General features: G+C 35.1%; 6 protein-coding genes across 10 annotated transcripts in view; 5 read left to right on the forward strand and 1 right to left on the reverse strand.

Annotated features, from left to right (window-relative positions):
• The window catches only part of MS3_00009598 (uncharacterized protein), a gene marked incomplete at its 5' end in the record, with an annotated part of 31,674 nt that extends 28,891 nt beyond the window's left edge, over positions 1-2,783 (forward strand). For both annotated transcript variants that reach the window (XM_051217991.1, XM_035731295.2), the window contains one exon: positions 1,155-2,783. In XM_051217991.1, coding sequence (XP_051064424.1) covers positions 1,155-1,568 — 414 coding nt within the window. In that variant the 3' untranslated portion in view covers positions 1,569-2,783. The remainder of the gene's footprint in view (positions 1-1,154) is intronic.
• An 11,810-nt stretch (positions 2,784-14,593) lies between these two features.
• CML2 (putative N-acetyltransferase 8B) lies at positions 14,594-31,455 on the forward strand. Its single transcript, XM_035731294.2, has 8 exons — positions 14,594-14,731; positions 14,779-14,841; positions 22,252-22,285; positions 23,108-23,251; positions 24,363-24,469; positions 25,595-25,664; positions 30,099-30,164; positions 31,287-31,455. The coding sequence occupies exons 2-8, from the start codon at positions 14,779-14,781 to the stop codon at positions 31,322-31,324; spliced, it is 522 nt and encodes a 173-aa protein (XP_035588150.2). The 5' UTR covers positions 14,594-14,731; the 3' UTR covers positions 31,325-31,455.
• Positions 31,456-41,980: 10,525 nt separating this feature from the next.
• RPN2_1 (proteasome regulatory particle base subunit) lies at positions 41,981-56,134 on the forward strand (the record flags this gene model as incomplete). Of its 2 annotated transcripts, XM_035731293.2 has the most annotated exons (4): positions 42,032-42,222; positions 44,713-44,928; positions 47,564-47,767; positions 52,101-56,134. In XM_035731293.2, the coding sequence occupies 4 exons, from the start codon at positions 42,032-42,034 to the stop codon at positions 52,237-52,239; spliced, it is 750 nt and encodes a 249-aa protein (XP_035588149.2). In that variant the 3' UTR covers positions 52,240-56,134. The 2 variants fall into 2 exon arrangements, with proteins under 2 accessions (XP_051064425.1, XP_035588149.2); XM_051217992.1 differs by having other exon boundaries at positions 41,981-42,205; positions 44,777-56,134.
• Positions 56,135-67,925: 11,791 nt separating this feature from the next.
• On the forward strand, positions 67,926-82,019 carry RPN2_2 (proteasome regulatory particle base subunit; the record flags this gene model as incomplete). Of its 2 annotated transcripts, XM_035731292.2 has the most annotated exons (14): positions 67,966-68,307; positions 69,572-69,680; positions 69,721-69,784; positions 70,441-70,564; positions 72,290-72,379; positions 73,335-73,448; positions 75,042-75,292; positions 76,284-76,416; positions 77,273-77,364; positions 78,577-78,811; positions 79,001-79,105; positions 79,224-79,493; positions 80,258-80,333; positions 81,382-82,019. In XM_035731292.2, the coding sequence occupies 14 exons, from the start codon at positions 67,966-67,968 to the stop codon at positions 81,558-81,560; spliced, it is 2,184 nt and encodes a 727-aa protein (XP_035588148.1). In that variant the 3' UTR covers positions 81,561-82,019. The 2 variants fall into 2 exon arrangements, with proteins under 2 accessions (XP_051064426.1, XP_035588148.1); XM_051217993.1 differs by having other exon boundaries at positions 67,926-68,307; positions 69,721-72,379.
• Positions 82,020-93,858: 11,839 nt separating this feature from the next.
• Positions 93,859-97,429, reverse strand: MS3_00009603 (uncharacterized protein; the record flags this gene model as incomplete). 2 transcript variants are annotated; one of them, XM_012942470.3, is made up of 2 exons in its annotated part: positions 96,155-97,429; positions 93,859-93,971 (listed from the first exon to the last, which is right to left on the reverse strand). In XM_012942470.3, exons 1-2 carry the CDS (start codon positions 96,711-96,713, stop codon positions 93,859-93,861), a joined length of 672 nt encoding a protein of 223 aa, XP_012797924.2. In that variant the 5' UTR covers positions 96,714-97,429. The 2 variants fall into 2 exon arrangements, with proteins under 2 accessions (XP_012797924.2, XP_051064427.1); XM_051217995.1 differs by having other exon boundaries at positions 93,879-93,971; positions 94,007-97,429.
• An 8,007-nt stretch (positions 97,430-105,436) lies between these two features.
• MS3_00009602 (uncharacterized protein) lies at positions 105,437-118,856 on the forward strand. The gene is made up of 2 exons (XM_051217994.1): positions 105,437-106,035; positions 116,827-118,856. Exons 1-2 carry the CDS (start codon positions 105,847-105,849, stop codon positions 117,076-117,078), a joined length of 441 nt encoding a protein of 146 aa, XP_051064428.1. The 5' UTR covers positions 105,437-105,846; the 3' UTR covers positions 117,079-118,856.
• The last annotated feature ends 7,033 nt before the right edge of the window (positions 118,857-125,889 follow it).

Consider the following 125,889-nt stretch of genomic DNA (forward strand, 5'->3'; position numbering starts at 1 on the left):
AATACTAATTTCAACCACTTAACGATATAATGCTCTTATCGAATTAAATCACAAATTGAATAGTCTGGGAAAATGAAAGAATCTATTAATTTATGCTACACAATCTCATAACTCATTTTTAGGTGTTTGTCAACCTTCACCTCAAAATATTCTTCCTTTGGAAATGGGAATGTTTAAAGCTCTAGGCTGGAACTTTCCAAAAGTACCACATCAAACCTACACGAGATCTAACTAGTCTTTTATGGTGCATTTAGATTAATAGCACAAATTTCCAACTTGAGTCGATGACTATCCAAAACCATCAATTCACTAAATACTCAACCTAAGGTCATAAAAACTGTTTTGCAAAATTTAAGGTGCACAAATAGATTTTCTTCTTTTTAAAATACTTCTCGTTTATGGTGATCGACGTATCGCATTTTTATAGCACAAAACCTCCCTCAGATATCAATGTCTTCAATTGTTCTAAACATTTCGCTAGAATCATATAAACAAGCGATTTTCCAAAAGTCAATTCATTATCAGTTAACTAAGCAAACTAGTTGAAGATTGAAAAGCGCAATACCTTATCTTCATTAATAGTAATCATAGCAATTTCAGTATGTACACTTATCGGGCAAATAATCTGGTTGATTTTATCACTGATCCTGATGCCCTTTTATCGTAATTTAGGAAATCCATCCTGAGGCTGGTGAATACCAACGAACACATAACAACATTTAATCATGTATTCTGGATTAAACCCTTTGAATGATTAAAGGTGTTGTGACATGTAGTGTCTTATTTTTACACCGATATCCAACCTTTCTATACATGAGCCAAATCGGCGACTTCAGTTAAAAAACTGGGGACGAGAAGGAAGTTTAACAAGTAAAGTGAATCGGAAATATATCTATATTCGTTCATATACATAGAACTATATATCTGTCACGTAGAAACTTAAGCAAACTATAATGATTGTCATTCTTCAGAAATCAAAGTCATTTCTCAGACAATCACGTGTACTTATCTGTTGGCTGATTTCTGAATCACCTAATTCCTCAAAAATTTTGAATTTCTTAAATTACTCTACTTTATAGTTTTGTTATGTACTTTAGTAATCAAATTTACTTGTTCCAACTTGATCCGTTTCTCTCTGTCTAAAACATTCACAGGATGAAAGTGAAGAGGAACAGAAGACTACGGGTGGCACATTACAAGTTGTAACACAGTCATTATATAACCAAAATCAACGTGAAGACACTGGACTAATGACTCCATTAATGGAACGTTCAACAGAAGATTGTTCACGACTGTCAACAATTCATCGAACTTATTCAAAAGCGATTAAATGTGATGGTCAATCGTCTTCATCATTATCACACTCAACAATTTTATCACCATCTTCTTTATCATTATGTAATAAATCAATTAAATCACCGGCAAATTATTCAATATCTGATTTCCCTTCCTCTGCGCCTCCCATTGTTGTAACAGTCAGTGGTAATTGTAGTGTTGCTCCATTTGCACGTGCTGAATTCTCTTTCATCTCTGATCCTTCAGCCTATGATGATATTGACAATCTTTAATTGATATATACAACTACTATAATGTATTACTCTAATAGCACCATCACCATTACTACTAAGTTGTAATAATAAGAGTAGTATATGTGTCATTAATCGAAATCTTTTGAAAGACATTTCTATTTTATTGTAAATAATCACCTTTATTTATATTTTCACAATCAATCAATCAATCAATCAGACCTTCATTTCACAATAGTTCCACAAGAATGTTGATCGCATTTAAATTGAAAGAAAAGATTGTTTGTTTGTTTATTTATAAAACACAATTCTACTTTTTATAAAAAATTGAACTTTACCCTGATTTTTCAAAGAAAAAATAAACAAACAACTAGTTTACTCATTTAGTTATCAGTTAGATAATTTTACGATTAAACAAGAAAGCTAGTTTGTGTATGTGTGTGTGCTTTTTTTGGATGGGAGGGGGACACGAGGGTCCTCTCATTCAAATCTCTTCTAACAATTAATAATCTAATTATCAGTTGTTGTTTTTTTCTTTGTAAAATGAGAATGATTTAACTATCGAATATAATCCAATAAATTGTGATCATTAGATCGTCACATTAAGTGAATTCAACGTTATTTAGTTAAGATAAATGTGTTGGTTATTCTTACCGGTGATAATCTTTTAAGCAATGAACTTTGTCAGATTTGGTATCTATGATATAGAAGATAAGGAAGTTCTGCTTTTATCACTCTCTCTCTCTCTCTCTCTCTCTCGTTCCGAACATTCCTATGTATACTATTGCTGTGAGTTGGATTTGTTTACGTATATACATATTCATTCACATCAATCTTATCTTTGTGTGTGTGTATGTTGTTACGCATTTGCTTATTTTCATAATAACATTTTGTTATCTTTAGCATCATTAATAATTTTCTGTTTACTTATTTACCGGAGATTTTATTCTTTCTATTCATATTGTCCCCGTGTGGATAACTGATTCGAATTATCTCTACAATATAGTTTTTTTCTTTTGTAACTGTTATCCATTACTTACTTAATAGTGTTGTTAGTAGTGAAGTTTTCTTATTCGGTTTCATATCATGTGTTTGTGCCATTTTTGGCTTTATCCTACTTAAGAATGATTTCATTATCTTAATAACTTTATTGTATGTATTCACATCTTATAGTTAACGTCTATATATTTTTGTTGTCTATCTGTATACGTGTTATTTGTTTGTATTTTAATAATTTTTTTTAAAAATAAAAAGGCTGATTAGTTCACAATTGATTAATCACTGGGTGGTGATCAATGTCATGTGTGTCAAGTCCATCTTAGTGATAACGTCTCTGACTATGAAGCTGGATGACACGGGGTCGAACCCGTCAGGAGGGGGCATCATTCCCCTCAACATTACAGGTACACCTTGCTGACGAATACCAAATAGCATCAAACCTGGGTCCAGGGTTTCATGTTGACTACCTCCAACCACCATTCTAAGGCTGATTAGTTTTGTGTATATTTCATTTCAGAATGATCATTATCCCTATTTGTATCTGATATGAAAGTATATTAAACGATAAAACTTGTAAGAGAATAGTCAGAAAAATATTATAATGAGTCGATCAGAGAACAAGGCCTAGTTACTCAATGTTCTAGAATTTAAGTATTCTCGCGAGATCGAAGGTTCTGCTTTCGGAATTGTGGAGGCACACTGCTGAAAACTCTCAAATGTCAAAAATCTTGATTAAAAGCAATTACCTAGTGGATTTCAATGGCTACCCTACGGTTAATTCTACTTACGGATAATTGGAAATTTTCTAATACAAATGAGACAGACATTAATATAGAGTCTGGGATATATGTGCGTTAGCTCAAGTTGTTATGTCTGATTAGCACAACGAAATGAAAATAACAAGCGATTTAAATAATGCAGTAGCAGTGATCAAAAGAACATTAGACCTTGAAAATATGCTTTCAAAAGACAGAAAGGTATTTACGAAGTAATATTAAGATTGAAGATTACGAAGACAAACAGTGAATGTGTCTGCAACATTATGAACGAATCTAAACCACTCTATCCAAAATCTCCAGTTACTGCCTTCGGTTATCATCAAACAAGTTCTCATTACGAATTGATATCAGTTTGAATATCATTAAGAACCAGGTAAAATTGGATAGCTGTTTCGTCTTAATATGAGATTTGACGATACACTGGATGCGAAAAAGACAAAACTGATAACCAAGTATCTTCTAATAAAACGACAATCAAGGAAGAAGACGGTGATGGTTGGGAAGAAAAATGTATTTGATTGTAGGTAGAGGTAGGGTTAAACGAGAATTGTAAACTTGCTACTTAGAGTAGCAGAAGCGTTTCATGTCAAGTTGTGGGATGATCTGATAGTTATCTTTAACGGTGCTTCCTCATCTAGTTGACGTATAATAAAATTAACAAAGTCAACATCAATGTGGAACCCTTCAAAAATTATTTACCCTAAAGAAGTATTTACTTCTACATACTATCATTGCATAAACTCCCCTACCTAACTATAGAATAAGGGATCTATAAGCCTTATAAAACCATCATTACCATTACATTGATCAGTCCAATTCCCCTGATCTACACATTCAGATCCAATCGATTCGCGATATTATTCAACTGGTCTAACTGAATTCCAACAGTCCTGATTTCTCAGCAACATATTCAGTAATTAAATCCCAAAGATAGTTACTATTGAGTAACTATTATTGAAATAAAAAGTTTACAAAGATTATTCAAAACTAAGACAGTTGGCATCATGGATAGACAGACTGAAACGAAACAACCATTGGAAAAAAGGAAGATTTTGACCCTTGTTTTTTGAAGAATCGTTAAATAAAATTTCATTATTCTGTCAAATAACTAGATCACTTAGTTGTTTTTCTTTTATGTTTAAAAATGTGTCAAAAATATTCAATATGCAAATTTTGCTACTTCATTATTGGTTGTTTGAATCTTCCTATTTGTATCAAGGACTGCGATTAATCAGTTTCTGTTTGGCGTATGTTCCATCCTGTACGAATTGCCTCGATATTGCCCTAACTCATCAGTATTATAAGCGGAGATGGATGGTGGTTAACAGTGCATTTCGTCTCTCCTAAAGACGATCACATCATGATGATGTGACTGTTATGACCTTGGATGTCTGGTTTTTCTGTCACATGACTTATCTACCAATCCGAGTACGACTTATACGAATCTTCACACTAGGCCAACCAATGACGTTCAACCGGTGTGGGCAGTTTAGCGTCCTTATTGGTCCTATGTCTTACGAGCCCTTCCACCTGAGTTCAGAACACAATACCAGCTTCCGAATAGTTTATTTCAGGCATACTTTGTTTATATATCAGTCAGACAGACCGCAACGTACCATAAAATAGGAAATAATATTTGTATACAAATAAGCCCAAAAAGTGGCTGTGAATGTGGGAGACAGTAGTTAATAAACTGAACATAACTTAAGAACCGTAAATCGTACAATAATAAATTATAGGTCAAAATAAAGCTTATCATAAAAGGAATATAAATATACATAGTGTAATTGTTGAGTAGTTATACAATAAGAATATTAGTCCATGAATAGTCCTCGGAAGTTACCTGTAATTTAATCTTCACCGGATATAACAGTGACTGTTACTAAAAACCAGTACTGACAATCTAAATGTATCGTGTCCTCAAACGCACCTTAAAAGTTAATAATTAAATTCGTGATAAAATTGTAAATGAGCCATAAAGCAAAGTGGCAACTGTTCAGTTCTCCTTGATCTTTCCAATTATACTTCAGCAGAGAAACAAATTAAAGATAGTGATTCTGTAATTTTTGCGCGAAATTCAAAATACAATAATAACTATTTCATTTATTTAAACACGTAAATATTGGTACAAAGAAGCAGCAAATACATATACACGACACAAATCATTGGATTTTTGTGAAAGCTGGAATACTTCCCGGCTTCCCAGAAACGAGGCAGGTAATTTTCTTAGGAGGTCACACCCAGAACCTTCGACCTACAGATCTGATTAACAAGGCAATGAAGCAGCGTCAGGAGATGCAGTCCCATGGTAGCTGGTGACCAATATGTATTTCATACGCCATTTGTTCCCTCAGGATCCTGGAGCCCATGTGCACTATTGGTTTGGAGTCAGGACTTACTAACTTCCCTAGTTGGATCCTCCTTACCCGTCAACAGGTTAGAGCGCCAGACATTCGCTTTTCGTTCTCTCAAGTTTGTAAATGACACCAGAAGGTAGTGAATAGGAATTTCCTGGAAGTGGCTGTGTACGCGTGGTCGTGTAAGAGCATTCGGAGAGGGAGAGCTGACTCTCCCTACCCTCGGCCGTACCAGGGCATTTGGGGGCATAATAATAACTATCTTAGTCTTTATTAGGCGCTAAACAAAACTTACACATATTTAGGTCTTAAAATCTATGATACTGACAAAAACTGCTGTTGTATTACTATAAAGTAGATATAACGTAGTGTGAAAACTAGGTAGCAGTGGAATCCATCCATCTCTGTTTATAACGCTTAAGACTTAAGGCAATATCGAGGCAATCCGTACAACATTCACATATGCCAATATAAGACTGGTCAATTGCAGTTTTAAATATCAATGGGAAGATTAAAACAACCACTAAAAAATGAATCAAATTTCACCCCATCATGCAAGCTAATGGCCATCTTAACTCAGTAGCTAAGTTAATAAGACGATGGCATCTGGAGACAACGGTAATGTGTTTGAGTCCCGGTGCAGACATCAACTCTGGGAAGCAAACACATCCATCTGACGAGTCCAAAATAAGACGAAACTTGCATCCTGGATTCTACTGCTAGTCACAATCTATTTCTGCTTATAAAATTTAAATGAATTTTCACCAAATATTTACTCCATTACATGCTGAAGGTCAATGAATAGCCAATCAGATTTCATTCAATGTTAAATGTAAAGTTGATTAGAATTTAGAATCTTACATGTTGATTAATGTAAAATCAATTGTTTACAAAAAGATATTACTGAATTACTAATAATCTATCTAATCAAATATAAATATACAGATTGAAATCATGAGTCAATTGAAGCTAGACCACCATGGAAAACCTGGAAGCACTGGACGGCCGTTTAGCCACGTAGAAGTGGCATAAACAGGTAACTTATCCTTCAGTTGGGGAGTCACCATAGATCGGGTCGAATACGATAGACAGATGCTGGCAGGATTAAACGTTCTCTTTACTGCTCTAGTCAGTCTATCACGTAATACATCACTAGCTACATCACCATATTACTGTATATTAGAGTAAAGCTTGATGAAGATCTAATCGAAAACAATATTGTTCGTTCATATATCTTGTTCTAATTTATAATATGGGAATATTTCAAATCTATATTACTGTCAATTATGTAAGAGGAAGTAAGATGTAATTGCCTGTCTAATGGATAAACTAAATGAATATGTCAATCAAATAGAAAATTCATAGAATGACTTATTTTGAGTATGAATTTGTATATATTTTGTATTGAGAAAATAAACTTAACTTCATACATACTACGTGTATAAACATTGAAATAAGAATTAACAAGACAAGATGTACTTAAGACTAAATTGTCTTTTAAATGAATAAAACAAATTTGAATTTTCATCTGAAAAGGATTCTGTGGAGATTGTAGTAGTTGAATTCATGTGTCAATTAAAGTTAGACCACCATAGAAAACCTGGAAGCACTAGACGGCTGTTTCGTGAATTGGTTGAAGTTAGACATTAACAACGTTAGATGCCGGTTCAATGAATGAGAGGGGCGCGTGAAACCGGTGGGAGCTGGGTTCGAGTTTCGTGATCTTGCCAAAGAACTACATTTAACAACACAAGCTTACAAATTAACGAATTGTACGTTTTGAAAAAGGACATCATTCATTTTTACTGATATCAGTTTAAAAAAATAGTTGAAATGTTTTTCGATTGGTTAAAAAACAACTATTCTCCTAAAATGTTTCACTAGATGTAGACAATAGAGGCTGTAGTCAGAATGTCACGATTCTTTCAGGGAATAAATTTTGATTTAGGGTTATAGATGATAAATCGTAGTCTCAGTGAAATTATCTATATACGTACTGATACCCAGGTGCATGCAGTTGATGAAAACATGAGTGGTGTGAATTATGCCTTTTGAATTCTACTGCTAACCTTTGTCAAGTAATGATAAGATTATATTGTAAATCCAATATACTCAGGTTGAAGATAACGCCTTTTTGTTTTCGCTCAAGTTCTAAACCTAACACTAGACAATATTTATTTCATCAGAAACTCCATGATTGTACCTTTTCATAATACCTTAACTGCTGGGGATTGATATAAAAAGTCCGTCGTGTCATCATTTTATGAAAATAACATACTATAAAATAGTAATTAAATCAAACCTCTGCTTCTTTTGACATGGACTTTGTATTAAATGCTAATCAATAAGAACTCATTACCTTTATCTCTGTTACAGTGAACTATTAAGAAAACCACGCAATCAGTGATAAACTTCTGTGTCATAGTCATGCTTAACATGATCACGGTTTTCATATGTATACTTCCCTCAACGCTATGTAACCAAACTTTAGTTGTTGTGAGTAAATTGGGCGAAATAATTTATAGAAACATTTTTGACTTTACAAAAGCCCCAGACATAGTCTGATCTACTTTTGAATGAATGAGCTTCTACGTGAAAACACAATGATTTTTTAACATTAAAAAAAGCTGATTACAACTCCTGAAAATCTCATAAACCACTTCAGATCACCATTTTCTTGTGGGCTTCATTGCTGCTTAAATGAAAATTTACTCATTTGAAAGGCTTATTTGTTCATTAATTAAAGGCTACCTTTCAAAGTTTTCAATAGAGGGTATTTCAAAGAAAAAAGTTCTTATATTTTTGTGGATTTACGTGTACCTACTTCTGAGTAGTTTATAAAACGTAACTACATTTTTTATTGCTGGTGAATTCTATTTTTGGCGTTTGAATCATGTTTTTTGATTCCAGCCATACTCATTTATAAAAATTAACAGACATGTTAATATCTTAAGCATATCGGCTTTTATTATATTGATAATGAATGTGCGAGAGTATCCTTCAAAGAAAATTAACAGGAAACCATAAACCTTAATTTTATGCTAATAGATAAGGTGTAGCTCCAATCTTGATTGAGATTCTTCATTAAAAATTCTAAGATCTGTCAATGCATGTCACGATCAACTTAATTCTTCTGGTGATGCAGCTAAGATCCTTGTGGACTGAGATGATAACACTAGTTCGTAATAGATGATGATATTAACTTCTCCAAGTGCTCATAAAAACGTTCAGTCAGCATGAAACTTGAGTACTTGAACTCCTAAAAGTTATCGTCTACTAGCTTACACCCAACATAGTATAACAGAATGTTAAATCACTTAGCCTATTGATCTCACATAAAAAACAATCCATAGGACTTAATCAGTAATTATTAAGAATCTACTAACATACCAGGGGCTATTATTCACCGATTTATTAGTATATTCATCGTATACTTAATTCTATTTATAGCTCACTAAAATATATTAAGTTCAATCAATATTAGTATACAATACCGCTCAAAGAAGTTGTTTCTATTTTCTGTAAACCTTGAATTAGAAAACTTGAAAAAATATTTTTTGAATGTGAAGGTGTAATTAACTCAGTGATAACGTTTCCAATTGTAAAACCGAGTGATGCCAATCCATCAGTCAAACCACAGTACCAATCCAAGAAGTTTCATTAAGATTGTTATTTACAGAAAGACGGTTTTGTTCTAATATTTTCAAAATAATATTCTTAGGAAAATTACTAAATCTTAGGATGTTAATTATACTCTCTATTACTTTTAGCTTGTCTTATTATGAAGTAATGATCTTGATTGCTCTTTTGAAGAGATTCAGGGCAAAGAAAACTTTCTCACTGAATAGATGTGCAGCATTAAAACCAATATATCGATTTGAATGTGTCGGTTCTCGATATATGGTTAGATTTAAACTTCCATTAGGATTCCTTTTAACTAAATAGTCTAAGAAAGGTAGCTCAATATGTTCATCTTACTTTTAAAAAGTGAATTGGATTTGTTCTGAGGGCATGTTTATGTGTTTGGAGAAATTTCTAAGAAGAGTATTTTTAATAATGATAGATGCATCACCTACATAACCGATCCAGATGCGTGATCTGATAAAATGACAAAAATAAGCGACTAAATAGAGACATAAATAAATTAGCGAAAATCGGCAACACTGGGGATTTCATGGTTACTCCATTCTTTTGTTTATATAAAGTCCCTTTGAAAGTGAAAAGTGTTGAACTCAAGCACAGTTTGAGTAATATCATGACCGAATATTGAGTCGCTTACCGTGGTTTAGTGAAGAGGTTCACCTCGACCCTCGGCAAGCCTAGAAGATCGTATGAAGAAAAGCTTGTCAAGGAATTTACGCTTATATTCGTACATAAACCAAAAACTAAGAGAAGAGGCAGCATCCCAGCATTATGGGGGGACAGCAATACTACATCCTCATTGGACGACCATTAGGGTTAAGCCCAGGTATTCTCAAATTACCTTGGCAATATATATACCTTAGAGATACCCTCCATTTCTGTTCATAAAAACTCCCTAAACACACTTTGGACGCTCAGACTATTAAAGAACTCGATGTCTTTGATCTGCAATATAGGCTCAATGAAATGAAGCCTAGGTTACTAAAAGAACTAGCCACCTTAATCACAAATCCTTTAAGCGTATATTTTAATCTACCTGTAACCCAAGGTAGATTACCGAAGGACTGAAAGAATATCATAGTATGTCCTATCTTCAAAACATGTATGAGACACAAAAACGAGAACTATCGACCCGTAAGCCCAGTCAGCGTGGTTGTTAAAATTTCAAAAAAGATTATTCGGAAGGGATTGTTTAAATATTTAGACGAAAACCGGGTTCTTTCTAAGAAGCAGCATGGCTTTATAATAGGTTTCTCATGTCTCACAAACCTATTAGCAGCCCGTAAAAATTGGTGTTCGTTTAAAGAGCAAACGTTACCTATAAATGTAGCCTACATTCACTTCAGTAAGGCTTTTGACAAAGTTCCTCACAACCGGCTGTTATATAGGTTCAGTAATATCGGGATGGGAGGCAGTTTTTTAATGTGAATAAAAGACTTCCCAGTTGGACGTCAACAAAAGATACGAGTGAACTAAAAGTTGTCTAGCTGGGAAACTGTGTTTTGCGGAGTGCCTCAAAGCACGGTTTTAGGGGGCAAGTCTTGTTCCTTCTGTATGTAAACGACCTTCCTAATATCCTGTCATCATCAGTTTTGTTATGTGTTGACGATACTAATATATGGAAGCGACGTAAAATGAAGATGCTTGTTCATAGATTCGAAATGATTTGGATAAATTACCTGAATGGTCTACAATTTGTTAATTGCTGACCAATGCTCCCAAGTACCCTATGATGTATATTGGTTTCCAAGGTACAGATAAATACAGCGTGAATAACACTGAGATACCTGTTATCCAAATACACAATGAACTAGGAGTCGTCGTTTGTAAAGACTTGGAAATTATTGTACAATCCCGTGCGATAGTCGCCAAAGGTTTTACGAGCCTCTATTCAATACGTAGAGTTTTCAGTTATGTCTATGCTAAAACCTTTACGACTTAGTATGCTGTGTTTGTATTGTATACAAACGACTAGCTCATGTCTAAAAACAGTCAGTGAGATGTTGGAAAAGGTTCAAAGAAGCGCTACTAATCTGATTCACAGGACAGCAAATCATCCTTATGATGAATGACTGGCTAAAATAAATCTATTTCCATTGTCATACAGAAGAACAGGAGGCGACTTGATTACAGTCTTAAATTACTTAGTGATAAATTTGCTCCCCGACGAATTCGATTCCATGTCACCCAGCTCAGTGATAACGTCTCTGACTATAAGCTGGGTGATACGGGATTAAACCCATCAGGGAGCATTAGTTCCATCAAAATTACAGGTGCACCCTGCTGACGAGTACTAAGTAGCATGAAACCTAGGTCCAGGGTTTCACGTTGACTACCTCAAAGCACTATCTTATTACAATGAATGTTATTATTATTATTATCATTACTATTATAATTATTATTTGAATTATGTGAATTAGGTTCTGATTTAAAGATATATATATAAATTCACATGGTATTGTTCACTTGAATCTTCTCATTGATGTATAGGACTGCAATTGATCAGTCTCTTATTGATATATGTGCATTCTGTGCGTATTGCCTCGATATTGGCTTAATTCACAAGCATTATATGCAAGTAAACAATACCAAATGAATTTAAACTTCACTCCATTGCACAACCAAGTGGCTATCAGGACTCGGTAGCTAAGTGAATAACGTGATGGTGTTTGAAGCGAACGGTATTGAGTTTCAGTCCCAGAGTGGACATCAACTTTGAGGTGCAGGCACACCAAGTCGACGAGTCCCAAATAGGACGAAACGTGAATCCTAGATTCCACTGTTAGCCACCATTCATCTTTACTTTTATATACATATATACATTTCCTTCTATAATTATTGATTTTTGTGTAAAATGTTCACTAATGTACCATTCATTTAGTAATTTTCAATTTACCTTTTCTTATAATAACTACTCCACATTATTCCATAGTAATTTCATCTAAACTAAGCTATATTAATCAGTTTTTCGTTACATATATAAACAGTTGAATATATTTACTTGAAATAATTTAGAATTTATTTTGGAAAAGATTCATCATTCTGTATTATAAAATTAATGGGAACCGTATTTCTGAATATGTTACCGTGGGTACAATAAAAATAGATTGATATTACGCATATTTTTCGAAAAAAATAGTAAACAAATGAAAAACCTCTTCTAATATTATTCAACATATGCTCAGTAGTGGCTGGCTTCAAGAGGTATTTCCTGGAGTTCTAGTGAGAAGCAGTGACCAGTGGAGTTCAACCAGGTCTGTTGTGAGATAGTAGCTCATTGAAGACAATGGTGGATGTGTCGCTTAATTTCGTGGACTAGTTGAATTCAGACTCAGTGGTCTAGTGGTTATGCGTTCGCGCGCGAGACCGGTAAGCCATGGTTTCAAGTCTCGCGAGGCGGTATGGTGGATGCGCACTGTTGAGGAGTCCGACAATAGTGCAAAACGGTCGTCTAGTGCCTTCATGTTTTCCATGGTAGTTTAGCTTCAATTGACTCATGATCTCAACTACAGAAATGAAAATTTATTCCTATTCCGATCTACAGTTTATTATTATTATTATTGTAAATTTAGTCTGTTCATTTTCCTACTATCTAACTAAGTTCTCATAAACAGTTTATTTCATATTCAAATAACCACAAAAGGTGTTTTATTAATGGAGTAAGTCTGGAAGGCGTCTGATTTAGAATGGACTAAAAAACAAAAGCAAAATCAAATCCATATAGCAACATATAAAATTAAATGAATTAAATCTGAGATTTATTTATCCTAACTATAGGCGTTATCACTTTCTCATTATGATAACAATGAAATAATAACTTACATGAACTAATAAATCGATTTGCTTTTGTATAATCCATTTGAATGAATTAACTTTATACATGTTTGTTAACCTAAATTTAAGTAATAATACAGATTTTGAACTGTTTTTAACTCCAACAATCGAATTTACTAAAAATGGATTGAATATAACTTCAAGTAATAAGTTATGATGTTAATTATTTGCGGTTTCCATTGTAGCCACATGAAGAATTATCATTGTATGTATGTGTCTCTACGTGTTTATACGTCGATGAGTGCTCTGGTAGATAGATAGATAGATAGATAGATAGATAGATAGATAGATAGATAGATAGATAGATAGATAGATAGATAGATAGATAGATAGATAGATAGATAGATAGATAGATAGATAGATAGATAGATAGATAGATAGATAGATAGATAGATAGATAGATAGATAGATAGATAGATAGATAGATAGATAGATAGATAGATAGATAGATAGATAGATAGATAGATAGATAGATAGATAGATAGATAGATAGATAGATAGATAGATAGATAGATAGATAGATAGATAGATAGATAGATAGATAGATAGATAGATAGATAGATAGATAGATAGATAGATAGATAGATAGATAGATAGATAGATAGATAGATAGATAGATAGATAGATAGATAGATAGATAGATAGATAGATAGATAGATAGATAGATAGATAGATAGATAGATAGATAGATAGATAGATAGATAGATAGATAGATAGATAGATAGATAGATAGATAGATAGATAGATAGATAGATAGATAGATAGATAGATAGATAGATAGATAGATAGATAGATAGATAGATAGATAGATAGATAGATAGATAGATAGATAGATAGATAGATAGATAGATAGATAGATAGATAGATAGATAGATAGATAGATAGATAGATAGATAGATAGATAGATAGATAGATAGATAGATAGATAGATAGATAGATAGATAGATAGATAGATAGATAGATAGATAGATAGATAGATAGATAGATAGATAGATAGATAGATAGATAGATAGATAGATAGATAGATAGATAGATAGATAGATAGATAGATAGATAGATAGATAGATAGATAGATAGATAGATAGATAGATAGATAGATAGATAGATAGATAGATAGATAGATAGATAGATAGATAGATAGATAGATAGATAGATAGATAGATAGATAGATAGATAGATAGATAGATAGATAGATAGATAGATAGATAGATAGATAGATAGATAGATAGATAGATAGATAGATAGATAGATAGATAGATAGATAGATAGATAGATAGATAGATAGATAGATAGATAGACCCAGTATGAATAATTTCCCATCATGATCTAACATCAAATTGACCAATCAAATTCATTCATTCACAATATTGCCAAAAAATAAATTACTCCCACACATCACTATGGCTACATACGTACATTTATGTTCTGAAATGAATTTATTCGAACTCAATTGTATGTTCAATATCTCATCTCTAATGTGAATAATTCACCATCATCATCATTATCATCATAATAATAATTCCTTATCAAAGAACTAATTAAAACAGTGTGAAAATCATAACAATAAACAAAACGAAAGAAAAAAATATTTAATGTAAGAATCATTTTGTCAATTCTGTTTCATATTTTATTCCACAATAGATGAATAGTCCAAGAGGAAGTAAAATAGATGTGGAAACTAGTGAAGATGATGAAAAATTAATGGTAAGTAAAGAATTCAATTTTATACAGTAATTCATATGATTATAAAGATTATCTTAATAGAGTGTGTTTTGTTTTAATGGAATTCATTGATTAATGATGTAACCAACATGGAAGTTTACGAGATTCATTCAGTTTGGGATTGATTTTCATTATGAACTGGCATTGAGTCTGAAAACTGACACAAAATATCAATATGGAAGTCGTAGAGATTCATGGATTATTTTGTTGTTGAAATCATGAACTGATTCAAGTTAGATAACCACTAGAAAGTTTGAAGCACTGGACAGTTGTTTCATCCTAGTATTGACCGCATACTGGACTGAAGGTGATATGTTTGATCTGAGTTGAAGAGTTCATGGATGCTCACTGCTAAGGAATCTCTTTCTGAGATGAAACAACTTTCTTTTGTGTATAAGTTTGTAATGTTTATCAAACTTTAGATTGATTTGTGATCTGAATCAAAGCCATAAATTAGTTAAAATTAGAAATGTCGACATCTAAATGGTAAATTAGGTATCATAACTAAGGTTCGACTTGATAAGTCCGAATAAATTGAGGATTGGGTAGACTGTTATGAATAAATAAATAATATATTTGTAATATCCCAATAAGTTGAAAAATTAGATTTTCTGACATTTCGTGACTTAGTGTAAGCCACTTCTTCAGAGAATAAATAAATAACCAAATAAGAATTAATCCAAGTTTAAATAGTACAAACGGAACAACAAGAATATTATGTACGATCAATCCAAGAAAACAGGTCTGAATAAATCAATGTCATGTCATTTCAGTCAATGTGTTTCATAATTTATTGTATCTACGATAAAAATACTGAAAAAAATGCTTAATTTTATTTTGAACTTCATCAGTTGTATGTATATTACACTCTCACCTACACACATATATGTGGCTGAAATTAACGGATTTCTTAAGTTTTGAAAGTTACTCATCACCGATTAGTGACTAATGTCATGTTTACTTAATCCCCTAATACTAAGTGAATTCAACTGATCAAATTACAATTTGACCATTAATCCAAGTGACTCACCATGACGCGAGGTATGTTTCGACTTTATTTCGTTGGAGATAGTCGACAGAAAATCTTGAACCACGGTTTCATGCTATTCCGCATTCATCAGGAAGTTAAATCTGCAATGTTGGAGGAACTGGTACTTATCGGAGGATTAGAACCTGTAACACTATGCTTTGCAGTTTGAGAGTAAGCTGAGAATACCTCAGCTTATAGGATACCAATTGAGGCCCGAAAAGTTCATCAGTAATGCCACGCAATATGAAGCCATGTGATATGAGTTTAATTCATACAGAAAGCATCAGTTCCCACAACGTTATAAATTTATCTTACTATCAGGCGTCAACTAACATGAAACCGCTGTCCAAAGTTTCTTGCTGACTTCCATCGACCATCTAACATCTCAAGATAGACAAGTTTATCAAAATGATAAATAATAAAGTACCTTTTTTCTGATATTTTTCTCTGTTAATAAAAAACGCATTATACCGAACGAACCGATTGAATTAACAGTCGAATTTTTATCATCATTGTTATTAGTTGTAGAAGTAGATGTAGTAATGTAGTGAACGAGCACTTAGGTGGAGAAAGATTCATTTATTGTTTGCTGTACAATCATACAGTGGTTTAGTAAGATGTGGAAATCATATATTCAGTACATTATTTACACGTCTTCTTTCAATTGTCCCTTAAATCCTTGATGAATATTCCAATTCTGTTTTTATTCCAATTCTTTTCTGTTCTCTTCAGTTCATTCTTCTCAATCTTCTTTTGACAAATATTCCACTTCTGATTGGTGTTACATACTACTTAAATCTATCAACATTATGTAGCATACACCACAGTAATAATAATACATTAATCAAACAATTAGCTAGAATAGAATAATAATAATAATTTAAGTAACACTGGTGTAGCTAGTTGAAACTGATACTTGCTACTTGTTGTAATTTAACGGAGATTGATACATCCCGTTGCAAGAGAGAATACAAGAGTGCAAATGAAGATTTATATCTAAATACACAAAGTTATGTCATTTTCTTCTCTAGTCAACTGTCAAATTTGATTACTTTGAACTAGACAATAGTTGGCATTGATCAATCGATGACTTAATATAACTATGTAATTTACAAATTCAATAGTTTAAACTGCTTTACTAACGTAGATAACCAAATTACTAAGTTATGTATATATATATACTCTTTCCTAGTAAGTTCTCTCTTCTTCATTGGATGCTTGAGAGTAGGATTTCTAGTTAGCAAGTTAGTCTGGAAAAATATGCTGTCTACACATTTCATCCATGTGAATTCAATGCTTAATAGTAATCTGATTCCTGTCAGGTATTACGGAGTTCTAACTGAGTAGGTAAAACTTTTTATTGAGTTATATTCTGAGTGAAATGAATGCTGACCCAGGTAACAATGAATGATGGTGATGATTATACATATTTGCACTCTATGCATATACATTCTGTGGATTAATCTAAGTTGTAAGAGAGTAATCAAACTAGATGTCGAAGGATATATAAACGCATTATTGGAGATAAAGTTTCGAAAAAAAATTCATGACATTACTTAAATGTTCATAAACTCTTGAATTTATAGTCGAATGATTGTTGAGTAATAACGATCGTCATATTTGTCTAGTCTTTTGGTACCGGTAAAAATCTATCAATCAAGCTAAATATGGCCATTTGTCCAAATGATTAGAAATCATTTGCACTCTGCTTACCTAATAAATGTTTGGATGTAGTCTGTACGTAATCCTGGAGTACCATTTCCTTCAAGATTATAGATGGGTCTTGAAAATGAGTGTTGAATAACACAGAGCTCAGGCCAAGTAGGGTTTGCTGTTGACCAACACCGACCACCTAGTACCTTAGAATTTAAATATCATTTACCTTTAACAAGAAGATAATTCACTATCAGCCTCATTATGAAAGTTACTTAAAAATTATACAACTACAAGCAATCATATATAATAATCTATACAACTACCAACTGACAATTATGACGTGCTCACTAGTGACTGGCTTCAAGACAGAATTCTCGGATTTCTAGTGAAAAGCCGTGATCAGTGGAATTGAACGGTGTCGGGTGTGAGGCAGTTACCGACTGAAGACATTGGAAGACGGTCGCGCAATATCATGGATTAGTTGAAGTTGGAGATTAACTTAGATGGATACCGGTTCAATTATCTGGAGGTTAAGCGTTTGTACGAAACCTAAGCTTCTGAATCTCGCATGCAGAATTGTAGACACGTACTATTGATGAGTCCCATACTAAGATGAAACGGCTTGCCAATACATTCAGGTTTTCCATAGTAGTCTAGCTTTAAATGACTCATGAAATCAACTATTAAAGTGACTAACAATCAAGAGCTTAAGTTACATAATAGTTTCTGGACTCATAAGTTACAAGCTAAAGAGGCTGTCTACTAAATAAGAAAGAATAAAAAGAAGCAGATAATAATTAGCATGGTAAAATAAGGGAGTGGACATGATATTTTCTTGTACACAAAGTTCGTAATTGAATTGATGAATTATTATAGATTCAATTGGGTATAAATTCCTCATCTAAATTATTTATTTTAAGAATCAATTTTTCTTCCTCCACCCCTCCCCCGAAAAACCCATTTTCTTTCTGTTTAACTTTTTCATGCTGTACTTAGTTAGTTCATGATTTAAATATTTTCTATTTTTCTATTTATAATAACAAAGAATTAATTTTGTTCCTGTTCCCACCTACTGTCCCCCCCCCAACCAACCAACCACCCACCCACTTAAAACAAAACAAAAAACATTTTACCTTTCCCCTTCTTGTTTTAGTCATTTAATTTTTTTTAAAATGAAATAAAAGTACATGTAATTTGTAAGTTGTTTTTTTTAGAAATAAAATTTTGAGAAAATAAATTGACTTTTATTGTTTGTTTTTTTCTTTCTTCATTTTTTCTTTCTTTTTTTCTATAATTTGATTCTTTTCTTTTTTTGTTTTTTTCTTTATTCTTAAATATAAAACTCTTTCATTTATGTTGGGTGTAACTTTTGACAATATAAATATAATAGATTTATAATTTATTTTAAAGATTTCATATTTTTTTTTAAGGAGTATCTAAGTTGAATTATACAATTTTGTTATTACTCTTTGTCTATCATTCACTCACTGATTCACTTATTCATTCATTCATTCATTCATTCATTCACTCACTCAACTATATATCTACTCTCTTTTTTTTTGTTTTATTCTTTCATGTCTATTATGTTAACCTTCATAATTTCTTGTTTATTTTTTTTTCTAGTTTTAATAAATAAACAATGAATATTGAATAATAATTATTACCATACAATGATGATATCTACATTGATTGTAATATTATAGTATTGATTATACTACTAATAATAATCACGCAATTAACGTTAAATGTAATACTTTAATGAATTATATATATAAGAAAGATTATTAGTGCCTTAGTTACTTTTGTTTAATCTGATTGGCGTTTTCTTCTTTCTTTTTTTTAATAAGAGTTTTTCTATAGAATGAGATTGCTGACCTTATGCCCAATCCTCCTCATTTATTAGAGTTTGAGAATGGTAGTAACTCTAAGAAGAGCTACAGCTAAAGTTTAATTCATCAATAGAATGTATTTAATTCGAATTTTTCATTTAAGGAAAATTAATTAAAGTCTCAAGTGTAGAATTGAAACTGTATTCAGTGTAAAAATAGTAATTACCAATGCATAAACCTATTTAATTTATAAGTTTTAAATAAAGTGAAAAGTGTACACATTTGTATGTATGCAAATATATATTGTTCTAGAATCAATGTCTTGTTGAATAGGTCATAGCTCATTATGATAATTGAATTCATGAGTTGATACAAACCAAATCACTATTGAGAACCTAGAAGTACTGTTTCGTTCTGTTTGTGGGACTCCTCAGCAGTGCACATCCACGATCCTGCATTCATGACTCGAACCCAGGAACTTCAGTCTCGTGCGAGAACTCTTAACCTCTAGACTACTAAGCCGGTATCTAATTATGTTGATGTCTAAATTCAATCGATTCATTATTATAATTTAAATTGTTTACAAAAAATTGACTTCATTTTCTGTTTATTAACAATAAAGTAGGTATTCACAACATATAATATAAAATATCATTCAACTGATAAGTTTATAAAGATTTAATTGATGTAAAGAGAATTTTCATCATAAATATTAATATAAGACTGAGTAAGTAGTCTCATCCAAGTTGCTTAAAGCTATTCAGTAGTATGTATGTATAAGTCATTTACTTGTATATTATACTGAATCTAGAAAAAACCGCTGTTGACCAGTGTGACTGATTCCTATATAGTTAGTTGGTTAAATAGTATCGTTTACATGTACTAACAATAATTAATTCAGAAGATATATATGTAATTCTACCGTCATCAACATTGTTTCTATTTGTTGTTATCGGTTGGTATCCTATGCAGTAAATTTTTCCAATACCCACAATCATATTGACTTCAAAGTTAGTAGCTATGGAACAGTGAAGTATTGAATTATAGTTTATTTAGTTAAATTGATATTTAACTGACCAAAAAAATTATTGAACTTTCACTTGTAATATGAATGATGCATTAAGTTGAACAAATGCCCTGTTGCAGTCGAGGGTGGGGAGAATCCGCTATCCCTCTTCAAGTGCCCTCACACAGCCACATGTATACAACCACTGTCAAGGAATCACTACCTACTGCCTTCTCTCAATGGGTGTGTTCTCTACGAAAATGAGAGCACGAGAAGCGAATGTCTGGCGCTCTAACCGGGTTGGTGTACACCGAAGGTCCATCTAAGAGAGTTGGTAAACCCTGATTCCAAACCAATGGTGTACATAGACTACATGATCTTTAGGGAACAATTGCTATATGAACCTATTGTATAGGTTTTGTATAGTTTTCAGTGAACATTTATCATTTGATATCAATCTGTAATTAAGAGAATACTTTTAAAAACTCTTTAAATTTTGATGAAATATAAAGTTTAAACACTTTAACAAATAAAAGTGTAAATGTTTATATACATATAGCACTGAAACATTCTATGAACTGGAGAACTGACAAGGAATATGTACTATCATTTACTTGACACATGTATTTGTGTGTACATTTCATTATCTGTTAGAAATAATTGAATGATTATACAACTTTGGGGGGGGGGTACACGAAATCCACAAATTAAATAGCCTTATCATGTACTCTAGAAGAAGTATCGTAAAGACATCTTAACACACTTGACAGCATACCGAAAACTGGTATGAAAAGTTTCTTTTCATTATTATGGGTAGGAATTTTCATCATAGAAAGAAAAAATATTCAATGTTTACTGTTGGTGATGTAGATTTTATGCCGTACATATATATCGATGATTTTTCATTCGAAAGCATATTTTGACGATGTTAACTTTCAAATCATTATATAGTTGACATTTCACATTACAATGAGGATCTAAAAACTTTAGAATATATATTACCATTTCTTTTCATAACCTTATCAGATTGTTATCCAGTAACTTCATATCCCTAGCTTCTCGTCAGGTTTCCTAGAAAAGAAATAAAGTAATAAAGAAAAAACCCGTTTGGGCTTAGATATTGGTTTAGGCCTTGGAATACTAGTAAACTTCCCGAAACCACTATATTCTAGTAGTTTTCAATAATAACCTTGATAAATAGTTTGGATTTTTCTAAACTCTCACGTTATCGGTTAAAAATTGTGATGTAATGTTGTGTCACTGGGATCAGCCACCACGTGATAACGTGATCGATAGAACTCAATCAACACAGCGGATTAGATAAGTATCATATCAATTATTGTTAATTGATCGTTTATTGAGTCAATTCTTAAATGTACATAATTTTGAGTATTATGTACAATTATTCCACTTGTCCCAATTACCACACCACACTTTATCAATAGAAAAAGGATTTTTCCATTGCTTGAGATCATGAGTCAATTGAAGCTAAACTACCATGGAAAACCTGGCAACACTGGACGGCCGTTCCGTCCTATTGTGGGACTCCTCAGAAGTGCGTATCCACAATCCCGCGTCGCGAGATTCGAACCCAGGACCTATCAGTCTCGCGCGCGAGAGCTTAACCACTAGACCACCGAGTCTGCGTCCGACGGTGTTAATGTCAAACTTCAATCAATTTTATGTACTTAGCATATACAAATTTCAAATTGCTCATATATGATCGTGAAATACTAATACAGTATCAGGATATTTCTTTTTCTTTCTTATTTTAGAACGACATCTCATCTGATTAAGGTTTTTCAGAACTATTTTTCACTTTAAAAGAATTAATAATTAGGTGTTTTTATATCTTTATTTTATTTCAACAGAAAGATTGTCATGTAACTAGAAAAAGAATTAGTGGTAAGTTGTTTGCTTTCATCGTTTTATATTACTTACATGCTGAACAGTAGTGTGATTTTAAAGGCAGAATAATATCTGTTAACTGTTGTACGATTTCCTCATAGTGGAACTGAATAAAAAGTTTCTAGTAGCGAACTATTTGAGATATCTCTCAATTTAAGAGATAACGAACAATTCGGTATAATTATTGGGTAATTTTGGGTCTAAAGACTACTGACTAATAAATTGGCGGCATAGTAACAAAATTGACAAACTCTGGTACTGCTAGTAACCTTGAAAGGGTTTTACTTCCTACTGAATCCATAAATTAACAGGTATGTCGCAAAAACTAAACTTAAGTAGATGTTATGCAACAATGAATAACTTAATGAGTTCAATATTTGATTCTCATCACAAAACATCACATCGGTATGAATGCACATTTGTTCACTTCTGAATAACTTATCAGGTTGCAATTAGCTTCCAGTATTTCTATGAATAATTGTTATTCAGAAGGGGTTTTGTGGATATGGATCATGGAGTCCATGTGCACCACTGATGTGGGATCAGGGTTTCCCAAGTCCTCTAGGTGGTTTCTCCATACCCACCAACCCGGTTTAAGCGCCGGACATTCGCTTTTCGTCCTCTCAATTTTGTAAACAACACACATGGTGCGAGAAGGCAGTGAGTAAAACTTCCTTGAAAGTGGTTGTATTCATCTGGCCATGTAAGGGAGGGCTGACTCTCCCCACTCTCGGCCGTACCAGGGCATTTGGGGAATTCTCATAACATTTAACTTATTCAATACTTTCGATTCATCTCATTTTTACTGATATTTTGCAGAACTGCGAGAAATATTTCGATTTATCGATCGAGACAATGACGGCACAGTGAGCAGACAAGAATTTAGTACGTTGATACGTCTTGTCAGTTCAGAATATACGGATAATCAAATTAAATTGTTAATGAATAAAGCAGATATGAATGGTAAGTAAACTATAATTTGTCTTTTTTAAAAAAATAAAAGTTAATTAGTTGAATTGAACTATGAGATGGTGGAGGAGATTTGTAGCTCAGGTGGATGATTTTGATGGAGTTTTTACAAAACCATCCAGCTTAGCGAACCAAACCCTATCAAAAATGAATTGAACTATACACCTCTATTTTTAATAAGATCAATAAGCCTGACAAAATGATTCACTGTTTGTATTGATAATTACTAATAATCGGAGTTTTCAGAAATAATAGTGGGATATCCTCTCAGTGACTTCGATTGTGACTGGCTGATATTACTTCTAACAATTTACTAGTGTTCTACAGAGAGACCTGTATAATTTGAAGAGATGTTAATGACGAACTGACTTCTGTTGACGAGATTAAGTAAATAGTCTTAAGTTCTGACGTTTGATTAAGTTACAATTCCTATTCCTAATGCTTGACCAACCAATAAAGTAGAAAGAGAAGATCAAGACTGCACGAGAATCATGTGAAACATACCGAGCAATAGTATTTATAACTTATGTGTATCTATGATTTACCAAATTGACAGAAATATGTGGTTGAATTTTGGCGTTTCATCCTTAATACATTAGCTAACCAAATGATCCACTTATTCACCTACACATACGCCTTATTAGCCGCGTAGCTTAAAGACGGAATACAAACCATTCAGCTCTCCTAATACGTTATATAGTAAGGCCTTAAATAAAAACTAGCTATCTAAACAACTATTCAGCGTTCATTGATCATTCGTCGATCAGTAATTAAATAAACTCATATCTTTATAATTTCTAGAAGGTATATTTTTAAAAATAAACTTTATCACCATAACAACTAATAAATCTGTGAAATGTTATCTATTTAATTTTAAAAACTTTTATGCTAAATATCATAAACCACAGAGTAACACTTCTGATGGTTGACCATTAAGTACCAATCAATAAACTGAATGAAAAAAAAACAAACAATTCACAACATGTACATGTTCGTAATTTGCAACTGTACAATTTATTCTTCAAGATTTCACTAACCTCTGTTCATATGAATATACTTTTTTTTGGTTATAACAATATAATTTTCTCTCCATTTACTTATATAGGTGATGGCGAAATGGCTTTTGATGAATTTGTTCGTCTGTTATCCAATGAAAGTGATGCTCATGAAGAAGTTTCAGCAACACGTGAAGCATTTGAAGTATTCGATACGGTAAATTCTAATAATTTTATAACTGTGTCAATGGATATTCTACTCTCATATAAAGTATAATAATTAAAATACTTTGATTGAGATCATGAACCAGTTTATTTTAGACCACCATTGAAAACCTGCAAGCACTGAACGGCCTCAACCAATCCACAAAATTGCGCGACCATCTTCCATTGTACTGAGGTAGATATCTGTCTCTACCCGACAGTGATTAGCTTACATTGCATGATCTGTCAACTTTCGTATCCAAGGCCACAACAGAGATCGAACTCAGATCTATGGATTTCGTGCTGAGAGCTGAACATCAAGACATGACAATCGAATCTACTGATTCATAGTCCTAACATCAGTCATTAGATATACGGCTACAATCATCTAATATAATAACGTCTTACTGTGTTACTCCTTCTTTGAATGAACTCTACTAGTAACAACTAAATATCAGAATTTCTAGTACTTCTTTTGTAACTAATCGCTTTGTCAAGTTAATTTTAACTTTGAAAATATTTTTTTGGCATCAGTTAATGCAGATTGAAAAGGTTTTAAAGACCAGAAGATATTGAACTTGTTGTTGAGTTCAGTTTTTTTTACGAATTTCTTCACCGCGATAAAAATAAGTTACAGAAAATTCGTAACATTTGCTTAAAACAATCAAAAGATGAATAATATGATGTAACCGAATATCTGGCTCTTTTCTAAACAGACAATTGACTTTTTTAAGCAAAGATGGATAGTGGCTAGTAGTGGAATCCGAAACGGGCGTTTGTCCCTGTTCGAAACTCTTCAGCTGGATACACTTTCATCCACCTGTGTTAAAGCTTAAAACAGTACTCAAATCCAATGCCTTTCATTTCAAACACCAGATGCATTATCCGCTGGGTTCCAGAGTAAGGATCAACACTAGGACGCAGTTACACCCCTCTGATGAAACCCAAATAAAACGAATTATATGTTCTAGATCCTACTGATAGCGTCTATCCATCTCCGCTTAAAAATACCTTTAACTGATGGCAATAGCTAGGTTTTATACATAACTTAAAGGAGACCTATCAGTTGCCTTTATGAATACTGAAAACGGAAGGAAACTTACAACTGAATTATACAAAATTTATTTCACATTTACAGGATAATGATGGTTACATAACAGCATCAGAACTACGTCAAGTAATGACTCGAGTTGGACACAATTGTTCCGGTAGGTTCATGTAGCAGATTATTTTTATGCATCTTTTCTTCAAAGAAAAGTAATGTGTAATATAATGATCAATTTTTCTAAACAAGATTTCTTGTCGACTACCTCTAGCCACCATCTCATCTCTACATAGTGCACGCGATGTCCAGTCACCTAGACTAGTGGCCGAATTGCAACGTGGTCAATAGAATTCAACCTGACACACATGACATTGATCGTTACCCGATGATTAATCGATTATAAAAACAGTTTACTCAAGTTCATTCAACCTAAAATTGTGTTATAAAAAAAAGTTTATACTGAACCACTTGAATATAGTAATACGTTCATTATTCAGTATTCATAATTAAAGAGGAAGAATGCATTTGTAGTCTCAGCGGAAGAATTTAAAGTAAATCCAACATTTCGTCTGGCAATCTGGTTCAAGCTTTTTCAAGGATATTTCCTTGAAAAAGCGTTGGATTTACTTCAAATTCTTTCGCTGATATTTTACAAATACAACATTCTTCTTCTTTAATGTCTCACATCAACTTGGCTTCCAAATACTGTGAAACTATAGTATTCATAATTGTTATAATTAACTTAAGAGCAAATATAATTATCCAAGATTTAGCAAAAATATCCAGACACTAATTTTACTGATAACATTTGTTTTTCTAAAAGAAAAAAACAAACGAACAAAGTGCACAAAGAAACAATTCATTTACTCTTGTGTTAGTAAATAAATTCAGCTTGTAATCAATCAAACTCATTATCACATTTCTGAATATTAACATTCACGATTGAACAGAAAACAGAGAACAATGATAAGGTTTATGCTTGCACATATCACCAGTACTGGCTTAATTAATTAAGTTGGTAGTATCTACTAAAATTCTATCTATAGAAGTCTAACTAAACTACTCTATGGTTGTTCCAATAGTTGAGATCATGAGTCAATCGAAGCTAGACTACCATAGAAAACCTGGAAGCACTGGATGGCCTGTTAAGTTCCGTTGTGGGACTCATCAACAGTGCGCATCCACGATCCCGCGTTGCGAAATTCGAACCCAAGACTTATCATTCTCGCGAGCGAACGCTTAACCTCTAAACCTCTCTGGTTCTTTACATCATCTCCTGAATGTATTAGAATCCATAAGAATACACATTCATCTTTTTTTACTAGCTTACACTCGTTTTTACAGATAATCTTGTTACTTAATTCACAGTAATCTGATTGACAATTAAAGTTTGGTGAGACTATAATTTATGGACGACCTTTGAGCGACGGCAAAGAGACCTTAAGAATGTCTACTTACATACTAAATGAGGGTTATAAATCGGCGTGAGGAATTATAATTATAACTTACAGTTGATGGTTAGGGTTAGGAATTAGATTAACCGTTTTCATCACGAACTGAGATCATCTATAATGCCAAAACTGTGTTTAACCAAATGGATGAGTGAATTTCGCGCCAAAACTCAAAACCTATTATCTTAAATCTGTTTGGTTCATCCATAAATTATAGTCTCGCCTAAAGTTTTAGTTAAAAATAATCACTTAAAATTACAATTAAAACTTGACAATTGAGATATTCCATCACAATGAACTTGAAACGATGTCAACTAACTTTGTTTAAATGTATTTCCTTTTTAATGTTAATCACATCATCAACTGAATCTAATCATATGACATTTGAAAATAATACTTCAAAGCTAATTCGAATGTTTGTGCACTAAGACACAAGGATTAATTTTAAGAGTCAGTTCACAATTTTATTGATTCATGAGTAATCTATAAAACTTGTGTGTTTCCATCGTCTATTCTTCAGACGAAGTTTTATGTAAATAGGTCATTTTACCACTAGGAAACATCTATTCTGTTATTTAGTTAGTTAGTTAGTTGTATTATTCTTAATACTATTTTATTTGAAGGCTTACATTGATAACACAGTTTCGTGAATAGTAATTAATCAATCATATTGAGAATTGTCTACTGACTGACATTCTGTCTTTCATTTTAATGGCCCACAAAAATTGAAACGCTTTTATAATGGTTTCCGAAATTCCACCATATTCATTTGACCTATTAAAAAGATAATTTGAAAAGTATAACTTTTTGTATTGAAAACAACAGACAAATGGAAAGTTGCACAGATGAAGTATCTGACCTAATTATAGTAGATAAGTGCGAATTCACTGAGAAAATGAAATGAGTCCTGTTAAATTATACAAAAAACCAACATTTTAATTTAATAGTTGATTTCATGAGTCATTTAAGGCTAGACCACCATGAGAAACCTGAAAGCACTAGATGGCCGTTTCGTCCTAGTATAGGAAGTATTGGATCGTTGTTTTGTTGCTTTCTAGAATTGTTCTTCAAGTTCTAGTCATCATTTAGGTTATCTATTCTCCAATTTCATACACATAGTTCCCTTTATTATCTTAAATAGAGCAAGAACAAAGATTGGTGCAGAATAATATGAATTCATTTTATTTCGTTAGGATCTCATCAGCTGCTTACAACCTAAATTATTTGAAATTCAACATTATTACAGATATTGACATACTTATACATAAGAGAGTGATGAAGGATGAATAAATGTATCATGGTGTAGTGAAGATTCTGATAGGGTTAATGTCATTAAATTTTATCTGGAAAAAATAGAGTTTGAGAGGAAAAGTTCCGGAACATTGAAATAGTGATTAGAACTCATGAAAATAGATTAATGGTAATAAAGAAAATATGAATTGAAATCAATCATTTATGTATGATGTAATTTAAACTTCAGAAAGAGTTGCAATAATGACTCAATGAATAAATAGAAATAAATGAATAAAAAAGGGGGGTATTGTTACCAAGGTAGAGAAAAATTTACTACTGTCTCTTTTTGTATACATAGACCTGGTTTTAAACGTTTGATTGCTAATGCTTCGGCAAATTTCAAGAGGTTGGAGTTTGATTGTTTGTTAATCACCTTGAAGTACTTCAGTATATCAACTTCATGTCCTGTGTCAAGGAGATGTCTTGTGATGGCACTGGTGGATGCTTTTAATCCATTTAATCTTAAACGTTTCGGAATATGTTCTTTGAATCGGACGTAGGCTCTCCTTTCTGTTCTACCAATGTAACTGCTTTGGCAGATACATGTAAATTGTCCAAATATTACGATTTCTAGAATTGTTTGAAGTGAATAATTATAAATGCTGAATTTATATACAGCCTTAAATTGTTAACTAGCGCACAAATTATTCCGATATTAAAAACTGGAAAATCTAAACGGAAACACTCGAATTATTAGTATAGTTTCCTTCTTATCTATCCTTTTTGAAAAAAAAGAAACATGCAAATACATTGGAATTTGCTCGTCTTATATGTGATGAATGTAAAAACTAATTGTGACCACTGAATTGGTAAAATAAAACTTTCGTGACTGAAGATGAATGTTAGATGGAGATATTTGAGAACATTGACGAAATATGCTTTCTAAGTCATTACAGTTAGAACCTATGTCAAACAGAAATGATGATGAGTGTTTCCTACTATATCAAAACTTATGGTATTGAATAAAGCTGTTATTAGCTATTACTCAGCAATCCACACTATTGTAAACGATCCCTCCTCTAAATAACTGGTTTCGAAAGCCAGAACCGCTGATCAGTAGAGAGGATCGCTTTTTTTAAACTTATTTATATACAACCAGTTGAAAAAATATTAAACAGGTTTTTAGGTTATTCACGAACCATTTTATCGGGCTTAATTTATTCTATACTATATCACAACTTCGACTCTCTATGAGATTTTTTGTGGCCCGTTGATCTGACTCCATTTAGATCGTACGAATGATTTTTATCGCCTATTCTCGTATATCATCGTCGACTTATAATCGCGTTATCCAATAACGGAATTAAATAAGTCAAATAACGAGAATTGACTTGAGAATACATATATTTTGTACATGAAGCGAATGAAACATAGCAAAGCAAAATGACACGTATGGAAGATGGCTGGGAACCCAACTCCATTTTAATCAAGCGTTACTCAATATTTATAGTCAGACAAAATAAAGCTACAGACATGTGATTAATGGAATAAGAAGGGCATACACATATACGCTCATATAAAAACAATCAAGACTGATAAGCAAATAATTGACAAGGTCAAAATATGACTCAAGTAGAATGAATAGACTGGAATGTCCGAAAGCTAGAATAAGGTATATGGGCTTAGCATAATAACTGACACTACAGATTCATCTCAACTAATCATAGTTCTCACAGAATCATAAAATAGTACCCAACACTTTTGTCCATTACTGTTCAATTTCTAATTAACTGACAAGTGAAATAACTTAGTAATAAAATCTATTTTCGAAATGAACCAATATGAACACACAAAAACCAATCATTTTAATTTAGATCATTTTGTTTCATATTCTCTTTCTTTCTGGGTTTTAGAAATAGAAGTTCAAGAAATGCTCTCTGAAGCTGATCAAGATGGAGATGGTAAAGTTACATATGAAGGTCAGAAGAAGTACAAATGTTTAAAAGTTTATTGTTTTGCCATAAGCTCTTATTCAATACTTATTATTGTTCCTATCTGATGTAATGAAAGAAATTGATATTTTCTTTAACGATCTCACCTTTTTGAAGATTATATATAAGATACAAGATAGTACAACCAGTGCAACCCATAGGAATTGATACTAGATAATATGTAGTAAAATCACTAGATAGATCACTATACAATATAACTAAGACTTAGATACTTAAAGTACAATCAATGACTGATAACTAGACTGTGGGCCAAAACTATGATTTATTAGTATAGATTATAAGCAGTTAACACTGAGGAAATCCAAGTGAATTATTGCAAGTCAGAGTACCTTTTATTTAGTTTAGATAAATATAGCTACATTCACTCATTGACCAATTAAATTTTGCTTCCTTCGACAGATCACTATCCATATAATCATAGTTGTGACGAAATATTCGAATGACTAGCTATCATTATAGTCTGATAGTAAACCAAAGTAAATCGGTATTTAAATGTAATATGTATTAAATTGGTGGTTCGTCTAGCACCTGGGTTTTTAACGTTTAATTGAAAACCGAATTACAAAACCTTCGAAGAACATTATTCCTTCTAAATATCGTGTATAGTTGGTCACTTCGATTTACATAACTCAATGATGAATTACCCAGATGATTTTTTGTACTGCCTTACATTTTCCAATATCTCCGTAACGTACTAGTGCGGATAAAGTGGTTTTCTGGAATAGCTCCAGAACTTTGGCAGAGTTGAATGTGATGAGTGTGGCATCTCAACCTCACTTGTCCTGGTTGATCTCTGACGGTGGTTGAGGACAGATGATTCCATCAGCCTGGCACCAGTAACATTTGTCTTTAACAGTAAAACCTCTTCGTTTTTAACGGTTTTCTGCTACCATTAACAAGACAAAACGTTAAAAAGGGCTTTTTTTCAATATGGAGTAATAAGTGCATTTTAAACGCCATAATACTAAGCTATTTAAAGATAAAACAGAGTACAGTGTAAGCTCACTGCGAGTTTTATTAGTAGCTGAAGCTGGATTTTATTGTTTCCGTTACTAACTATTTGTTTTCGTCTCTAAATTCATTTTTCAGAGTTTGTTGCAATGCTTAAAGAAAATTCCTCTGAATGAAAATTTATTTCTACCATCACTAATTTTCAACTTCATTTTGGTTGTTTCCAAGAGTATATTTTTTGTAGCTCAGTCCGTATGAATATATATTAAAATACATCTACATAAATATATACTCACATATACATCAATTTGCATTTGTTGTTCCGTGGTAATGTAGTCTAGAATGATCAGTTTGTACTTTTTTGGACTTAGAAGCTAAAATTAACTGTATGTTAGTGAGTGTCTTCGGTGAAACTCGAATCCAACATACATTACATCATACTAATAAGTATTGTCTTTCATACTGATAAGTTACGACACCAGCTGTATTTCAAAAGTTACAAATAGTTCATAAAGCTTATGATACTTGATATGAAGTATAATATACACTGAATTGATTAGCCTCTAGTCAGTATGCAAAATCACTATGCTAACCATTGATATCGCACAAAAATATTGGTAATATGAATTTACAGATGTGAGTGAAACATTATGGTATTTAAAGAATATTTCTGTATTATTGTTTAAATTCTTTAAAACGATAGTAGCTATAATTTATCTTTCAGAAACCCTCGTACTTTATCCTTGTTAACTCACTAAACTTTGACAGCAATCAAAGCCAAAGCATCATGAAATAATGACTGAACAAACATCAATTTCTGGTTTGTGTTCAAAACCGTTCCATCAGAATATTTGTACACATCGCTGCTGATGATGCAAGCCAAAGAGTGAAGTTTTTATCAAGAACTTTTGGATCTGACGTACTGAGGTCATGAAATTCGGTAAAGGGGTGTTTTAAAGTCTGAAGAGGTTTAACGACTAGTCGCTCGTTTGTTCACCTCTAGGGTAAAGCTAAATATGTGTGCGCAGAAAAGTGTATGTAAAACGAAAAGTGAAAAGAATGTTATAAGTCCTGATCTGACGATTCACTTGACATATAGAATGAGTGCTCGGCTTTAACAGAAGTTTAAACAGGAGAACGGTTTGGTTATGCAGGACGTTAATCATTGGTCCAGTCCTATCTCTATTATCAACAGTTTGCAGGTTAGAGTGGTCTCGTAGAGGATAATCAGAATCGGACTCATACGTAACCGTGGAGTCTCTTAAGAGGTAAAGTTGCTAGTGTAAGAAAATAAAGGGTTTGTAAATGCCAAAACGTCCTACACTAGGGCTGTTTAGGCCACTCACTATCCAGCTTTATTACATTACTGGAGTTTCTTATTTTCCCTCTTGTTTAATGGAGTATATTTAGAATGAATGTAACTTTCATGTTAAAATCAACTTTCATTTTTGTTAGCTAAGTCAAGGATGTCAAATGTATTTGCTCTTTATGGGTAACTAGTTGAAAGGGTAGTGAGCAAGCTTAAAGTGCTCATTTCTATGTGCGTCGGTGCAGAAAGATATTTAAAATGCATATAGAAATATAGTTAGACTAATTCAGGGCTCTGTGCTTCCCGTGGAGATGATGTAAGAAAGCATACAAAGAATCTTATAAACAATCTAGCTCCCCTACCACCTGGAAAACCGGATGTTCTATACCATGATAAGTAGGACCCATGACAACTGAAGATATTCTGGACCCAGAGTTCCGGCTGAGAGATATGAGGCTGTTTCTATTAGGCTACAGAAAAAGCAGAGGTGGGCCTGCTACGATCTAAAACACATCAAATAGTCCTGACTATCCCAGTTTAGCAACCAAACTAGTGGATCATCACTGTAATCTACATGATGATAATCACAGGGCCATTGACGGACAAACAAACGAGGGAGGTTCGATTACCTTGAACTAGGAACCTGAACTAAAAGAAAAGCCATTCCAGCTACCTTAACTACATAGAGGTTAGTTGGTCCCCAAAATAAGTAACTCTGTAAATCCTCAACATTGATGCTGACCTCATTAGTTTAGCTGAGCATACTCTGACAGAAGGCGCCCGGTCACACATCTGCACCAGACCACGAGAGGTACACCGTGCTACGTATCTTTTGCAACTACTAGCCAGCTTAGATCATACACTTCTGAACACATCAAAAACCTTTAAATTCATTCATTGCCGAAGTTTTATTTGACTGCACTGGTATCTTTAGAGGTGTCACAGCCAAAGGCGTCGTCCACCCTGAATATCTGTGGCATATTTAACTATAACCTTATCGGTTCAAACGGATACTAGACGAAGAGAATGGTTACCTTTCGCCAGCGCGTCACTAAGTGTTACTGTAGAATTACAGCCTAGTTCGGTTTTAGTGCCACTCCAATAACAGACCTTATCCCAACATTTCAGATTTGTAATGATGTGATTACCTAATCTATAAGATTTTACGTGGAATTCACATTATTATCTACACCAACTTGTCGTATCATGACAATCAGCAATATGATGTACATAGGAAGGACACTTAAGCTGAAGATAGAACGATAAATTTAATGCAGAAAGGCGTGGTATACACAAAATGACTACGCCTGCAAAGCTGAGCTATACCATGCTGATTAATTGTTCTCACCTTCACAATTACCGACCTCCCCTAAGTGTTACATGTTAGGTGTAAATCTCCTTAGTAATTATACGCTCAGCTTTGAAGATCGTGTGGTTGGAAACCAATACCATTACACTACTCTCTCACCAGAATCAACCTGACATTGGTTCAATATCAGATCAAGTGGGGTTGTCGCACATCGGAGATTAGCAAACGAATAATTGAAATACCTCAGATAAAGTGAAAAATAAAGGCATCATTAACTGATCGGTAAATACACGCAGTATTTTCAAAAATGTTCGATTTAATTATTAATGCGCGCAAGATAAAAATCTTCGTGAAGATTATTTGAGCGCCGAACAAAGTGGGATTGTCATAACAGGGAATGGCTTAGTACAGAGATATTTTAACAAGTCACGTTTCGATGTATAGCAATCACAGTTGATTAAGAGCTTAACATATAGATACTTCAAGTATCTGGTGTGCATAAATAAGAAAAACAATCAATATTGTGCAAATGGTGTCAATATTATTATCCTTGGTTTGTATTAGAAAGTCAGTTGATGTTTATGCTACAATGCTGCCCGTATGCGTTGATTTCTCTCTGTGGGGAGATTTCCTTGACCTTATTATTGCTTAACCGTGATAGGGTTTATGAGTACCACTAATACATATGAATTGTTATCAAAAGTCATTCTAATACGTGAACATATTGATAACTATGTGAATTTCAGACAGATGGCCAACGGTAATTCGTTAGCCATGTGTGGATCTGCGAGAGCCATGTACTAGACTCAATACTTTGGTTAGCAATAGACCAATTATTTATATTCATACATACTGGTTGGTAGTGTATACATGTCAGTAGCAAGTATCAAGTTCGAGATAATATATAGATCTATTTGCATGGCCTTGAGTGGTTGTAAGGTTTTGAAATCAACTAAGCTTGTGTGCCACAAATATACGTGATGTGGTGTTGTAAGATGCTTTCGGTTAAATAAATCTTCACAAAACGATAAACAGTGAGTGATACTCACATGATTATCAAGGAGAGCACAAGTCGTAACCAAGTGGAGTGCAACGCCCAACTCATGTCTATGATAATGGCTTGAACCTTAGTCAGTGTTTGGGGTAAATCCAACTGTGTTTCCAGTTCGCAGGAGACTTCCCTGACTGCTTAAACTGATAATTTGCATTCACAGTTGTGTCGCTACACTTCCAATTAGACTGACAAGTTTTTAAGATATTTACTGAATGAGTAACTAACAGAGAAGCATACTGAAACCATGAGTAATAAGTAAAGATGGCCACGAGAAAACAACACTATTTGATGATAAGTAAAAGTCAATTTTTTGACCGTTTTTGTTAATAGTTTCGTCAGTTTTACCATTCATATTACGATGCTATCTTAATGCGGTGACTTTATTAACTTAACTATGTTAAACGTCATTTTAGAAAACTAATACGCTAGCTCAATTTATAAACCCAAATACTCATAGCAGTAACAACTATGATGAGTTTTGTGGAAAATGTTAAAGGCGGTTCAAATAATTGTTAAGTTTAAACGCTTTAAAGTGAATGTAATACGTACTTACAACGACTCAAAAGGGAATAATTCGAAAAAAGTACATAGCGTTGGTCAGTATATGAACCAAAATAAGGTGTATGATTTCCTTATCATTCAGTCCATATAGAAAGATCATATTTTTCATAATTGCTTCCTGTGCGACATGTCTCTGGTCACTAACATATGACTCTTGTCTAAAATTTTATGTTTTTTAACATTTAAGTTTCTGTTGTAGAGATAGTCGAGCACAAACTTAGGTAACGAAGCTGGGGGTAACAACAAGAACATTTAAATGGAAAACAATATAATGAGTAGTGGATAATTCACACCGCCTGACAAAATATATGAGAAATCTGCGTTACAGATTACCATTAAAACCTTCACACATAGCGCTCGGTATACACCCAAAGTTTTGAAGTGTTTCTCCAACAACATCTAGACGGCATATCAGCAAAGGTTGAACCAACAAACAGTTTTAAGTATCGACAGGTTTATCTTTGCATAACTATCGAAATATGTGGTTCGCATTTTGAATTCGTTTGACTCTTCTGTGTTGGACTATAAAATTATAAGAACATAGCGTAGTTCTCTATCGTTAAACCACAGCAGAGAAAGAACGTGTTCAGGATTTCCAAGGATCGTAAATAAGCTTTAATTTTTTATGGTATGTAAAAACGACTGATTTCTTTCCATACAAATATTTATTGAGTTATTTAACAGCTCAACATACGACTAACGCTTCGCTCTGAGTCTCTGAATAACCTAACTCAGTAACGGTTTGCATGCATGTGGCCTAGATAACTTGTCACACCCCCTTCTATAAAACTGCACCAATACCCCCGACTAATTTCCAAATAACAATTATAGAATGTCTACTACAATGAATTAATGAATTCGAACAACTGCATCACCTTGAAGAAACACTGGTGGACTTTGTAAGTCAGACTATTGCCCCCTTTAAAGTAAGTTGTAGGTCAAAATTTAAAATAGGCAGTACAACAAGAGGGCAGGTCATACGCATCTTTGAGCGTAAGAAAATAAGGCGAAATTTCATCGTTCTTACTACATTCTCTGGACATGGATCAGATCACAAATCATTGTCCTTCATCAATGTTTCATGATTATTGCTCAATTATTGTTATGATGTTCACATTTTTCATCTCTTCATATCTTTTAAATTTTGGTATATGACACAGCGTCAAGCGCCCGAAAAGACCAATTCACTTATTCTTTTTTATTCGTATTTTGATCTTACTAATTATTTGTTGTTAACCATGACCGTTTTCATATAAGTGGATATGTGAGTCGCTTAGTCTATGCACCACGAAAAGGGAATCTTTGCTGAATTCTCCTCATGTTTTTCTCGTTCGAAGTAGCCTTCAGAGAATTAATGTCTAATTGTTTCACGACTTGTTTCATGGTAACTACAGCATGTCACGGTATTTATCAGGATTATTCGATACATACTCTACTAGCCACAAGTATTTGAGTTCAAGAGCACACTCGAAGGTGTCGCATCTTGAATCAAAATCAAGCTCAAAACAATGTGAAAAGGGATCAACGACTGGAGCAAACACTTTACTGAGTCACCTTACTATTCATCTAGTAGGTGTATTACCAAATGCTTCATGCTTTTACTACTTATCCATCATCCAACACTAACTCATTTGCAATATACATATCCTAAATGCAGTTCGTACCGAACTTTTGTTTGCTTCATCGCGGTAACGTAGTTTGATGATGTTCTGTGTGAAAAGGAGACAAAATACACATTTCACCAGCGCCCATATCCTTCAGTCAACAAAGTGCATTAAGGCTCATTTACAACTTGTTATAGACTATCCATACAGTCAAAATAGTTCCTCATTAGAAGTGTCTAAGGATGTCACGTATACACTGTGCTCGATAACTTTGTTGTGTGAAGAGTCTCCAAAACCAACTAAACCAGAATTCATAAGTGAAGTGTATCGAAGATGTATTTAAAAAGTGATCAAATTGTTTATGTGCATGTAATCCAAACTGACCAGTTGTTGTGAACAATTCACTGTGTGCGCATAAGATCGTGATCTGGTGCATTCAGCTGGAGGTGTGTTTAGCAACTCTATTACTATTATTATTATTCACGAACACCTTATTGGTGCATAAGTGTTGTGAAGAAACCATATCGAGTTTCTTCAGAATTGCAGTAGTACACATGTTTCAATAAAATGAACATAATATTTACCATATTTAAACAGGTTCTGTGGAGTAGGTGTCATTAGCAAGGTTTAATCTGATAATTTCGGATAAATTGAGCATTAGGTAGATTGTGATAAATAAATTAAAACTTGGTTATTTATTCTCTGAGGAAGTGGCTTACACTAAGTCACGAAACATTAGAAAAGTCAATTTTTCTACGCGCTGTGATATTGCAAATATATTATATATTTATAGGTTCTCTGGAGTTGAGAAGAATATTGAGTTGACTTTAAAGAAGGAAAAGGAAAAGATAAGAGATAAATGAAGGCAAGAAACGTGAAGTATGTATATAACTTCATAAGTGTTTGTAAAAATAGAATAAGAATAAACAATGATGTGTGAACTACTAAATTAATAAAAAAAGAGGAATAAATAAATAGGAAAACAAATCATTACTGCAGTAAAAATTTCGGTTTGTATGGATCATATATGCATGATGGAGATAAAATGAATCTGGAAAGCTAATTTATTTAGATGTAACACAAGATAATATTTTTTAGTCATAAACTTTGGATGTTTATGAACTAAATTTGTCTAGGAAGACAAGGGGGAATGGTAAGAAAAAGAAGAGAAGAAAATAATATTTATTGTGTTAGAGGATCAATCATGATAATAGTAACAACAACAATCGTAAATATGAACATTAGCAGACTTTGGATATTTAGATGAAAAGAAAGAATACAATGGAGTAAACGATCAGATTTTCGAAGAGTCCACTTTGCTTTGTGGTTAATTAGATAGATATTGGACCTTGTTTGCATAAATCATTAGTAGTCACACCAGTATTTACTAGATGACACCACTGTCGGAAAAAAGTCATCAAAGAGACATCTGAACAGGGATAATCTGACCGCAACGGAGGTTTGCTGGGAGTCTTTTCCCAATGGTTGAATAGTGAATAATTGAGAATTTCTGGTGTAAGTTCGTGTAGGTTCTCGGAATCGGCACGGCATTTATTTAATGAGTAGGTTATGGGATGGTACGACAGAGTATGGGGGGATGGATGCCGAAGGGTGAGAAATACAACATAAAGGCCCGCAGATAAAGATAAGGTTTGATTTAATGTGCCCTATCCATAGAGGTTCTAACCTGAGTTATTGCCATTTTTGTTGGTAATCCTTGTCTTCGTAATACCCCAAACTGCCTCAGTGAATCGTGTTCTTAAAAGAATGTGCAATTACTTTCATTTAATATCTGCATCAAATACCATACCAAAACAAATTTCTTGAAATCTTCAGAAGTTGACATATCCCTATAGACTCATAGCAGATAGTTGCGTTAGTCCTTTTGTACCTCTGTAGATCATCAACATGGGGGATCAGTGCCGAAGATTGAGTGACTACTTGGTTTGGACGGGAATGGTGTGACCTTCTGACCCATGTCCAAGACACACCTCACGTTCAATATATGACGTGGATTACCCTTACATCACATCCAGATTCTTTGGCTACCTCGATAAACATAAAGCACACAAACCATAATTACATAAATATCTTATCAAGATTAGGCACAAGGATCAGGGTGCGACCACCGCAACAATAATCAGTCCGTGGAGTGAAAATGATTGATGTGGGTTAGTTGTACATAACCTAGTCGCGAGTCAGCAAACTGTTTGATATTGAATGATCCAACTGCAGAATGATTTTGCAAGGGTCAAGTGACACCAGATGCTGCCGCCTTCTTTTTGATTTATCATTCAGCTTATCAATACCCGGAGGATTCTACCTATTCTTGGTAACCTCCGGCGCCCGACAATCCCATCTAACTTGGTATCGAACCAACACCACGTTGATTCTGGTGGGAGAGTAGTGTAGTGGCATTGGACAATAACCACACAATCTTCAAAGCTGGATACGAGATTGCTCGGAAAATAGATATTCACTATTTAACGCGGAGAAATGCCTAACGATGGAGAAGGCGCGAAGAATGAATTGAATGGACTGGAGTTGATCGAGTGGCATGGATCGGCCATGCAGGCGTGGTCTTTGCTGAATGTTACCTTATATCTTCTATTCATATTAAATATATTGTTCTTTCTCTAGCCTAACCTTGTTCTACATCATGTATTGGTAATTGGTACGATACAGTGAGTTGGTGTAGTCGATGGTGTGACTTCCACGTAAGATCTTATAGATTAGGCAGCTATATCATGACAAATCTAAAAATTTAGGATTAGGTCTATTATTAGAGCAGCAGTAATATCATAGTAGACCATAGTTCTACAACTTCACTGGTCCAACACTCATTTTAGTTCAACCTATTTAACACACCTGGACAACTAACCGGAGTTGTCAACTACTTATTGATACTAAATACAGGAGCTCGTCAGACAGAAGGTTTCCTATCCTACCTCAACCTATTGCCAAATATCCCAAACCTTACAGAAACAACGAGAAGCGAATGCAAAAAACGAATCCGTTTATACAAACTCGCGACAAAGATACTGGATTTGAACCACTTAAATGGTTCAAATGGTTGTGGACGGAACAGAAGCTTTCGCTTAACAGGCTTCCGTGTCTAGTAGCAGGGGATCGCCAAAACCTACATGCAGGAACCTAGGTATGTTAACAATAAAAGAGGAAAAAGAAATTCGTAAATTATAGTGTGATTCTATCCTTGATCCTTAAGAATAGATCAAGTTGTCTCTTAAAGGACTCCTGGGAAGTCGCTTGGACTAGCTCGGCCGGCAGCGAATTCCAGCATTTGACAACTCTTAAGGAGTAAAAGTTGTGTCTACAGTCCGTTCTGCTATGTTGTATCTCCAAATTCCGGGTGTTACCCCTTAGGTTTGTGTTGGAGCTAAACTTGAGTAGGTGTTTAAGGAGACGTCCAGAAGTGTCAAGGATACTGTGAGCCATTAGAAAGTCACCTCTAAGACGCCTATACTCTAATGGGTAAAGGTTAAGTGATTTGAGGTGCTCTTCATAAGGTTTGAATTTGAGTCCCCGAACTGATTTCGTGGCTCGCCGTCGGATATGCTCCAGAGTGTCCTTATCCTTTTGGAGTGAGGGAGGAAATACTATGTTACTCTAAATGGGGACGGATAAAACTGTAGAAGATTATGTGGAAAGTTCTTCCGTCAAACTGGCCAAAAATGCGCTTCAATGTTACCAGTGCAAGGTTTGCTCGGAAGGCATTTTTGTCACAGTTACCGTAAGATTTTAAATCGTAGGGCACCAGGACTCCTAAATCTTTTTCGACTTGGGATACTACTAGAGAGTTGTTTTCTAAGTTGTAACTGTAGTCTGCGACATGTCACAGATGGACTACTTTACACTTTGAAGTGTTAAAGGTAAGTCGTCTGCCCAACTCTGAAGTCGAGTCAGATCCTCCTGAAGTGCCTGTATATCGTCTTGGTTGGATATCTCTCTCCAAAGTTTCACGTCGTCGGCAAAAAGTAATAAGTCTGACGTTACCTGTTGAGGAAGATCATTTATGTGGATCAAGAAGAGAAGAGGTCCTAGTACTGAGCCCTGAGGGACCCCACTAGAACATTCCATAGCCTAAGATGAAGTGAAATTAACCCTAACCATAAAATGTCGATTTTTCAGGTATGAAGTGAGCCAATCGATTAGAGGTGGTCTGATATCCAATCGCTTGAGCCGATTGATAAGATATATATGGATAACTTTATCAAAAGCTCTTGAGAAATCTGGGTAAGTGATATCAACCTTCCCCTTGCGATCGAGGATGCTTGTCCATCTGTCCACCGCAGTCAGCAGGTTGGTTATACAAGAGTAACCCTTCCTGAAACCATTCTGTTGGGTTGAGAAGAATCTTAAGAACAGTAAACAGTCATTTATACCATCGCATATCAGGGACTTCATGATTTTTGAAGGTACTGAGAGAAGAGCCACCGGTCGGTAACTTGAAGGTTCGCTGCGTCGACCTCCCTTGAAAATTGGTGTGATGTGAGCCAGCTTCCAATTTTCCGGTAGTTTTCCTCGGCTTAGCGAGTGTGAGAACATCACGCTAAGCGGCGTTGCTTCCATCAGTGTGGCAGAATGAACCATATTCGGGCCAGGAGAAGTGTCTATTCTTAAGTGCTGCATATTCCGGAACACCAAGTCAGCGCTCAGGTTCACTTCGGAAAGACCTTTGGAGTTGCAAATGAAGCTGTCATCAGTATAGTTGATGTAGGTCGGTTGAAATGTCCGAGAGTATTGTTCACCCGAAAGGTTAGCGGCGTCACCGTCGTTGTTGGTCGGGCCGTTAAGACTTAGCAGTTGGGAAACTCTAGTATTGGCTTGATGAATTAATGTGGCCAAGTGACGTGAAAATATGACTGGTAGTAACCAAAGAATTTAGAAACACTTCCTTGCATTAATAAGTGAACTCTACGAAACTAACTGCTTTGCACTAGCTCGTTACTAAGATATTGCATATTGGCTTAAAAGAAAGCGGTTCATGTGTCCTTCCAAGTCTCCCGCAAAGTTCAACTTTATGAGATGCAAGTTGGGACTGCAACGTCGGTTCTAAATCCTACTTCGGAATATTTGAATAGTCAAGGGACATGGGTCACGTATATTTTGGTGATTCTGGTAGTGCACTTCATCTTACTATGCGTCCCACTCTTCACTACCGCCGTTGTTTGGACGTTGACTTGTACTTTTCACAATGTTGTATGTTCTTATCATTTGTAATTACCTACTGTCTAGAGTTAGTTTATGCGCTATGACTTTTATTTATGGTCCCATGCACCACTAAGAGTTCTTTATCATTATCACAAAACAATTTAAGGCGTAATTGGTGGAATATTAATATTAAAACCACTAACTATTTTTAATGTGTTATTATTCAGTATTAGTCTTAAATCATGAAAGCTTTCATGGTACTTCGCCGTGCGTCGTATATAATTGCACACTCATTTTTACTTCATTCATGGACACTAATTGTATTTATCGAACCCTTTAACTTGTAGATTCTTTATAGTTCATTTGAAATGACTGACTATACTTCTGGTTGAAATACATATCACACTAGTATTTTACAGCCCTAGTTGCTTAGTGTGAAACCCAAGCACTAGTATTTCTGATACTGTGATAAAATTACGTCTATCACTTTTTTTTCGAAATCCACTGAAGTATTGTTTCGTTTACACATCCTCACAATACCCTTAAAATCTCTTAGTTATCGCTTACTATTGGTACCAAAGTAATCACTACAACTACCGAGTGTGTATCTCTACGTTACTATCTTGTGAGTACAATTTTTGTACCTAAAGATGATAATGTACTTCATCACACGGTTCCGATTTACATAATGTGCTTCAAGCCTCATATACGTTTTAGCTAGCGATACTTCTGGGCTACGCAAAACGCAGTAGTGAACGGAAAGCCCAAAATTACGATTTATTCGTTAGAATCTGAGTGATTTGATCAAGCCATGGTTCCTCAAGGCCGTTTTATTTCACTGAGTCCATCTTAAAATCCATGCTATCCGGTGGCTTAACAGATGAATCTGGATTATTATAACCCGACTTCATCGGTAAACTCCAATTTTATGTAAGGATGTGCCTCTTTAAAACCTTTCTAAATACCCCATTTCAGCAGTTACAAGACAAGACTGTTGAGTGTTTTCGTCACTTTACTATTGCTCAAGTTCCTGTGCAGCTGTGGTAACTAAAGCTTTTGATTCTTTACATACTTTAACTGCTCATAACCTTATCATTTTCCAACTGACTTTTTCGATGTGACTTACAACGACAGACAAACGGAGTCAAAATAACATTCTCTTAAATACCAAATCCTAAACTACTTCAGTTTGTCTGAAGTTCCTTTCTCAATATTCCTCCTACCAACAGTGGGGGGATTTATATACGACAAAATATGTCGGTAGAATTTCCGTTTCTCAATCCCTTTTACATTGAGAAATAGTCACCTCTCTTTAGTCACTAAAAACCTGCATTTTGTAATGGATTCCCCACTACCTACGTATCTTAATAACCAGTGATGGAAATCTTTCAAAATGCTCCGAAGTAGTTAAGAACCTTTGGTTAAAAACCACAAGATGTTCAAATGGGCACTGACTACAGAACTTTTATGCTTTGTACGTAGTTATTTCCCCTCAATATTTTGCATATCTTACCTAGCTCTTACCCATTAAATAAAGAAATCCATTTTCGGGGGTGGGGCTGTGTGGGATTCTTACATACAACTTAGGAAGAAGAATATCAATAGTGATTTAAGATTAACTTTTGTTACACTAATTTTTCTCAGCGTGAATTGTGCTTATGGGTACTCAGTGCATTTTCCCTCATGACTTTTGTTCATTGACAATTACACAGTTCATAAGCTATGATCATTGTAATCAGTATATAACCAATTATCTTAAACATATTTTGAATTCTACTAGGTTCATATCAATAAACTTTTTGTACAACAACTGGAATGCTCACTGTAGCTAACATGGTAGTGAAGAAAACGATAACAGTAGTCTTGTTCACCCTATTAGAGTTGGAGTTGCGAAGTATTAGCTTAACACAGAAATATCCGTCTAGGTCACCAATAAACATTTGGGACCTATTATTCAGACATGAATACTTAATCACCAAGTAGTAGACACGGAGGGTCCGCCTAGGGGAGTTGGAAAACCCTGATTCCAAACCAATGGTGCACATGGGCTCCAGGATCCTGAAGGAACAAATGACATACAAACCAATTATTGGTCACCGGATATCATGGGACTGCATCTCCTTACGTTGCTCGACTGTCTTGTGAACCAAACCTTTAGGTCAAAAGCTCCGAGTGTGCCCTCCTAAGAAAATCACTTGCTTCGGTCTGGGCACCCGGGCAGTATCACAACCCACTCATAAATCAAGTGACTTGTGTGGGACATATGTATTTGGTGCCCCTTTATCCCAATATTTATGTGTTCAAATAAATAAAGTGATAGCTTTCATGTCAATGATAAATGTGGGATTATTCATATGTTTCAGAGGTCCTTTTCCGTAGTTTACTCAGTAGAACATTTGTTTTGTTGCCTGAAAATGTGTAATCTTAATCTTCTTCAACTCGAACTGATGTACGTACGTACGAAGTTCTACGTTGTTCCTGACTGACTGACTCTTCAAGTTTTGCTTCGACGCCAATCGTGATATCTGCTAGAATATTTTCAAATTATATCTGAGTCAATGTTATTCCAATCTCGTCGTATCCTATAAATATATTTACTTCATATCACTTTATTCTCAGGTTATGTATCGCTTGTTACACTGGGAGAAAGGAAGCCCGTATGAAACATTAGATCAGGGAGAATCTCGTGTTCTCACTCAGTGGGAGCAGTTTGACGATGGTGAGCAATTTTCACCGACGAAGAAATTCCTCTTAGTTGTCCCGATTGTTTTGTAAGTCCCAGTTACGTCCTCATGTAATTCTGCTTATTTCTCCATACCAATAGTAGTTGAGACCATTTTTGTTGTTGATAAATTTCATTTTAAATTTTGTTAAAGCAGAGGCTACAAAATATTAGTTTATTACACACAACATAGCAGCTGACACGGATTTGTATTGGTTCAATTTAACACATCACGCGTAGAAATTGATAAAATGAGAAACAGTGGTGAGAACAATACTATGCTATTGGATTGTTACATATAGATGGAGTGAATAGACGCAACATGATATCACTCAGATCCCCGCAAACTGACTTCTACCAGTCGTAAAATTATAGGCCATCGTGATATTCACGACTTATGCATAGTCATTACCCAGTTCTTTTATTCCTTGTCATATGTGTTATCAAGGTTCATTTGTAAATTTAGACGACAAAATTTATTTGTGGTCACTTATTTTTATCTTGGATGTTAATTTCTGTTACTCTGACTTTGTATTTAAAGCACTTAATCTTAACCACTAAATTACGCCTATTACTTCTTGTAGAGGAACATAAGCCGCTCACCAGCATTCTCCATCGAATTCATTCCTAGGCAATCCTTTACAGTTGCTCTTCATCCTTTTCATGCTTGCTTCCGATTCTCGATACAGTCTGTTCCGTGGTCTTCCTTTTTTCCGTTTCCCTTCAGGATTCCAAATTAGCTCTTGCCTTGTGATTCAGTTTCATGATTTCCTCGATGTATGTCCTATCCACTTCCAACGTCTTCTCCTAATTCCCTCTTCAACTGGAAGTTGGTTTGTTCTCTCTCACAGTAGGCTGTTACTGATGGTATCCGGCCAACGGATACTAAATATCTTGTGTAGACAATTGTTTTTAAATACTTGTACATTTTCGATGATGGTTGTGATAGTTCTCCAAGTTTCAGCTCCATACAGTAGAACTGTCTTCACGTTCATATTAAAGATTCTGATTTTGATATTGGTTGACAAACAGTTGTTTCGAGTTCCATATGTTCTTCAACTGTAGAAATGCTGCCCTAACTTTGCCAACCCTTACGTTTGGGTCTGCATAGATGATGCTAACCAGGTATGTGAAAGTTCCACCAAGTGTGATTGGGTTGGTGTTCTCCGTGTTGTATTTAAGGATTCTGCTTTCTCCTTTGTGTATGTTGAGGCCTACTGCTGAAGAGGTAGAGGTTTCTGCTACACTGGTTGTCTTGACCTGCATTCGTTGATGTGTATGGGATAGAAAGGCCAGGCCATCTGGGAAGTCCAAATCGTCTAGTTGCATCCAAGCCATCCATTGTATTCGGTGCTCTCCCTCAGATATCGAGGTCTTCATAATCCAGTTGACCGTCAGAAGAAAGAAGAAGGAGGAGAGTATGCAGCCTTGTCTGACTCCGCTCCTCACTTGGGATGTATCTGTCAGCTGTCCTCCGTGCACCAATTTGCAGTGTAGTCCGTCGTATGAATTACAGATGATGTTGACGATCTTCTCAGTAACCTCACAGTGTCGAAGAAGGCTCTATAAGGTCCTTATATCCACACTGTCAAACACCTCATAGTCAATGAAGTTGATGTATAATGACGAATTCCATTCAATTGATTGCTCAACAGTAATTCGTGGTGTCACGAATCGGTCTGTGTACGACCGATCCTTACGAAATCCAGCCTATTGATATCGAAACCGGACGTCCACTGAATCTTTCATCCGGTTCAACAACACTATTGAAAACTTTTCATGGCATCGATAATCATGTGACACTTCTGTAGTTCTCACATTTGCTCAGGTCTATTTTTTTTTTGGAATTTTGATGAGATATGCTTCTTTTCAGCCTGTCTGTGGCACTTGTTCCTCTTCCCAAATCCTTACTGAATAGAACGTGGAGCATGTTTGCAGTTGCTTGTATTTCTGACTTCAGTGCTTCAGACAGTATATTGTTAGGTCCCGCTGCTTTTCCACTGTTGATTTTTCTGATGGCCATCCTGTTTTCTTCGGTCGTTGGTGGAGTGACATCTATAGGAAAGTTTGTAGGTGCTGCTTCGATTTCCGGTGGATTTAATGGAGTTGGCCTATTCAAGAGTTTCTTTCAACCATTAAGCAGGTCACATATTCGAACCCCGTTTCATCATCCATCTCACTTCTGCTAATTGAATAATACAACTCACATTCGCAGTATGTTACAAAGCCAGATACATAGACCTGTGTTTGCTGAATAAGTTTGATCTAACAATAATGTGTCGAGCTATGGCTAGTGTTAAAATTAAATAGAAGTTTTAGCGTTCTAATCGTTCTGTGAACTCGAGAACTAGTGTTTTATTTAATCATTACCTTTCAAAGTATTAACCTTGTTATATAAATATATCCATACTATCAAATGCCTTCTCGTAGTCAATGAAGTTGATGTCGAGTGATGAATTCTATTCAATTGATTGTTCCATAATGGTCCGTAGTGTTGCGATTTGGTCTGTACACGATCTATTCTCACGGAATCCTGCCTGTTGGTCTCGAAGTTGTGCGTCTACGGAGTCCTTCACTCTGTTTAACAACACACTGTTGGAGACTTTTCCTAGTATTAAGAGAAGATTGATGTCTCTGTAGTACTCACACTTTCTGAGATCGCCTTTCTTTGATATCTTGATCAGGTTTCCTTCTTTCCAGTCCGTTGGTACTTGTCCTTCATCCCAAATTTTACTGAAGAGAATGTGGAGTATCTTCACAGTTACTGCTATGTCTGCTCCCAGTGCTTCCTCTGGAATGTTGTCTGGTCCTGCTGCTTCACCGCTCTTGATTTGTCTGATGATCATGCTGATCTCGTCAGTTGTTGGTGGGCCAACGTCGATTGGTAGGTCCGTAGGTGCTGCTTCAATGTTGGGTGGGTTCAGTGATGCTGATAGATTGAAGAGTTCTTTGAAGTGTTCTATCCACCTGATTCGCTGTTCTTAAATGTTGGTGATTACTTCGCCTTCCTTGCTCTTCATTGGTCGTTCTGGTCTACGATAATTTCCAGTGAGCTTCTTTGTTGTATCATGCAATGGCCTCATGTTTCCTTCTCTTGCAGCCTTTTCCGCCGTCATTGCTAGATCTTCCACATTTTTATGTTTATCGGTTCTGGTGCTCCTCTTCACTTGCCTGTTTACTTCCGTGTATTTAGCGTGTGCCTTGGCTTCTTCTGCTCTTGGTCGGCTGGTATTGATTGCTGCTTTCGTGTTCCTCCTTTCTTAAATCATATCCAGTGTATCAACAGTGATCCATTCCTTGTGACGGTGCTTCTTGTGGCCCAGAACCTCATGACATATTGAAGTAATTACCTCCTTTATCTCTTTCCAGTTGCTCTCCATAGTAGTTCCTTCTCCATTGAGTAGATCATGAAAGGCCTGGAACCTATTGCTGAGGGCTATCTTGAATTTGTTGAGTTTGTCAGTATCCCGAAGAAAAGCCGTATTAAGCTTTTGTGATGTTGTCCGCCCCATTGTCCAGTAATTCTTAAGTTTCAATTTCATCTTGGCGACCAGCAAGTGATGATCTGATGCTATATCAGTTCCTCTCTTGGTTCTCACATCCTCCATCGCCCTCCTGAACTTTTTGTCGACTTCGTTCTGTGTAGTGTGATCCGGTGAAGTCCATGTGGTTTTGTGTATACGTTTGTGTGGGAATATCGTGTCGTCTATGACCAATTTAATGAAGGCATATAGGTTTGCAAATCTCTCACCATTTCTGTTCCTTTCTCCCAGTCCGCGTCGTCCCATGACGTCTTCATATCCGGTGTTGTCCATTCCAGCCTTGGCATTTAGGTCTCATCAGAATGATCAAGTCCTTTGTTGGGCACTTCTCGACGATTGACTGCAGCCTATTGTAGAATTGATCTTTAGCGTCTTCATTGTAGTCGTTGGTAGGCGTATAGCATTGGATGATGTTCATTGAAATGCCCTCTTTGTTTTGAAGGAGGCTTTGATGATCCTTGGTCCATGAGATTCCCATACTATAAGTGCATGTTGTGCTTGTTTGGATAACATCAATGCAACTCCTCGTGTATGTGGGACATTTTCTTCTTGATAGCCGGAGAAAAATAGAAGTTCCCGTGAAGCTAGTCGTTGTAGTCCAACTTGCGCCCAATATGTTTCACTGATTCCAAGCACCTCTAGGTTTTATCTTCTCATCTCTGCAGCAATTTGGAAGGCTCTTCCGGTTTCCCACATTGTACGAGCATTCCATGTACCTAAATAAATGGTCGCTCTGGTTGTCAGAAGGGGCTTCAGCCCCGTGACTTCCGAGGGAACTCGGCTTTCACTATGAGGCGTCATAACTCTTCTAAATGAAGACCTTCTAACTCCCAGGACAGAGTTTAAATGGTTTGAATTATTTTTCTGGTTAGCGTTTTTTTATCGAGTTAGTTTTTTACGGGGTGGGGTCGCTCACCCCATGCCCAACCCTCCTCCTTTATCCGGGCTTGGTACCGGCAGTAGCCCAAGAAGGGCTCCAGACGGAGTTACGTTACAGAGTAACGTAAGAAAGTTAATTTCACTGGTTGTTTCTGTCATTAGATATTATTGCAGCTCAATATTTAGTTTTAAAATTTTTTCAAAAAGTTTGTTTTAAAAAATGGGAATCAGTGCTCCTGTTCGAAATCATGCATCATATCATAAGTCTTACTTAGCTTGTGCGTAAAGCATGTGACTTATTGTTTGGAGCACTCGACGTTCAGGAACGTCATAACAAACAAAGCACTAATGTGCCTACTTCACTCTGGACTGCTAGATGGTGTAACCCAATGCTAAACACACGAACGTGTAACTGGATATTGAGCTACGTTAAATTTATGCTACATAAATTCTTAGACATAATTTAACTTCTGAAGATACCAGCCGGTTATACAAGCCCGATCTAAGGAAAACAAATCAAGAGGATAAATTCTCAACATTTGTGTGTTCAGTAGGAGTTATCATGAAATGTTGATCGTCCTTCTCTTAAGTAGTCGGTAATTGTGAACGAATCTGAAATGTACGACAGGTTTTGCCTACAAATTTGCTTAGAAACTGTTATGTTTCGACTGTTGTTAGGATAACCTTCGTAAACAATAATCAGGTCATTGAAGTCAGTCTTTTAAGATAGTGACGCTAATAAATTGTCAACATATCTGAATACACATAGCGGACCAGGGTATTACTGACATAATATACCATGGATACTAGCAATCCTTCGGAGACAACGATCACCGGGCACAATGAGTCACAGAATATCTCGGGCCTGGAGAGAAAATCATGATAACAGCAAAGAGGAGAATAGGACTTGCTCCATTATCACCTATGTAAATACAGATTTAAAAATAAAATCGTAAATAAAGATTACCATTAATTCACACGATCTGTTTAACCTGCATATAGGTCCGTAAAAGAGAAAAATCTATACAGGTTATTGGAATATCTTCTATTTAGTGAAGCAAGTGAGGGAGAGAGAGAGTATAAAACAACTTAAGTAATTTTCAAGAAGCAAAATAAACACTGACCTTCTTAACAAACTTTTTTCTAACAAGTACATACAAATGCATTACTGATAAAATTTGTTTGCATTAAGTATCCAACTCTTAATATGTTTTATGTAAACCGTTTATATATGTATGTAAAGTTTTAATGCCTTCATGCAAATAATTAATAAATTACATTTTCTCAGTCACTTAAACATTTTCCCTTCATATGATGGTGGTAGGGAGTAAACGACAGGAAACTCTGGACCTGGGTTTCATGCTACTTGACACTCATCAGCAAGGTGTACCTGTAATCCTGAGGGAACTGGTGCTCCCTGGTGGATTCGGTCCCGTGTCACCCAGCTTCACAGTCAGAGAAGAGACGTTACCACTGAGTTATCTGGGCCGCGACTGACCTGTAGGACTGAGATGATTTACAACTGATTGATCACTGGGTGGTGATCAATGTCATTTTTGTTAGGTGAAAAATCAACTATTTCAAAGTAGGCATTGTCTTTCAAACCAACTTTTTTAACTGTTTAGAACTTGGTTTACGTACAACTATCTGAATATGGGCTTTACTTATAGATTGCTATCAATCCAGACTACCCAGTAGCTACATTTTAGACAAATGAGAACTTCGGGTTTTTTCCAGTGTTTGTCTGTTTTTAACGCGAATAGCACATTAATCGAAAATTATCAAAGTCATCTCGAAAAGAACATTCACGCCTACACCAAACAGTTATTACACAAAATATAAAATACAAGTGACACAGTTACACTTATATAAGATAGACAAATAGATAATATCTTATCGATTGCTAGTCTATACAATAAAAAAAATTGCAAACAACAAATTTCAATCAAATAAGGTCAATGGTGACTGTGTTAACACAATTATCTGGGTGATTTGGTTATGAAATTTATCTAACAACTAAACTTAAGCACCTTCAATACTCCCTCTTAATTCATTGATTTACTATACTTACTAACTAGTAGGACAGTAGTGGTGTTCAGTCACTCACATTTTATTCTCAAGAGGTCATTTTTGTAAAAATACTATAATGTATATCCAGACTACTTTTTGTATTTGTCTGTTATTATTACCATTATTATATATTGTAAAGGTTAAACTGCTCACTATTTTGGCAATGTTATTTTGTGAGGTGAACAACACATTAAAACTATGCTTTAATAGAAGATTAAATCTTTTTTTTAAAGAAAACGTATAAAGACCAATAAATGACATTTGTTTGTTCTATAAATCATCATCGTCAATGGAAAATTCTAAAACAGCAAGGTTCTTTTTTAACATAAAAATAACTCATTTCACAGATATAACCTGGCTGGCCGCCTGTCTAAACTATATGCTTATGATCGAATAGTTCAACTTTCAACCAATTTGCCTGCACGTCCAACTCTCTCAGACAGTCAATCGTTATAGCTGACTGACTCCCTCTACCTGCCTACTTAAATTGAAACAAGCTGGTAGATATTATTAACAGTCTTTATGTGTGCACACGTGAAAAGTGTGCTTTAAAATTGAACTACACTAATTCTTGTATGTGGACCGCACATTAAATGGTAATCGCTATCAGAATGTGTCTGAATTTTATCGGTCAAACACATAGCTCAGTTTTATGTATAAACGTATTTTTTTAAAGTGACCCTCTCAGTTGCTTTCAAGTCTTTGCTTTTTTTGCAATTCTTATTTTTAGATTCTTACTTGCAAGTTTCTACACAGAATACGACCCTCTTCATTGTTTTATCAACGCATCGTCAATGATTGTTCTAGCCGTACTTCCTAAGTTGCCTCAGTTTTATAGGGTTCGTTTTTTTGGTATCAATCGTTGGTAGTCCCATTTTTTCTTATGCTCACATCCTTATATTAATAAAAACAATAATAGTAACAATTAAATTACATTCGGTGTTTTGTTTCCTCCTCTGTATTCGGTTTATTGTATTACAGTTGGAAGAGAGAAAAAAGGACATTTCACCCTTTCCACTTCGAAAAGTGCACAGATATCAGATAGTAATTGTCGACTTCTCTTTTTTACTTTGTGATATTGTGTTCAACCCCTCTTACATACACTTATGTGATATCTTACCAAAAAATTGTTCTTAAGATATGTACGCTGGGTATGTGTTTTTCTACTTTTAAAAAGTTTTTTTACTACCATTTTTCAAGTTTCCAATTAATATTTGTACCTTTATATTAAGCTGTGGATGTGTTTTTTCCTTTCTATCTCTGTATCAAACTCACTTCTAATTGGAATATAATTATCGTTAGTGTTATAATCTCTTTCTTACGGTATAGCCCAGCTATTCCTATTGCTTGATATTCTTGGACACCAAATCACTCGACAAGTCCCCTAATCAGAACACGGTTGAACAGGAAAGAGATTATATATTTCAAATAACAAGGTTAGATGCAAGTAAGAAGCACAATAGAGAAAACGTTAGTATATTTATAGTTTTTACATGAGAAGATTCTAGAGCATTCTCCAACTATCGACTAGTGCACCAAAGCAATTGTGCATTGAGCATGCTTTAATCCAGTCTATGTCCCGCTAACAGTTAGTAAAATAGCTTCATGATATATAATCAGTGACGGTTAACCTTAGGAAAGAGTCAATATGTAACTCCATAACTTAATTGTATTCATCGGTGAAAAGTAGTATCTTGACTTCTAGATGTTGTAAATTGTGTCCATCCATCAAGTTATTGACTAATTAATGTTAAGTACTCCCCATCTCAATGTATTGAACTTTTCAGATAATTAAAATAACCCATAGTGTCATTTGAATAGTAAAAAGAATTCAGCGAAGAAAATTTTGTCGGTGAAATCATTTACTTAAGCTGTACATTCGTATATATACTTATATGGAAAATATATGTCTATAGGAGGATAGAAAAGATTGCATCACAAAAACGGATTCGAGAATAAATAATAAATGAGGTTGCGTAATAATCAAGGGGTAAGGATGGGAATAATTTATGGGTCAGATAATAGTCCGATTGACAGATATGAAGAAAAGCGACAACCACAAAGGTCATAATAATAGACTGAATAATCAACGAAACTTGCATAATAACAATAACTGAAAATGCAAAACAGTAATTTAAAAAATTCGATAATAATCAAATAAATGTGCAGAAGAAAAAACAGGAACATATCCATTAAGGGAATTAGGGCCAAGGAAGGGTGAAAGGTTGGGCAAATCATTTCTGCACGCAAGGTTCAGGCTTTAGTTCGTGGATTGCCAATGCCTCAGCAATGCATAGAGTATTGATTCGATCCAGTTCCTTTAACTCTGTAGATTACTTTAAGAGAAGATTCCTTTGGAGCGATGTGTCCACAGTTAATTAAATGCTGCTGTATCGAACTAGTTTGAATAATTCTTCTGGTTAGTGTTTTTCAGCAAGTTAGTTTTCTATGGGAAGGGGTCGCTAACCCCATGCCCAACCCTCCTCCTTTATCCGGGCTTGAGACCGGCAGTAGCCCATGGAGGGACTCTTCAATAATATTTGGGATGAGGAACATGTACTAACAGACTGGAAAGAAGAAAACCTGATCAATATATCAAAGAAAGGCGATCTCAGAAAGTGTGAGTACTACAGAGACATTGTAGGGCCAGTGAAATGTCACTGAGCCCTAGCCAAATCATCCGGCAGTTGGATCACTGAATGTCGAACAGATCATCGCTCCCTGCCAAGGTCATGTACAAGCAACGCGCATTAGTTAATCATACGCCATGGACTGGCCCATGCGGCAGTGGTCTTACTTTCGCTTGTATCTACTTTAACTAATATATTTCTGTAATAACGTCCTTTGTGTTGTACAGTCTTCAAAGCATCTATAGTACCTTGTTACGTCAATGGGGGTAGTCCACGTAAGGTGTTGACCACGAGGTGTGACTTCGACGTTAGTTGGTTCGTCACACCATTCACGTCTAACTCGAGTCGGCCTCCAATCATTTCGACATAGATCATCTACGTTGGTGATCTACACTGGTGAGCAAGACTTCGAATAACGCAACCTATCACTATAATCTTTATTATTGTATTCTATACTTATTCTTCTTCATTTTTATCATCGCCTATGTTAATCTGTTACTGTGAACTTTCGTTGCTTCATGTCAATGTTGATTAGCATTTAAACCTAGATAATTCGTTCAATCGACAGAACTAACCAATCAACTACGATTATAATCGGCTATCGTGGTTCTTTAACAAGCATTAGCAGCATGTAAATGCTCCTGTGTAATATGTCTGTTAAAATATCAACCACTCGTGAGTATAGCCACAAGGCAACACGAACGCATATCTCTTTGTACCTTATCCACTGGTATAAATAAGACAAGATAAACTATCGACTATAAATTCATCTTTCTGCTTAACCACTATCCACTAGAATGTTCTGCTTTTTTTTACCACTGCCTGCCTAATTTCCAATTGCTGAGTTCCATGGCCAAACAGAGGATACGAATGCTATAAATTTACGGTGAGTTTGAACTATAAATTTCCTGCGATCTTAGATCTCGTTTAGACTGTTCGTCAGTCTACAATGCTGTGTTAATCGAAAAATTTAATCAACAGTACCTCGTACATAATCCAGATTCAAACTACTGCCTACTTCATATCTTCATTACTGAGAGGCAAGAGTAACCCAGGCGAGTTTCATAATTTCATTAGATTATTTCGTACTATATTTATGATGCGTGATAACATTTCGTAGTTGCTTTCACGTAAACTAGTCATATATTCTGTCACTGCCGTCAAGTTTTAGTCGAAATCATGTACATTTATGACTCGTTAGTCGACATACTGTGGTAAAACATATTGCATGTACACGAGCACGCTTAGTCCATGTCCCAAGTACACATGTTGTCGTACTTAATATGTCACTTAATGCTAGGTAATAAGCTCTTTGTATCATCCTTTTACGAAATGGCCACGTTACCTGGACCCTCTAAACCTTAGTTACATTGGTGGTTACCATTTTAATTAATGTTTATTATACCCCTTGTATTTGCTAATAATTCACACGGTAAATCATGGCTCGATTTCCTTATTACACAGCAGTCATTTTAATTCTATTTTCGGTTTATTTACATGCGATACGGGTTTAGAAAATATCTAAACGTCCTCGAAAATTCTCCACGAACCCAACCATAGTTTTCGTATATGTTTTTATTCACACATCCAACTGTTACGCTAATCATACCTAAGCGAACGTTCAGTGCAACTGTCAGTATACGTAAGAACGATGTTATTTAGACTTGACATTGTAACACATCTGAACTATTGTAGTTCTACTTCGATGTCGTACTTCATTTTATGAAGTATTGTTTCCTCGTGGCTGTTGTTTAACAGATGATTCCGGTACATCAATCGGCTGTTCAACTACTCGACGATTTACAACCTGTCCAGTTCAATTGGTGGTCTGACGACAACATCATTCGCGCGAATCATCAGTTTATGCAGTCGAGCGAATCTCCTGCAAACTGAAAACGATATTGTCGCCTCTATCCCAACACTGACAGCGTTTTTCACGGGTATCATTGACATGAGTCCAGAGTGACACTCTTGGTTTCTTATGTTCTTTTCGATATTTTTCTGTTCACTAACCGAACAAACACGCAGCATTCACCGTTTATCATCTTTTAGAGACTTCATCGTGCCACCTTTTGCTGTCGATTTGTAGCCTTCAACCCTTACTGACTGTAACAGCAGTCATCGACTTTTCAAACTGTGACTACAAGTTGGTCAATAGCTTCGCACAACGAAATCACGACCACTCTTCACTGTTATACTTCTGTACTTACGGTTAGTCTGTTAGATATAGATATAACTAGAATTTGACACTAATTAATAGCTGTCAACGACACTGTCCGACTTACAACTTTAAACTAATGACAGTACAAATATGGATATCGATTGATAATACACTTATCCTACTATCGCTATAGCATCATTACTCTTGCGGCAGACTTAACGTTTGTCATCGGAGGAACTGAATTACTTGTCAAGGCTATATATTTCAGCGCGACTTGATAGAACAATAAAACGTTTTGTTCTTTTCATTATTTCTATGGTTAATCGCTTTACGTTTAACCAACGTCCTAATAACATATTATGACTCGCTGTTTCGCGACCAGTTTCTGCCGCCTCCTTTCCATTTCTTTTACAGATAAGCAATACCTGGAGGATTTATAATATTCGTCTGGCACTCTCCGGCGCGCGACTGCTCCCAACATGTTTGGTACAGATTCAAACGGCCGTTGAATCTGGTGGGGGAGTATTGTAGGGCCAGTGAAATGTCACTGAGCCCTAGCCAAATCATCCGGCAGTTGGATCACTGAATGTCGAACAGATCATCGCTCCCTGCCAAGGTCATGTACAAGCAACGCGCATTAGTTAATCATACGCCATGGACTGGCCCATGCGGCAGTGGTCTTACTTTCGCTTGTATCTACTTTAACTAATATATTTCTGTAATAACGTCCTTTGTGTTGTACAGTCTTCAAAGCATCTATAGTACCTTGTTACGTCAATGGGGGTAGTCCACGTAAGGTGTTGACCACGAGGTGTGACTTCGACGTTAGTTGGTTCGTCACACCATTCACGTCTAACTCGAGTCGGCCTCCAATCATTTCGACATAGATCATCTACGTTGGTGATTTACAACATCAATCTTCTCTCAATACTAGGAAAAGTCTCCAACAGTGTGTTGTTAAACAGAGTGAAGGACTCCGTAGACACCCAACTTCGAGACCAACAGGCAGGATTCCGTGAGAATAGATCGTGTACAGACCAAATCGCAACACTACGGACCATTATGGAACAATCAACTGAATAGAATTCATCACTCGACATCAACTCCATTGACTACGAGAAGGCATTTGATAGCATGGACAGAACAACACTATAGAAGCTTCTTCGACACTACGGCGTCCCTGAGAAAGGTAGTCAATATCATACGGAATTCCTATGGTGGATTAAACTGCAAAGCCATGCTTGGAGGACAGCTCATTGACTCGTTTGAAGTAAAGACCCGTGTTAGACAGGGTTGCTTACTCTCACCCTTTCTCTTTCTCCTGGTGATCGACTGGATCATGAAGACGTCAACGTGTGGAGGGAAACACGAGATATAATGGACATCTAGGATGCGGTTGAACGATCTAGACTTCGCAGATGATCTGGCTCTTCTATCGCACACGCAGCAACAAATGCAAGAGAAGACGGCCAGTGTAGCAGCAGCAGTAGGTCCCAATATACACAAAGAGAAAAGTAAGATTCTCCGATACAGCACAGCATGCAACAATAGAATCACATTTGACGGAGAAGCTTTGGAGGATGCAATAACCCTTACATGTTTGGGCAGCATCATTGATGAACATGGTGGATCTGATGCAGATGTGAAGGAGCGGATTGGCAAAGCAAGAGCAGCATATTTACAACTGAGGAACATCTGGAACTCAAAACAACTGTCAACCAACACCAAGGTCAGGATTTTCAATACAAATGTCAAGACAGTTCTACTATATGGGGCAGAAACCTGGAGAACTACGAAAGCCATCATCCAGAAAATACAAGTGTTTATTAACAATTGTCTATGCAAAATACTTCGGACCAGTTGTCCAGACACTATCAGCAACAACCCACTGTGGGAGAGAACAAACGATATTCCAGTAGAGGAAGAAATCAGGAAGAAGCGCTGGAAGTGGATAGGACACATATTAAGGAAAGCACCTAAGTGCATCACTAGCCAAGCCCTCACATGGAATCCTCAAGGCCAATAGAAAAGTGGAGGGCCAAAGAACACATTACGTCGAGAAATGGAAACAGACATGAAAAGAACGAACAAAAATTGAATAGAGCTAAAAAGGAAGGCCCAGGGCAGAGTGGGTTGGAGAATGTTTGTCGGCGGCCTATGCTCCATTGGGAATAACAGGCGTAAGTAATTAAGTGTTGAACTAGTAATTGTTCCTGTTATAACTTTATGTCCGGCTTTTTATCACGTGATTTATCCACCAATCAAAATGCGACTAAAACAACCTTAGCACTGTGCTAAACCACTGACCTTCGACCGGTATGAGCAGCCTAGCTTCTTATTTCGTCCTATGTCTGCCTAGCCCGTGCACTTGAGTTCGGAACACCAAATGCCAGCTTCCAATACGCGAATCGAATCATTTATTTCAGACATACTGGGTTTATATATCAAACAAACAGACCGCAACGCACCATAAAACAAGAAATCATATTTGTACACAATAAGGCCGAAAAATGGCTGTGAACGTGGGAGGCAGTGGTTAGTAAACTGAAAATAGCTTAAGAACCTTAAATCGTACAATACTAAATTATAAGTCAAAATAAAGCTTATAATAAGAGGAATATATATATACATAATCTATTTATTGAATACCATAAGAATGTATAGATAATATTAGTCAATTAATATGTCTCAGAAGTTACTCGTGATTTAATCTTCGCTCGGATATAACAGTTTTACGTTCTTCTTTTAAGAGCCAGGCCAGATAGTGTTCCGAGATGCGTTTGGACGGTGATCGCTTTGTGCGTCCCATGTAACGTACCCCACATGGGCAAGTAAATTTACATATACACATTGATGTGGCCAATAGTGGAAGTTTGTCCTTAACACATCCTAGAATGGTAGGTCGGCCAGAGAAAACAATTCGGAGCTTAGCTGCGTAGAATGTTTAATCCAACGATTTTGAAATCCGTTTATTTAGGATCTCAGCAGCCGTGTCTTCTTTTAAATTCCATATTCATAAAAAGTTTTCTTCTGTACCCGACCGAAGCTGCTACCTTGACGCGGTGGTCGGGCTTGCCTATCGTGATGACCCAACCGAGCTATATTGGCTGGAACATATGTTCCTGTAGGTTCTACCATGCCAGGCAGGTCGATTGGAGAACGGTAAGACTAAAAGCAGCAACTCAAGGTCTGAGGGCGAAGTCGTACTGCTGACTGTAGGCGGGTGTGACAGCAGTAAGGTGTTTCCCTCGGACAACCAGCATAACAGCGATACTGCCTTCTTACAAGGAAGGACGAGGTTAGAAAAGGTTGACCCTAAAAATGTCACACCTCACCTTACCTCACGGATTTCCGTCTCCGGCGGTAAGACCCTTTGAAGAACAGAACTAACACATTAAAAAACTCCCACGAAAGGGCCGTGCACAACCGGCCTCAAGCAGTTGTCTCTTGGGCTTTGCAGTCACGCTCCCAGGTCGTTAAGGCCAACATTAATCCAACTCCTTTTTCAGGTTCCTCAAGATATACCCTTCCACGGTGTGGGCAGTCGGGAAGTGATATCAGCCCTCATACCCGTAACAGCATATGAGACCAAGTTGGTCACATTCAAATCCTTCCTACACCTCATAATACCTCTCTTATCTCCATGACTAACCCTTCCCACATCTCTTTATCATCCCGCACCACTAGGGCAAACGATTCGAGTACGTGGAACGCTATTCCTGGTCTCCTGAAACCACGCTTTAAACTACACGTAGGAGCTTTTAACGTCCGAACACTGTGCCAAGTAGGACAGCAGGCTTCCTTAGCTAAGACTTTAGAATCTAGCGCCATCGATGTGTGCTGCGTCTCCGAAACGCGCATACAGGATCCGAGTAGCGTCATCTATTTGACCTCACCATGTCAAAATAAAGAACCGACTCGATTTACGCTTCGTGTATCTGGAAACCCAGATTCTGCTTCCCGCGGCCTCGCAGGCGTCGGTATAGCATTGAGTCCTAGGGCAGAACTAGCTCTCTTAGAGTGGATCCCAGTAGACAGTCGTTTGCGCGCTGTCCGACTGAACGGAACAGTAAGGATCCGAAAAGATAGGGACACTCGTCGTTGCCTCTTCGTCGTCTCTGCCTATTCTCCCACTGACTGCAGCGCAGATGATGTAAAAGATGAGTTTTACAGAAAGCTCTCAGACCTCCTCCTTAAAGCTAGACGTTCGGATGTAGTAATAGTGGCCGGTGACCTTAATGCTCAAGTAGGCAAACTAAGCGTTAGGGAAAGACACTTGGGTGGATCTTATGGTGTCGTGGCTCAAAGAACAGATAATGGCAAACGTCTGTTGCAGCTGTGCTCAGATAACCGCCTGTTCCTTGCAAATACTAACTTTAGGCATAAGGAAAAACATCTTTTAACATGGCGACCCCCTAATTCGTCCAAACGTTGGACCCAAATAGATCACATCGCTATCAGCCACCGATGGAGTGGCTCGATAGAAGACTGTCGCTCATTCTGGAGCACATCCCTAGATTCAGATCATGCTCTAGTGCGAGCGCGTATCTGTCTGCGTCTTACTGGACGTAGGAAAGACGCTGCAAGGAAACCTCTTAGGGGCCTACTTAATGATAGTCAAGCTAATAATATATTTCAGGAACAACTAGGAAAACAGTTACGCAGCCATGTATGTGATGCCCACCCTGAGGCAGCATGGAACGATATCCGAAAAGCTGTGGAAACAGCAGTGGTATCTGCCAGTAAGGTAACCCGTAAGGTTAGGGAGCAACACTGGATCTCAGCAGCATCTATCTCACTGATAGATGCTCGGAAACTCATTCCACCCGGCTCTGAACATAATGAAGAGCGGAGTCATCTTAAGCGCAAGCTGACAAGAAGTCTACGCAATGATCGCGAACAGTGGTGGGTAGCGAAAGCAAGAGAGATGGAAAAGGCAGCGGCAATAGGTAATAGCAGACAATTGTTCAGATTTGTTAAGGAAACCAGTATTAGGAAACCGACTGTAAGCGAAGCAATCTCAGAGAAAGATCGACATATTATACATTCTCAATCCAGGAGATTGGGTCGATGGGCAGAACACTTCAGGGATCAGTTCAACTGGCCTTCAGCTACACTTCGGTTTCCCACGATCTCTAGTCAACCTGAATGGCAAGTTAATGTAGGTACTCCGTCCCTTTACGAAGTTGAAAAAGCCATAGGAAATCTGAAACGAGGGAGAGCAGCAGGCCCTGACAGGTTTACTCCTGAGATTTTTAAGGATGGTGGTCCAGTATTAGCAGTGAGATTAACTGAGGTCTTAGGTAGAATTTGGGGACTGGACGTAATCCCACCTGACTGGTCTCAATCACTGATTGTGCCAGTCTATAAGAAAGGACAAAAGTCCTCTTGTGACAATCACAGAGGAATCAGTTTGACTAATATAGTGTCTAAAATATTAGCCTCAATAATTCTTCGACGCCTAACCAAAGCTCGTGAAAAGCAGACTAGAGAAAATCAGGCTGGTTTTCGACCTGGACGTGGATGTATAGACCACATATTCACACTACGTCAGGTTTGTAGGGCCAGTGAAATGTCACTGAGCCCCAGCCAAATCATCCGGCAGTTGGATCACTGAATGTCGAACAGATCGTCGCTCCCTGCCAAGGTCATGTACAAAAACGCGCATCAGTTAATCATACGCCATGGACTGGCCCATGCGGCAGTGGTCTTACTTTCGCCTGTATCTACCTTAACTAATATATTTCTGTAATAACGTCCTTTGCGTTGTACAGTCTTCAAAGCATCTATAGTACCTTGTTACGTCAATGGGGGTAGTCCACGCAAGGTGCTGACCACGAGGTGTGACTTCGACGTTAGTTGGTTCGTCACACTATTCACGTCTAACTCGAGTCGGCCTCCAATCATTTCGACATAGATCATCTACGTTGGTGATCAACAGGTTCTAGGACACAGACATACGTTCAGACGCCCCACAATGGTAGTATTTCTCGACCTTAAGGCGGCATTTGACTCTGTTGATCGTGAGGTTCTGTGGCAGTGTTTGTCACTGAAAGGAGTACCAAAGAAGTACATTAACCTTATAAAGGCTCTCTACTCGAAAACAACTGGTAGAGTAAGAGCTTATGGCGAACTGTCATCAGAATTGATTACCTCAAGTGGTGTTCGTCAGGGCTGTCCACTCTCCCCATTCTTGTTCAACTTTGTGGTCGACGTACTTTTAGAGATAACACTCTCCTCATCTAAATTTACAGGGGTTGAACTTCCACCGGGAGGTTCACTTGTTGACTTAGAATATGCTGATGACATAGTTTTATTTGGTGAAGACGCTGACAAAATGCAGAGTCTTCTGACCACTAAGCAACAATGCAAGCATGTTCGGGATGCGATTCTCCCCCTCGAAATGCAAAATGTTGCTTCATGATTGGTTTGCATCGACACCCGAACTAATGATAGGGAGCGAAGTAATTGAGCGTGTCGATCGCTTCACTTATCTTGGAAGTCTCATCAGCCCTTGTGGTCTGGTGTGTGACGAAATCTCAGCACGGATACAGAAGACTCGACTAGCTTTTGCCAACTTGCGTCATTTATGGCGTAGGCGAGATATCCGTCTATCAACCAAAGGACGGGTTTACTGCGCAGCAGTTCGCTCCGTCCTACTTTATGGCAGTGAAACATGGCCAGCAAGAGTAGAGGATATTCGTAGGTTACTAGTATTTGATCATAGGTGTCTTCGAAATATTGCTCGTATATCCTGGGACCATCGAGTAAGTAACACAGTTGTTAGGAAACGGGTACTAGGTAAGGATGGCAAATCAATTGATCAAGTGGTGAAACTTCATCAGTTGAGATGGCTGGGACATGTGTTCAGTAAGCCCAACGACCGACTACCTCGACGTGCGATGTTCAGTGGTATAGGAGTAGATTGGAAGAAAGCTAGGGGCGGCCAGATCAAAACATGACACAAGTCCATAAAGTCACTGACAAGTAGACTGAGTCATATTGGTAGGTGTAGACTACCTGGTTGGGGACTGCGAGATGATAGCAACCGATGGTTAGAGACCCTGAATGACATGGCTCAAAATCGTTTGCAATGGCGCAGGTGCATTCACTCTTTGTGTTCTCCCAAATTCTAATCTTCTGAATTCTTCATGTCCCTTTATTTTTTCTCTTTCCAAATTTATTTCACTGGAAATTTGTGTATAGTCCATTCCAATTAGATTTTCTATATGTAGATCTCTGTAAAAAACCATCAGGCATTCTTTTTAAACGGATATCAACAAAATTAAATTCATGGTTTGCCTCTGCTTCTAAGGTGAATTGAATTGACGGGTGACAATTATTGAAAATATTCACAACTTTATTGAGGTTCATGCCTCCTTCACAAATAATAAAAGTATCATCCATATATTTCCTGCATAAATGAAGTCTCTTAATTATTAGTCGAAGTACCTTATTTTCTAGATTGGCCATGAAGCAATCAGCCAAGAGAGGACCCAATGGTAAGCCTATTGCAAATTCATCTGTTTGTCTTTAGAAAACATCATTAAATCTAAATTGCACGTTGAGCATACATCTTAGAAGTAGTTCTTTAAGACAATGTTTTGGTCACCGGCTGGATTAGTTGAGCAATTATTGTCGGTACACAATAAAAACTTCATCCCCATTCTAGCTTTCTTCCCTTGCGCTGAACTGTATCAGTCTTTGTTCCATTGTAACAGGTAGTTGCTTTTCCACGGTTATAACAAGTAGACATATCAACGTTTTGTCTATTTACATCGACCTATTTCAATTATAAATCAAGTCCTTATCTTTCCTTACTGATGATTGTTACTAATTAATGCTCTTTAAGCAACATTAAACACCTAGGTATTTTTACGAAAGAAAAAAGACAAATGAAAGGTATTACTTTTGTGATGATTCAAACATGCAAGGAAGTACTTCTCTGTGTTCTTGTTAGCGTTTATTAAAGTTGGACTGTAAACTAACGTATATGTTGTAATTACAGTGGTACATAATATTATAGCGTTCAGTGCATCCTGGTTTCCATTGTTTGTTTGGCGAAAACCAGCCTTTGACATTAAATATAAGATTCGAAAATCTTCACAGACCTATAGTAGCAGTTCGGGGTCATGTACGCACAAGTGACTGAATCGTGTATCTGATATGACGTGATCTGGCCCCTGTATTATTTAATGTGCCGTTCAAGTATTCAACCTAACCTACACTACAGAGAAAGAAAATTTCAAACCATCCATCATATCACTTAACTAAGACCATTTGATTGCTTTGCAGGTGAATCAATCCTGGATGAGTCACATGTGATAATTACACATATCAATACATATTCATCTGGTAACTTGAACAACAAAAAGCAGAACTAATGATTCTTTGGTACTTAATGACTGCCTGATTTTGAATTCTAAATACAATACGTCCGTTTGTGCTCACCTAGTTCGATTTAGTTTAAATTGCGCTGTTTCAAAGATTCTTAGTTTGTATAATAATCCAAATACTTCTAATTATCACAAAACCTCAAAATAGGGTATGTAATACTGAAGGTGACATGTACTAGTAGCAACGCCAATAACTCTTGAACAAGTGTAGTATTTGCTTGAATGTCAGGAAAAACAGTGTAAACAGTTCCAAGTTCGTATCCTGGAAATCTAAACGCAACAATCGAACATTAATAACAGAGGAACTACTGATGATTCGCGTAATCCACATGCCGATTCTATCATTAATTATTTTAACGAATTTCATTTGGATGTTTGTTGGCAATAAATTCAAATCCTGATTCAAGAAACATGAGGGTTTGTTCAGGGTTGACCTCAATAATCTTGGTGATACCATCAAAGTCAGAATGCTCCTAATAAAACTTGGCGCGGTTGGATACCAACGTTATAGTAATTTCATTTATTCAAAGAACCTAAGAGATCTTTCTTTCAATGAAACAGTTGGCATCCTGTCGCAAATATTTGCTGAACAGTCACCTTCGTTTGAAACTTTTTGGAGATCTCATAGCTAGGGAGCTTTAGATAGGAAATTCACCAGTCTCTATAAAGCGGCCCTATAGAGAGGAAACAATGCTTTCCCTACCCTCAAAACCTTACGAAACGATTTAAATACACGGCTTCTGGTGACTCCTGACATCAAATGTGGCGTGTTGGTCTGATCCACTCAGCCAGAAAATCTTGTAAGTCATTTAGTTTTATGAGATGGACCTAAAGCGAGACTTTGTAGATACGCAATGTTATTTTACTCTGCCTTTCTGTTTGCCCACCTGCGTCAGCTTGACCTTCGAGGCCTCCTTCTCGTTCTTCCAAAGACTAACTCTATAAGCATTGTTTAGTACCTCATTTTTTGTGAACGTATTGCAATTATGTGGAAAAGGTCATTTGTTATGTTAAACATTCTAAATGACAGTCGGTCAGAAGTAATGCCTACTATTATCTGATTTTATCTCCGGTTTTCTTGGCTGTATGGGATGGTAGTATTCCTCAGTCTAGTAGTTTCGAATTAGTTTGTAGCATGAAATCTCGTTGAACACGGTAGGTTGACTACATGATATTGGGACTAATACCTCATAACATCAAATTTTCTCCGCCTAATGATTGCCGTTTTTCAACACATTACTCTTGTGGCGTAAGCTACTTATGTCGACAGATATAAGCAGTATTCAACACCAATCAGAAGTGGAATGGCCATTGAAAGAAGGTTGAGAAGATTGAACTGAAGAAAACAGGAAGGGAAACATAAAGAAATTGAGAATCGAAAGAATCATGAAGGATGAAAAGGACAATTGACGGAAGATGTGTAATGTATGGTTTTCATATTTTAGGAAGACATTCTGTAATTTCGTACCTAGTAACACCGGTTTTTCCCGTCAAATATTCATTCACTTCCCCTCTACTCCAGTGAAGCCTGAATATCATTACCAATGTTTAGTATCAAAGTCTCAGTCATAATTTTGTTGCAATGTTGGGCTGAGGGTGGTAAGGTCGTAGGTATCCATCGAACCCAGTATTAAAAACAGAACGATTGACCATTATCTGGAGAACGAGACAACTTATACTCGAAACGTTGTTAAGACATAGAAGAGATATGATTGGTTAAAAACTTTATTTTTCAGCAACATCAAGTCTTTGACGGTTTTAACTGACCAGGTTGATAATTACACGGGTATAATCAAACGACAAGCTTTTGCAGACACTAGGTAGAATAACTGAATAATCAATAGAGCTCATAATCCACATTGTGTCGCTCTAACACACTTTACTAAGTGGTTGTGAATGTTTATGCGCTGATCCAGAGGAACTTCAGTGAGACCAATTAGAAACTAATCGTCAATACGGAATCCCTTCTGGCATTATTGCAAACACGCTTTCACATAATTATGGTTGTGTGAGAATACGAATCTGTAAACACAGAATTTTACGTCAATGAAGACAGACCTTGGTGGTTGATGTATTTCTCAGCTGTAAATGCAGGTTCATCACTCAGTCAAAGCATCACACCAAATAACGCAATTGAATATTAGACAACGGGATCTGCGCTTTCGTTCCTTTAGTAGTGACAAGCTCAACAAACTTTGTCTTGTAATTACATTTAGAGTCTTTTATATAAAATGTAAGATTGACACTGGTCATTATTCCACATGAGATTAAAACTGGGGTGCGCACTTAAACCTAGAGAATCCACTCAGCATAAGGTAGGCTGAACTGTAGAACGTTTTTAAGTGGTTTGTCTCAGGAAATGACAGACTTTCACATTTTTACAGATCAAATGTCAAAGAGTCAATTCAGTGCTCGCTTCTAATGAACTATTCGTTTCCAAAATGTTTATATCGTTCAGTCCTGACTTTAACAGAAAGAACGTCCCCATAACTTTGAAACTCAAGGTACTGAAGCGGCAAACAAATCTTCAAAATAAGTTGTTGTCTAAGTCTTCGACACCTTACTCTGACGTCATTGGTTTTACTGGATACATCTAGGTGGATACTCGCGGTCACGCATCCTCACTAGATCACGAGCGGATACACTTTGCTACGCATCTTCTACAGCCGTTAACTAGCTTAGATTAAACGCTTCTCGATATATATAGTTAACCTTTCGAATATATCTTCGAACCTCTTCATTTCTGACTTCTGATTTGACTTGGTTGGAATACTCCGATTACAAAGGTGTTATTGGTAAAGTAGTTTCCACGCTCCAAATACTTGTGACATCTTTAATTCCATTTGAAAAGCTGGAAGTTAGTCATCTGTCTTTATTGTAAATGGTGCAGAACAAAAACCACCAGTGATTACAAAACACGAATAAAGTTTTAAAACACGTGAAAATAATTTAAAAACCTGATGGAAAGCAGATCGAAATGCCTAAAATGCACTTCTTTAGAATTTTCACACGAAGTTTCTGATTAATCACCGAATACAGTTTAAAGCTTATTTGACCCCAAGAGCATTATCACTAAATATTTCAAGTTGTCTGTGGAATAACAGTACTCACACAAGTGCCTGATCAGCTTCATAGCCGTACTAAAATAAACTTTACAGGTTTTCCAATTAATAACTACTACCAACAAGTTAGTTATAACATAAAGTTCGCTGTGAATCAGTCACTCAACATACTTAGATGACGGAAATATAATATAATCTCTCAAATAGAAGCAGAAGTTCGCAATTAATTGGTTGTTTATTAATTTTTAACCATTTAGATATAGAATGATATACACCTCAATAGTTGTTTATTCGCACCACTTTGCAGACGTCAGTTGTCCAGCCGCTCTACCTACTCGTGTTTGTTATGAGGTGGACTGGAGATGTGTTTTTCGTTACGGTTGTATTGTTGATTGCCCACATATTAGCAGTTAAACGTACTCAGGCGGATCAAAGTAATACTTTATTCATCGGCTCCATATCCGTTCGCGACAAGAACCATTTCCGTTCGGTTTTCGAAAGACAAATAAATGAGTCTCCATCTGATGCTTCCAAAGTTTATCATGCCATACTTGGTCTTCATTCCCTTGGTGAACGGGTTCCTAACCCAGATGGTGCTTGTTCCTCACTGAACAAACCTATTACCAACCCAGAAGAAGCACTTTATGTGAGTGCGGGTCACAAACTCATTGGCTCTTCAAAGTGTAAGGTGAGAATTTTAAATTTGATTCACTGATCATTGTGGTCTTGTTAGACCATTTTATTCATATTTATGAATGCCTTACAAACATTTCTTTGTAAATAAAGTGACGAGTAGTGTTATAGGTGGCCTTTCTTTCAGATGTTCGTACTGTATTTTTTAAACTATCAACAACAACTTCTTGCCTGTAAAATATTTCTTTGAACTTACCGCGAGCTGAATGATGCATATGTTTTCTATTTCATAGCTAGTCTCAAATGTGCAAATCTTTTGCCTGGATACCTCTGTTCTTACTTCATTTTGTTGTCCTCAGTGAATCCAAAAATTACGCTTCCCAGCCTCCCAATTTCGAGAAGCCGCTATAGTGAATTTTGGAGAAATGGTACCAAAAACCCCGAATTCATCCTGAACCTTGGTGAATGTCACCTGACTTTAGGGATTTTCCCAAACTTGGGAGACTGGGTTTTGTTGCTTCGACTCACAAATCTCATTAGCCTGATGTGACGTCGAAAACTTAATTGTTGCTTAAGTGTATCTTGTTATACATTGCGCATAACTGACTGACTACTACTCGACCGAGCTTTCGAAAATCGATTCCCGTCAAATTAGGTACTTATTCAAGATACACGAATCTCAAGACAATGTACGCACTTTCTGAAAACCGAGTTATATCATTCTGCCTAGTTATTACTGTCATTTACATAAATCTTATTGGTCTAACAGCATTCATACATAAGACTTTACTCTCGTCGTATGTTCAACGTCAAAAACTGCGTTTACAAATACTCAAAATCAGTGCATATGATTTCGTTTCTATAGTAATCTCAGTCGTAACCCTATGTTGAGTCTCATGTTAGGTTTGACTAATTTATTCATTCCCACAACTTTGTTATAGAAGACTCCAACCGAAAAACCCACCCATTAGATCGTCAACATTTTTATGTGTTCCTAATCACCTTTAGTCTGGTTTTCGGCAAGTGCTGTCATACATGTCTAAAACTTAGGATCAACAATGTGTAAGTCGAAGTGTTCAGTTTAGCAGCCTACTAACATCACGTATCGAGTTATTGGCAATCTTCCTGGTCTCGCCTGTTCATTTATCATAATGGACCCATGTAAGCTGTATCGTAATGTTTTCGGGTTAGGTAGGTAGTGAAAACTCACGATTAGTATTCGGAGACAAACCTACCATACACATTTGTATGTATGAATTTTACTCCTTCATTTACTTTTCCTCTGTCCACATTATTTTACACGTAAATCTTTCCCTTAGGTATCAATTTCAGAGGTCGAGAAGTTGTCCAAACAGTTGTTGACTGAAGATATATCAATTGAAAATCTGTTTTACCTTGTTTCATCTATGAAAAATCTGAATATTAAAAGTTAGTACTCATTCAGTCCTCATATCTTTTTCCATATTAGTTGATGCTAGCCATGTTTTGTCAGTAATTAACAAAATTAAAGACAAAGATACCAGCCCAATGACGTAAGTGGTTTTTTCATTAATTTAAAACATTTAATATAATTATTTTGTGATTAAATACCATAACCTCTTCCATATTCTTGACTTGAACATACTATAAGACAGTTAGTGTAACTCTGCTATTCGAAGTTAATGTGTCGAGAATTCGTACTCATCTGCTGTCTTAGATATTCAATATATATTCAACCAGTTACGAGTGTATATTTACGGGCAAAATTAAATTGTAATCTGTTTTCCATCCGTTTTGTCACTAAGCATTAACCCCAAATGCAGAGTTCACTATTCCTCTCGAAATGCTCTCATATGGTCACGCATATATGGCCACTACCAGGGAAGTCCTACTCACCGCCTTCTTGTGGCAGTATCGTTTATGAAACTGAGAGGACAAAAAGCGAATGATAATAAGCATCGTAGTCGTTCTGTAAATCACCGATTACTTGTTAACTTGAAACTCACTTGCAGTGTCTGAATTTTTTTCACATAAGGTTCCTAAGTTGATGTTGAATTGCTAATTTTATCTCAATTTCCTGTCACCTCTTTGGTGTATATAAAGAAAAACTTATTTCGGCGTTGAAGACCTATCTAGTTAGCAGCTTCCAGTACTTCTTATATTATGTGTATCTTGTACTTTTTCTACTAAAATTGGTTCCAATTTTTAGGTTAAGTTTCGTTTTACAAATCTTGTCACAAATTGGACTGACGAAGTCAAATATAAGTGGCCACGTATCTAGTATAGATAATGTTTTGGAACAAGCAAATGAAATAAGTGATAATCGGCTGTTTGTAAGTTACCTTTTTTTCAATGTTCATTCTTGTTATGTCCTATGTTGCCAATCAGAATATCGACTTCTGTGACCTGATCCCTGTATTAAACCAGTAGTGCGTCAAAACAGCGCTAACAACTTTGAACCAACTCTGAGTCCTTATTGGTCCTCTGTATGGTATCTTCTCGCCTAGCCCAGACCGTTCAGTGCAGAACATGAACATCAGCCTTCGTCGTTTGAATAATATATTTCAAACATACGTGGTTTATATACAAGCAAACCAGACCAAATCACACCATAAAATGAAAACTAACAACTATAGGAGATCAAACCAAAAGTGGACACGACTATAGGAGACTGTAGCCAATAGATCAAATGCAAGCTTATGATAAAAGGAATGTAAATATTACGTATAATCCAGTTACTTAATAAGTATCTCCAAGAATATGCAATAATAGTTCATAAACAATTCCTAGTAGTTACTATTCATTTATTCTTTCGGATGTAACAACTGTAATGCTGTAGCTAAGTGATCCACGAAGTTCATGTGCGTATCACAAGACCTTAGGTCTACCACAACTATGTATTGTTCTAAGTTGATGCTTTTCATTTTATGGTGACTGATCGTTGAAGACGTTAGGTAACATTAGTCAAAATCGGTAGTAATGGCCTAAATGTATCCACTCTTTGTTTCACCTTAAATCCTACGTTTTAAACTTGTCTTGTATCTTTTATCTGATAGATTAGTTCTCCGATAGTATTGTGTATGTATAGCTGATTCTACTGTTAATTATATTATAGTTACTACTTTGGTATTCATTTTACTAGTTTCTTGCTGTACTGATGAGGTGCAGCAACTTCAGTTGATGCACATTTGTTCCAGACTACGTTTGTCATAACTAATAGAATTCCAAAACAACGTGAAGAAATTGAGTTAGAACCTTTAACCACTAAATCGAAGCTCCTGAAACTTCAATTCCCTCTGTATTACTAGTCATTTACATGAGTTCAGATATATGCCGAATCTAGTTACCATGATTTTTTGAGCTACCGTCTTTTCAATGCATAGAATTCCAGCCTTCGGATTTTACAAGTCAAGTTAAAAATTTCCGTATAATGTGTAGAACTGAATTACTAGTTTTTATTTTTCAAAGCAGTTACTTAACCATTGAGTTTCAACCTGATTTCTGTGTGACTTTTACAACTTTCCCGTAACCTCACCATCTTAAGTTACGACTGTATCCTGTTAAATCTAAGTAATAGCGGATAATGTTCACATTATTGGATGTAAAAGGGTCACATGAACTGCTTACATAGTATTATCTACCGATACTAGAACTACCAAGAAAACAGTTTGTTATATAGTCCTGGAGATACTTAGCTCTTTACTACAGTTTCCTGTCATTATTCTCATACATTGCCTCTTGGTGCTTCCCCCTCACTGTAGCGATTTGAACTTGGAACGATATGACCATCGATCAGATCTTGGGTTACTTCCGTTTTTGCTAACTATCATCTGTTGATATGTTGTTGATTGAATGGATGAAGTTCCACAGCTTGTATGTTTTATTCGACATTGCTTTGGACGTTTCTTTTTATGCTTCTGTCGTAATGAATTTCTGTTTTCACGTAGATAAGTCTACTTTGTTTGATTATTATAAAACCCAGTATTTCATTGAATAAAGAATTTTTATTCATGCTATTCCCATGAGCTTGTGTTTGTTTTAACAACATTCTTTTTTAGTATGAAAAAGGCTTATATACAACGTCATTCGTTGCAAAAAGTATTATTGACTTCCTTACTGCATACGGAGAGGTTCCAAACAGTGTTGAGGTAATTTTCACATTTTAAGTACCATTTATTCGTTTTCGCGATTAACATCGTCAACGATATCATTGTATTTGACCATATTCTGTTTCATTGATTAAAAGTAAGGAGAATTCAGCGAAGAAAAATATCTTTACGACAAAATTATTTACTTCAGCTGTACATTCGTATTCACAGTTGTTTGGCAAATGATTTAGTCTAAAAGATTTCCCTGAATTCTCTTCATTTTTATATTCCGTTAACTTTTGACATCAATAATAACAACTAAGAATATTTAGTTCTGCTTATCGCTAATAGACCAACCGGGACAGTTCACTCAATATTATGCTTACTTTTAATTACCGTACAATTCTAATAAGATATATGTAAAAAAATCCATTTCCAATTTATTTATCTGAACATTTGTCAAGATCTAGACGAATATTTTAATGGAAAAAACGTTGGGCGCCCAGTGTGTCAAGGACATGATATGTAACAAATTACATTTGAAATAATCTATGTTTAAAATCTAAATAATTTCGACGTTTCACCTGGAAAACTTATCCAACATTTCCAAGAAAATCATTTAGATCAATATCATCTTTGATTATGTTACCAGGCGAAATGTTGAAATAATTTCAACTGCAATCACTGAGATTATTTCAAACATATAATGCCATTTTATAAATAGCTGTAAAACGTGTCTAAAAAGGCGAATGGAATTCAAAGCACTAACAGTTGGTGGTTGCATACCATTTTGGAAAAGATTTTTCTACGGAGCGACTCATACTTATTCGGCTGTGATAGCTATGAATGTTAGCACCAACGTTGGTTCTTCAATGTCTCAATAGAAATGATTCTATGGTCTATCATTCCATCTTAAGAAATGTTTAAAAACCGATTCAACAATACACATTGAGTGTATCTGTTACTCAAAATAATTCTTTAAACTATATATTCGCACATGCTTTCGTCTTTGTAGAACAAACTGGTCAAATTGTTCAACCATCTCTACACACGTCGTCAGACCACCAATATACGTGCTTCTGCTTACTTGGTTGCTGCTTTCAAATCACTAACTGATAGTCCATTACTGGTAAGCTACACTAGTTACTATGCATTTACTACGTAATAAATCTAATTCAAATACAGAACGGAATACAAAGTAGTTTAATCGGATTTGGGCTTGTAATATTAACTGTGTATCCCCAGACTGAAGTACTCAAAGCAGAATTTGAACCTGCTGCCCCATTGTTAAATGTTAAGTTTATTAAAAACTAACCCCCACCGCCGAATTTAGATTGTATATACATATACTTCATGACTGCTTCACTACACCAACGAAGGCCATAAAACACGGAGTTTATCAAAATACTCCTTGTCAAGTTCATTTTCAAAATTACAGTCTTGATATTAAACGTAGCATTAGCTTAGCGATTATAGCATTTGGTTTTCTACATGTGGAAATATAGTACTGCGCGTCAGGTGGGTTCATACATCTACACTAAGGTACTAGGCAAAGATAGTAAATCACCTAATAGTAGTATGATTCTTAATTAACTAAAGTGGTTGGGACACGTATTATGTAGGTCTAAAATGCCTTCAGTTTAAACAACCTAGTAGTATCACTAGTCATAAACATTATGGGTCTAAGCTGAATACATAAAGCCCGTACTTAATATATGTGTCACATCATTACACTGACATTTCAAGCATAAAAATTATTTGTTCATGCCTAGGAAGGAATATTAATACAATAAGTTATGGCCAGGAAGTCGGTTACTCAGGCTTAGAAATTAATTAAATTCTCTAATAAACCTTCAAAATACAGGAAGTCTTCAGTTATTGCCATAAGCGTGTTAACCTTACACAAATTAATCCAAAAAGCCAAAGGTTTCACAATATGAACAGTAATAAGAAAATTATAAGTGGTGAAAAGTTAGTGAAAAATGCAAATATTCATGCAAAAAATTATGTAAAGGAAATTTAGTGTGCAACTGGAGTCATAAAAACAGGGATGAATTAATCTAGTTTAAAATTATGAGTGGAAAAGGTTTCTTAACTGTGAAATACTCCTAAATAGAAAATTGTTATTTATTTAAACACATAAACATTGGTACAAGTAGGCACCACATATATGTGCACCACAATCCATTCCATTTGTGTAAGGTCCGAGATACCCCCCCGGTACCCAAACTGAAGCAGGTGGTTTCCTTAGGGGCCCACTCTTCAAAACTTTGACTCTGAGGTATAATCCACAAAGCAGTGGAGTAACGCTAGATGCAGTCCCATGGTAGTCGGTGACGAATAATTGGTTCATACACCATTTGTTCCTTCAGGATTCTGGAGCCCATGTGCACCATTGGTTTGGAATCAAATACAAAAACTCGTGAATGTTTGACCATACACTTTAGGCGGTATTAAATAAATAGTTCAGAACTGAATGTCATACATGCTGCTAAATGATCATCTGCTTCGCACCTCATTAATTTCCTCTCCCGTTTCGCGGACGTATGAGATGTACCAAATAGTACCACTATGTTATTGATGGCTAATAAGGAAGCACAAACAGAACCATAGTAAGTTCTTTACTAAACTTTAAATAATCCAGATTAATACAAACCTTTCATACATATATTACAATATTAAATTAATAATCTTTTCATCTTCTTACACAACTTTTTATTAGTTGCCTGTTGTAATTGAATCATCAGTTAAGAGCAATGAAGATTTGGGTCTTTCCATTCCTCCAACCCTATCAATCGATCAAACCCATCCTATTTTAGATCTACGTTTAAAGCATATTTGGACTGATATCTATTTTAAACCTAGTGAATTCAATCTCAAAGCCCATGGTGTTTATGCAATCAAGCGACCTACTGGTGATCGTATTTTAAGCAGTTCATCTGATCTGGGCGCTTTCAAACAAGATGATAAAAAGTAAATTTATTAAATTAATTAATTAACCAATCAGTCGTTATGATGATGCAGCGTTTTTCAAGAATTATTTTTTTCGGAAAACAGTCCGTTTTGGTATATGAGCATTTCGAGAGGGAGAGCGGACTCTCCCCACCCTCGACCGTACTAGGAAATTCGGGGGTAATACAGTTTACGCATTAACTTCTAAAACTTTTTTATCTGAACATTAAAAGTTAAACTATATAAAATGAAAGATAAAAAAAATAATGAGAATAGGGAAAATGTAATATCAATCAAATCACTCTAAATATTAAAACAATAGTACCAGGATAGACGATTCGAATATACATTAAGAACATCATATTAGTCAATGTTTAACAGTCGTTTGTCAGTTACACACTCCTATTGTACTAACAATTCAAACAAAAAAATACAAAGTTAATTGATAGTCAGTAGAAGTGTTTAACAATAATATAAAATCCAATTGATTTCAAAAATTCAAGAACAGTTAGTCTCTGTAAAATTTATTGAGAAATGATGTTAGTATATTATCACTGATGGACCTGCTATGCATATTTTTGGTGTCCTAATGTAAGTTGAAACAGGACACCCAGTGTTTCATCATAACCATTGGTTCTTCAGTTAGCCTTCGTTTTTTTTCAAGTCACCAATTTTTTTTGAAAATCATCTGTAGTACATATGAATCAAGTTTCCGAACTTTAACACATCAGTTCCTGAAGTACTAACGTGACAACTCGTCTGTTTACTGAGACTTTTAGTCTCACTTTGGTTGTGTGAAGGCTTATGGTACCATACGGCAACTGTCTAAATCGAAGTAGGTAGAGTGCTATCCCGATCTCCTATCGATATTTTAAGTGTTTCTTTAAAATGTTATGACGGACTCAGTCGACAAACTTTATGTACTAAAGCTACTATATCAGTCGCAATTCCACGGATTTTGGTCGTATTGTTTTTCACTGATACACTGTTATAATATTTTTGTTTTACTCAGCAATGCTTTCCAGCTTACTTTGGATTTGGATAAAAAAACTACCCCAGGATATTATGAATTAGATGTAACTGCTACACCAGGTAGTAAAAAGACAAATGGTCGTCAAAAACTCCTTGGAATAACTAATGTCCAGGTATTGTGTTGTCCGTTTGTTTAACAATGGATTTTGATGTTTAACGCTATATTCTACACTAAAACTCGTGAATAATCTGGTTATCAGCTTATATATATATATATATATATATATATATATATATATATATATATATATATATATATATATATATATATATATATATATATATATATCAAACATGGTATACGTGAAAAATCTGACTAATAAAATTCCCCTTACGGAACAATTAAACTATAAATGCACTGAATCTAATTGTTGTATTCAGAACTAATGATAGAATTAACTGACTGATCATGTCAGTGTACTAGGGGATTAATGGTTGTAATTTAAATACAAATTAGTTCGTCAAGAAGATTGTTTGCGACTGTAACTTTTATTTATGTGACAACAAATACATAATCAAAGATGAAAAATAACAAATTTCATTAAAAAAACCCAGTAATTATTCACTTTTGTTTAACATTAATTTAATGTCATTGGTTGATAGAGTTCAGTTATAAAACCAATATAGTTTTTATGTAAGTTATTTTCCAATATATAAACTGTAGAGATTATCGACAGAATTCATTAATCATCATGTATAATTAACTCATTCACCTCATATTTGGATATGAATCACACTCTAAATGTGAAGACTAATGTTAATACCTAGTTGTCCAAACCGAAGTAGATGGAGCGGGATTCAAACCTGTGACTTAGTGACTGAAAACCTTAACCACTAAGCAACCACTCCATAAATCGCCATAAATACTCAATCAATACGTTTACTGACCACAAATTATTTTACTTGTTATCAACTAACTAACAGCTATTATAATACCTGTTATATATATCTTCTTTCCTATACCTAAAGATTCCCTTACGTATAATTACAGAAGCAAAAGTTGCTCAAACTACCATAACTATCATGGATTCTGCACGTGAACACCATGTTGCTGACATCAGGTATTGTTTATCCTGTTAGTATTAACTATCATTAGTTGCATACCTCAATGCGTTAAGAAGTGGCTAATGGTGGATAATCCTTAGCTTAGACTGCTTACAATTGATTCTTACTTAGTCTTTTTCTGAATCTTGCATGATTATTTACTTTACATCTATGCACTTGCTACCCTATTGTGTCCTTACTTTTTTATATAACCCAGCAATCAAATATAAATTTATGTACTTAACTTCCAATCTAACTTTTCTATTCTATGGGCTAATTATATTCGTTTGTTCTAACTACAGTAGTCTTGAATATAAATTTGAAGCTATGCGCGTTACTACCTCTTTGTTCTTATACTACCAGTCATAATCAATGTATAGCTTGGCACAAATCTCTACCGGCCCTTCCATACCAAACTTTCGGAACGAGATAAAATTAATAATGACAATGAGAAAGATCTTAAGAATACCATTCAAAAAGTGTGAAATAGTATATATATATATATATATATATATATATATATATATGAAGGGATTTAGGTTGAGTAAGATAACGAGTGGATCTATCAACACCATTTCGACCAAATCTAACCAGTGTCATCCAACGTCTCTAGCTATTATTGTTCACGAAAATTCCGCGCACATTTCCTCCGGACTGTACGATGTTTAGGACTGACTTTTCCTAGTATCGCACTTCTATCCTCAGCACCAATTACTAGGTGATTCCAACCTATCCAAGGGAATTTCCGAATACACCTGTAATCAAAATCTGCAGTCTGATGATGCCTTCTATTTCCAGAAACTGTTTCACAACCATAAAGTTATACAGATCAAACTGCTGTGCAGTATAATCACACTTTGGCTGACAGCAGACGCCTCGCCTATTCTACAAATGACGCAAGTTGCAAAATCACAAGCATGACACAAGATCGCATATTATTTTGTTTCAGCCATTTGATGGTTATAAATATATATATATATATATATATATATATATATATATATATATATATATATATATATATATATATATATATATATATTCATAGCTGGTTTAAAAGCCTATATAACAGCAACATTAGCCAAACCAATTCAACTAAATGGTATTCTTGTGTCATACAAAAAAGGTATCCTTTATTTTCTTCCATATATTTATAAGCTAACATTATTGTATTGTTGAGTTATCTTTTTAAATAGTTTTGATATCTACTCTTTTTCTCTTCCTTTCAGTTTAACACCTGAAAAGACGTATAAAGCTTCAACCGCTTCCGGAGCTATCACTTTAGAAATTGGTCAACAAATATCAATAGATTTAAATATTGTAGACAGTAAACAAATCTCATTGACAGCACATCAAGTGTTCATTCAGTTAACTCATCAGAAAACTCAACAAGCTATCACTTACACTTGTACTGAAACAATTACAGATAAAAAATCCGAAAAGAAAAGTTACAAATTACTCCTCGTAAGTTTTTTGATGCTTTTATTTGTTCTATTGTCATCTGTGTCTTATCTCTATAGTTCAGCTAATTCAAAAGTACTTGCTTTCATAAGAAAAACCTGTCGATTTTAGTTAACTTGATAAAACAATCCACAAAACGAAATCGCCTTTATACTTTCTTTACGTCACTTCTTACTACTTTTTATCATGTAGGATCCAGACTCGTCTGCAGCCGAATTCGACTACCTTTCAGGGATATATAAAGTCGACCTAATTGTTGGTGATTCATCAATCAAAGCTCCAATCCTTTGGCACATGGTAAGTGTGCGTATTTGTTTGTATGTATGTATGTTTCATCTTTCTCACAATATAGTATCTTTTCAATATGAACTACAACTATCTACAAAAGTACTCATAATTCTGTTTGTGTATCCAGTTTGACTTAGACCTTCGATTCGTTGGTGAAGCCGGTGATAAAACTAAGCTTCGTATCGCTCAGGCTACTGATATTTCGCGTCAAGAATCATCTTCTCCAGCTGGTTCCAGACGTGCATTTACCCCAAATGCAATCATTGGCTCTGGGCCGACAACCGCCAAGCCAGAAATTGATCATGTGTTTCGCGCTCCGGAAAAACGTGCACCTCCTTTCTTGGCTCTTACATTTACAATTCTTTGTCTACTTCCATTACTTGGATTAATTATAGCCGTAAGTTTTTGCAAATTCATTCGCTTTTAATCATCTATATTTATTTCCAACTTTGTAATCTTAATCGATTGACCAATTGTATGTACAAACTCTACCTAACAAATTTACTTTACAAATCATCCAAAATACATAGGTTGCATTTTTAAAGCATTCATTTGCTTTAAATTAGATTCATCATCTCCTGATATTTAATTTAGGCTTAGAACTGTAGAACCTGATGATAATTCGTTGAAAAAAATCTATGTTCATCTGTCTATTTTAATGGGAATATATTCATTTCTATTGCTACTCTGACTGCTTTTGTTTTTCACTTCCCTCTTCTGTCAGTAAGAATCCTACCTCCAGTGACTGATACATACTACTTATGTCTATGCGTATAAGTCACACATCTTGCAGTGAGTGGTATGGACAGTTTGTGCAATCTTTGAGTCACATATGTAGTATTTAAATGCCGATCTACTTCATTCACAACAGTGTAAGTTTCAGGCTCTTTTACTCACCCTTAATTTACTCTTGATTTTGAGCTGGTTTCAATAAGTATGTTGCTCCTAGTACATGAGTGATAGGTTCAGATGTGATGAAAAGAACATAAGTTGAGCTTTCTAGAGATTAATTCCACGCCTAATTCCATAAATATTTGTGAAATCTGTAATATACACGTAGCAGATATTGCGGTCTAAATAAAAATTGATTCGTATCTATTTGTTTGTTAAAGTTTTGACTAACCAGTTTTCTCTTGCTTTTTTAATTCCTCTCCTTTTCAGTGGTCAGTTATTGGCTTCAATATCTCCAACTTTAAACTTTCTATCTCCAATATTATTTTCCACGCCGGTCTAATATGTAAGTTACTTTTAGTATTATTTATTACTATCATCAATTTATTCTGGACAGTTAGTGAACCTACAGGATCTTCTTTGTCAGTACTGTATTAAAACGTAATTTTTTTTCTTAAGCCTGTTACCCGTCTTGAGGCTTCCGACTAGGGATCTCCAAGCAAATTTTTCCTGGGCTCTACTTTCCAGTGCTATTCCGTGGTCTTGGTGTCTTCCAGTTTCTTACTCCATATGTTGTTCGATCTGCTTTATTCTGATTTAACTTGAGGATTTCAAGTTAGTGCGTGCCTTTCGATTCATTTTAAGCGTATCCTGTCCACCTCCAGCGTTTTTTCCTAATCTCCACTTCAACTGAGAGTTCGCTTGTTCCCTGCCAGAATAGATTATCTCTGAGTTAGCAGTATTTTTTACTCAGCAATAATTGGTGTAGCCAATCATCATTTTCATTTATATATCAACATATTCTAGACTGTTGAAATGTTATTGAAGAATCCACTTGAGAAGAGAAGTGATAACATGAACTGATCCCAAGTTTCTTCTCTTAATTTCTTAATTCTTCCTAAAAATTATACAGGGTTAACCTATTTGTTTGATGTTAATATTCAATGAATCAAAGTAGACTCCCTTACCTGACTTGGAATCGATCATAGTAATTCAGATGCATTCACTCATTCTCATCCTCTAAATCTTCAATTCCAGTATTCCTTCATGCGTACCTTTACACTCTGTCTCTTCGATTTCTTTTGCAACTGATCTTGTTGATTTGATTTCATGATGTTCATGTAGTAAAGCGACTTAGGTCAATACACATTTGTGCCTGGCCTTACGTTAATTATGACTAGCTGACACTTATCAATTCTACATTAAAATCTAAGTTTGTAAATTAGCAGTAGTTACTTCTATGTATAGATTTCACTTAATAAGACGAATATCAACCAAATTATATTGAATACGATGCAGAAAGTAAAATGTTCAATCAACTTTATATTAATTGCTTTCAATATAAACACATACATGTAACTAATATCATGTATATTTCTTTCTACCTTTTACAGCCATTTGTTATCTCTACTTCGTCTACTGGTGCCGTTTAGATATGTTCACAACTCTAAAATACTTGAGTATATTAGGTGTGCCAACATTTTTAGCTGGTCATAGAGTTCTTCGAGCACAAGTTATTGCTAAACAACAACAAACTGTCAGTAGTACACAATCGTTAAATGTAAAAAAGTGATTTGCATACAATTGTGAAACCCATTAATTTAATAGTAATTACTGTTTTTCATTTTCTGTTTTGTTTATAATTAGTCTTTATTATTTTATTATTGAATAGTAATGTGAAGAGCTCTGTAATAATGTGTGTGTACGTTAAAAAAAAAACTGTGTTCATTTTGTCTAATATTCCCATCCCTTTCCAATCCCATTAAGACGTTGTATGTTTTTTGTTTATTAAAAGAAATAAATTTGTCTGGATATTTATTTTTTGTTCTTTTAAACTGTACTTGTTCCATTCGATATACATACTATAATGTCATCTATTACAACCTAGTATCCTTGGACACCTCATTCCACTCGACCGAATTCAAATAAGGAAACAACTTGAAAAATGAAACGTAAATATATATTCCAAAGTAAGCAGCAAATTAATTATAATTTAGAAAATTCTTGGTGTATTTATAAAATTTAAACAGGAATTTTATAAAGTCTTCTCAGCTCACTTGCTAGCGCGGATTGACTAAGAAACGTATCAATCAACTTACCCCAACGTGAACTTGTCTAAAATATATTTTAGCCAAGTCTCCACCCTTCGAATAGTAATAGTATGCTGCAAATGAAAAATTCCACCATTTTCATTAGCTTTTTGTTGTCGTCATAAGGCTCCTCTCCATCTCTCGAATTATTAAGTCCCATCCTAGCCTATAAATTATACGGAACTAGTAAAACTTTTTTTTTCGCCGAAATGCAAAATGCTTCGAGATGAAGGATCCTGCACTCACCATTGATCGTTAACCGTTAGAAATAGAAAAATCCGTATATCTGAGTAGTATTATGGATGCTGGTGATGGCGTAAAAGGAAAGGATTATCACCATCTGGTTCCCATTATGATGTTACCCTGGCTGAAAAGATGTGTTGATTAGCGCACTTTTGCTATGTACTTGTTAAACCTGTCCTCTCTAGGTTGAGAATATGCAATCGTCTTTGTCACTAAAGAGTCGCTGATGTACAATGGCGTCACCATGTCACAGTAGTCCAATCAGAAACTGCTAAATAGGTGTACATGATTGATCAAGAAACAACTTTCATTACAAGGTATGAGAATAGGTTTAGGTTCCTGAGGGACAAGTATGTATCTATGAATTAGTTGACTCGGTTTAGCCTCACTCTTCGAGTGCGTGTTTGTGTATAAAATGAATATGAATCAGTATCAACTCAGACAACACGCCCCAAAAGTTACTAATTACGTTTCGCCGTGCGTGTCCATGAGAGTACATTCCCTGTTGAATAATTATTTTCAGAGTCAAATAAAACAAAATTACAAAACCCAGGAATTTACTATTTCTGTGGAACCAGCTTGTAAATAATAAAAATTGGTTCATGCCAATGTTATACAGTTTTGTTTATTGGCTACTTTCTTGATGTATCAATTGTTACTACAGCTCTTACTATTCACATACAGCAGTTTATCAACTAGTAAATGTCTTACTTTCATTTCAAGAATAGCATTTGTTGTGGTCTACTTGTTTTAAATATGAGTTTTGAATCCAAAATACATAAAAAACTTGACTGACTATTCCAGTGTTACGAATGAGTGTTCTTCATGGAGCTATCGATCGTGAAAAATACACTATCAGAGTTGCACTTAATCTTATAGGCTCAGAGTTTAAAAAACTCATTAATATTAGAGCCAACCATTGATCCTCAGGGTTTTCGATCCCTTTAGGTGGACCCTCCGTGTCCACAAACTCGGTTAAATCGCCGGACATTAGCTCTTCGTCTTCTCAATTTCCCAAGTAACACCCCTGCTGTGAGAAGTCAGTGAGTAGGGATTTCCTGGTAGTGGTCTTGTGAAAGCATTTCGAGAGGGGGGGCGTACTCTGTCGTACCAGTGCATTTGGGGGCCAGACTTACTAATCCCCCACGTCCACACATTCAGGCTAAGGGGCGATCTTTCGACTGATAAGTTGAGAACAATGAGATTACATTCCTAACCGCAGTCGATTTGTGATGTTGGGTGGACAATAGCCACCGGGATTTATGATAGTTTTCTCAATACTGCCATGGTTGAAATCTACCAGACAAGACATCTCCCTTTAGTTTTCCAGGCTTTCAACGATTTAATTTTAAAGTCAGTCTTTCATTCAACTTACCTTCAAGTTGAACATGTTCACATACCTATGGTAACATATTGATAGCAGATAATAAACCTAATTCTCAGGGATCGTTCAGACCAGAAATGTACTTGGGAAGATGTGGTGTGAGCGTAATATGAAAACCTCAAGTTAAGATTGTATGTACTTCACGAATCTATACATTGAAAGTTTAGTAGATTCAAGTAGGCTGAATAAAGCTGCAGCCGACAATTATTTAACTATTAAAGCCTAATTGAAATCTCTTTTAATTTGTTTCACTTAAAATATCCTCTTTACATCGACCATCGAAGAAACTGCTTATTCCATATGCATCTACGTTTGATTTCTTTATTGTTTTTCTTCAAACTACTAATAAGTAGGTAGAATAAACAACACATACTTGAGATTCAGTAGTTTCTGGTTTATATTCCTTATTGCAAGACTAATTTTATCCAGAATGGTAATAATGATCGTTTAAATAGTTGAGTACATCTTAGAAAACGCGTCAAAAGCATAAGAATAGTTATCTGACTAAATAGTAGAGACTAATTTGACGTTAAACTGAGGGCTTTACGAATTTTGCATTTTACAAAGTAAGTTGTCACACACAATTCATATACGTGTGACTACTAATCGAGGTGCTGAACGTCATCATGTTGACGCCCAGTCGGAATTACATCTCTTATTTCAGTACCCAATGGTCATGTACGATCGGTTTACAACATATTTTAGGAAAGAAATTATAGTTAAGCGGCCACAACAAACGGGATTATTAAGAAGTCCCTTTATTTGTAATTGCGGTAATAAAATGACTACTGGAGCTTGTGCAGACTATTGTGACGATTTTGTATCCGGATGTAATGTATGTTGAAGGAAAAGTATGCTAGAACGAGAACTTTATTCGCTCGATCCCGATTGAGACTAAGACTAACTATAATAATTTTTGCAAGCTGGATAATAAAAGCACCAGTAACACTGGCTGCAACCCTTGTAGATGTTACTGAAGCTTCGGCAATTCAGTAGTACTGCAGTGAACGAGAAAACAAGTGGGAACAATCGAACGTATTTGAACGCAAAATTACGGAACATCTTATTAAAATCTGGGGACCATACAGTAAATACCTAATTTGCAAAATGTCAATCAGTTGTCTCAAAATTGATTGTTCCTTTTGTAAACATCAATCATTCATCTAAAACTTCACTGTTCCTGCATTTCCATACCAACCGCTTTCTGTTCCTGTTCTTTCCTACCCGATCTTCTTGACTTTTGTTGACAGACATTCTATTCCCGACTAGCGTTATACACTACTTATGTCGATATAATTAGCACACACGACGTATGCGTATTGCCGAGATATATGTGCAACAAAAATGACAAGCTTACATGAGTCGTTTGGAGTCGGGAGTATCGTAGATGTAGACGAAACGGTTGTCAAAAAATGGGAATTCAATAGAGGACAAAGTGTTAAAGAAGACCCGGTAAGTAGCACTTCCAAAAATATGCCTTACAGGTCCTTAGAATATACGAAAATCACAAAAATGACACTTTCAAACGACAAGCCTCGACCATAATACGAATTATACCAGAGTATGTGTAGCCAGGAACCACCATACACACATATGACTGAAGAGCGTACATATGCTTACATAGACTTGTTTATGTGAATCGTGTCATTCACAAGCGGTGTTTTGTAGATCCCCCCACAGGAGTGCACACAAATAATAGAAAAGCAATGTGGTGGAGGTTAAAAAGATTTCTGCGACCTTATCATGGCCACAGAGGTCGACTATTATGGAGTCACATCGATGAGTTTCTGTATCGTATGCATTACGATTTCAGAACTTCAAAGCCTCTTTCTAACCTTGATAAGTTTTTAAACTATGTTAAAGAAGTGTATCCACTCTAATTTTTGGTTTCGTATATCATATTTTTCTCTATACCGACTGTTTTGTGACTGGCTTAAACTTCTCAAGGTCACTTAGAATCCGTTCAAAGGTCGTCCATAAATTATATTCTCGCTGCCTTTAGTTTTAAACTACTTACACAAGTACTGACTATTAACTAAAGGTAGAAAAAATCTGAGAAGTTGTAATGACGAACCAGTGAATGAGTTGAAAATCTACAAGCAACCAGAGTTGTTTACCCACAATACTAAAGATCGTAAGTAAATAGTTTGATTAACAGATGGGGATTAAATAAATTTGTGGATAAAGAAGTGACAAATTGAGCGGAGGAATTTCTTTTCAATTTGTAGATGGCATTAACTACGAGTTGATCTCAGTCAGGGTGCCACTAAAAATCAGAGAGTACTGGACACCTGTTTCGTTCCAGTATAGTATTTCTTTTAAGTTTGCAGTCAGAACTTGAAGTTATCTGAACACTGAGTTGGAATTCAGTGAATTGCATCTTCAACTTTGATTGACTTGCGATGTAGGGCAACAGTCATCTAATGCTATCAGTAGTGATAATTTCACTTTTAACACGGCTTCGCTCCCTTAGCCCTGACAGTTGAGAAGTTCCATACGATTATGAAACAGCTATCCAGTTCTTTCTGCTTTCCAGTTGTATTTCAGTTGATGTTGATCTACAATTTAAATCACCTACAAACTAAACAAATCTCCATAACACCCTCTTAACAATTACTCTAAAAATCCAGCTATTCAGTGGAAGAATGTGTATTCATATGAAAGAATATGCTTAATTTGAAATCAGCGAAAATATATGAGGAAATAGTATGAATTATACAGCCTATCACTTTTTGTATGTGTTTGTTAATTGCTGATTGCTTTGTACGTGTAAAGTTTATAACCAAAAAATATACACTAATAATAGCTAGTTTCTCTCGCTTATTTAAAAAATTGAGTTGACAGGTCACAGGTTAATTGTTCAAAGCTAAGAAAACATTAGACACTTTCAATATGTTATATATGTAAGTGACATAAACTCTCCGGTTATTACTATTTACACTATTAGTCAAAGTCACCTCAATGTAACGTGTCGTTTATGCGGTTACTCACTGAAGGCGATGGAAAATAGCTCAATATAGAGGATTAAAGTTAGGCATCAATATCGTTGGTTTCCGGCTCAGTGGTTTAGAGGTTAAGTGTTTGTGCGCGAAACGGTAGATCCGGTGTTCGTGTCTCGCGTCAGGGATCACACATGAGCACTGTTGAGGAGTCTCACACTGGGAAGAAACGGCCTTTCAAAATTATCAATGTTGGTCTAACATTGGTCGGTTCATGACTAAGGAAACTTAAAAATTATTGGAAAAGTACTAGTTATTAGTAGTTTCAGCCTAGTTTATTACTTTTCAGTAGTATACGCACACAGAATTGATCTATAGGATATTCGGATCTAACAATGGAACAAGATATTATTGAGGCACTGAGTTAACATTGAATAATTGATATTTATAATTTTGGTTAATTCTCAATATTGGGAAACAATCAACAAACTACATCAAAGGACGAACTTCACACTCCTAGAAATTATGAATTTTCACTAGAAAATTGAGGAATTTTCGTACTAGTAAACTAACGGTTACTATCTGTAGTTAGATTCTTTGGGGCTATTCTGTTTGTAAACAGGTTTGACATTCCCCAGCAATATAAATCCAATACTTCTTAAGCTCCTTTCTTATTCCTACCAGTTTAAAGGATAATTAGAATATGAATGTCAGTTATTTATTATTTGACTATGTATCGCTCATTATCGAGTTACGTGATCTTATAAGTGACCGATTTCCCCTAAATAGTTTACAGAGTAAGCACATTAAAAAACCAAGAGGAACTGGTGAAGTTTTGAACAGCAATAAATTACAATAAAATATTACTAATTAATCAGCAAACCAACTCATGAAAATAAGCGCAAACCTCATATTTTAAACAAATAAAGTTGAAGACGTCTTGCTACTTATTAGTAAATAAGTAGGTTTTATTATATACAAACCATCTAGATGCTTATTTTATGCAAATTAATTTATCAGCACTGGTCTGATCAAATTCAAAACCGATCAACTGAAGTCTTGAATATCAACAACGGTAAATTACAAACCCTTACTAGTGCCTTCATCCAAGTTGAAAAGCTTAGTAGCTATCTGAACTCAGTAACTCAGTGGACAACTTGTTGGGCGTTTGAAGTGAAACGTACTGGGCTCAAGTTCCAGTGAGAATACCAACACTGCGATACAAGTAAATCCGACTAAAGATGAGTCGTAAATAGGAATAAACGTGTATCCTAGACTCCAGTGCTAGTCACATACCAAATATGCTAAAGTTAAGGATATATTTAAGTGGGATTGTTGCCCCACTATGGATGCGTAGGACCCAAAAACCAATTCAGTGATAAGCAGCATTTGTAGCACCGCAAGGGAATGAACTTTTTATTGTCGATGGCGTAATGTACAAAATTTTCCAAAGGACAGTTTTTAGTGCCCTTGACTTAAAAACTATGTAAACATACACCAAATAAACAGTGCTAGCTAGATCTTTATTGTGAAGCAACAAATTACTTTGAACTATTGAAGTTTTATTTAGGGTGTTTGGGTTGAAATAGGTAAATTCAATGGTTTTACACTCAAATCTATTTCATGTTAGCTGAAGATGAAATAGAATGTAACCAAATAGGATTAGACGATATGTTCAAATTTTTTAAAACCTTGATGATTCAATAAATTCCGCTCTGGATTCTGCATTCATTTTCAGAATATATTATTGTTTAACGAACCCCCATCATATTAAAAGACTAATATATGAACCATGAATAGTCTATTCGATAAATTCTCTTTAGGTTCTACAATTATATATCCAAATTGATAATCCGGAATTTGGCCAGATTTAGAGCAAAGTGCATCGTTTAGAGTTAGGATTGTTAGACAGAAAATTGTTAATGTTGATATGACTCATATGGAATGTTAACTTCAATCAGATTATATGTTGAGTAAAATTTTAAGATCCATGATCCGAATAACTATGGGTCAGATAGGGTGAGAGAACTAGTAGTGTAATTACAAATTCGATCAGATGTCTGGTGGGAGACTGTTAGGTTTGAAGCTAACACGAGTTCACTTGATCTGAGAACGAGAACAAAGAATCAGTGACCAAGACCAGTAAGCTAGTGTTAGCGGGACATAGACTGGATTAAAGCATGCTCAATGCACGATTGCTTTGGTGCACGCTGATTGGCTAATTCTTGTCCAACTAGCACTGGTCGATACTTGGAGAACACTCTAGAATCTTCTCATGTAAAAACGATAAATATACTAACGTTTTCCCTATTGTACTTCTTACTTGCTTCTTGCTTCCATCTAACCTTGTTATTTGGGATATAATCTCTTTCCTGCTCAACCGTGTTCTGATTTGGGGACTTGTCGAGTGAATCGGTGTCCGAGAATACTAAGCAATAGGAATAGCTGGGTCATAACCATAAGAAAGAGATTATAACAGCTAGATATTTGATGCGTCCCAGACCCGCTAACTAGAGGGAGAATTCCAAGCTTGGAATGGCAAAGTATACTCTGCAAACAGCCAGAAACGAGCGATAACAACAAACACAATTCAAAACGTATATATACAGTGCAAAACCGTCCTTGGGGAGAGTTACCAAAAAGCATACTAAAAGATGCAACTGACCAATAGCATTTAAGATATTTCCCAGTGGAAAATAAGACATGAAGGTAACAAGAGCGCCTTTGGCGCGAAAAGAAAGAAATTCAAATTTTCTAAATAAAATTACAAAATTAAGTTATTTCCCAAGTGAGTTCTGGGGATCTAACGTCTCCAACAGAGACTATAATGTGTAAAAAAAAGTTGGTAAGATAGAATAAAGTGTAATGAATGAGAAGTGAATGAATAATTTAGTTGGTGGATTAATATATTAATCCACCAACTAACATCGTTATAACGATGTTAAACCAATAATAATAGTAATACAGATATATATGTGAATAAAGATAACAGACATATATTAGTCTTTTAATATGACGGGGATATTCGAACAATGACAGAGACAGTTATATTTGACTACGAAAGGCTAAGATTACTTAACCCAAGCTGCCAGCTTTGGGGAAATTTTGGGTTTTTAGTCTCATTTCCCCAAAACGGACCAAATTTCCCCCAAAGTTGGTAGCTTGGGAACATATAAACACTAACAATCCTAAATTCACATGTTATCAATCTGAACGAGGTAATTTACTCTTAACATGGCCGATTCCTTGATTATCAATCTGGATATATAATTGTAGTAATACAGCCTAGGTAAAATTTGCAGTGTGGAAGAAGTCTCAACACTATGGAGACTTCTTCGACACTACGGCGTCCCTGAGAAGGTAGTCAATATCATACGGAATTCCTATGTTGAATTAAACTGCAAAATCGTGCATGGAGAACAGCTCATAGACTCGCTCGAAGTAAAGATCGGTGTCAGGCAAGGTTGCTTACTCTCACCTTGTCTCTTTCTCCTGGTGATCGACTGGTTCATGAAGACGTCAACATCTGAAGGGAAACACGGGATAAAGTGGACAGCTACGATGCAGCCGGACGATCTAGACTTCGTAGATGATCTGGCTCTTCTATCGCACACGCAGCAACAAATGCAGGAGAAGACGACCAGTGTAGCAGCAGCTTCAGCAGCAGTAGGTCTCAACATACACAAAGGGAAAAGCAAGATTCTCCGATACAACACAGCATGCACCAATCCAATCACAATTGACGGAGACAACTTGGAAGATGTAAAAACCTTCACATATCTGGGCAGCATCATTGATGAACATGGTGGATCTGATGCAGATGTGAAGGAGCGGATCGGCAAAGCAAGAGCAGCATATTTACAACTGAAGAACATCTGGAACTCAAAACAACTGTCAACCAACACCAACGTCAGGATTTTCAATACAAATGTCAAGACAGTTCTACTATATGGGGCAGAAACCTGGAGAACTACGAAAGCCATCGTCCAGAAAATACAAGTGTTTATTAACAGTTGTCTATGCAAAATACTTCGGATCAGTTGTCCAGACACTATCAGCAACAACCCACTGTGGGAGAGAACGAACCAGATCCCAGTGGAGGAAGAAATCAGGAAGAAGTGCTGGAAGTGGATAGGACACACATTGAGGAAAGCACTCAACGGCGTCACAAGACAAGACCTCACATGGAATCCTCAAGGCCAAAGGAAAAGAGGGAGACCAAAGAACACATTACGCCGAGAAATGGAGATAGACATGAGAAAAATGAGCAAAAATTGGATAGAACTAGAAAGAAAGGCCTAGGATAGAGTGGGTTGGAGAATGTTGGTCGGCGGCCTATGCTCCGTTGGGGGTAACAGGCGAAATTAAGTATGTAAGTAAAATTTGGATGGATGAATACATTAATAATTTAATGTACATAACCTTTCTGACTGAAATTGATCAAGTCAATTATTTTTATTTAAATCAGGTCATTATCAAACTGTTTAAACAGGTGATTACAGGAAATCAGATTAGATTTTTATTAACGCAAATGCTGTTGTACCAATATTTCACCATTCGTAATGATGTTAATACATTAAAGCACAGTAGTTATTGAATATTTTTCATATTACTAAATGTAAATTATTCGAAGTGATGAATAAATAAACTTAATTGGCTATGATAACATATATTTCATATCCCACAAAAACCTATGTAGTAGAGGGAATAATACCATCTAGCCAAACGAGTGTATTTTTTTTAGAAAGGTTATGTATGTTGCAAACTGTCTTACCGCCAACTGACTGATATAACCTACAGCATTACTAAATATAACAAACATTATTATGGCAAGCATAGTAAAATAATCCAGAACTTAGGACTAATTACCTACTCAATACTCACTAGTTTCCAGGGTCTTTAACGTGAATGAACAGCATTTTAATGAAGAAAAAAATTTACCTAATATTCACTGCTATATCTTACACAACCATCTGATATTTGATTAAAACAATGATAAAACCGACCTACTAAATTTTTTGTAAGCAATGATGGGTAGTGGCTAGCAGTGGAATCCGGGACGCGCGTTTCGTCCTATTCGGGACTCGTCAGGTGGACGTATCTGCATCTCAGAGTTGATGTTCACTCTGGGACTGGAACCCAGTATCATTCGCACTGAACGCCATCATGTTATCCACTGAGCTACTAAATCCTGAGAGCCACTTCTATGTGCAACGGGGTGAATTTAAATTCACTTGGCATTGTTTGGCTTGAATCTTCTTCCCATTGAGGTTGAAGACTGCAATTGATCAATCTGTTATTGGCATATGTGCATACTGTGTGTATGCCAATAACAGACTGATCAATTGTAGTCTTGAACCTCAATGGGAAGATACAAGCCAAACGATACCAAGTCGACATACTAAATGTTTCCAGGTAGTTGATACCGATTAAGAGAAATACTTAATCACGAGCTTTAAGAGGTTATTACATTCTGTTTCGTCACCATTTAGGAGTACCACATGGTAAAGCTGTCACAGAGACATATGCCATAATCTTTAAATTTATGATTAGAAGTTACCCTTGACTTACTGACTTGATTTAGCTATACTACAGCTAATGTAAAAAGGGTAATGATGATTTTTTTTAAAGAACTGGATGTCGATGTTGGTAACTAATGATTCCCGATCCTCAAAGCCATTTGACTAAAAGCCCTAAACCACTTCTTTGCTGCCCTTCATTAGATAAGTATATTAATATTATTAAGGGAAATTACAATGCCGTTTAAACCCACGTCAATTAGTATCCTGAAACATAGCCCGATAATATGTGACTAAGTTATTAGCGAAATTCAGTCTCGTCAACAAGCTAACAAAGGTATGAGTCACAAAATCTGTCAACCAACTCCACACATCTAACATTCAAACAATGTATGCTACGATGTGTCACTTAACTTAGTGGTTACAATCCACTATACTGAAGAACAGCATCGACGACTATTCAGTGATCAACTCCTAAGTACGATAAACATTATCGAAATCCATTTATGCACTGGCAAAGAATATTGACTAGGGTTAGAAACATGGTTACTAAAACAAAGAGCTTATCACAATGACGAGTTATGTCTGATGCTAATTATATGGAAACGAATCAAGAGGAATTTAGTGTTTTTTTGTTTTTAAGTAAATCAATCTCATTAATTTATACAGTTTATCGATGAGAAATATCAACAATGGAATTAAATTGGTATTAAATCAAAACTGAACGTTTCCTGACACCCAACTGGCGAAAAATATAAATCTACCACTTCTACACAGAATATCCACCAAGGACTATCTTCATAAGAAACGGCACTGTAACAAACGTAAGTATTCAACACTTGGATTAAACAGGTGTATTAAATTAGATTATATTTTTACTAGTAAATTGATTGTCTACTATTTCACCATTTAGTGGAATCTATTATGGTGGAGTTTTGTTCTCTAAGCTGAATAGTTTGGTCGTGGAGCTTACATCGTTCTTCTGAACGACATCATCAGAACAAACTTCACTTCTACCTGAAGCTCCACGACCAAATTATTCAGCTTAGCGAACAAAACTCCACCAAAATCATCCACCTGAACTACAAATCTCCACCATCTCCGTTAAATCTATTCTAGCACGAAATCCAGATTACAAATGTTCCTGACTACCTCCGTCAGTATGAAGCTCTCTGAATCTTGGCCTACGGAAAACTGATACATAAGAACATCAATACGACTAAAACACTTCACAACACCATAATATTTAAAGAAATCACAATTGTTTTAATAATAATAATAATGAAATATATAATTGTTTAATAATGACAGGACCAAACATATATCCATACACTTTTTTTGTGTAAAATAAATAAGTTTAGTAAATTAACGGAACTATATGATAAACAAACAATAAGGGGAAAATATTTGAATTCACAATTATTAACTATTATAATATGCAACAATCTTTAAAAAAATGTTTGAACGAGGAAAAGAACAAAACAAAACGAAAATGTTTTTTTTCTTTCAATGTTGTAGATTGAACAGAATATGAAGTGAGTAATAATAATAATAACAATAATGGTAATAATAATAATAATAATAATAATAGTAATTGCATGTCTTTTATAATTTGACAAATTCTTTGTTATACGGAAACTGGGATACGTACGAATTATTTTAAATGCTAATCAAATAGTCCACCATTCCATTACTATCAATAAACTATATGCAATGTCAATAGAATAAACAACTGTAAAATGTGAGCAACTTTCAATGATGATACACCATTCATTATTCCAGGCGTACTTGTAACTATCTTAGGATTATCTGAAAATAAAATAAAATAAAAATGACCCACTAACTAACTAATTACATAATCAAATGTAGTATGCTTTAAGTACAGTTCACTGTAAACGAAATGTTTAAACAGAAATTACCTCTATGATATCATTTCAAATAAATGAAGTCGATTTATTATTTCATTTTAATAGTAGTTATCTATGTAATTACATTTAAGTTAATAAAGTAGTGCATCATAGATTGTTTTCAACTTCCATTTAAATTGATTTCATTGCATGCCTGCTGTTAATTAATAGGTAGTCATTAATTCAAAATTTGAACGAAGGAGGAACTGTTAGAATTAGTAATGTTAAACTTGAACCATACGACTTCAAAATGGGTTTAGTTCCGTTGGAAGTTTCAAAAACAATTCTATGTACAAGTGGAACTATAAGTCAATGAATTCACAAGCAATAAATGAAACCACAAAATAACCCTAATAATACTTCAGATGAATGTATTGTGTACAGTTTAGCTGAGGTGATTTTTTAGTCGAAGACAACTTACTACTGTCTCCATGTTAACTTCTATGAATTTTACTCAAACCTATCTGATCATACCTTATGTAAATAACAAGAGGAACTAGTTAAGAAATTTCAATCTAAGTAATAACCCATAATCAGTAACTAAAAGGACCAAACTGGAAGGATCATGCTGCCATAAAAGTGATCAGAATAGAAGTGAACTAAAATAACGTAATCTAAAAGAATTGGTACAGCCCCATAAAAACTGTCAATTCCCATTAAGTTAAACACCTTGTTGTTTTATTTAAAATCCCAGCATAATCGCGTGGAAACTTTCACCACTACATTACAGTTTTTGTGAATATTTCAAAAAAATCAGTAACATCAAGAAGTATCAATATGAACTATTTGATGAAATCCAGACTATCAATTCTCACACATTGTATGAACGTATATATTTAAAAGCACCGAAACTTTGATAATTCAGTTGGTTTTTATACAACATTAAATAATGATCGCTACTAAATTCAAATGTTCCCATTACTGATGGAACTTACCAGTTATACACATTTTATAACCAAAAATGTTGTTAATGTCATCTAGAATTTTCCTTCAAGACTTCACAAAGAAGTAGATGAGCAATTAATCTCAAGTTTACACAAAGTAGAAGATTCTAATCTACTTTTTTATGAGAAATGTTTAGTAATTCTAAGCACATTTTTAAGCATCATTCTAAAAATCCATGAAGACTATAAATCAATATTTCATAAAACAGACTGACTTAACTTTACAACTCATGAAGATCCCCAACATTTAATTATTCATCTCCACATTTTGAACTTGACGGATCAGGAAAAAAATGTAGCAAGAAAGTACCGAGTATGTTCATGGTTTTAAAATAAACTTAAGGAGCAGCTCTATTAGAGGAAAAATTTTGAAGTCAATATGGATACCGAGGAAATGTCAAATTACGAAAATAACAATACTGGCTTCGTTTCTAGGTTAAATACAGCGGTAGACACTTGCACACAGGATATTTCGGCATCCATGGCGTAGAGAAATCCTCTGTCCACAAAGCCCACGATAAAATAGACATAAATGGCAGACAACCTGCATGTATGAAAACCCTAAGATAGTAAGAATATCATAAGTTAACCATAATACTATCACACCTAGTACTCCAAAAATATCTAGGGACATTAATTACCATTGGTTTAAGATATCAACTAACCATTTCAGCGAAATTAAAATGTCTTACCTCAGAAGCTATAACTTATCTACGCTTCTAGTCATAGTTTCGAATAAATAAAAACATCAGCTTGACGAGAATTATTTTTCAGCGATCACCTATGGATTACTATGACCAGTTTGAATACGAATTGCTAAGATACAGAAAGTTGTGATTGAGTATATTAACCCAAACGAGCACAAAACTAACTCCCAGTAAGATACATACTATGGACAAAATAGCAAAGATTACTACCATATTAGTTATTTACTCACTAATAATTAGTAATGAACCCATAACTGTCACCTCAAGACATACATAATCTAATCTAGCCATTCAGCCGTAGGATATGGAATCAGTGTACCAAATAATGATGACATTGTAAGAAAATTGAAATCACCTAGTCATAAATCGTGATGAATAGGGGACAAGCCACAACAAAAAACCATGCATAATACAATACTACAAGAGCTTCTAACCTGCTGTAGTAAGTGTAGTTCGGTATTTTTCCTGTCCACTTTCCATGCTCGAAGACACAATTTCCGTGGTACTTGTCTCACTTTCTTGAAGAGTAGTCATTAGACTCACCGAGGACTCTGACTCCGTTGTTCTTACGTCCAAAGACTCCTCTCCAACCACACTGGCAATCACAGATTTGTTACTTTGTCGTGTAACATTCAACTCTGTATCAGAGGACTCAGATGAAACATTGTCAGTACTTGATGAAGTGTCACTAGTCCCTTCAGATCCCACTGGAGTAGAGGTGCTAGTTTTGCCAGTCACATCAATATCAGTACTTGCTACTGAAGCAACATCAGTAGTCTCTGTACTTAATGTCATAGCCGAATGATCCGTTTGTGTCAAAGTTGTGGATGATAACGTTGTATCGCTAAGGTTATCAGTTGACTCAGATGCAGAACTAGTAAACGAATCATTTGCATTTCCAGTTGTTAAAATGACACTCATGAAAATAGCATAGAAAATAAAATGGATCATGTACACTCCACTATAACAATAAAATAACTTTCGACTATACATTCCAATAGTTTACAATGATGCAATTAATTTAACTAAACTGATTTGAATACTATAAAAAATCAACAATAGTGTTGATGTTAAATTCTAAAATGAATCAATGATTGACTTATATTCGTTGATCCACAGCCCAATTTATAATAAATCTGCCCATCTAGATAGATTTGATCGATCGATATATTTCTCTATAGTTTAGCACAAACTAATAATTTGATTGGTTTGTGAAATGTTTTCTGTCATTCATGATGATGATGAGTGGGCAAATCAGAATACTCAAATAATATTCGAGTATGACGAATGCATATGACACAGTAGAACATTTAAGCCCACACACACAAAAAACAAAAACAAGCTCCAATTCTAGGATGAGGATCTACTACTATAAGCGGATTGATAATTGTAGTCTATTCTTATGTTATACTTAGAATTTAATGCTAAATGACTCTGAATTTAAGTTAGAATTTAGGCACAAATGTATGTATATTTCACATACATAATAAATGTGGTCAGCATAATGATTATCGACTTTACAGGATATAATATTGTTGTAGCAGTTGTAAACATCTGAAAGCCACTTGAAATAAATGAACTATTTCTTCAAGTATTGTTTTTAGGGTAAACATTGACAGACCCTAGTATCTTGTGTTATTTAACCTACAAGATGAAGTCTCCATATAACATTTTAACAGGGTATAATTCTGTGGGGAGAAGAGATTGTGGTTGTAATCTATAAGTAATAAAGTTGATTCTAAATTGACTTTATCATGGCTCACATCTGAACTATACAGTTCCAAATGCATTGAAAACGTACATATTTGATGTTAAGATAAAATACAAATAATCGGTAATATTTTCAACAATCACTAGAATTTTTATTTATGTTACTTCCTAAATTACTATTTTTAGGCTTGAACATAACATCAGTTTCCTGATAATTATTCACCTGAGATTTTTAGAAATTGTCGTGGTGTGTAATCACTCTACTCATAATAGAGAACTATCTTTCAGATTCCTAAGCGTCGAAGCAATAGGAAACTTTTAAACGAATAATAATGGTCCTGGGTTTGAACCTCGTGAGAACTCCGCCTGGAGTCCCTTCGGGGGCTACTACCGGTCCCAAGCCCGGATAAAGGAGTAGGGTTGGGCATGGGGTCAGCGTCCCTATCCCGTAGAAAACTAACTCGCTAAAAAAACGCTAACCAGAAAAAATTATTCAAACATTTTAAACTCTGTCCTGGGAGTTAGAAGGTCTTCATTTAGAAGAACTATGACGCCTCATGATGAAAGCCGAATTCCTTCTGAATTTACGAGGCCGATGCCCCTTCTGACAACCAGAGCAACCATTTATTTAGGTACATGGAATGTTCGTACAATGTGGGACACCGGGAGAGCCTTCCAAATTGCTGCAGAAATGAGAAGATACAACCTAGGGGTACTTGGGATCAGTGAAACACATTGAACGCAAGTTGGACTACAACGACTAACTTCAGGAGAGCTCCTGTTATACTCCGACCATGAAGAAGAAAATGCCCCACATACACAAGGAGTTGCATTGATGCTGTCCAAACAAGCACAAAATGCGCTTATAGGATGGGAATCTCATGGTCCAAGGATCATCAAAGCCTCCTTCAAAACAAAGAAAGAGGGCATTCCAATGAACATCATCCAATGCTATACGCCTACCAACGACTACAATGAAGACGCTAAAGATCAATTCTACAATAGGCTGCAGTCAATCGTCGAGAAGTGCCCAACAAAGGACCTGACCATTCTGATGGGAGATTTCAACGCCAAGGTTGGAACGGACAACACTGGATATGAAGATATCATGGGACGACACGGACTGGGAGAAAGGAACGAAAATGGTGAGAGATTTGCAAACCTATGTGCCTCCAATAAACTGGTCATAGGCGGCACCATATTCCCACATAAACGCATATACAAAACCACATGGACTTCACCGAATCACACTACACAAAACCAAATCGACCATATATGCATCAACAAAAAGTTCAGGAGGACGATGGAGGATTTGAGAACCAAGAGAGGAACTGATATAGCATCAGATCATCACTTGCTGGTCGCCAAGATGAAATTGAAACTTAAGAATTACTGGACAATGAGGCGGACAACATCACAAAAGCGTAGTACGGCTTTTCTTCGGGATACTGACAACTCAACAAATTCAAGATAGCCCTCAGCAATAGGTTCCAGGCCTTTCATGATCTACTCAATGGAGAAGGAACTACTATGGAGAGCAACTGGAAAGAGATAAAGGAGGTAATCACTTCAACATGTCATGAGGTTCTGGGCCACAAGAAGCACCATCACAAAGAATGGATCACTGTTGATACACTGGATATGATTCAAGAAAGAAGGAACAAGAAGGCAGCAATCAATACAAATCAAGAGCGGTGAAGCAGCAGGACCAGACAATATTCCAGCGGAAGCACTGAGAGTAGACGTAGCAGTAACTGTGAAGATACTCCACATTCTCCTCAACGAAATTTGGGATGAAGGACAAGTACCAACGGACTGGAAAGAAGGAAACCTGAACAAGATATCAAAGAAAGGCGATCTCAGAAAGTGTGAGTACCACAGAGGCATCAATCTTCTCTCAATACTAGGAAAAATCTTCGACAGTGTGTTGTTAAACAGAGTGAAGGACTGCGTTGACGCCCAACTTCGTGACCAACAGGCAGGATTCCGTAAGGATAGATCGTGTACAGACCGAATCGCAACTCTACGGATCATTGTGGAACAATCAATTGAATGAAATTCATCACTCGACATCAACTTCATTGACTACGAAAAAGCATTTGACAGCGTGGACAGAAAAACATCATGGAAACTTCTTCGACACTACGGCGTGCCTCAGAAGATAGTCAATATTATACAGAATTCATATGATTGATTACACTGCAAAATCGTGCATGGAGGACATTTGACAAAGTCGTTCGAAATAAAGACCGGTGTCAGGCAAGGTTGCTTACTCTCACCCTTTCTCTTTCTCCTGGTGATCGACTGGATCATGAAGACGTCAACATCTGAAGGGAAACACGGGATACAATGGACATCTAGAATGCACCTGGACGATCTAGACTTCGTAGATGATCCGGCCCTTCTATCCCAAACGCAACGACGAATGCAGGAGAAGACGATCAGTGTAGCAGCAGCTTCAGCAGCAGTAGGTCTCAATATACACAAAGGGAAAAGCAAGATTCTCCGATACAACACAGCATGCACCAATCCAATCACAACTGACGGAGACAACTTGGAAGATGTAAAAACCTTCACATATCTGGGCAGCATCATTGATGAACATGGTGGATCTGATGCAGATGTGAAGGAGCGGATCGGCAAAGCAAGAGCAGCATATTTACAACTGAAGAACATCTGGAACTCAAAACAACTGTCAACCAACACCAACGTCAGGATTTTCAATACAAATGTCAAGACAGTTCTACTATATGGGGCAGAAACCTGGAGAACTACGAAAGCCATCGTCCAGAAAATACAAGTGTTTATTAACAGTTGTCTATGCAAAATACTTCGGATCAGTTGTCCAGACACTATCAGCAACAACCCACTGTGGGAGAGAACGAACCAGATCCCAGTGGAGGAAGAAATCAGGAAGAAGTGCTGGAAGTGGATAGGACACACATTGAGGAAAGCACTCAACGGCGTCACAAGACAAGACCTCACATGGAATCCTCAAGGCCAAAGGAAAAGAGGGAGACCAAAGAACACATTACGCCGAGAAATGGAGATAGACATGAGAAAAATGAGCAAAAATTGGATAGAACTAGAAAGAAAGGCCTAGGATAGAGTGGGTTGGAGAATGTTGGTCGGCGGCCTATGCTCCATTAGGAGTAACAGGAGAAGAAGAAAAGAAGAAGAGTTTGAATCTCGTGACGTGAGGTCGTGGATGCGCACTGTTATGGAGTCCCACAATAGAACGAAACGGCCGTCTAGTGCTTCCAGGTTTTCCATAGTGATCTAGCTTTAATTGATTCATGATCTCAACTATTAAATAAATATAGGTTAGAAAGTAACTACTCACAGATCTACAAGCAATTTTTATTTATTAATTACGATAGGCATCAATGACAAGATTGGACTTGATAGTTTCAAACAAACTGAATATCAGGATACTACAAATATATTGCTTTTATTAATTTCTACTCAATTGTTCTGAAATTATCAAGTCAAACCTTGGTAATGATACTTACAAACTCATTATTAATTGGGTAGAAAGTTAATAATAAATGTGTTTTCTGTTATATCCCAAGTACCATTTACTTACTCTTAAGAATTAGCTTACATTAAGTCACGTTACGTCAAAAATACAATTTTTCTTGAGATTAGATGGTGGTTGGAGGTAGTCGACAGGAAACCATGGACCCGGGTTTCGTGCTACTTGGCACTTGTCAGCAAGGTGTACCTGTAATCTTGAGGGAACTGGTGCTCCCTGGCGGATTCAACCCCGTGTCACCCAGCTTCACAGTCAGAGACGTTACCACTGAGCTATCCGTGCCGCGATCTAATCTCAATATATAGTGCACACAGTGTCGAGTCACCTAGACTGGTGACCACATCGCAACATGGTCGATAGGATTCGATCTGCACTAAATAAGGACTTGATACACATGACATTGATCACCACCCAGTGATCAATCAAATGTGGATACAATTTTTCTACTCATTGGGATATAACAAAAAATAAATGTTTATTGTTCATTACAATGTTTGATACTCAATACGCTCAAAATATTACAAATTGATGGGAAATAACTTTTAATGTGATGTTGAATTTACGTTCTGATTCTATGAGGATCTACCAGTAAAACTATTCCAGGTCGATGTTGTAATAAACGATTAACAAAAGTTAAAGTAAGACGAAATTGACTTGTCAGTTCAATGGATAAAAGTATACCATTCTAATAAATGCTAACTTATGATAAATAATAAACTAACATCCATTACAATCGACACTGATGAATTTCACTGGTCATTGATTCCCATTAAAACGCCGGGAATTTCCTCTCAAAGTTATAGTGTGGTGACAAGGTCATATATGTCCACTGTTGAGAAGTCCCATACTAGGACAAAACAGCTGTCTAGTGCATATATATAATCTCCACAACCCCCATTACCATGTTTTCTCCACTAGCTAACTTCGAGAAGAAATTTCAATAGTTCTAATGAAAAACCGTGGTCATCGGAGTTCAACTGTGTCTAGTGTGAGGAAAGTACCCAACGAAAATAATATTCAATATATATAAAATAAAATATCGGTATATCTGCTACATTGACTTTATAATTATTATCATTCATTAACAAATAGACCCTATGAATTCAGTGGGATTCATGATGTCTATGATATTGGTGGGTCGGAGCTGTTTCAAAAAGATGAGATAGTTTATAGCAGCTCATATATATTTGAGTTTGTTCACATTGAATTTCGATAAGTCATTTTATGAACTTATTTAATAGTCACAGTCATCCGTACATTAACAACTTATATCATTGTACCTTTATTATTGTTGCACTTGTATGAATATGTATGCTTGAGCATTGCTTACTGCCCACGCATATATTCATTCTGCTAGCCTTACTATTAGTCGCTGAATTGATTCGATAATTCATTCATTCACTATATATATACATTCTAATCCTGTTCATTGGCTCACTCGCTAGCCTGGTTACTTTTCAGCACTACTCTTTCATGCTTGCTTAACGTACCTGTAAATTTGGTTATCTGTGCGTGATGCAATAATAAACTTAATCAACACTTCGTATTCACCTTCTGATTAACACAGCGCTGTGGTATTATCTAGTGACAGTTATCAGGGCGAACTATATATGAAGTTTAAGGATTATATTGAATACCGACCTCCACAAGATACTCGTTCCCTTTCAATCCAAAACAATTAAACAAATTAGTGTTGAATTTTATTGAAATAATGAACAGATCCATGTTAGACCACTATTGAAAACCTGAAAGCACTACATGGCCGTTACGTCCTAATATGGAACCCCTCAGGGATGCGCATCAACGACCCCGCACGTGGGATTTGAACCCAAGACCTTCAGTCTCGCGTGCAAACCCTTAACCTTAAGTCCACTGAGCTGCTACCCAATGGTGTTATTGTCTAACTTCCCCCAATCCACGATATCTTCCAGTTGTGTTGAATTTTACTGTGACGATTGAATGCTTTGGTACAAAGTATTAGATCATTACTTATCGTACATTTTGTGCTCAACAAATCCTTCCACGGTGATTTTACAAGACATTGACCTTTTGGTTAGGCCTCACTCTTGATTTTCACAATCATAAAGCTCATTCTGATTTCAATTGAAATTTAATTTTTTTCACTCTTGTTTGTTAATAATTTTGGTTTCCGTATCCTACTTTTATTCCATCCTAATGTTTACTTCCTTATTTCATATTTCATTTGACTTAATTTAGGTCGACTGTCCGGTGCTTCCAGGTTTTCCATGGTGGTCTAGCTTCAATTGACTCATGATTTCAATCAGTGAAATTTCTAAAATCTCCACAAAACCCCTTCTGATAATAACTATTTCTTATTATTAGATTTTGTTTATGAAAGCTCTTGGGAATTTGTTTTTCGTTTAATTGTAAAGGTTTGTTCAGGTATTTTGAATATATTTAACACATAATTGTTTGAGATGGTAGAGAACCATATATGGAGTAATTCAAACACTTCACTTCGACATGAAGTTTGTGCTGATGATGTCGTTGAGAATAACGATGAAAGCTCCACGACCAAACCATCCAGCTCAGAGAACAAAATTCCATCAAAAAAATAACTTTCTACATGGATATTATCGTAGATATTGTCAAACAATTGTGTTTTCAACATTCAACTAAACTCTACTCACATAGTGAATAGGCACAAGTCATTCTTGGAATTCACTTCATTATCTGATAACAAATAATTTCAGGTCGTAGGTTTTAGCTGTTTGAAAAGACATATTATTTCGATTAGGTTTAAATTTAGTGATAATTATTCATATTGTATGTAATATATTAAAAAATTCTCAAATTTAACCAGTGAATAATTAGTTAATACTCCAACTTTATGTTCATTATACGTGCGTTTTACCCACCTCTCTAGTCCTTTCCTAACTTCCTCTTCAGCTAGAAGTTGATTTGTTCTCCGCCACAAAAGGTTGTTGCTGATGGTATCTGATAAACGAATCTGGGGTATCTTGCGTAGACAACTGTTTGTAAATACCTGTACATTTTCGATGATGGTTGTAGTAGTTCCTCATATTTCAACTTGAGAAAGATCATAATTTTCCACAAGAAGCACCTTAAAAGTAATAGTTACTTTATTCAAGACTACAGTTCTGGTAACAATAAATGATTCTCTGCACAAAATACACAGTATTTTTATACAGCATTGTTTGTGTGTGATGATTAGAAGTATTTGGATTATTATACGAACTAGGAATCCCTGAAATAGCGCAGTTTAAAACAAACAGAACTAGGTGATCACAAACGAACGTATTGTATTTAGAATTCAAAATCAGGCAGTCATCAAGTATAAGAGAATTATTAGTTCATACAAACACCACATTATGTCAACCATCTTCAACAATGAATGTTTTTGATTATTTCAGCATTGTATGACCAATTCCAATGTATTCTTCTCTCGGTCCTTTAAAAATCATAGTTACGAATAAGAGTATGATAACTCCTATGGTATTTCCGTTTGTATCTTATGCTATGTTCAGTATCAACGCTGCTAGTACCAATACACTCACATGAACACTGATTAAAATCTAAATGAATAACTTCGTAAAAGAACATTAAGTGTACTGTTAATACTAATTAAAAATATCAAACTACTTATAAAGTTAATCAAAATTCAACTAATGAATTGTTCTAGCTTATTTCGTTTTAGAAATTATAGTTCAAATGACAAATGGCTTTTTAGTTAATTAATCAAAAATTGATTCTTGTTAGGATTGTACATAATTTTCATTAATCATTCATCAAATCTTTCACTAAGACTGAATTCAATTACCTTGCAAAATTTGAAAACTTGATACAGTTACAAAATATTAATAGTTCAATTTATGAGTCGATGTAAGCTAGACCACCATTGAAAACGTGGAATCACTGTACAGCCGTTTCATCCTAGTATGGGACTACTCAGTAGTGCACATCCACGATCCTGCATGTAGGACTTTAATCCAGGACTTTCGGTTTCGCGCGCGAACTCTTAACCTCTAGACCACTGAACCGGTATCCAACGGTATGAATGTTTAACTTCAATTGATCCATGATCTTGCGCAACCATTCATCCATTGTCTGAGGTAGATACCTATCTCTATCCGACACGGATTGGACTCCACTGGTCAATGTTTCTCAGGAAATCCATCTTGAAACCAGTCATTAGTGAGTACATGATGATAATCATTGGAATTCAACTATTAAAATTACTGCAATCTCCATAAACCTTCATTCAAATTACAAAATATTAGTTATAAATTCTTATTAACTCATTAAAACAGATATCATTCATAGACGTTTTACACTGACATAAAAAATCTATCTAAACTACAAGGTCATTATGTAAAATATTCGTTTTGAACATTTGATATTTTGTTGACCATGTACATGTATGTGTGTGTGTGTTTGTATTTATATATGTGACTTGTTTCATTATTTTTTGTATGCATATATTTGGATTAAACTTTTCATTCACACAAAATACAACCTTGACGATAGTGAATACCGGAAGTCAACTCTTTCTATTAAATTATCAATCAATTAACACCCCTTCCATTTCCATTCTCATTCTGTATATGATTGTGAAATATAATTCAGTTGTATCTAGGTTTGTTTATTGATCACGTTATACATTTTGTATCAAACATTTTCACAATTTATTGTATTGTAGTTGCCTTATCAAATATCACTGATACATATCCTGATTTTTTTAACTAATCAGTATTATACAGAGACAAAAAGAGAAAGAGATCTAGAGAAAATAAGTAACAGAGCTCATACTGTTGAATACTTCACTCTGGAAATAAAATAGTTCTACAAATTATAAAATACTAAACAAAAAAGAACAAAACATTAAATTTGTATACAAATATGCAAGTGTTCAGTACAATTGTCATTCAGTTTATTTTGCTTCTATACACTACCAATTATGTCATATCACTTAAATGTTATCAGTGTAATTCACATAATGATAATGCATGTAATAGTATTACTGATTCACGAGAACGACCTAAAGAATGTCCACCACATCTACAAGCATCATGTAAAACTATAGTTCAGGTAAGTTGATAAATATAATGTTTGTTTATTTATGATATAACATGAATAAATATTATTCACCTAGTGATAATCTGTAAGAAAATGCTTTTTGAATAAAATACAATTTTAAAAACGTTTTCAGTGTCACCTTAGATGACTTCGATTGATGGTAAGAATTATCTACAAATTATATAACCATCTATATTTATTAGTGTTTAGTATGAGAGGGATCACTTAAAGTTGTAATGGGAAAACCATGAAGTACCAAATAATTGAAGCTTACAGTGTATTAGTTACACTTGTCAATGAATATGGTACTATATTTGAAAATGTACATCATTGAAATTTGAATAATTGACTGAATAGTTTTGTTTTCTCTGGATTACACCTAAAGTAATTGGATTTGATTTTGTGTGGAATACCTGTTGGTTGGTATTTAATTTTCTACAAATCCATAACTGATGTCAGTTGATAATAAAAGTTATCTTCAAAGTGTTAATTGTCTAATTAGAAATTTTCCACATTAACGGGATCGTGGATGCGCACTGCTGAAGAGTCCCATACTAGGACGAAACGGCCGTCCAATGCTTCCAGGTTTTCAATGGTGGTCTAGCTTCAACTGACTCATGATTTCAATCTGCGAAAATTTCTAAAAAATCTCCACAAACTTCTTCTGGTAAAATTAATTGGATGAATAACAAGGATATATATTCATACACTGAAGTTTTTTAGGTCACGAATCAATCTTATTCGGATCATCACTAAAAACATGATAGCATTAGACAGTTATTTCGTCATAGTACTGAAATCCTCAATAAAATGAAACAGCTTTCCAATGCTCACTGGTTTTCAGTGGTGGTCTAGCAAAGATCAGTTGCTAACCTAAAGTATGGAAATCCTATAATTTTCTAAAATTCCATGATAATAATGATCACGTATTCACTAGGGTCTAGTTTAAAGACCCTATCCCTGCAATACAACTGAGAATCGGTAACCAGTGGAGTTTAACTTTGGGAGTTAGACAGTTATTAGAAGCCATATTCATTTATTCAACGATCAGCTGATACATACTAGTAATTTCTTTAGTAAAGGCGAATGTTCTTTCGAAAAAATCATAGCAAGAACTATATTTAAACAGTTCAAGTTCCTATTTAACTGCTTATTGGTAGTGTCTTTATAAGAAAGTTTCGTATGTCTTTAATTCAATTTCAGGACAGAATATTAGTATGTAATTTTCAACTACGTTTAAATAATTCTTCAATTTCTTCTGGTTTTCTTTATTGATATCTTCAAATGTAAATAGGTCCTTTTCGAAGAACCCTCGGAGAGAATATGATTTCTGAACGAACCAGTAAAATCAAAGATATCACATCTTGAACTGGAGTTAAATTCGTTCATTCATAGGGCAAAATAGCATTTCGGCATCATAGTTAATTTCAATTCGTGATGAAAACCCTTACTACTGTAGTGAACAGAACACGGGTGGGGACAATCGAATGTATTTAACACAAAATTACAGGACTTGTTCATAAAATCTAACAATCATAAAGTAAATGCTTGATTTGCAAAATGTCCATCAATTGTCTCAAAATGACTCAGACTTCATTGTTCTTGCATTTTCATACAAATTGCATTCTGTTTCCATTCTTTACTGTTCGATCCTCTTGTCTCTCTGCTGTCAGACCTTCTGTTAACGACTAACATCATATAATACTTATATCAATATAAGGAGCACACCCCACACCACATCCCCAAACCTTATCTTCTAACTGTCATTCCGAATCCTTATCCCCCACAATAACTCATAACCCTCTGTTGACTCTAATGAGTAGTATAACCTTTTCAAGATCGCTTTAGCATCACTTAAGGATCGTCCATAAAGTAAAGCCTCACCGGACCTTCTTCAATTCAACAATTTTATTTCAAAATAAAAACGGGAAATCAGAAAACCAACTCAGTAAAGCAAGAACAGTGTCTGACTGATAGTTTTGGTAGATATAATGTACATAGATGAAGCAGTCAGACTAAAGATAGAGACTTTAGGTTCTTAGCTCGAAAACCAAAACAGAATAATAGATAGCTGGAAACTAATTAGGAAGTATGTAAAAGCCCAGTAGAACTTACTGATGCTTCGCTACTTAAACGCTGGAAATTGACACATATTAGTAGTCTAAAGACTAGGAATGAATATGAGTGATCCTTATGATGGTGGAGAATTTATCAGTATTTCAGAGGAATATAGTAGAAAACAAATTGATCTTAAATATGTAACATATTGACGGGAATGGTAAACTTCAAAATAACCTGGAAGTTCTTAAGGTGACACTATCATATAGACGAACCACTCAGACTTAATATGGGGCCTTATGAATATTACCTTGACATTTATTTATCCGTATGTCTACAAAAACAATAATGCTTTGTAGGCAAGCCTTACAACACTAACCCTCGCACCATAGTGATACGGATCGTGATGATAATCTGAACGTAATCCCCGACATCAACACATAATTCTCACCCTTTTTCCGTGCTGCAAGGAACAATCCACATGACAGGGTTCTCAATTCATGCCAAAACTCTATTATCCAACATGATGATGATAGAGAAAACACATAAATATTTACGATGTATGGCATCCTTTTGTCTACGGAATCAATGTTGAAATAATCAGCCGTACAATAGGTGCAGTTGTGTCCGTCCACGGCTACAATCTTAACCTTATAGTTTGATTTGTTTATGACGATTCAATAGACAATTTGCCTGAAATAGTTGTTTCCTAATCTTTCACTATACCAATCAATTTGATTAGAGTATGGTAAAAAATAGAAGTAACCCTATTAAGGCTCGAAGTTATGATATATGGAAGCTAGATTTAGTGGTTTGAAAGTAACGGGCTCACCTCAAAATATCTAGAAGAGTCTTTTGTTTACACTGCTCAAAAATATTATATTCTAGTGGGTAACATTCATCCAATATTTTAACAGGCTTCTTCAATGGTTCTCGAGATAATATTTTATGATGATAAAATCATTTAAAAACTATTCATTGAAATTTTTTGATACCTATAATCTCATTTGTCATGTTTTACACTCATCATTTTTTAAGCATTCCATTATTTAACTATAATCTTGACAACTAAATAGAAGATTATTGATAAAATGTAGATAGTAAATTATTTAAAATAAATGACTTTTTAACCTTCTATCTGAATATACCAATTTGTCAAATTAATCTGAATCATGTACAAACACAATCATCTTGAATATTCAACATGTCTAGTATACTTTGTAGTCACATGATTATATCGAATTCTAACAAAATACTATCGGTTCATGATGATGATGATCATAACTACATGTGTAAGTATTTATACACATAATGATGATCAGCACATATTTTGTAGTTAGCCTGGTCATCGAGAATATGTCGAGTACCATATATAATCATTTACATTGTAATGTCAAATTGTTGGTAGACTCAACTTTAGCTTTAAGATGTGCTATGTACTGGATAGGAGGGTTGACAGTAGATAGTGAACTGTGTTTATGAGGAACTAGGAGAGGAAAGAACAAAAGAAAATTTAAGTTGATGACAACTCAATAATTCTATATCAGATGTACTTATCTTTTATAATGAAAAAAAGATCAGTAATCATTAGGAATACGCAAGCATTGAGGTAAAAACAGTATATGGTAACTGTAACTGAAGTTTGGTAATAAAAAGCTTTAAAAAATGAGCTAGTCATTGGTGAAACACTAATTGAATTAGTGTAAAGCCATTTAGTTATTGTAAATGTCCAGAAATAGAATGTCTATCGGGTAAATATCTAAACAGAATTATTTTATAAGCAAAGATAGGTGGTGGCTAGCAGTGGAATCCAGGATGCGCGTCTTGCTCTATTTGGGACACGTCAGCTGGAGATACCTGCACTATTCTAAAATCCTTTGAGTTGGGATTTAATTTAATGATCAATTTATTGTCTCTTCTAATCAATCGTAACTTCATGGTAAACTGAATAACTGTTGAGAAAAAAGAAGCGATAAGACTGAAGTACGTTTTCAACAATGAATAGACTGACTTTGAGAAAAATCTAATCACCTAACTACTAGATTCTAATGTCATCATTATGGGGACTGATTGTCTATATTTTAATCTTATTAAAGTTTTTTTTCAACTGCTCCTGTGGAGCCAGTTATATTGGGCGTACAATTCGGCAAGTCCGTCATCGCATTACTGAACATCATCCGTCGTGGTTAAACAAAGGACAGGTAAAAGTGATTAAAAGTTCTATTCTCTCTCACGTGGTTGACACAGGTCATCAAGTCGAATTGAATAAAGCTTTTAAGGTTATCTACAATATCCCATCTAATTTGCCACATGGTTTACGAGTGCGCCTCTTGCACATTGCGGAAGCCATCGCAATCCATGTTCACAAACCTGACCTTTGCATTCAAAAGAGATTCGTACAACCACTTTCCCTGCCCTGGCCATCAGTTTAAGATTTCCTTCAAAAGAACTATTTTTCATACTTCCATTTTTTTTAAAACTTTTGTAATTTTATTTCTGTTGCTTTTGAACTTAATAACTTCTCAACATTCATCTCTTGATTCTTACGTAACTACCATCCTATTGACCATCCGTTAAAATTCTGTTCCTTCTTTGTTTCTTACATTACGCAACTTAGCAACATCTTGATCACTTTGAATATTAATAATCCTCTTTCTTCCAATTAATCAATGTTAATTTAAATGTCATTATGTAATTATTACGTAACGTATCCACTCGATGAGTATTATATTATTATTGTAAAACGTATATATTAGTGTAGAGCCATGATGAAAAACTAATTGAAAAGAAATTTCTTCGCTCAATTCGTTCCTTCTTTATTTAACGTATGGACAATTGTTAGACTTAGTCATGATTGGCAAGTATGTGATTTAATAAGCCATACAACTGATTTTCAGCTAGTTCGGCCACATATTGATACTTTGATCGACCAATGAAGTGACTAGTTGGGTTAATGTGTTAGAAACAATACAGTGAACGTAAATTGGGGTGTTATTTGTTAAATTGTATGTAATTACACATTCATAGTTCCTAGGCCACTGGAGACAGTCGACCGGAAACGCTGAATCTATGTTTTGTGCTAGTTATTACTCACCGGCAAGGTGTATGTACAAGCTAGGAGGAGATGACATATAATATATAAGTCTAACTCACATCACTTAGTGTAAAAGTTAGTAACGTCACTGCTTAGTTGTACGAAATGCGACTGATCTTCAGTTGATTATTATGAACCACCTAAAATTTAAACATAATGTAAACGTTGTTAAGTTACTTAAATCATTGACCCAATTGGAACACACTTGATAGAACTCAAGGACCAGGCAAATATGACATTGGTCACTGCTTAATGATCAATGAGCGTATCAGTTCAGTATGTTCATCTCTGAATCTAGTCTCTAGTGTAGTTTTTTCACAATTATAGATGGTTTATTCTCTTTTTATGAAAGCACAAATATTTTCATAAATCTGTACTCAACGTCTTTAACTTAATAAAAGAAGATCAGTTACCGTTTCCACGAAATGGATTTACTTAGAGTTTAATTACGATACTTATTGCTCCTCTTTAGTTGTGACTTCAGTATATGTGGTCACTGACTTGTGGTCGAATCCATGATAGTAAGTCTAGACTGCTTGATTAAGAACTATACGATAATCGTAATGAATAATTAATATTTATCTTAGTGGTGCAGAAACGCAATCATTTATTATTTTCTCACAGATTTTGATTTTCAGTGTTACTCTATATTTTTTCAATCCTGTGGATTCTTGAGCGTCTTAACATCAGTTTCACATTCTATGATAATGATATCTGACTGTTTAACTCTATTACTGACAGCTTCTAATGACGGATTTTCTAAAATTCCGAATTGATTTTGATTCCTTCATTCAAATCCGTTTGATTGATATATCTTTCAGTAGTTATGTGGATTATGACGATTTACACAAATTTAGAATGTTTGAGTCTTTAAAAACTAGAGAGAACAACACACTTTTATTTCGTTCTATTACATAAACGTAGACTAATGATTTCTACAAAGGATCAAATTTAAAGCGTACAGGTCTCCCTGTGAGTATGATATTATTTAATTATTAAGTTGAAATCCAATGAATCTATATTTTCTAACTTCAATCATGTTGTACATTTAATAATACTATTATGTTATTGTTTACCACCCATCTTATTTAGTCAATCTTATTTAGTAGTTAAAACTATTCTAAAGGAATTATGGTAAATTTATTTTAAACTTTGTCGCTGGTAAGTACATGATTATTAACGATCAATAGGAATTGGTAATAGCTGTTATAAACACCATGGAGCTATTTCAACCTAAACTAAATTTTTCCTTAACAATAATAACCGCTCATAAACTTACAAATTAAATGTAACACAAGTGTTTTAGGTTTTATTGAGCTATCGAACTGTCAGTTGATGTTATATACTCCTAAATATTAATAATATTGTTTCTCTCATTTGAAAATCTGCAATTAAATGACATTATGACATTAGCTCAGTAGTGGGGTTTTAGATTATGAAACTAGGTGATATGAGTTCAAATATTATTCGAAGCATTAGTCCTCTCAAGATTGTAGAAATCTGTTGTTGACGACTGTCAACTAGCATGAAGCCAAGGTTATGTGAAGCTTGCTGCCGAGTACCTCCAATCACCTAATATCTTAGTGCATGTGGTGTCGAGTCATTTAGAATAATTGCCACGTTACAACCTGATCGATAGAATTCGATCAACACTAAGGGAATAAACAAACATGAAATTGGTTACTATTTAATGATCAATCAATAATCATAAATACAAATATATACCAGGGAAGACTGAGTAGGTCATATACTATTGTAAAACCATTTGATAAGTGAGAAATGTGACTAAGATTTCTCTATTGGAAATAAGTTAATTATCAGATAAACATCACCAAGCTTGTCCGTATCTAGGTCAGTGTAGATATATGTACATATACAAATGAGTTATTTAGATCATTAGATTTGTGATAATGATCCTATTATGCACTCTCAATCTTTTTATTCTGTATAATTATCAAGGTAAGCGTTTAGACAGTGTGAGTCGTTAACCAATTTGAACCGTAGAACACAACATATTTTTAATTCGACACCATTGTTCGATTATAATTTTGTTATGGATAAGTGAACTGTATGCACTTTACTATAAGGGGTTTATGGAAATTGTTGAATTTTCATAGTTTATATCATGAACTGATCTTTGATAGATCACAATTGAAAGCATGAAAGCATCAGACAGTCGTTTCGTCCTCATAGAGAACTCTTCAACAGTGCACATCCACTACTTCACAAACTAACGTTTCCACAGATCCCCTATAGTAATTATAATCGTGTGCTCACTAATGACTAGCTTTAAGATACAGTTCCTGGAGATCTAATGAGAAGCCATGGCCAATGTTGACTGTGAAACAGTTGTCCATTACAGACAATCGAAGACGGTTGCTCAATATCATGAACTGATTGAAGTTAAACATGTATATCATTGGATGCCGGTTAAGTGAACTAGGGGTTAAGCATTCATGTGCGAGAGTGGAGTTCCTTGGTTTAATGGCTGTTGGTGAGGTAGTGGATGCGTTTTGTTGATCAGTCCTATGCTAGGACGAAACAGCTATCTATTACTTCCTGGTTTGTAATATTTATTTATCTACAATGTCATGTAACAGATTTTCTCTATATAACATTAATTAACCTTAATTTTTTGCATGATTAACTTATGAGGAAAATACTGAATATCAATGGCCCAGATTTATTTGGTATAATTCCAAAATGAGATAAAAGGTCATTAAATACACTTTATAATCGTGTCTTCCCTAACAATTAGTTCAAAGCTATTAAACAAAGTATTATCTTCCTAGTAAATGATGTCAACTGAAGTGACCTATAAATAATTTGCATCATTTTATTTGGGTTAGGGTTATTGATCATTAGAAACTATTAAATATTATTCTTTCTTTAAACTGATCAGTTGTATTGTATTTATTATATAGTTTATTATAATGATCAACTTTTTATCGGTTAAGTTTGTAACGCCCTGAACTAGTTGAAATTACTTGATATTCTATTAGTTTGTACTTAAAGTTGAGTTACTAAAGACAAGATGACTGAATGAATAGTTATTGTATTTGTCGTAGTTGAAACATGAAGTTTATTTGCTAACTTGGATGAAAATACGGAATAATTGACTTACAATTGTCCAACAATTATAATGTCTTACACTATAGTCTAAGTAGGAGAGATTAGCTTGAGTTTTAGATCGTGAAGTGTTTTTTCCCCAGTTGTTAAGTATACGTAATTAGGCTAACCTAGAGTAAAAGAGTCTCATGAATGTAAGAGTAAGTGAATATTTACCAATATATATGTATATCAAATAACTTAGTTCATTTGTCTTTCGATTATCTGATATCTTTGGAATCTCCTTCAGAGAGCTCATACTTCCGCAAATCATTCCAACCATTCTGGTAGTATTTCTTCATCTGTTAATCGTTGGCATTTTACCCACTTACAACAGCATAATTCAACTAAGCATTCAGAAGTGGGGCTGAGTAATATATATATATATATATATATATATATATATATATTCTAGCTATCACACTTAGTCTCCACTTAAAACCTCATTGAATCAATCACCTTTTTTGTATAAAACTCTTTACTTAATCTCAATATTGATAAGTCAATCATTTACGCATGATTGAATGGTGTTTCCAATACACATGTTATCAATGTAATCTTCTCCATCATTAATGAAACAGATCAAAATATCATCTAGAATAATGAAGATTATCATTTAAAATCCTTTTTTTATATTCAATGAAATTCAACCAGCTTTTGAGCATCAAGTCAATACAATGATTACAATGAACTATTTCCACGAATAATCAATTAGTCATCAACAGATGAATTAATTGGAACTTTATCTAATCATGAGCACAAACAAACAATACGAAGAGATTTCAGTCATTATTAACTGATTACTGATAGTGAAAGTGAAACTGAACTTAGCAGATTTATGATTGCTTGAGAAAACATCTAATAGCCAGTGTTAGTTCTTTTATTTATGAAATATCAGAATATATATATATATTGATTGTTCGATACTTGAATATGGGAATTTTAATAACTTAGACAAATATTATATAGTAAGAGTATATGTAGTACAAGAATGAGCTTAAAACAACCATGACGAATTTTAGCCAACTCGAGAATGGCTTTGGTAAATAAATGGTTTATGAAAAAAAGGACAATAATATTACAATTAATCTATTAAAGTCTTCTACAAATTACTCTACTAATAAAATGAAAAAAATTAAATATAAATTCGTCCATATGAATACGGATTGTACATCTTTTCAAACCTCTGTAGTATTAAAATAAATTTTTAGGAGTCCTTACATTGCTCCTGGTTAGGGATAGGATTAAAAACTTAAGGTTAGATATTTAGTGTTATTATATACTTACTAACTTATGCCTGTTACTTCCAATAAAGCATAGGCTGCTGACCAGCATTCTCCAACCCACTCTGTCTTGGTTCTTCCTTTCTAGTTCTACCCAATTTTTGCTCATTCTTTTCATGTCTGTCTCCATTTCTCGGCGTAATGTATTCTTTGGTCTTCCACTTTTCGTTTGGCCTTGAGGATTCCATGTGAGGGCTTGCCTTGTGACGTAGTTGGATGCTTTCCTCAATGTGTGTCTATGATGATTAGGAGTATTTGAATTATAGTATGAACTAAGAATCCCAGAATTAACGTAACCGGATCAAGAAGTACTAGATAAGCACGAACGAATGTTCTGTATTTGGAATTCGAAATCAAGCATTCAACAAGTACAAAGGAATCATTAGTTCATTCAAACACCACATTGTCCTATCCACTTCCAGCGCTTCTTCCTCCACTGGGATCTGGCTTGTTCTCTCTCACAGTAGGTTTTTGCTGATAGTGTCTAGTCAGCGGATCCATTTAGTGTTATTACTAAGGGATTAAGAGTTTAGCGTTAAAGATTTGACGTTAGGAACTTAATGTTAGGATCTTGAGTGTTATAGAATGATGTTTCGAATACTAATTTTAGATGATAGAAGATAAAATCTTTTGTTTTTTAATGTTTCATGAAAACCCGAAAGTTATTTTCTCAATTATAATTAAGCGGTCCTTATTTTAACCGTTTATCCGATCTTTTTCTGTACTGAATACTCAAACATGATAACTTATTTTATGAACTTGGAAAGCCTGAAACAGAAAAAATATGCAGTTAATGATATTAAATGTTATTCATTCATTACCATCTCTTAAACAACTTAAGTTTAATAATGCTATTTCATGCATTTTGTTCTTTCTTTTCCAATTATATTCTTAATGGTTAATTGGCATTATCAGCGCTTATCATATTCTGACTTTCTTTTTTTAAGTGTTGAGACTTGAACTAAAGCATATTTATGCCAGATTCTACAGTAATGATTAATAATTACATATTATTTATAAGTAGTATTATTGTTGCCAGTTAATCAAGAACTCAAAATCCATCACTTCCAAGCATCAAAGAAATTTTTCAATGAGCTAACTGAATTAGAACAGTCGACTTTTGTTTAACAGATGTTAGTTGTTATTTCAGTTTCATGTTATTTATTATTTACAAGACGAGAATACACTGTTCTTGTTCATATAAGTAGTATATAATCTACACCATTCACCTTACTTTTATTTTGTTTAATATTTAAACAGGAGGCACCATATATGTATAGTCATAATGTTACGAATAGGCCAACTGTACGAATCTATCGTGATTGTAGTGCAATCTCACCGGAATTCCCTCAATGTATAGACAGAGTGGGTACAGATAAAGTGAAAATGCGTTATTGTATTTGTACAGATGATGCATGTAATCAAAGTGTTCTAACTAACAGTGTTCAAGTCAAATCAATATTAATTTCAACAGCGTTCAGTATCCTAATTTATTTATTCTCATTAAATTAATTAAGATTCAGTAGTTTGATCAATGTGGTAGAAATCAATCAAATGAAGAGAAATGATGAATCGGAAAAAAGATTTATACAACTGTTATTATTCTCTCTTTTTTTTAGATTCTAAACTTATTATTACTAATAATTAGATCATTAGTTTATATTCATTCAAAATTATGTACCTAACTAGTATCTATATGAATCCATTCAATGTGTAATGTATCTATCAATCTATTATTCAATGAAATTATTCTTTGATCTGTATCTAGTTTGTTATTCTTTAAAATCTTTAGCTATATAGGTTTATATACTGTACTCTCTTAGACTTCATTTTCTAATAAACATATAATGAGTAATTTTATTTAATAATCTGTTTTATGAGAAGGGTTTTTGTGGATATTATAGTAATTTCAATGGTTGAGATCATGAATCAATTGAATCTAGACCACTATGGAAAACCTGGAAGCACTGGACGGCCATTTTGTCCTATTATGGGACTCCTCAGAGGTGAGTATCCACAATCCCACGTCGCGAGGTTCGTGCGCGAGACTGATAGGTCCTGAGTTCGAGTCTCGGGCCATCGTAATCTGTTTAAATCAACGATTTGTCTGTAATGGTTAATGGGAAAATTAAATATGGTTAGTGTTAATTGATGATGAGTTTTAGCATATAAGAAAATAAATAATTTCATTGTTTAATAATTTAGAACAAGTGTTTGGAAATTATTGTAGGGTTTTGATGTGATTTTTCATATGTTATTCATTAAAATTAAGAAGTTCTTTGAAAATTATGTTTAAGTTGAAGGCAATTAACCTAGAGAATTAACTTAACCAGATAAACAAAGAGCGCTATTGACAAGTCGTCGTGGTTCAAAATGATTTTAACTCGACCACTGATGATAATTAAGAAGCAAGAAACAGCTGTTTCGTCCCAGCGATACATACCAAGGATTTCGTCACTCATTATCGAGCCCAGTACCCTCAGTTTGTAGTGTGGCGTCGAGTCGCGGTTGACTATGATCACCACTACAAGAAGACTACGTGCCAGTTAACCGATAAAATCCCCCGTAGGTCAAATATCAGAAGGCAGTTGATGGCTGTAGTCGAGATGTATTTATTGGCAATCTCATGGTATCGAAAGAATACCGAGATCGTGCCAAAGGAGTAAAAATGTGGTTACTGAGCGTAACCGAATTCGTGCAAGGCCATAATCAACGGAAGAAAGAATGGAAGAATAATGGATGTCTTTAGTAAAGTTAAACAAACAAGTACAGTAAAACAACCACTGGTACAATTGGTTATAATAATAATTGTTTCCATTAAACCAATCGCGTTCTCTTGATAAAAGTAGGTCACTGCAAGTCTAACACGCAAACGCTTAGCCTCTTGACTACTAAGCCGGGACTCGATAGTGTACGTGTCTAACTTGAATTAATTCCCGATAATGAGCAATCGCTTTCCATAATCTGTGGTGGATAAATTTCACACACGCAACGTGATTAGACTACACTGGTTAATAGCTTCTCATACTTGGACAAAGTAGCTGTCCAAAGTTTTCCAGTTCTATAATGGCGATTAAGCTAAGGTCAGTTCCTAATTTAAACTTGAAATATTCTACAACATCTATAACCTCTCCCTCTAAACTGATCTCTTTAATTTGTCAAAAATAGTATACAGTATAATTACAATTTATATTTAATCGGTTAATAAAGTCGTATGACTGACCCAAATTTATTTCATAAGACTACACAAACTGATTGTGTCAGATAGAAGTTAAAATGGTTATCTCAATTTATGAGATTAGTTGTTACATACACTCCATATTCATTTAACAATGTGATTCTAAGGTCATGAGGATTACAAATTACTGATTAAAGAAAATATGGCGGTCAAATAACGCTTAAAGCTTGAAATATCGCTCATCTAGTATGGATGTATTATCATTACTATTATTATCATTATTATTACTATTATTAAATTGTCCCAATTTTTTTGTTGGTAAATGATGTCATAATTCAGAGTGAATGTAGCGTGTAACTTTACCGAATTCATTTATATTATCGCCAAGTTCAAATTTATGTTTAATATCTATAATTAAATGTATGATAAAATTTGTTTTCATGTGAAATATAACACATAATAATTGTCTTAATGTATTTGAAAATAAACTTATACCAATGATTGATATGGATTAGAAATTAAATGGTAACAAGTGAGTAAGTAAACAATTATTTCATTCTATCATGAATGGTTAATTAGTAGAGCACAGTAACAATGTTACAAGGGGTTCTTATACAGAATATTCAAGTCGCTCAACTTTTACAAGACAAATTTAGACAAAATAAGAGGATTTATTTACAAATAACTGTTTTACCATTTGTTATAACTTATGACTTTGTACCCTATTTATTTATGACGTAATGATACCACTAATTAGAGAACCGTGATTTATCGACATAATCAATGATGCATAAAGCTTGTACGAACAGTCTATAGTTTTTATCGGTCCTTCTTCCTATCTAGCCCTGCCTGTTAAGTCCAGAAACATCAATCTTAGCCTCTGAGATATGAATCCTATATTTCGAACATACTGAGTTTATATACCAATCAAATAGGCCACATCGTACCATAAAATAGAAAATAACATTTGTACAAAATTTGGCAAAATGTGGCTGTGAATGTGGGTGATAGTAACTGATAGACTGGGTATAACTCATGAATGGTATATCGTATAATAATACTTCATAGGTCGGAATAAAGCTTATAATAAGAGGAACATGAATATGAATAGTTTAGTTACTTAACAATGATACGATACACATATACACATAGTATTACTCCAGAAATAGATTCCAACAGTGATCAATCGTTATTCTCATCGGGATATAACACCATTGAATTATTTAATTTTACCTGTCATTGTATACTACTAGAATTTGAGGAGATTCACCAAGAAGAATTCCAAAAATTTGGCATTTATGAATTGTCGCTTATTTCTATAGATTGTGAGATGTATGATCCTGTGCAACACATATGATGCGCTGACAACCCATTGATATACTTGCTAGGAATATAGTGTTATAGTCCTTACAGGATCAAATAAAAACTGGAGGCCAAAAAGAATGCACTATATTACTTACTAAATGGGGAGATCAGTTTAACGCAGGAAATCAGTTATTAAAAATAGGCATCATTTATAACTGTTCTCCTCAAATGTTTCAACTGTGATCTGTAAACTGAATTTAGTTCTTAATATGTAAAATTGTAAGCTGAGGATCTGTGGAGCATTGGATAGTTGTTTTGTCATATTATAAAGTTTGTCAGCAGTCTACAGATAAAAATGATCCAGCTAAGGATCAAGCTCATGAGCATGTCACCTTTAGGTCAATTAATATTGTAAGGATCATTACAGTTGATGTGAACAGGGAAACAAGAAGCCCTGACAAACTACGAAAGCTATTTTTCGGGACATTATTTCATTTCAGCTTGTAAAACATTGACATTTATTTCTGTCCCTATTTTATTCGACAGAACATAAGCTTTCGTTCGGTGTATCATTCATTGCCATACCCCTTTTTGTTCCGAAGCTATTATAATTTAAACATAATATTTTGGCACCTTATTTTCTACCCTAATTCCCAGTTTTGGAGATAATTGTATTTTTCCAAATTATTGTACGTTGTGGCCAGGTAAATCACCTATTTATTCATGTACCTTTTCGCACTAATCTGAATTCAGAGATTTCACAGGAAATCAGGATATCGCAATACAGCCAATAGTGTTCCAACCATCTTGTCTTCTCTCGTTCGCGTGCCTGCCAGCCGATCGGGTGCTAGATTAGTTTTCTCTCTACCCCACCTCGAACTCACGTGTACTAGCCTCAAGGTTAAACCGGCCAACCTATTGCGTCAAGGTCTCAATCTGGAGTAGACAGATCAAGGTCATAACAACAGTCCAGTTAAGTCATTGCAGAATACTTAATATTAAATGAATTTTAGGTTACTTTTTCAATGATTCCATTGGATACCCAACATACTCCTCAAATCATTGAATAAAAAAAACAGTCTACATGAAGGGGATTGTGAAGATCATTTTAATTTGTGATATTCATCACGAATTGATCGCAGAGTACTTTTAAAAACTAGAGATTTTAGATATATCTAGAATGGGACAGTTGTCACTAATGTACTCGATGACCTACATAATATGTTGGGAATGGACTGAAGTTTGAGAACTGTACCACCGAATTGGTCTTAATGATTAAACATTTCCCACAAGTTCTAAGGGTCTTAAATTCTATGGCTGAAGAAGTGGATACTTACAGTGAATTTGTCACATTCTAAGGCGAAAGTGACGTCTAGTGGATCCTGGTTCGTAGTAGCACCCTCATTGGGATTAATCGTACAACCAAGTTTAGAATTACAACTAGGATGGCATGTCAATAAAAATAGCTAATTAATCAAGTGTCTAACCTGACATACAATTTACAAACGTATGATAATTAGTCATCATTACAATTACCTTGAAAAGACTGCTTAATTTGTATTCTGCTCACGGCATGTATGATGAATGACTCATTCAATTCAACTAAAATTCAGACGCGTGTAACGTGATTTTATTGAGACTAACAGTATCTATGACTTAAACATTGCTTGTTAAGTAATAAACCAGAATGAACTTGCCTAATACACACTAACATCAACAACTAAAGCTACTTGGATCAAAATGAGAAAAAAAACATAGGGATAATTGACTGAACACTTTCTGTTATAGCCCAAAGCCTCCAATCAAAAGCAGCGAATTATCGATCGGACCGAGGACGCGTAAAACACGTGCGAGCAGCCTAGAGCCCTGATCGGTCCTGCTTTCCGCCCAGCCCAGCTAGTTAAGTCCAGAACACCAGCCTCAGTCTCTGCAATACAAATCATTATATTTCAGACATACTGAGTTTATATACTAATCAAACAGACCACAACGTAGCATAAAATAGAAAATAACATTTGTACAAAATTCGGCAAAATGTGGCTGTGAATGTGGGAGGCAGTGACTAATAGACAGGGCATAATTCAAGAATGGTAAATCGTATAATAATAGTTCATAGGTCAAAATAAAGTTTATAATAAGAGGAATATGAGTATGAATAGTTTAGTTATTTAATAATTAGACGATAAAAATATACGTTTAGTATTGGTCCATAAAAGGATTCCAAAGTTACCATTCATTATGTTTATCGGGACCTAACACTTTCGTTATTATTTCTCTTGTTATTTTGGTAATAGTGATAAAGACTTGTTTTATTTATTTGAATATATATTGGCACCAAGGGACACCAAATACATATGCGCTACACAAGTCAGTTGATTTGTTTGCGGACTAGGATACTGCCCTGGTGCCCAAAACGAAGAAGATGGTTTTCGTAGGGAGCCACACTCGGAGCCTTCTACTTAAAGGTCTGATCCACAAGGCAGTGGAGCAACGTAAGGAGATACAGTCTCACAGTGGCCTTGTGACCAACAGTTGGTTCATACGTCATTTGTTCCCTCAGGATGGTGGAGCCCATGTGCATCATTAGTTTGGAATCAGAGTTTTCCAACTCCCCTAGGTGGACCCTCCATGTCCAACAACCCGGTTAAACAAACATACATTCGCTTTTAGTCCTATCAATTTCGTAAACAACACCCCCGCCACGAGAAGGCAGTGAGTAGGACTTCCCTGGCAGTGGCTGCATACTCATTACCGTATAAGAGCATTTTAAGGGGGAAAGAGGATTCTCCTCACCCTCGACCATACCAGGGTATTTGGGGGTAATAAAGACTTGTACTTTATGGGAGCGATTGTAATAATAATGTCGTTTAGGGTGTCAATGAAAGTATCATAGTTATACTGTCTATCATAGAGGACTCAACTTTATCAATATTAATTCTGGAAAAATTGTTCGAATAAAATCTTGTAAAGTTGTTTTCATTTCTAATTTAACCGAATGTAGAATTATTGGATATGTAATCAAGAGAAAAAAAATCTATAAAACAATACAGAGAAGAATAATTCGATGAGTCTATCATTCATGGGCGAACCAATCAGGCATAAGATAATAGGTCTCCGATTTTAGTGCGAAATTCACTCATTCATTTGGTTAAATAGAGTTTTGGCATTATAGCTGATGTCAGTTCGTGATGGAAACTCTAAATTGAATTCCTAACTCTAACCATCAACTGGAAATTCTAATTCTAATTCCTCACGCTGATTTATAACCTTCATTTAGTCTTTGTTATTATGTGGACATTTTCAATGTCACTTTAGCATCGCTCAAAGGTTGTCCATAAATTATAATCTCATCCTAATTGATTATCAATGTAACTATTGATACTTGTAAAAGGTAAAAAGAATAGTTATATCATATTTCTTTCTATTCATGAAATAACAGATTGGTGAAACAAATCAATATCTATGCTTAGTCCATTATAAATAGTGGAAAAATGCAAAATGCAATCATAGCATATATCTTTGTACCAATATGAATATGTACAATCATTATTTTTGTCCAAAATATACTCAGATAAATCTCATGTTAGTTAATTGATTTTAATTACCACATAAAATTGGATCATATCTTAGATCTTGTAATGAGATCAAAGAAGTTCACTATTGCAATCCTATACTATAGCACCACAAATGTCATTCAGTATTATCTTGATCTTAACAATCCTCCAGGTGATATTGTAGGGTCTGGTATCATGTCAAGTCGAAATAGGTTATTCTAGACTCGGAACAGATCAATCTATACATTCCTCTCAAGCCATATTTTTACTCTGTCACTTATTCGCTTGTCAACCTTGACTGTTTTTATGCAAGCGTATGCTTGTGTATCTCTTATCCTACGCATTATATGTCTGTAACTCATTTTTGTCTGACTATAAAGATTGAGTCACTCTTGGTTAAATTGAGTTGACTTATATACTTTCTCCACCGCGCGTCATTTTGCTTCGATCTGTTTTATTCACTTCATTTCTTCGGTTGTTTGTTTGGATAATTATATACGAGGGTAGCCAGGATGGATGACATGTATGTTTCAATAACTCGATGACAATCAATATACAATCCTACCTGTAGTCAGATATAGGACCACAAAAATATCAGTCAATAATGATAACTAATCTCAATTAGGCTGATTTTGATAAAATGTCAACTTTGATAGTCATGATAATGATTTGCTGAAAGAATTGTCGAAGTTCTAATAAGATTTTGCGTTCGATAGATTTTAACCCTGGTCAGGAGTTATTACAGTGAATGAATTAGATTTATTGTTGTTTCTATGAACATTTTGACTAGATTTCATTTCCACATTTATATGAAAATGATATACTACACATAAAAATGAAATCCAATGATCTACTCTAATCTAATAGTATCATTTTCATCATGAGATGTGGCTAGAAATCTTGCATACCATCTTATGTAGGGTTGTGGATTATACATTATCACATAGTTTGAAACTATAGTGAAATAGCTTGTAAGGGTTAGTGTTTCCTGTTTAATTAAAATAACCCATAGTGTCATTGAATAAGAAAAGGAGAATTCAGCGAAGAAAATTTTCTTTTCGACGAAAGTATTTACTTAAGCTGTACATTCGTATATATAGTTATATGGAAAATGTATGCGTGCAGAAACGATTTGTCCAACCCCTCATCCTTCCTTGGACCTAGTTCCCTTAATGGGTATGTTTCTGCACTTTTATTTGATTATCGAATTTTTTTCATTTTAAACTCCAATCAGTTATTATTATTACCTCATACAAGTTTTCTTGATTATTATTCAGTCTCAATTGGTTGATCACTGGGTGGTGATCAATGTCATGCTTGTCTAGTCCTTATTAGTGCAGATCGAATGCTATCGATCATGTTGCAATGTGACTAGACAAGCATGACATTGATCACCACCCAGCGATCAATCAATTGTGATTACATCTCAGTCCTACAAGAGGTCAGTCGCGGCTCGGATAGCTCGGCGGTAACGTCTCTGACTGTGAAGCTGGGTGACACGAGATCGAGTCCGCCAGGGAGCACCAGTTCCCTCAAGGTTACAGGTACACCTTGCTGACGAGTGCCAAGTAGCACGAAACCCGGGTCCATGGCTTCTTATTGACTACCTCCAACTACCATCTAAATCTCAATATTATTCAGTCTATTATGACCTTTGTGTTTGTCGCTTTCTTTCATATCTCTCAATTGGACTATTATCTGACCCATAAACGATTTTCTTCCTTACCCCTTGTGATTAGTACGTAACCTCATTTGTTATTTATCATCGAATCCATTTTGGTGATGCGATTTTTTCTATCCTTCTATAGACATACATTTCCATATCTAACTTTATATACGAATGTACAGCTTAAGTAAATGATTTCGTCGAAAAGAAAATTCTCTTCGCTGAATTCTCCTTTTCTTATTTTCTGTTTGTTAAAATTATAGACTGCAATTAATAAATCACTTTAAATACAAATGGATCCTGAGAGAATTACCTCAATATTGAGCATATACCAATAAAAATTAATCAATTACATTATTATCATCAATGTCTAATCGCCAACATATACAACTAAACATCATACCCATTGCGTATACTAGTAGCTATATAAACTAAATACCTTAGTGGATAACAGGTTTATATTTGAAGTAGAATATACACTAGGTTCAATTTCAATGTGAACGTCAACACTGAGATGCAGATAAGTTCGATTAACGCGTCCTGAATAGGACGAAATGCACATCGTGAACTTGAAAATATGACTTTGTTAATAAATATATTTTATAAATGAAAAAGATGTA

Source organism: Schistosoma haematobium, chromosome 7 (assembly GCF_000699445.3).
Source record: "Schistosoma haematobium chromosome 7, whole genome shotgun sequence".
Classification (NCBI taxonomy): domain Eukaryota; kingdom Metazoa; phylum Platyhelminthes; class Trematoda; order Strigeidida; family Schistosomatidae; genus Schistosoma; species Schistosoma haematobium.

Bases quoted from the DNA above. Each gene is read 5' to 3' on its own strand.
- MS3_00009602 (XM_051217994.1), top strand. From the start codon at position 105,847: ATGCAAGTGTTCAGTACAATTGTCATTCAGTTTATTTTGCTTCTATAC. The intron at 106,036-116,826 runs GTAAGTTGATAA...ATATTTAAACAG, and splicing joins CATGTAAAACTATAGTTCAG to GAGGCACCATATATGTATAG.
- CML2 (XM_035731294.2), top strand. From the start codon at position 14,779: ATGAATAGTCCAAGAGGAAGTAAAATAGATGTGGAAACTAGTGAAGAT. The intron at 22,286-23,107 runs GTAAGTTGTTTG...GATATTTTGCAG, and splicing joins AACTAGAAAAAGAATTAGTG to AACTGCGAGAAATATTTCGA. The intron at 30,165-31,286 runs GTCAGAAGAAGT...TTCATTTTTCAG, and splicing joins TGGTAAAGTTACATATGAAG to AGTTTGTTGCAATGCTTAAA.